The sequence below is a fragment of the Somniosus microcephalus genome, chromosome 6, assembly GCF_052327205.1.
Source record: "Somniosus microcephalus isolate GS21.2 chromosome 6, FLI_Smic_1.0, whole genome shotgun sequence".
Taxonomy (NCBI): domain Eukaryota; kingdom Metazoa; phylum Chordata; class Chondrichthyes; order Squaliformes; family Somniosidae; genus Somniosus; species Somniosus microcephalus.
Genome location: NC_140992.1, coordinates 35,055,265 through 35,199,443, shown reverse-complemented (window position 1 = coordinate 35,199,443; position 144,179 = coordinate 35,055,265). Strand labels below are relative to the sequence as shown.

The 144,179-nt window shown below is 46.5% G+C and overlaps 1 protein-coding gene and 1 long non-coding RNA gene across 3 annotated transcripts; one reads left to right on the top strand and one right to left on the bottom strand.

Annotated features, from left to right (window-relative positions):
* Window positions 1-37,867: 37,867 nt before the first annotated feature.
* LOC147115596 (uncharacterized) lies at window positions 37,868-79,021 on the top strand. The gene is made up of 8 exons (XM_085989977.1): window positions 37,868-38,019; window positions 40,095-40,233; window positions 41,811-41,973; window positions 42,133-42,383; window positions 52,340-52,461; window positions 55,531-55,619; window positions 76,194-76,229; window positions 77,555-79,021. The coding sequence occupies exons 2-8, from the start codon at window positions 40,114-40,116 to the stop codon at window positions 77,791-77,793; spliced, it is 1,020 nt and encodes a 339-aa protein (XP_085846103.1). The 5' UTR covers window positions 37,868-38,019; window positions 40,095-40,113; the 3' UTR covers window positions 77,794-79,021.
* Window positions 79,022-81,414: 2,393 nt separating this feature from the next.
* On the bottom strand, window positions 81,415-122,168 carry LOC147115595 (uncharacterized). 2 transcript variants are annotated; one of them, XR_015078640.1, is made up of 3 exons: window positions 121,971-122,168; window positions 89,346-89,573; window positions 81,415-84,532 (listed from the first exon to the last, which is right to left on the bottom strand). It is a non-coding gene; the product is annotated as an uncharacterized LOC147115595 (long non-coding RNA). The 2 variants fall into 2 exon arrangements; XR_015078641.1 differs by having other exon boundaries at window positions 81,415-84,517.
* Window positions 122,169-144,179: the final 22,011 nt, after the last annotated feature.

The window sequence follows — 144,179 nt, the reverse complement described above, 5'->3', positions numbered from 1 at the left end:
AGATAATCAATACTGAGGAGGACTGCAACAAATTACAGGAGGACATTAATAAACTTGCAGAATGGACATATAATGGGCAAATGAAGTTCAACACAGATAAATGTGAGGTATTACATTTTGGTAGGAAGAATAGGGAGGTTACTTTTTACTTGGAGGGTGCGAGTCTAGGTGAGGTAGAGGAACAAAGGGATCTCGGAGTATAAATACACAAATCACTAAAAGTTGCAACACACGTTAGCAAGGCCATAAAAAAAGCAAACCAAGCACTAGGGTTTTATTTCTAGAGGTATAGAATTGAAAACTAGGGAAGTTATGCTATATCTGTATCGAACCTAGGTTTGACCACACTTAGAGTACTGCGTACAGTTCTGGTCACCATATTATAAAAAGGATATAGAGGCACTGGAGAGGGTGCAGAGAAGATTTACAAGGATAATACCAGAAATGCGAGGGTATACATATCAGAAAAGGATGAACAGGCTCTTGAAAAAAGAAGGCCGAGAGTTTACCTAATAGAGGTCTTCAAAATTATGAACGGTTTTGATAGAGTGGATACAGAGAGAATGTTTCCACTTGTGGGGAAGAGCAAAACTAGAGGCCATCAATATACGAGAGTCACCAAGAAATACAATAGGGAATTCAGAAGAAACATCTTTACCCAAAGGGTGGTGAGAATGTGGGACTCGCTACCACAAGGAGTGGTTGAAGCGAATAATATAGATGCATTTAAGGGGAGGCTAAACAAGCATATGAGGGGAAAAAGGAATAGGGGGTTATGCTGATAGATTTAGATGAGGAAAGACGGGAGGAGGCTCGAGTGGAGCATAAACGCCGGCATGGACTGGTTGGGCCAAATGGCCTGTTTCTGTGCCGTATATCCTATGTAAATCAGGTGCAGCACTGCTAGTGGCTCTCAGGGTCACCATTGCCTGAAATTTTGTGCCTCAGGTTCATTCCAGGCTGTCACAGGGGACCTCAGTAACATCAGTTAATGCACAAAGAACAGATGTGTCAAGCAGGTGACTTATGTGTTTACCACAGCTAATGACATCATCACGTTCCCCATGGACAACTGGCAACAGCATGATCGGGTGTTACATTTATTCCAAATCGCAAGATTCTCCCAAGTTTAATGCGCCACTGTGGTCTTACCTGCTCCTGCTATTAATAATTATGAATTCATGAACCACACAAGCTATCACTCCATCAATGTGCAACTGGTTGGTGAACATCTGCACAGGATCATGCATGTCAATGCCCACATCCAGTGCAGTAATCATGATGACTTTACTTAAGGCAATCCACATTGCAAATGCAGGTAATGGATTAGTCCACACTTGCCATCATCTACGAAAGATTAAGTTTAAACCATCTTTCATGGTTTGAAAACAAAGCCCCCTGATGTCTGGATCCTTGTCCACAATAACTGAGGAGGGACACAAGCGAATACGCCAGAGGGCATGTTCTTGTTCATCATGCGCCACTACCACCTGCTGCTGCTTACTTCTGTTCTGTTTATCAACCATTACATTCTCCTCAACTTCATTTTCTAAATCTCCAGGGTGGATGTACCTGAGATGGTGCTGTGAAGGCTTAGAGTGAGGGATAGTTTGTGCAATGATCTGGAAGCTTTCTTGGAGTCCCTTGGTTCGACTCTGCTTCACATAATATACCTAGAGAAAGAGAAGAACATATATCTTGATGACAACTTTCTGCTGATTTTTTATTTGTTCTCAGGATATGGGTGACATTGGCAAGGCAACATCTATTGACCATGGCTAGTTACCCTGAAGTGGTAGCAGGGCTTCTCCTTGGACTGTTGTAGTCCTTGTGGTGATTGTGCTCCCCCAGTGGTGTTAGGTGGGGAATTCCAAGATTTTGTTCCCGTGACAAGAAAGAAACCAATATATATGTTCAAATCAGCATGATGTGTGACTTGGAGAGAAACCTAGAGGTGACAATGTTCCCATGATGTTGCTGCTCATGCCCTTCTCGATGGTAGAGGTCGTGGGACTAGGAGTTATGTTGGAGGGAGTGGATATTGAGTCCAGCTTGGGTCAGCATGGGTATATGCTGACCCAAACTGGACTCAAGATAGTATCGAGCTTCTTGACTGTTGTTGCAGCTGCACCCATCCAGGTGAGTGATGAATATTCAATCACACTCCTAACTTGCACCTTGTGAATGATGGAGAGGCTTTGATGGGTTGGGAGGAGTGCCATACATCACAAAATCCCAACCCTGCAGTCTGTTCTTTTAACCATGGTGTTGATATGACTGGCCCAGTTAAGCTTCTGGTCAATGGTGACTGACAGAATGTTGATAGTGGGGGACTCGGTGATGGTGATAATGTTGAAGGTCATGGGAGGCTGGTTAAGCCTTTTTTTGTTAGACATGATCATTGCCTGGCACTTAGGTTGTTGTAAATTATACCTTCACTTGTCTGCCCAAGCCTGGATGCAATCCAGGTCTTGCTGAAGGCTGGCGTGGCTGCTTCATTATTGGAGGAGTTGTGACTGGAGCCGAACACAAATTCACAGTGAACAGCTTATGACAGAGGCAAAGTCATTGATTAAGCACTAGAAATGGTGGGTTCAAGAGGGCAAAGCCCTGAGGAACTCTGCAGCAGCACTATCGTGGGGTTACAATGATTGGCCTCTGAGAACCATGAACCTGTGTGTCGGGTATGGAAATGTTCTTCACTATATACTTTGCTGCCAGTAAGTGAGTGAGTGAATCGGATGAGCAAAAAGAGTTGCAGAAGTTCAGTACAAACTCTGAGCTAGGGCTGGATCTCCAACCTCCCCATCCCCTTTTACCTCTCGACCCTCGACAGTAGTCAGAGGACAGAGGTTGGGTTGCCTCCTTCCATGTCTTCTATCCTTCCTGTTATGTACAGTCTTCTGCTGCAAACATAGTAGAAGAGTTACTCAGCAGCTCAGGCAGCATCTGTAGAGAGAAACCGAGTTAACGTTTCAGGTCGATGGCCCTTTGTCAGTTAACTCTGTTTCTCTCTCTACAGATGCCGCCTGACCTGCTGAGTATTCCCAGCATTTTCTGTTCTTATTTCAGATTTCCGGCATCCGCAGTATTTGGCTTTTGTAATAGTAGAAGAGCTGATCATTTGAAATTACCAGGCACACATGGTGATGCCCATGTGTGAGCACGCAGCACATTCTGAGTGTGAGTGTATGAACATTCATCATGCAGGAGCAATATATGAAAGGAATTATAGAAGGAATAGCATTTAAAGATGCGAGGGAAGAAGCATTTAAGAGGCAACCGCTGCATAATGAGCATTCATGGGAAGCATTTAAAGTACAGTAAAACTGTGAGTGGGAGGTAACTGCACATGCCTTGCAATGCTTAATACATTCCATTATTATAAAATAGGTTGGGGTTTCTTATTTGGTGCTTAAAATCAAATCACTCACCTTCTTATGACACTACTGCCATGTGCACTGAGTGGTGCCTTTGGTATTTATGATTCTGGCTACCTTCCATCACAGCTTGCACCACTCGCCCGAGCATTCAGCTAGCATCAGCAATGAAAGAGGGTCTGAGGAGGCCTTGCAGCAAGCAAAATACACCAGGCAGCGTCCCTGAAGATGGCAGATAGGTCCATCCTCTTTCCTTCACTATTTCCCAGCACAAGGCTCAGCTAAAGGGTGGAGGGTTTTTCCAAGGATGCAACTAGCCCACCAAAATCAGGTGCAGCTTGGTCTGGACAGGCACAGTGCATTTCAGGTGCGATGCACCTATCCAGGGCCAAGCCAGAGAGTGGGCAGGAAAACTGATCCCTTGCTTAATGTCGTAAGGCTACTGTGACTAAGTAGTGCAGTGGGTTAGCACACTGTCCTCTTGCCATTAGGACCTGGGTTTGACTCCAATCCAGCCTGATGCGATGGAATTTTCCTCGCTGATTAAAAGTCTCTTTTGTGAAATTAATTTTGGACACTGTTAACACAGCTTTAAATGAAGATTGGTCGCAGCATAAAACTACCTATAATTTGATATTAGTGGGCAACCTCGCTCAGATGATGACAAATGGAAATGTTTCACTGTCTCACTGATTTAATAGTTTTAAGGCACATTCTTAGGACAGAATAAGAAGGAACGTGTACTTATACAGTGCCATTCATGTCCTTAGAACTTCCCAAAGTATGTCATGGCCAATTAATTACTTTTGAGGTGTAGTCACTGTTGTTCTGTATACAAACACGGCAGCCAATTTATGCACAGTAAGGTCCCACAAGCAGCAATGAGATAAATGGCCAGATAATCTGTTTTTGAGATGTTGAATACAGATAAATGTTAGCCAGGACAACTCCCCGGTTTATCTTCAAATACTGCCATTGGGATCTTTTACATCCAACAGGACATTGGTTCAACATCTCATGTGAAAGACAGCACCACCAACAATATGGTATTTCCCACAATGCTGCACTGTAAGTGTCAGCTTATATCATGTGCTCAAGTCAGACTAGGACATGAACCCACAACCTCCTGATGCAGAAGCAAGACTTTTACCAGTAGGTCGAGTTGAGTAGAACAAACATTACTATCTGTCCTGGGAGTGCTTTATTTTAGCAGTGCGGCCAAAAGTGGAAAATGTTCAATTCCCAGTACAAACATCCTTACTTGGATAAATACAATTCCCCTCCTCCACCCACTCAAAATAAAGAATGAGGATTGAAGTAACAGACTCCACTATACGCGGTGAACCAAGTTGAGTCACATGATTTCCAGCAGTCATCAACATCCTTTTTGCTTCAGTATAAACAGCTGCTTGCATTTATAGAGCACAATTAATGCAGTAAAACATCTTAAATGCTTCACTGAATTGGCAGAAATGAATGACAAGCAGAGGTGGGAGAAGAGTTCGGGATGGGGTGGGGGGTAACTGAAGGTATGGTCTAAAAGAAAGACATTGGAGAGTCTTATGAAAGAGGTGAAATAAATAGCAAGGTGTTTAGTATGAGCATTCCAGAGGGTTTTTTATTGCCCATCCCTAGTTGCCCTTGAGAAGGTGATGGGCGCCTTCTTCTAGAACCACTGCAGTCTGTGTGGTGCAGGTACTCCCACAGTGCGGTTAGGTAGGGAGTTCCAGGTTTTTGACCCAGCGATGGTGAACGAATGGCAATATATGTCTCAGTTGGGATGGTGTGTGACTTGGAGGGGAAGTTGAAGGTGATGGTGTTCTCATGCACCTGCTACCCTTGTCCTTCTAGGTGGTGGAGTTTGCGGGTTTGGGAGGTGCTGTCGAACAAGCCTTGATGAGTTGCTGCAATGCATCCTGTAGATAGTACACACCGCAGCCACGGTGTGCCAGTGGTGCAGAGAATGTATTTTTAAGGTGGTGGATGGGCTGCCAATCAAATCGATTGCTTTATCCTGGATTGTGTCAAGCTTCTTGAGTGTTGTTGCAGTTGCACCCATCCAGGCAACCCCCAGGATGTTTATGGTGGTGGATTCGGGGATGGTAATGCCAATGTCAAAGGGAGATGGTCATTGCCTGGCACTGTTGTGGCATGAATGTTACTTGCCACATATCAGCCCAAGCCTGGATGTTGTTCAGGTCTTGCTGCTACTTACGGGCTATGGTGGCTAAAGGCTCCAACACTGAAGATGGAGCAAAGAGAGGCGGGATGAAAGGTGGTCAGATCCAGAAGAGTGGACGGCACATGTCAGCACCGAGGGCTGAAGGAGGTTGTGAGAAACCTCTGCAACCGCTCCTCCCATGGCCATAAACATGGGAGGAGCAACTCAGAGGAGCGGCCATAAAGTGCAGGAGGAGCGGCTGAGAGGAGAGGCCGCTCTGTGATGCAGGGCAGAATCTGAATCTGAAAAAGTCATGTCAGAGGAACGGTGGAGCCCGAGGATTACAACTAAGTGTTTCACTTATTATATAATTATGTCAAGTGTTTAATTTATTATATAATTAAGTCAAGTGTTATTAATTAATCAGATCTGGGGATAACATTAAAAATAACTAACTAAATAAATAAATAGAGGATACTAACATTAAAGGGTTCCAAATTTCATTAAATTAAAATCATCTATTATATATGAGTTAAGTAAATAATAAAAAAGTTAATAAACAATAATCAAGGCTAATTAGCTACAAATTAATCTGAAATCAAAATAAATCCAAATATCTAAATATAATCTAGATTTCAAGTAATTGTATTATATCTAAAGCTAAATTAATACTAATAGATAAATAAATAATACTAGAAATGGCAGTGCAGGCTGTGTGTCGGGACTGTAATATGTGGAAGTTTGTGGACAGCTAGTCTGTCCCAGATTGCCACATCTGCAGTAAATGTCCTTGGCTTGAGACACTCTGGCTCAGAGTTTTCAAGCTGGAGTGCCAGTTAGAGACACTCTGACACATAAGGGAAGGGGAGGAATTTTTGGATAGTTTTCTCCAGAGTGCAGTCACACCACAGAGGAAAGAACAAGTGCAGGAAGGGAAGAGTGTGACTGTTAGTCAGCAGGGTAAGGGGAACCAAGGGAAGATAGAGAAGGAAGTTACGCAGACACTGGTCCTGTCCAACGGGTACAATGTACTTGCTACCTGTGAGGATAAGGATGTAGGCTGTGGGGTGGACAGCCAGAATGCTAACCCTGACACTGTGGAACAGGAGGCAGTCCGGGGTGGGGGGAGGTGGGTGGGGGCGATGAACAGATTAGAGATGTTGTTCGATAATTAGGAGGATAGATAGTGTCCTCTGCAGTTGCAAGTCCAGAAGGGTGTGTTGCCTACTGATGCAAAGGTAAATAATATCTCGGTGCAACTGGAGAGGAACTAGGAAAGCGATGGGGAAAAAGATCCAGTTGTTGTGGTCCATGTTGGGACCAATGACATAGGAAAGAAAAATGGAGGAGGTTCTGTTAAGGGAATATCAGAAGTTTTGGAATTAAATTAAGAAACAAGACTTCACAGGTGGTAATCTTGGGATTATTACTCAAACCACGTGCTAATTAGCATATGGATAGGCAGATCAGGAATGTGAATGCGTGGCTGAAAGACTGGTGTGGGAATGGCATGGGACGCTGGCACCAGTACTGAGACAGGAAGGAGCTGTCCCGCTGGGACGGGCTCCACCTGAACCAGAGTGGGACCAGTGTCCTAACAGAAAGGATAAGTAGGGTTGTCGGTAGGATTTTAAACTAATAAGAGTGCTGCGAATTGGGTGAGTCAAGGAGTTTTAACTGTTTGCTAAAATCAAACTGTTGTTTGTTTCGAGTCAAACATATTTATTTAAATATGGTAGTACTTGTTACAACTCATCAATTACATAATAAATCCATTACATTCAATAGCTGCAATAAAACAAAGCCTTAAAAACAGCTTTAGGATTAACAATACAAATGCAGTGGTAAATTTTACAGACAAATCAACAATATTAACAGTACAGGTACCCATAGTGAAAAACAATTTTACATCAGTCCTATTGACAATTTAGTAACTCTTCATTTTTGCTTGGTATAACCTGTTGTCCCTTTAAAAAAAAAAATTAACATTCAAGTACAACAGTACTTATACAACTCATCAGTTACATAGTAAATCCATTACATTCATAGACCACAAAAAAAAGGATAAAGCCTCAAAAACAGCTTTATGGTCAACAATATAAATACAATAATAATTTTTTTTATAGGTAAATCAATAATGTTTACAGTACAAACTGCCACTATTTAATAAACCAAGAAAAGAAAGAACCCGTATACGCCAGTCCCACTGGCATCGTTCAGTCGTTCAGTCATTCATTCCTCCGTTCGTTCGTTCGCTCAAGCGTAAATTCCATTGTGCATGTCTGCGTGCGTGTCATTTGTCTACCTGCGTGCATGCATGCGTTCGTTCATCCGTCCTGGCAGGCCTCACGCTCACCCAATAGGATGCCAATTTTCATCCTGGGGAGCGAGGGCCCTTCATTCGGTCGAACGTAAGTTCCATTGTGTATGCGTGTGTGCGTGCGTATTATTTGTGTCCCCATGCGTGCGTTCGCTTGAGCGTTCGTTTGTTCGTCCGTACATTGAGGAAGGCTTTAACACTAAATAACTTGATTGATTGGCTATAATAAATTGACCCTTAGTGTTAGGGGGGGATTAAATACGTGGGGTTACGGGGATAGGGTGGGATATGTGTTGGTGTAGGGGTTATGGGGATCGGGTGGGATGTGTGTCGGTGCAGGCTCGATGGGCCGAAATGGCCTCTATCTGCACTGTGGGGTTTCTGTGATTCTGTGAGAACACCACAATATACAAAGTTCCATAACCATTTCAGAAATCAATTAAAACTTCAAATAAACTACTTTTAACCAAAAACCCGAAACTTCTTCAACAAACCAAGTAAATACCAGTTCTACGCCAGTCGTATTGGCACTCTAATAACTCCTCATTTTCACTTGATGTTATCTAACCATATAATGTCATGATCCTTGTTCACGGTCTTCAACTTTTCCACAGAAAAGAAGCCGACCACTTTCTCAAATCCGGTAAAAGAGGAAAACGACTACTCAAATTTCCTCCTTCTTGCTGTTATCACACACAGGACCCAGCCATCAAGACATTCATTATTCCTTGCCGATATTACTTTGTTTTGCCTTTTATCTTCCTTTTATTTTCCTTTTTCACTTTTATTCTGTTCTCTTTTCCCATCTTATGGCCGCTCAAGCGCCATACTATAAATGGAAACAGTCTGTCTTTCCTCCACCAAAATGGCAGCGCACAAACCGAATCCCATCACAGAAACAAAGCCTCACAGCTGCCACCAGATGGAGCACAGGCGGGGCCGCTGGAACTCATTCAGGCCCAAGACCATTCTTCAACTTTAGAAACCGTACAGCATGCTCACCCACAGCATCTCCCGACTCCGCTTCTGTCGACCAGCCGCTCCGCCCTAGGCCCCCCGCCTGGGGTCCTCCGTGCTGGGCCTCCCACCTAGGACACTCTCCTCTGGGCCTTCTGCACTGGGCCCTCCACACTGGCATTCCCCGTGAGCAGCCGGGGTGTGGAGCAGCCCGTTCACACAGCACCAAGCTGAGCTGAGCATCTTGCAGCCTGTGTGTCTCTCTCCACATTTACTGTGACTGTCTACTGTTTAAAATCTAAATTTCCCCGCTTTAAGCAGGGTTATAAAGGGATATACAAGGCCTACAATTCAGAGCAGCTGAAGGCAGTTAATTAGGTAAACTAGATTAAACTGGTTCTCCTGTAGCAGAACCCAGCAAGCTCCTTTGTTTCAGGGCCTATAAAAACAGGCTTTGAAGTGCAATTTTGCACTGAGTATGGTTTAAACAGAGTGATGTGAGTTGGGTGAGTCAGGGAATTAGGTGAGGAGTTCCCTTGCTTCGCCTTTGTCTTTTCTAACTTTTCACCCCGTAGGAATTGGTTCTTACATTACACCAAGGAAAGAGTCTGAGAGCGGGAGCAGTCAAACAACAACAACAACAGCGAAACCGCTAAAGTGACTTCACAACCAGGGAAGGAGTTGATTGGCAAGTAGGACCTGATGAGTATTTCTACAGTCCAGACGTTAAAGTCAAAGTAAGGTCTCTAGTTTAGAGTAAGTAGTGTTTAAAGGGAAGTAAGGTCCCTAGTGTATTTAATATTCTTTAATTTAAAGGAAGTAAAGGGAGTAAATTAAGGGTAGGACATGGCAGGGCAGCTTGGCTGCGTGGAGTGCTCCTCCTGTGCTATGTGGGAAGTCAGGGACAATTTAGGTGTCCAGGGCGAACACATGTGCAGGAAGTGTCTCCAGTTGCAGCTACTCGAAATCAGCGTTTCGGAGCTGGAGCTGCGGCTGGAGTCACTGGTGGTCACACTGCAGGTAAAGAGTTCACAGGCAGACAGGAAATGGGTGACCGCCAGACAGAGTAAAAGAACTAGGAAGGTAGTGCAGGAGTCCCCTGGGTCCATCTCCCTCTCCAACAGATGTTCCATTTTGGATACTGATGGGGAGATGGTTTCTCAGGGGAATGCAGCAAGAGCCAAGTCCGTGGCACTGCGAGTAGCTCAGGAGGGGGGGGAAAAAGAGTGGGAGAGCAATAGTGATAGGGGATTCTATCATAAGGGGAACAGATAGATGTTTCTGTGGCCGCAGGTGTGACTCCAGGATGGTATGTTGCCTCCCTGGTGCCAGGGTGAAGGATGTCACTGAACAGCTGCAGGGCATTCTGAAGGGAGAGGACAAACAGTCAGAGGTTGTGGTTCACATTGGTACCAATGACATGAGTAGAAAGAGGGATGAGGTCCTGCAACAAGAATTTAGGGAGCTAGGTAGCAGATTAAAAACAGGACCTCAAAGGTTGTAATCTCTTGATTACTCCCGGTGCCACGTGCTAGTGAGTACAGGAATAGGAGGATATAGCAGGTGAATGCATGGCTAAAGAGTTGGTGCAGGAGCGAGGGCTTTAGTTTCCTGGATCACTGGTTCTGCTTCTGGGGGAGGTGGGACCTGTACAAGTCGAACAGGTTGCACCTGAACCGGAATGGGACCAACATCCTTGCGGGGAGGTTTGCTAGTACTGTTGGGATGGGTTTAAACTAACTTGGCAGGGGGATGGGATACGGAGTGGAGCTATAGTAGGGGGTGATGCACAGCCAAATATAGAGGAAAAAACAAGTCAGCCTGGAAGGCAGAGCAAATATGTAACGGCACAAGGGAGTATGGCAAGGCTGGATGGCATTTATTTTAATGTAAGGAGTCTTGCAAGTAAGGCAGATGAATTGAAGGTGTTGATGGGAGTATGATAGCAAAATACTGCAGATGCTGGAAATCCGAAATAACAACAGGAAATGCTGGAAAAACTCAGGAGGTCAGGCAGCATCGGTGGAGAGCTAACGTTTCAGCTCGATGACCTTTCGTCAGAACTGGAAAAAAAAGCAGGAAATGGAAAGCAAGATTGGGGGCTGGGAAAAGGGGGAGGGGATGAAAGAACAAAAGGGAAGGTCAGTGATAGGATAGAAAGCACTTTCCTCTGACACCCCCCTCTCCCAATCTCACCCCCTGCTGTGTTTTCACTATCCCTTCTGACCTATCCCTTCTGACCTTCCCCTCCCTGACCCCAAACGATCAGTCGTCAGCAAAGGCCTGAGCTTCATCCCCTTACGCCCCCACCTCAATGAATTTCAAGCTCGGCACGATGCTGAGCTCTTTTTCCACCGCCTTCGCCTCCGTGCCCACTTCTTTGGCCAGGAGTCTTCCCCCCGCATGGCTGACCCTTTCTCCCACTTGCAGAATTCTCGTTCTACCTGGACCCCTCCCTCTGGCCTCTTACCCTCTCTAGATCTTTTCATTGCAAACTGCCGCCGTGACATCAGCCATCTCCATTTCTCTGCCCCCCTCACTCACTCCAACCTACCTCCCTCTGAACTTGCAGCACTCCAATCTCTCAGATCCAACCCCGACATTGTCATTAAACCTGCTGATAAGGGTGGTGCTGTTGTTGTTTGGTGAACCGACCTCTACCTAGTGGAAGCTGAACGCCAACTCTCCGACAACTCCTCCTACCTCCACCTGGACCATGACCCCACTACCGAACATCAAGCCACCATTTCCAAGACTGTCACTGACCTCATCTCCTCTGGTGTATTTGGACTTTCAGAAGGCTTTTGATAAGGTCCTGCATAAGAGATTAGCGTGTAAAGTTAAGGCACATGGGATTGGGGGGCAAGGTACTGACTTGGATAGAGAACTGGTTGGCAGACAGAAAGCAAAGAGTTGGAATAAACGGGTCTCTTTCCGAGTGACAGGCAGTGACTAATGGGGTACCACAGGGATCGGTGCTAGGACCCCAGCTATCCACAATATATATTAATGATCTAGATGAGGGAACTAGATGTAATATCTCCAAGTTTGCAGATGAGACAAAGCTGGGTGGGCGTGTGTGCTGTGAGGAGGATGCCGAGCAACTCCAGTATGATTTGGACAGGTTGGGTGATTGGGCAGATGCATGGCAGATGCAGTATAATGTGGATAACTGCGAGGTTATCCACTTTGGTGGCAAAAACAGGAAGGCAGATTATTATCTGAACGGCAATAGATTGGGAGAAGGGGAAGTGCAATGAGACCTGGGTGTTCTTGTGTACCAGTCGCTGAAGGTAAGCATGCAGGTGCAGCAGGCGGTTAAGAAGGCAAATGGTATGTTGGCCTTCGTAGCGAGAGGGTTTGAGTACAGGAACAAGGATGTCTTGCTGCAGTTGTACAGGGCCTTGGTGAGACCACACCTTGAGTATGGTGTGCAGTTTTGGTCGCCTTATCTGAGGAAGGATGTTCTTGCCATGGAGGGAGTGCAGCGAAGATTCACCAGACTGATACCTGGGATGGCAGGAATGACGTATGAGGAGAGATTGGGTTGATTGGGCTTATACTTGCTGGAGTTTAGAAGAATGAGAGGGGATCTCATTGAAACTTATAAAATTCTAACAGGACTAGACAGACTAGATGCAGGGAGGATGTTCCCGATGGCGGGGGAGTCCAGAACTAGGGGTCACAGTCTAAAGATAAGGGGTAAGCCATTTAGGACAGAGATGAGGAGGAATTTCTTCACCCAGAGAGTGGTGAACCTGTGGAATTCTCTACCAAGAAGGCAGTTGAGGCCAATTCATTAAATATATTCAAGAAGGAGTTAGGTATATTTCTTAAGGCTAAAGGGATCAAGGAATATGGGGAGAAAGCAGGGACAGGGTACTGAGTTTGGATGATCAGCCATGATCTCATTGAATGGTGGAGCAGGCTCGAGGGGCCGAATGGCCTACTCCTGCTCCTATCTTCTATGTTTCTATGTATGGAGATCTTCCCCCCACGGCCGCCAACCTCATAGTTCCCCAACCCCGCACAGCCTGCTTCTACCTCCTTCCCAAGTTCCACAAACAGGACTGCCCTGGTAGACCCATCGTTTCAGCCTGTTCTTGCCCTATGGAACTTATCTCTTCCTATCTCGACTCTATTTTTTCTCCCCTTGTTGAGTCTCTTCCCACCTACATCCGTGACTCTTCCGACGCCCTCCGCCACTTTAACAGTTTCCAGTTTCCCGGCCCCAACCGCCTCCTTTTCACTACGGACGTACAATCCCTCTATACCTCCATCCCCCACCAGGATGGCTTGAGGGCGCTCCGCTTCTTCCTTGAACAGAAGCCCAACCAGTCCCCATCCACCACCACCCTCCTCCGCCTGGCTGAACTTGTTCTCACATTGAACAACTTCTCCTTTGACTCCACTCATTTCCTCCAAATCAAAGGTGTTGCTATGGGTACCTGCATGGGTCTTAGCTTTGCCTGCCTCTTTGTGGGATATGTGGAACGCTCTTTGTTCCAGTCCTACTCGGGTCCCCTCCCTCACCTCTTTTTCCGGTACATTGATGACTGTATCGGTGCCGTCTCCTGCTCTCACCCTGAACTAGAAAATTTCATTCACTTTGCTTCCAATTTCCACCCTTCCCTCATCTTCACATGGGCCATCTCCGACTCTTCCCTTCCTCGACTTCTCCGCCTCCATCTCTGGGGATAGGTTATTGACTAACATTCACTACAAGCCCACTGACTCCCACAGCTACCTGGACTACACTTCCTCCCACCCCGCCTCCTGTGAGGACTCTATTCCATTCTCCCAGTTTCTCCGTCTCCGCCGCATCTGCTCCAACGATGCCACCTTCCATACCAGTGCTTCTGATATGTCTTCCTTTTTCCTCAACCGAGGATTCCCCTCTACTGTGGTTGACACGGCCCTCGACTGTGTCCATTCTATCTGCCGTACTTGTTCCCTCACCCCTGCCCCTCCCTCCCGGAACCACGATAGAGTTCCCCTTGTCCTCACCTTTCACCCCACCAACCTCCACATTCAACGGATCATCCTCCGCCATTTCCGCCACCTCCAGCGTGATCCCACCACCAAACGCATCTTCCCCTCACCTCCCCTTTCAGCATTCCGTAGGGACCGTTCCCTTCCCGTGCAAGCGCAGGAGATGCAACACATGCCCTTATACCTCCCCCCGTCCCACTGTCCAGGGCCTCAAACACCCCTTCCAGGTGAAATAGTGATTTACTTGTACTTCTTGCAATTTAGTATACTGTATTCGCTGCTCACGATGTGGTCTCCTCAACATTGGGGAGACCAAACGCAGATTGGGTGACCGCTTTGCGGAACACCTCCATTCAGACTGTAAGGGGGACCCCGAGCTCCCGGTGGCCTGTCACTTTAATTCACTGCTCCATTCCCACTCAGACCTCACCATCCTCGGCCTCTTGCATTGTTCCACGGAAGCTCAGCGTAAGCTCGAGGAACAGCACCTCATCTTTCCATTAGGCACTCTACAGCCCTCTGGACTCAACATAGAGTTCAACAATTTCAGACCATAACCTCAGCCCCTATCACATATACATATTTTCTTCTTTTTTTTATCCACACTTTTTGTGTTTTCTTCCATCCCTTCAGCTGTCCTTCATTCTACCAGCACAATTCACACCCCATCTACAGCCATCCTTTGTTCCTCAACCTGTCCCATTTCCACCTCCCCTTGCCTTGAATATCTCTTAATGTCTCTTAATCTCTCCTGCTTTCTATCCTATCACTAACCTTCCCTTTTGTTCTTTCATCCCCTCCTCCTTTTCCTAGCCCCCAATCTTGCATTTCCATTTCCTGCTTTTTTTCCAGTTCTGACGAAAGGTCATTGACCTGAAACATTAACTCTGTTTCTCTCTCCACCGATGCTGCCTGGCCTGCTGAGTTTTTCCAGTGTTTCCTGTTGTTATTATGCATGGGAGTATGCTATTGTTGCTATCACAGAGGCATGGTTGAGGGAGGGGCAGGACTGGCAGCTCAGTATTCCGGGGTATAGAATCTTCAGGCGAGACAGAGGGGAGTGTAAAAGAGGAGGGGGTGTCGCAATATTAATCAAGGAGTCAATTACTGCTGTAAGGAGGGATGATATCTTAGCAGGTTCCTCTAATGAGGCCATATGGGTAGAACTTAAAAACAAAAAGGGGGCAAGCACTTTGCTGGGAGTGTATTATAGGCCCCCAAAGAGTCAGGGGGAGATAGAGGAACAGATATGTAGGCAAATCTCAAAGAAGTGCAGAAATAATAGGGTAATAATAGTAGGGGATTTCAACTTTCCCAATATTAACTGGGATAGTTAGAGTGTGAAAGGCTTAGACGGTGCGGAATTCTTAAAGTGCATCCAGGAGAGCTTGTTGAGCTAGTATGTAGAAAGTCCTACAAGAAAGGGGGTGGTACTGGACATAATTCTACGGAATGTAGCCGGGCAAGTGGTAGAAGTGTCAGTAGGAGAGCATTTTGGTGACAGTGACCATAATTCGGTGAGATTTAAGGTAGTCATGGAAAAGGACAAAGATGGATTGGAAATAAAGGTTCTAAATTGGGGGAAGGCTGATTTTAATATGATAAGGCAGGATCTGGCCAAAGTGGACTGGGATCAGCTACTTGGAGGAAAATCCACATCAGAGCAGTGGGAGTCTTTCAGAAAGGAAATAGAGAGAGTACAATGCCAACATGTTCCCATAAAGGTCAAGGGTGGGACCAACAAGCCCAGGGAACCCTGGATGTCAAGGGATATACAAGAATGGATTAGGAAAAAAAGGAAGGCTTTTGGCAGATACGAAGGACTAAAAACAGTGGAAGCCCTAGAGGAGTATAGAAAGTGCAGGGGGGTACTTAAAAAAGAAATTAGGAGAGCAAAGAGGGGGCATGAAAAAACACTGGTGGGCAAAATAAAGGAAAATCCCAAGGTGTTTTATAAGTATATTAAGGGCAAGAGGATAACCAGGGAAAGAGTAGGGCCCATTAGGGACCAAAGTGGCAATCTGTGTGTAGAGCCGGAAGATGTAGGTGAGGTTTTAAATGAATATTTTGCATCTGTGTTCACTATGGAGAAGGACGATGTAGGCATAGAAATCAGGCAGGGGGGTTGTGATATACTTGAACAAATTAGTATTGAGAGGGAGGAGGTACTAGTGGTTTTATCGGGCTTAAAAGTGGATAAATCCCCAGGCCCTGACGGGATGTATCTCAGGCTGCTGTATGAGGCAAGGGAGGAGATTGCAGGGGCTCTGACACAAATTTTCAGAACCTCTCTGGCCACAGGGGAGGTGCCGGAGGACTGGAGAACAGCTAATGTAGTACCATTGTTCAAGAAGGGTAGTAGGGATAAACCAGAGAATTACAGGCCAGTGAGCCTAACATCAGTGGTAGGGAAATTATTGGAAAAAATTCTGAGGGACAGAATTAGTCTCCACTTGGAGAGGCAGGGATTAATCAGGCATAGTCAGCATGGCTTTGTCAGGGGGAGATCATGTCTGCCAATTTGATTGAATTTTTCGAGGGGGTGACTAGGTGTGTGGATGAGGGTAGTGCAGTTGATGTAGTCTACATGGACTTCAGTAAGGCTTTTGACAAAATCTCACATGGGAGACTGGTCAAGAAGGTAAGAGCCCATGGGATCCAGGGCAATTTGGCACGTTTGATCCAAAGTTAGCTTAGTGGCAGGAGGCAGAGTGTGATGGCCGAAGGTTGTTTTTGTGACTGGAAGCCTGTGTCAGTTGGTGTACCACAGGGATCGGTGCTGGGTCCTTTGCTGTTTATAGTGTACATTAATGATTTAAATATGAATGTAGGAGGTATGATCAGTAAGTTCGCAGATGACACGAAAATTGGTGGAGTGGTAAATAGCGAGGAGGGAAGCCTCATGCTACAGGACGATATAGACGGGATGGTTAGATGGGCAGAACAGTGGCAAATGGAATTTAACCCTAAAAAGTGTGAGGTGATGCATTTTGGGAGGACTAACAAGGCAAGGGAATACACTATGAATGGTAGGACCCTAGGAAGGACAGAGGATTAGAGGGACCTTGGTGTGCATGTACATAGATTCCTGAAGGCAGCAGGGCAGGTAGATAAGGTGGTTAAAAAGGCATATGGGATACTTGCCTTCATTAGCCGAGGCATAGAATATAAGAGCAGGGAGGTTATGATGGAGCTGTACAAAATGTTAGTTAGGCCACAGCTGGAATACTATGTGCAGTTTTGGTCGCCACACTATAGGAGGGATGTGATTGCATTGGAGAGGGTGCAGAGGAGATTCACCAGGATGTTACCTGGGCTGGAGTGCTTCAGCTATGAAGAGAGACTGGACAGGCTGGGGTTGTTTTCGTTAGAGACGAGAAGGCTGAGGGGGGACCTGATTGAGGTGTACAAAATTATGAGGGGCATAGATAGGATAGATAGAAAGGAACTTTTCCCCTTAGTAGCGGGGTCAATAACCAGGGGGCATAGTTTCAAGGTAAGGGGCAGGAGGTTTAGAGGGGATTTGAGGAAAAACTCTTTCAGGGTGGTTTGAATCTGGAACTCACTGCCTGAAAGGGTGGTAGAGGCAGGAACCCTCACAACATTCAAGAAGCATTCAGATGAGCACTTGAAATGCCATAGCATACAAGGCTACGGACCAAGTGCTGGAAAATGGGATTAGAATAGACAGGGCTTGATGGCTGGCGCAGACATGATGGGCTGTGTTGTGTCTGTGTATAATAAGACACAGACTGCAGGAGAAACGGTACAACAGGTGTTTACTGAATGAGGGTTACTCTAGAACTAACTATACAGATCACTACTCGGGGTTTATATACAGGTGTGGTCACTGCCAGTACTACAGTATACAGGAGCTGTAAAAAGTAGTTCTCTCCCTTAAAGGTACATACATTACAATTCCTCCCCTTTTTAGATTAACAGTCCCATAACACTCATTTAACAATTAAATATCAAACTAATTACAATTAAAACTTTTAACATGCAACATTAGCTGAAAATAGTCTATTTATAAATTCAGTCTTTGGGGAGGCTTCCTGATTCTTTCTGGATAACGCCTTTCCCGAGTGTCTCGCTCTTGGTGCGGAGGCGATTCTAGCACCCTGTCGTCAGTTGATTCATCAGCTTCCAATGCTATTGTTTCTGAGGTAGATGCGACCTGTACGTCGGGTTCTTCACCAGGTACATATGGCCGAGACATGGGGTTGACTCGTTCCTGTGACTCTAGGATCTGGTCAGCATGGCATCTCACAATGTTCTCCCCAACATCCATTGTGTACATTAGTGGCCCCTGCCGTGTGCATATCGTTCCTGGTTGCCATTTCTCTGTTCGGTAGTCGCGGGCCAAGACTGGTTGCCCTACATTGAAGCTCTTTGTTGGCTTCTCATTGATGTGCTGGAATTGCTTACTCTCAACATCTCTTCGTACATTTGGTCTGAACAAATCCAGACGAGATCTCAACCTTCGGTTAAAGAACATCATGGCCGGGGCCTGGTTGGTGACTGCATGTGTCGCATTTCTGTAGGCTAACAGGAAATTGTCTACCTTATGCTGCAGTGGAATGTCGTCATCACACATGGCCTTTACTGCTTTTTTAAAGGTTTGTATGAACCTCTCAGCCAATCCATTTGTAGCTGGATGATATGGGGCGGATGTGTAATGCCTTACCCCATTCCTTTTCATAAATCTTCGAAACTCTTCGGACACAAACTGTTGTCCGTTATCAGAGCAAATCTGCTCTGGCAAGCCGTTCCTGGCAAAAATGGTCCGTAGGACTGCAATAGTTTTCTCCGTGGTGGTGGAGGACATTTTGATCACCTCAGGCCATTTCGAGTGCGCATCCATGGCTATTAAAAACATTGAGTCCATGAATGGACCAGCAAAATCAATATGCACCCATTGCCATGGAGATGAGGGCCACTCCCATGGGTGTAGAGGGGCATGTGGTGGTGCATTTTGGACCTTCTGGCATCCTGAGCAGCTCTTTGTCAGGTCCTCGATTTGCTGATCGATCCCCGGCCACCACACATAAGCCCGAGCAAGGCTTTTCATTTTCACCCCTCCCAGATGACCTTCGTGAAGCTCATTGAGCATTCTCTCCCTTAACTTGGGTGGAATTACCACTCGGGATCCACACATCAAGGTCCCCTGGCATACTGACAGCTGTTCTCTTCTGGATGAGAATGCTGGCAACAGTGAGTCGCCATGTGCTGGCCATCCCTTCACCGTCAAATCATATACCTGAGACAGTGTCGGGTCATTTCGGGTCTCCTTCTCTATACCAGCATTAGTTACTGGCAAGCATTCAATTATAGTCGAATGAAATATTTCGACAGGATCCACTGCTGGTGCTTCCTCCGCAGTAGGCAGTGGCAGGCGTGATAGCCCATCAGCGTTTCCATGCTGTTTCGTGCCCTTATACTCGATTTCATATTGGTGCGCCCCTAGAAAAAGGGACCATCTTTGTAACCGTTGTGCAGTCATCACCGGAACGCCCTTCTTTGGATTAAAGATGGAGACAAGTGGTTGGTGGTTAGTCAGCAAGGTGAACTTCTGCCCGTGCAGATAGTGATTGAACTTTTTCACTCCCCACACTAGGCTGAGGGCCTCCCTGTCAATCTGGGCGTAGTTATGCTCGGCTGAGGTTAGTGACCGAGACGCAAAGGCTACTGGCCTCTCCGAGTCGTCTGGGAATTTGTGCGACAGCACCGCTCCAATGCAATAGGGTGATGCATCACACGCCAACCGAATTGGTAGTGCTGGGTTGAAATGAGCCAACACCTCTTTTGATGTGATCAATGCTTTGCTCTTCTGGAAAGCTCGTTTACATTCGTCACTCCACTTCCATGGTACCCCCGTTTGCAGTAGGGTGTTCAGTGGGTGTAGTACTGTAGACAAATTCGGCAAGAACTTATGGTAGTACTTCACCAGCCCGAGGAACGACCTCAGTTGTGACACGGTTTCCGGTGCTGGAGCCTTGACTACTGCCTCAATCTTTTCAGGGGACTTATGTAACCCCGCTTTATCAATAACGTGGCCACAATACGAGATCTGCTTCTGGAAAAACTCGCATTTGTGGCGATTAGCTCGGAGCCCACATTCCTTCAATCTAGTGAGCACCTGCTCCATGTTGGCGAGGTGATCACTGTCATTTTCGCCCGTGACCAGGATGTCGTCCAAATAACACTGGGTCCCTGGAATCCCTTGCAGGACTTGTTCCATTGCCCTTTGCCAAATAGCCGGAGCTGATGCTACCCCGAACACCAGCCGGGTGTATTGGTAGAGACCTTTATGAGTGTTGATCGTGAGGTACTGTTTCGAGGCTTCTTCTACCTCCATTTGCAGGTACGCCTGGGCCAGATCAATCTTAGTGAAGCGTTTCCCTCCAGATAGCGAGGCGAAAATATCTTCAATCCGCGGAAGCGGATATTGTATAGTGTGAAGGACTGGGCTCACTGTCACCTTAAAGTCCCCACAGATGCGAACCTTCTTTGGTTCCCCAGGCGTATTACTCAATGACCTCTTCATTACAGGAATGTTGGGTGTAGCCCACTCGCTCCAGTCCACTTTGGACAATACTCCTGAACATTCCAAACCTTCCAGCTCTGCTTCGACGGCTGGGCGGATCGCATAAGATACCGGTCTGGCCTTAAAAAACTTTGGGCTTGCATTTTCCTCTATTTTGATCATCGTTGTTGTGCCTTTTAGTGTTCCGAGTCCCTGCTGGAACACTTCTTGTGCATCAGTTAGCATTTTTGACAGTCGTCCAGGTGTGACGTCGTCATCCTTTTTGGCATCTACAGTCAGTGCTTGTATGGAATGCCAATCTAGCTGTATCTTCCGGATCTATTCACGTCCTAGTAGTGGTGGTCCTCCATCTGGCAATACATATAGGTCCATTTTTGGCGTTTACTTGCCGTTATATATAACGTTCACCCTTATTTTTCCTTTGGGGTAGACTTTTTGCCCCGTGTACATCTTCAAGACAATCTTTGTATCTCTCAAGGGTATATGTGAGAATAGCCGCTTGTAGTCCCTTCGGTTTATGACTGTTAGGGCTGATCCTGTGTCCAATTCCATTTTCACTTGGACTCCTGCTATCTTGAGCGTGACCCAGATAGTTTGGTGATCCTCCGTTTTGATCACATTATGTAGTTTCAGACAACCCAGCTCCTTGCTTCCGGAGTCTGTATCACTCTTCTGTTTGTCTGAACTACTCTCCGTCACCTTATGTACCTTCTTGTACTTCTCCTGTGGAGATTTCTTGCTGCTGGTTTTCTTTCCCGACCTGCAGACTCTTGCTATGTGTCCTGCTTTTCCACACTGTCTGCACACTTTGTCCTTGAACCAGCAATCATTATGGTCGTGTGTTGTTCTGCCGCAGCGATAGCACTTCACTGTTCCGTTTGACATTTCATTTGTGCCATATTCTTGCGGTCTCCGTTGTATCTCTGCAGCGCCCCATGCTGCTGCTTCGTGTGATACTGCAATGCTGAAAGCCTTGTCCAGCGTAAGATCCTTTTCTGATAGAAGCTGTTTCTGGGTTCCTTCACTTTGAAGCCCACACACAAACTTGTCCCTTAAAGTATCTGCTAGTCCCGTTCCAAACTGGCAGTGTTTCGATAGCTTGCGCAGTTCCGTTAAATACTCAGCATTACTTTCATCTTTATGCTGGTTCCTTTTGTGAAACTTAAATCTTTCTGCTATCAGCAGCGGTGTGGGGTTTAAGTGGTCCTGTAGGATTGACACTGTTTTCAAAATCCTTTTCTACTGGCTTCTCTGGGGTTACTAGGTTTCGTAGTAAGCCATACGTTTTTGCACCCATTGAATTCAACAATACCAGCGCTTTCTTGTCATCTGGCACTTCATTCGCCTTGCAGTATACTTCTATGCGTTCGACATATGTCGTCCAATCTTCAACTTCATTGTCGAACGCTGTGATACTGCCACTCTTCGGCATTTTTGGGTGTGGTTAGACTGGCTTAAAATGGCGTCTCCCGCGCTTTCCTTTTTTCCCCGCTGTGGCTTAAAATGGCGTCTCCCGCGCTGCTGCCAACGCCGCTCTCGGCGGTCCTCATGGCAATTGGCGATGCCCTGTGGGTTTCATGCGCTGCTCCTGTGCTGCTGCCAATGCCGCTCTCTGTGGTCCTCGTGGCAATGGCAGCGCCTCGTGTTTTCCTGCGCGCCTCTCTCCCCCGTTGACACTGCTCGGCCCTTGAACACCGGCTGCGCTCTGCTCTCTCTCGTCTCTCTTCCCCCCGTTGACGCTGCTCGGCCCTTGAACACCGGCTGCGCTCTGCTCTCTCTCGTCTCTCTCCCCGTTGATGCCGCTCGGTCCTGAACACCGGCTGTGCCCTGTGCGCTCTGCCATCTCTCTCTCACCCATCGACGCTGCTCGGCCTTTTTCTGTGCCGCTCGGTTGGCTCTAGCCACCGCTGTCCGGGAAGGATCTGCGCAGTACCTGTTGCCAGCCCGTTTCGCTGGACCACCGTGACTGGAAAGCCAAGCCTGGCTCTCGACAGCCTCCCCTGTGATGCTCAAATCTCCGCTGGATGACTGGGTGGTTGCCCGTGGTCGACGCCCGTGCTTCTGGACTCGACCTCCTTCCACTGTTCTCCAGGATGTGATGCAGAGTTGCAGGTAGGTTCGAATCTGCTCGTCGCCAATGTTGTGTCTGTGTATAATAAGACACAGACTGCAGGAGAAACGGTACAACAGGTGTTTACTGAATGAGGGTTACTCTAGAACTAACTGTACAGATCACGTCTCAGGGCTTATATACAGGTGTGGTCACTGCCGGTACTACAGTATAGAGGAGCTGTAAAAAGTAGTTCTCTCCCTTAAAGGTACATACATCACAGGCTGAAGGGCCTCTTTCTGTGCTGTATAACTCTATGACTCTACTGCTCTAAGATGGGGGTGGGGGGTGGGAGGAAGGGATCTGGTGAAAGTAACAAAAGTCTGAAGACAAAAGAAATAAGAGATGAAAGTAAAGGCCAGAGCAAGGTAAGGAACAAGGATAATATAAATGGTCAGGTAATATAAAAGGGAGAACCAGTGGATGTGGTGTATTTGGACTTTCAGAAGGCTTTCGATAAGGTCCCGCATAAGAGATTGGCGTGCAAAGTTAAAGCATATGGGATTGGGGGGGTAAGGTACTGACTTGGATAGCGAACTGGTTCGCAGACAGGAAGCAAAGAGTTGGAATAAATGGGTCTTTTTCCAAGTAGCAGGCAGTGACTAGTGGGGTACCGCAGGGATTGGTGCTAGGACCCCAGCTATTCACAATATATATCAATGATCTAGACGAGGAAACTAGATGTAATATCTCCAAGTTTGCAGACGACACAAAGTTAGGTGGGTGTGTGTGCTGTGAGGAGGATGCAGAGAAACTCCAGTATGATATGGACAGGTTGGGTGATTGGGCAGATGCATGGCAGATGCAGTATAATGTGGATAAATGTGAGGTTATCCACTTTGGTGGCAAAAACAGGAAGACAGATTATTATCTGAACGGCAATAGATTGGAAAAAGGGTAAGTGCAACTTCCTTGTGCACCAGTCGCTGAAGGTAAGCATGCAGGTGCAGCAGGCGGTTAAGAAGGCAAATAGTATGTTGGCCTTCATAGCGAGAGGATTCAAGTACAGGAGCAAGGATGTCTTGCTGCAGTTGTACACGGCCTTGGTGAGACCACACCTTGAGTATTGTGTGCAGTTTTGGTCGCCTTATCTGAGGAAGAATGTTCTTGCCATGGAGGGAGTGCAGCGAAGATTCACCAGACTGATACCTGGGATGGCAGGAATGACGTACGAAGAGAGATTGGGTCGATTAGGCTTATATTCGCTAGACTTTAGAAGAATGAGGGGATCTCATTGAAACTTATAAAATTCTAACAGGACTAGACAGACTAGATGCAGGAAGGATGTTCCCGATGGCGGGGGAGTCCAGAACCAGGGGTCACAGTCTAAGGATAAGGGGTAGGCCATTTAGGACTGAGATGAGGAGGAATTTCTTCACCCAGAGAGTGGTGAATCTGTGGAATTCTCTACCACAGAAGGCAGTAGATGCCAATTCATTAAATATATTCAAGAAGGAGTTAGATATATATCTTAAGGCTAAAGGGATCAAGGGATATGGGGAGAAAGCAGCGACAGGGTACTGAATTTGGATTATCAGCCTATTATAGAGAAAAAAACAAGTCAGCTTGGTAGACAGGGCAAATATATAAGGGCAAGGCTGGATGGCATCTATTTTAATGCAAGGAGTCTTGCGAATAAGGTGGATGAACTGAAGGTGTTGATAAACACATGGGAGTATGATATTGTTGCTATCACGGAGACATGGTTGAGGGAAGGGCAAGACTGGCAGCTCAATATTCCGGGGTACAGAATCTTCAGGCGAGACAGAGGGGGAGGTATAAGAGGAGGGGGTGTCGCAATATTAATTAAGGAGTCAATTACTGCAGTAAGGAGGGATGATATATTAGCAGGGTCCTCCAATGAGGCCATATGGGTGGAGCTTAAAAACAAAAAGGGGGCAAGCACTTTGCTGGGAGTGTACTATAGGCCTCCAAACAGTCAGGGGGAGATAGAGGAACAGATATGTAGGCAAATCTCAGAGAAATGTGCAAATAATAGGGTAATAATAATGGGGGATTTCAACTTCCCCAATATTAACTGGGATAGTCAGAGTGTGAAAGGCTCAGAGGGTGTAGAATTCTTAAAGTGCATCCAGGAGAGCTTTTTGAGCCAGCATGTAGAAAGTCCTACAAGAGAGGGGGCGGTACTGGACCTAATTCTAGGGAATGTGGCCGGCCAAGTGGAAAAAGTGCTAGTAGGTGAGCACTTTGGTGATAGTGACCATAATATGGTAAGATTTAAGGTGGCCATGGAAAAGGACAGGGATGGGCCGGAAATAAAGGTTCTAAATTGGGGGAAGGCCGATTTTAATAGGATAAGGCAGGATCTGGCCAAAATGGACTGGGATCAGCTACTTGTAGGAAAATCCGCATCGGAGCAATGGGAGGCTTTCAGAAGGGAGATTGAGATCATACAATGGCAACATGTTCCCGTAAAGGTCAAGGGTGGTTCCAAAAACCACAGGGAACCTTGGATGTCAGGGGATATACGGGAATGGATTAGGAAAAAAAGGAGGGCTTTTGGTAGATACAAAAGGCTAAAGACGGAGGAAGCCCTAGAGGAGTACAAAAAGTGCAGGGGGATACTTAAAAAAGAAATTAGGAGATCAAGGAGGGGCCATGAAATAACACTGGCAAGCAAAATAAAGGAAAATCCGAAGATGTTTTATAAGTATATTAAGGGTAAGAGGATAACTAGGGAAAAAATAGGGCCCATTAGGGACAAAAGTGGCAATCTGTGTGTGGAGCCGGAAGATGTAGGAGGGGTTCTGAATGAATTTTTTGCGTCTGTTTTCACTATGGAGAAGGACGATGTAGACATAGAAATAGGGCGGGGGGACTGTGATATGCTCGAACATATTAACATCGAGCGGGGGGAGGTATTGGCGGTTTTAGCTGGCCTAAAAATGGATAAATCCCCAGGCCCGGATGAAATGTATCCCAGGCTGCTGTGTGAGGCAAAGGAGGAGATTGCGGGGGCTCTAACACATATATTCAGGACCTCTCTGGCCACAGGGGATGTGCCAGAGGACTGGAGAACCGCTAATGTAGTACCATTATTCAAGAAGGGTAGTAGGGAAAAACCGGGGAACTACAGGCCAGTGAGCCTAACATCAGTGGTAGGAAAATTATTGGAAAAAATCCTGAGGGACAAAATTTGTCTCCACTTGGAGAGGCAAGGATTAATCAGGGATAGTCAACATGGCTTTGTCAAGGGAAGATCATGTCTGACTAATTTGATTGAATTTTTTGAGGGGGTGACTAGGTGTGTGGATGAGGGTAACGCAGTGGATGTGGTATACATGGATTTCAGTAAGGCCTTCGATAAAGTCCCGCACAGGAGACTGGTCAAGAAGGTAAGAGCCCATGGAATCTAGGGTGCCTTGGCACATTGGATACAAAACTGGCTTAGTGGCAGAAGGCAGAGGGTGATGGTCGAAGGTTGTTTTTGTGACTGGAAGCCTGTGGCCAGTGGGGTACCACAGGGATCGGTGCTGGGTCCCTTGCTGTTTGTGGTCTACATTAATGACTTGGATATGAATGTAAAGGGTATGATCAGTAAGTTCGCGGATGATACAAAAATTGGTAGGGTGGTAAATAGCGAGGAGGGTAGCCTCAGTCTGCAGGACGATATAGATGGGTTGGTCAGATGGGCGGGCGGAACAGTGGCAAATGGAATTTAACCCGGAAAAGTGCGAGGTGATGCACTTTGGGGGGACTAACAAGGCAAAGGAATACACAATGAATGGAAAGACCCTAGGCAAGACGGAGGGTCAGAGGGATCTGGGTGTGCAAGTACACAGATCCCTGAAGGCGGCGGAACAGGTGGATAAGGTGGTAAAAAAGGCATATGGGATACTTGCCTTCATTAGCCGAGGCATTGAATATAAGAGCAAGGAGGTTATGATGGAGCTGTATAAAACACTGGTTAGGCCACAGCTGGAATATTGTGTGCAGTTCTGGTCGCCACACTACAGGAAGGATGTGATCGCGTTAGAGAGGGTGCAGAGGAGGTTCACCAGGATGTTACCAGGGCTGGAGCGCTTCAGCTATGAAGAGAGACTGGGCAGGTTGGGTTTGTTTTCCTTGGAGCTGAGGAGGCTGAGGGGGGACATGATTGAGGTGTACAAAATTATGAGGGGCATAGATAGGATGGATGCTGAGGAGCTTTTTCCCTTAGTAGAGGGGTCGATAACTAGGGGGCATAGATTCAAGGTAAAGGGCGGGAGGTTTAGAGGGGATTTGAGAAAGAACTTTTTCACCCAGAGGGTGGTTGGAGTCTGGAACTCACTGCCTGAAAGGGTTGTGGAGGCAGAAACCCTCACAACATTTAAGAAGCATTTGGATGTGCACTTGAAATGCCATAGCATACAAGGCTACGGGCCAAATGCTGGAATATGGGATTAGATTAGACAGGGCTTGATGGCCGGCGCGGACACGATGGGCCGAAGGGCCTCTATCCGTGCTGTATTACTCTATGACTCTATGACTCTATGACTCTATGATCTCATTAAATGGCGGAACAGGCTCGAGGGGCCGAATGCCCTACTCTTGCTCCTATCTTCTATGTTTCTATGAAACAAATCCAGTTATGAAACAGAAGTATAAAAGGACTGCAAAAATAAAGTAAAAGTAACAACTATTAAAGATGAATTAAACTGCCTGTACAGCAATGTACACAGCATCCAGAATAAAATGGGGAAACTGGTGGGAATAATCTATAGCAAGGAACCAGCTGTAATAGGAATAACTGAAACATGGCTACATAAAGAACAGGACTGGCAATGAAATATTGCAGGTTATGACATCACCATACTGGTTAGGGAAGGAAGAGGGGGTGCTGTACTAATTAGAGATAACATAATGTCAGTAGAAAAAAGGGACATAACTAACAAAGTTAAAAGCAGAATACATATGGATTGAAATAAAAGATATGAAGAGATCGACCACGCTAATATGGTTATACTACAGACCACCTAATAGTGGAAAGGAGTTGGTGGAAGATATACTTAAGGAAATATGTGAAATGATAAAGGACATCGAATAATAATCATGGGAAATTTAAACTACCCCCAAATAAACTGGCAAGAGGTAACAAAAGGGGTACAGGGAATGGAGTTTTTACAATGTGTACAGGAGTCTTTTCTTACCCAGCATGTAAAAAGCCCAACAAGAGAGGGAGCATTGCTGGATCTAGTAATGGGAAATGAACCAGAACAGGTAAGAGAAGTAAACGTAGGGGAACATCTAGGTAATAGCGATCACAACATAAGCTTTAAGATAAAGTTTGAGAAGTACATAAGTAAGACAAAGACCAAAGTAATAAATTGGAAAAAAGCTGCTTTTAAGTGGATGGGAATGGAACTAGGAAAAAGTAAACTGGAAAAATTTACTGACAAAGAAATAGAACAGCAGCAGAGAACATTTAAAATGGTGATCAATAGCATCCAGGACAAATATATCCACTAAAAAGCAAGAACAAACTAGCCAGTAATGACACACCATGGATGAATAAAGAAATAAGGCCAAAATTGAAACTAAAAAAAGGCATACACTGAGTACATTGACAACAAAGGAGAGGATAACAAAGGGGAATACAAAAAGGTTCAGAAAGAAGTAAGAAAAAACAATTAGGAAGGCAAAGAGAAACTACAAACTTAAATTATCAAGGAATATATAAAAAAGTAAAGTATTTTCCGGATACAAAAATAACAAAAGAACAATCAGGATAGGGTTAGAGCTACTAAGGAATATATATGATAAAATCACAGGTAATGACAGCAAAATGGTATGAAAATTAAATAATTACTTTGCCTCGGTATTTACCAGGGAGACGAACACGGTGGACATACCATTAGAAGAAGAGATCAACCAAGATATAAAGATATTTAAGATAGAAAGGGTGAGATAAACTAGTCAAACTTAGAGAGGGTAAAACCCCTGGTCTGGATGGATTCCATCTGCACATATTAAAAGAAGTTAGGGAAGTTAGCAGAAGCAGTATTACATATATATAAAAGTTCATTAGGAAAGGGAATAGTGGCAGCAGACAGCTAATGTGATTCCTATATTTAAAAAGGGAGATAGAACAAGTCCAGAGAACTATAGACCAATTAGTTTAACATCGGTGGTAGGAAAGGTAATGGAATCCTTACTCAAAGATGTAATAGAAAATCATCCAGAAACTGGAAATATAATAAAAATTATTTGAAAAGGGAAGGTCATGCTTGATTAACCTTATTGAATTATTTGAAGAAGTAACAGAAAGGATAGATAAGGTCAATGCAGTAGACATAATGGGCTGGATATTCCGACACCCACGGGTGCATACGAGCTACGCAGGCACCCATTGGGGCTTCGTAAGTGCCGGTTTCAGGCATGCAAAGTGCATACGCTAAAACCCAGTGCTTCCGATGTGTCAAGAATCCTCTTCATCATCCGCCTGCCTGGGAGATGGGCCTCCCCGGGCAGAGAGTTCCGTACGTAGGAAGCCTCCGATCGGAAAATCCGGCCCAATATATTTGAATTTCCAAAAGGCTTTTGATAAGGTAGTAGATTTATGACTAAGTTCAGAACATGTGGAGTCAGAGGACAAGTAGCAGAATGGATAGCAAGCTGGCTAGAAAACAGAAAACAGTGAGTAGGGGTTAAAGATACTTACTCAGACTGGCAAAAGGTGGGAAATGGTGTTCCACAATGATTGGCACTGGAACCACTGTTGTTCACCATTTACATGAACGATTTGGGAATCGGAAGTACAATTTCAAAATTTGCAGATGACACCAAATTGGGGGCGTAATTAATAGAGAAGGACTGTGGCAAAATACAGGAAGACTTTAATAAACTTGCAGAATGGCCGTGTAATTGGCAAATGAACCTAAACATAGCTAAGTGTGGAGTGGTACATTTTGGTAGGAAGAATAAGGAGGCCACATACTCCTTGGAAAGTAAGTGTTTAAACAGGGTCGAGGAACAGAGGGATCTGGGGGTAAAGATACACAAACCACTAAAGGTAGAGAAGCAGGTTAATAAGGAGATAAAAAACCAAACAAAGCTCATTTCTAGAGGGATAGAATTTGAACACGGAGAAGTTATGTTAAACTTGTATAGAACCTTGGTTAGACCACACTTGGAGTACAGTTAACAGTTCTGGTCTGCATATTATAAATAGGATATAGAGGCACTGGAGAAGGTGCAAATAAGATTTACTAGGATGATACCAGAACTGAGAGTTATACCTGTCAGGAAAGATTGAACAGGCTGGGGCTCTTTGCCCCAGAAAAGAAAAAACTGAGGGATGACCTAAGATTATGAAAGGGTTTGATAGGGTAGACGTAGAGAATATATTTCCACTTGTGGGCGAGACCAGAACTATGAGCCATAAATATAAGGCCATCACCAATAAATCCAATAGTGAATTCAGGAGAAACTTCTTTACCCAGAGAATGGTTAGAATGTGGGACTCGCTACCACAAGGAGTAGTTGAGGTGAATAGCATAAACACATGAGGTAGAAAGGAATAGAAGGATATGTTGATGGGATTAGACGAAGAAGGGCGGGAGGAGGCTCATGTGGGACGTAAACACCGGCATGAACCGGTTGAGCCGAATGGCTTGTTTCTGTGCTGTAAATGCTATGATTTTGTGGTCAGCAATGAAGGTACGACACTTGCCATTTACTACGCTGCCAGCTGCCCACAGAGTTTTTGCGGGCTTTTGAGCAGAGACTTACTGTCATCGGGTATTTGATCCATGTGATTAAGAGAGAGGGTGATAAAAGAAACAGACAGAAAAAGTAAAGAAAAATCTATTAATTTAAAAAAAAATCTCCAACACTAATTAAATTCTGAATGAATGAGACTCCACACTTGTAAAATTAAATATTCAGGGCCAAAGAGGTTGTTTGGCAGTAATTATGACTGATCATGCCATTAAAAATTCACTTACGCCTGAATGCACCAGCCCTAACTTTTTCTGCCATGTTTAGTGGGTAACTAGTGGGTAAGTACCACAACTCCACGCTCTTACATGGATTTCAATGCCGAGTTGATCGGCGAGGTCCTGTGGTGGAGCAAGGCAACTCGCACCACAATTTCCAGATTTCCGCATTTAACTGTGCATGTGCAGACTCTGGAAGTTGCTGTCCAATTTACTCCATAACGGTGAGCGCCGATAACCTCACCATATTTCTCAACGCAGAATCCTGGCCTATGTAACACTATGTAACATGTAAATATTACAGATGAGCAGCTCATTGGAGGAACATAGCAAGGGAAAAGAGGGTTAGGAAAAATAAGCACGTACACAAGAAAATAAAATAATGACCTGTAAAGTGATTAGGTGGAGAACAGTTTACAGATCGTTCTTTTTCTTGTGTATGTGGTCATTTTCCCTTGCTCCATGTTCCCTTGTCCTGTTCTTCTTTATAAGCTGTCCATCTGTAACCTTTTCTGGCTCTGACGAAGGGTCATAGACCTGAAACATTAACCGAAGCTTTCTCTTTTATCAAGGATGCTGCCTGACATCCTGAGTGTTTCCAGCATTTTCTGTTTTTATTTCATACTTCCAACATCTGCAGTATTTTGCTTTTTGTTTCTAAGATTTATACCTGGAGACGGTAATGTGTTTTTTTGGTTCCTGGAAAATAGAAATAATGTTTCCCTTACCCACCTTAGCTGCATAAATAATTCTTTATGTAAACAAACATTGTTTTCCAATTCTCACTATAAACAAATCAAAAAAAATCAAGCGCTTAATCATCTCCCTATGTTGCTTAACTCATATATCTGTTAGAGGATATATTTATTTATGATTGGATGTTCTATCTATTCTTCAAAATAAGTAAGGTTCTTGAAACGTCAAGGTTAACACTCATAGATTTATTAAGTACATGCAATAGTACTTAAGCATACACTAAAATAGTACTTACAGCCACACACTGGGTGATATAGGTTGGGATTCTACATAAGAACATAAGAAGTAGGAGCAGGAGTAGGCCATACGGCCCCTCGGGCCTGCTCTGCCATTCAATAGGATCATGGCTGATCCGAACCTAGACTCACGTCCACTTCCCTGCCCTCTCCCCGTAACCCCTAATTCCCTTATCTGCTAGGAAACTGTCTATCTCTGTTTTAAATCTATTTAATGTTGCAGCTTCCACAGCTCTCTGGGGTAGCAAATTCCATCGATTTACTACCCTCTGAGTAAAGAAGTTTCTCCTCATCTCAGTTTTGAAAGGGCAGCCCCTTATTCTAAGATTATGCCCCCTAGTTCTAGTCTCACCCATCAGTGGAAACATCCTCACCGCATCCACCCTCACAACCCCTCTCACAATCTTATGTTTCGATAAGATTGCCTCTCATTCTTCTGAACTCCAATGAGTAGAGGCCCAACCTACTCAGCCTTTCCTCATACGTCAACCCCCTCATCTCCGGAATCAACCGAGTGAACCTTCTCTGACCCGCCTCGAGAGCAAGTATATCTTTTCTTAAATATGGAAACCAAAACTGCACGCAGTACTCCAGGTGTGGCCTCACCAATACCCTGTATAACTGCAGCAAGACTTCCCTGTTTTTATACTCCATCCCCCTTGCAATAAAAGCCAAGATTCCATTGGCCTTCCTGATCACCTGCTGCACCTGCATACTAACATTTTGTGTTTCATGCACCAGGACCCCCCAGATCCCTTTGTACTGTAGCACTTTGCAGTTTCTCTCCATTTAGATAATAACTTGCTCTTTGATTTTTTTCTGCCAAAGTGCATAACCTCACACTTTCCAATATTATATTGCATCTGCCAAATCTCTGCCCACTCACTTAGCCTGTCTATGTCCTTTTACAGGTTTTTTATGTCCTCCTCACTCACTGCTTTCCCTCCCATCTTTGTATCGTCGGCAAACTTGGATATGTTGCACTCGGTCCCTTCCTCCAAATCATTAATATAGATTGTAAAGAGTTGGGGTCCCAGCACTGACCCTTGCGGAACACCACTAGTTACTGATTGCCAGCCCGAGAATGAACCATTTATCCCAACTCTTTGTTTTCTGTTAGATAGCCAATCTTACCCCCAATCCCGTGATTTTTTATCTTGATCAGTAATCTTTTGTGTGGCACCTTGTCAAATGCCTTTTGGAAGTCCAAATACACTACATCCACTGGTTCCCCTTTATCCACCCTGTATGTTATGTCCTCAAAGAATTCAAGCAAATTTGTCAAACATGACTTCCCCTTCATAAAACCATGCTGACTCTGTCCTATTAAATTATGTTTATCCAAATGCTCTGCTACTGTTTCCTTAATAATGGACTCCAACATTTTACCAACCACAGATGTTAGGCTAACTGGTCTATAGTTTCCAGCTTTTTGTCTACTTCCCTTCTTAAATAAGGGTGTTACATTAGCAGTTTTCCAATCTGCCGGGACCTTTCCTGAGTCCAGGGAGTTTTGGAAAATAATCACCAATGCATCCACAATCCCTACCGCTACTTCTTTCAAGACCCTAGGATGTAGGCCATCAGGTCCGGGGGATTTATCCGCCTTAAGTCCCATTATTTTACTGAGTACCACCTCCTTAGTGATTTTAATCGAGTTTAGCTCCTCCTCCCCCCCCCCCCCCCATTGCCCCCTGTTTGTCCAGTGTTGGGATATTTTTAGTGTCCTCTGCTGTAAAGACTGATACAAAATATTTGTTCAGCGTCTTTGCCATCTCCATGTTCCCCACCACTAGTTTCCCGGTCTCGTCCGCTAAGGGACCAACGTTCACTTTAGCCACCCTTTTTCTTTTTATATAGCTGTAGAAACTCTTGCTATCTGTTTTTATATTTTTTGCTAGTTTACTTTCATAATCTATCTTCCCTTTCTTAATTAATCTTTTAGTTATTCTTTGCTGGCTTTTAAATGCTTCCCAATCGTCTAATGCATTCCTGTGCTGAGCTCAGTATTCAGGTTGATTGAAGCCTTTGAATCCAGACTCTCATTACGATTTGTCACATGTTATACCTTTACCTTACTCCTACTACGTGACCATATGTTATCCCATTAGCTGATTATCCCAAAAGTTAAAAATTATTCTATTCAAGGAGAAACTAATAAGAACCTTATCAATAACTTAGTTTATAAGCTGATTTCCTCACTAACTGATGATACAAAGATAGGTGGGAAAGCAAATTGTGTGGAGGACTTAATAAATCTCCAAAGGGATATAGATAGGTTAAGTGAGTGGGCAAAAATCTGGCAGATGGAGTATAATGTAGGAAAATGCGAGGTTATCCACTTTGGTAGGAAAAATAAAAAATAAAAAAGCAGATTATAATTTAATTGAGGAAAGATTACAAAATGCTGAGGTACAGAGAGATCTGGGGGTCCTTGTACATGAAACACAAAAAGTTAGCATGCAGGTTCAGCAAGCAATTAGGAAGGCAAATGGAATGTTGGCCTTTATTGCAAAGGGAATGAAGTATAAAAGTAGGGAAGTCCTGTTACAACTGTACAAGGCATTGATGAGACCACAACTGCGTACAGTTTTGGTCTCCTTATTTACGGAAGGATATACTTGCATTGGAGGCAATTCAGAGAAGGTTCACGAGGTTGAAGAATGAGAGGGGATCTTACTGAAACATATAAGATTCTGAAGGGGCTTGACAGGGTAGATGCAGAGAGGATGTTTCCCCTCATGGCGGAATCTAGAACTAGAGGGCATGATTTCAGAATAAGGGGGCACCCATTTAAAATGGAAATGAGGAGGAATTTCTTCTCTCAGAGGGTCGTGAATCTTTGGAATTCTCTTTCCCAGAGAGCTGTGGAGACTGGGTCATTGAATATATATAGGAGGGAGATAGACAGATTTTTGAATGATAAGGGAGCCATGATTTTATTGAATAGCCGAGCAGGCTCAAGGGGCCAAATGACCTACTCCTGCTCCTAGAAACATAGAAACATAGAAGATAGGAGCAGGAGTAGGCCATTCGGCCCTTCGAGCCTGCTCCGCCATTCAATGAGATCATGGCTGATCATCCAAATTCAGTACCCTGTCCCTGCCTTCTCCCCATATCCCTTGATCCCTTTAGCCTTAAGAAATATATCCAACTCCTTTTTGAATATATTTAATGAACTGGCCTCCACCGCCCTCTGTGGCAGAGAATTCCACAGGTTCACCACTCTCTGGGTGAAGAAATTCCTCCTCATTTCAGTCCTAAATGGCTTACCCCTTATCCTTAGACTATGACCCCTGGTTCTGGACTCCCCGGCCATCATAAACATCCTTCCTGCATCTAGTCTGTCCAGGCCTGACAGAATTTTATAGGTTTCGATGAGATCCCCTCAATCTTCTAAACTCCAGTGAGTATAAGCCCAATCGACCCAATCTCTCCTCATACGTCATTCCTGCCATCCCAGGTATCAGCCTGGTGAATCTTCACTGCACTCCTTCCATGGCAAGAACGTCCTTCCTCAGGTAAGGCGACCAAAACTGCACACAATACTCAAGGTGCGGTCTCACCAAGGCCCTGAACAACTGTAGCAAGACATCCTTGTTCCTGTACTCGAACCCTCTTGCTACGAAGGCCAACATACCATTTGCCTTCTTAACCGCCTGCTGCACCTGCATGCTTACCTTCAGCGACTGGTGCACAAGAAAACCCAGGTCTCTTTGCACTTCCCCTTCTCCCAATCTATTGCCATTCAAATAATAATCTGCCTTCCTGTTTTTGCCACCAAAGTGGATAGCCTCACATTTATCCACATTATAGTGCATTTGCCATGTTTCTGCCCAATCACCCAATCTGTCCAAATCGTACTGGAGTTTCTCAATATCCTCCTCACAGCTTACCCTCCCATCCAGCTTTGTGTCGTCTGCAAATTTGGAGATATTACATCCAATTCCCTCATCCAGATCATTAATACATATTGTGAACAGCTGGGGTCCTAGGACCGATCCTTGCGGTACCCCACTAGTCACTGCCTGCCACTCGGAAAATGACCCGTTTATTCCAACTCTCCGCCTTCTGTCTGCCAACCAGTTCTCTATCCAAGTCAATACCTTGCCCCCAATCCCATGTGCCTTAATTTTGCATGCTAATCTCTTATGTGGGACCTTATCGAAAGCCTTCTGAAAGTCCAAATACACCACATCCACTGGTTCTCCCTTATCTATTTTACCAGTTACATCCTCAAAAAAATTCCAGTAGATTAGTCAAGCATGATTTACCTACGTCTTATGTTCTTATGTGTTCGAACAAGCTATTTTTCTGTTGAGCTAATGAGATCAATATTATTCCCTATTTCATTATCCCATCACACATTTCTCTTGTTACCTATAATTGCTATTCCACCGAGTGAAACTGCTATTTAAAAGTCTGGTCCTAGTTCTAAACTCTAATTAAAAAGGATGGCAAAGGCTCCCCGCCGAGGCACTAAAGCATGGCGGAGAAGCAATACTGGCGCGAATTCATGAACTCATTTCTCTTATCTGGGAGGAGGGGAGCATGCCAGGGGATCTCAGAGGTGCCGTAATTGTGACCATCATCAAGAAAGGTGACAAGTCCGATTGCGGTAATTACAGAGGAGTTTCCCTGCTATCTGCCACAGGGAAAGTCATCGCAAGAATCCTCCTCAATCGCCTTCTCCCAGTGGCCAAAGAGCTCCTCCCAGAGTTGCAATGCGGATTCCGCCCACGAAGGGGCACAATGGACATGATCTTCACTGCACGTCAATTACAAGAGAAATGCAGGGAACAGCACCAACAACTGTATATGGCCTTCTTTGATCTCACAAAGGCCTTCGACACTGTCAACCGCGAGGGATTATGGAGTGTTCTCCTCAAAATTTGGCTGCCCTCAAAAGTTTGTCACTATCCTCCGCCTGCTTCACGACGACATGCAAGCCATGACCCTGACCAACGGTTCCACTACAGACCCAATTCACGTACGAACTGGGGTCAAGCAAGGCTGTGTCATCGCACCAACGCTCTTCTCAATCTTCCTTGCTGTAATGCTCCATCTCACCCTCAGTAAGCTCCCCACTGGAGTCGAGCTAATTTACAGAACAAACAGGAAACTGTTCAACCTCCGTCACCTCCAGTCCAGATCCAAGGTCGTCCCATCCTCTGTCGTCGAATTATAGTATGCAGACGATGCTTGCATCTGCGCTCACTCGGAGGCCGAACTCCAAACCATCGTAAACACCTTCACCGAAGCATACGAGAGCATAGGCCTTACACTAAACATCCGTAAGACAAAGGTCCTCTACCAACCTGCCCCCGCCAGACAGTGCTGCCCCCCGATTATCAAAATCCACGACAAGGCCTTGGACAACGTGGACCACTTTCCATACCTCGGGAGCCTACTGTCAACAAGGGCAGACGTCGACGACGAAGTCCAACACCGCCTTCAGTGTGCCAGTGCAGCCTTCGGCCGCCTGAGGAAGACTGTTTGAAGACCAGGACCTCAAACCCGGCACTAAGCTCATGGTCTACAGGGCAGCAGTGATACCTGCCCTGCTGTATGCCTCAGAGACATGGACCATGTACAGCAGGCACCTCAAAGCACTGGAGAGGTACCACCGATGCTGCCTCCGCAAGATCCTGCAAATCCATTGGCAGGATAGGTGCACCAACGTCAGTGTTCTTGCGCAGGCCAACATCCCCAGCATCGAAGCTCTGACCACGCTCAATCAGCTCCGATGGACGGGTCACATTGTCCACATGCCCGATACGAGACTCCCAAAACAAGCGCTCTACTCGGAGCTGCGGCACGGCAAGCGAGCCCCAGGTGGGCAGAGGAAACACTTCAAGGACACCCTCAAAGCCTCCTCGAAAAAGTGTAACATCCCCACCGAAACCTGGGAATCCCTGGCCCAAGACAGCACAAAGTGGAGGAGAAGCATCCGGGAAGGCGCCGAACACCTCGAGTCTCTTCGCCGGGAGCAAGCGGAAGCCAAGCGCAAGCAGCGCAAGGAGCGCACGTCAACCCAAGCACCCCACCCACCCGCCGCTTCAACCACCATCTGCCCCACCTGTGACAGAGACTGTAGGTCCCGCATTGGACTCATCAGTCACCTGCGAGCTCATTTCTAATGTGGAAGCAAGTCATCCTCGGTTCCGAGGGGCTGCCTAAGAAGAAGAGAAGAATTAAAAAGATATCTACAACAGCCGGGGGCTGCTCTACTGGCTTCAGTGACACTTCCAACAAAAGCAGAAAACAAGTGCTGTTTGACGAGGGCTCTTCACATTATATATGTGCATCATTCATCGAAAGTTATAAAGATTAGTGCGACATGGAGTTAATAATCAGTTTGGTGAGAGCGAGCGCTTTTCATCATTACCTGATGCACACACTTGTACAGACGTGTACATTACTGGGACCTCCCCTGGGGCCGCGGGGTGGGATTGCTCTTACCTGGCTCTGTGAGGTAACTCTGATCTTGTGCTTCTTTGGGTAGCGCTGACTCGGATATAAGGACTGGTTGTGGGGCTGCGCACCAGACACCGGGACACCACCGCTGGGATTCGGGGTCAGCTCCAGATCACATCGCCGTTCAGTCTCCGCTTTGCTCCAGGGTGAGCTATTGGGGGTTATTGTAATACGGGTTATTTCAACAGAGAAGGGTTATTGTAATAAGAGGTGTGGGGTGTAACAAGGGGAGCCACGGGGCACAGATCCCCACCCCCCCCCCCCCCAACTGCTGAAATGTGATCATCTTGTCCAATATTCTGCCCATTTTGAGTGAGGTCAGCGCCTGGTTGTGTTACGGAGGGAACCGGCCGTCGGAGCGTTTGCTTGTTGGGGATTTGAGGGGAAACTCACTGGGGTAGACTGGACCCCCATGGAAATGAATAGAGCCGGTTCATTGATACAGAGATTGGCAATCGATTGAAGTTCTGACCAAAGGTCAGAAACGTGAACTCTGTCTCTCTCTCTCCACGTGCTGCCTGACCTGCTGAATATTCCCAGCATTTTCTGTTTCTATTATTGAAGGAGTAGATTTGGTTTATTAGACCGTACGATTTGAATAAACAGAATTGGGTTCATTTGCAGACAGATTGAAGTGAGTGGAGTTTAGGGAAAGTGTTCAGGACCCGTGTTAACGTGTTCGGTTTTCACAAATACAATCTGGAGCCCCGCTAAATTCACAGGTTGAGGGTGAGCTGGACACTCGAGTCCTTCTAACTGAAAGGGAGGAGGATGGTAAAGGTAGAGTCTTGTGTTCACAGGGAGCGCTGAGATGTGATGAGCGACAGGATATATTCCGGTTACTGCCACAGCTCTTTAAATATAGTTTCGAGATTACCGAGTAAGAAAGGCATTAACAATCCTGGACCTGCAGGGGCTGCTTGTACATGCTGGAAACTGACATTAATGCAGATGCTGGGAATACACAACAGGTCGGTGAACAGCTGGAAAGATTAAATACGGGGAAATTCATCTCAACTCAAACTCTGTCTCCCTCTCAGCCGAGAATGGTGTAAGGAAAGTCTGAAAGAAGAACGGGAAATAAATCATTCAGTGAGTCCCTAAAATTCTGCCATTTTCTGACACAAAACCTGGCAATCCTTTTGTTCAAATAGTGAATTCTTCCTACATAACGGATAGAACTGATTGGGAGGAGCTGGATTAAAATACATGTTAGCTTGATAACACCATTAAGGCAATCGGAGTATCCGGCAATGTTCATTCACATCTCCTCATCTCAGTACTCGCAGTCTTTTCATCAACACTTTTATATCGTTGATAAATCTTCAGAAGGAAAGACAAGTAAACAAGATTGTGTTCACAATTCGTTGTTAGATTTATAAAAGAGCATTTTATGATGATTCTTTAAAAAGGGCGAGGCGTCCTTTTTAAAAAGGTCCCCAATGGCGAGATTCTCTCCCCAAAAGGGCTGCCTCGGTAGACTTTCACTCTTTTAAAGGGGTTCTGACTAAGATACCGTCTGCTTCCCCCGAAGGTAATCGGAGGGGGAAAATCAGATGGCAACTTCCCACAAGCAGTTGTCGACTGGAACCAGATGATAGTAGCAGCAAGCTCACTAGACACATTTAAATATAAACTGAAGAATTTGGATGAGTAATTGCACTGTTGCGCTGGCCCAGTCTCCTCACTTTCCAAAGGTTGGCGGAGTACAGCTAGACTGCATGTGCCGACTCAACCGAGACAAGACAAGAGACACTTTACCTTAAGGTGAAGAGCGACATCGGCGTTACCTGTCAGTAGATCAGCTGTGTGCCCTTCATCAAAACAGGTAGGGAAGGAACCAAAAGAAGATGAAAAGAAGCAATTTGCACAATAGAGAAAATGAAAACAAAACAAAGCCTGGGTAAAGAAGTCTGACCCATTCACCTGAGGATTATCGATGCCTGGAACTAACTTTAGCAAAATGAAAATCAGTGTTTAAAAACACTCCTTTTTAAAGTTTAAGCTCTTTTTATATTAAAAAAATGATGCATGTTAACCCAATACACAACATGCAACCCCACAGCTTAAAAAGTGAGTGCCCTCTATGCTATATTTTAAAGAAATGGTTCAGTTTAATCATTTCTGCTATTCTCAGATGTTACTCTCCTCCTCCTGTTTCTGACCGCCAAGATCAGAGTGATGAGGTTGAGAAACCTAATTTAACCTCTTTGTCTTTCAGATCCTCCAAAGACGGTAACATGCAGGGGGTACTATTGATGCTGTTAGTTTCTTCCGTCTGTTTCACCACAGCAAACAGGAAGCATAGCCGCAACGGATGTCCTCAAATACCTTTGCAACAAAATTTCACTCTAAGAGAGGTTAGTAGGTAGTTAAATGTATAGCTGTAATAGTTAGTTAATTGTAAAGCTGTATGACATCATCAATTCCGTTATGTCAAGATATATTCCTGACAGCCTTTATGAAGTTAATAAACAGCACTAGTCAGGGGGACTGAATAGGACAGCAGTTTAGCACATGGGTTTTTCACCTGTGGGCCTTGGATTTCAATCCAGACCAGCCTGATGAAATCGATTCTTCTCTCCTGTTCAGAATAGAAGTCCTGTATGAAATGAGGTTTGGTTCCTACCACCTGGCCCATGTGGTGGGTGCAATGTTTAGTAAAACTCAGTAGTACTAAATTAGCAGATTCACTTAAAGAGGCCCAAAGTATGATTGTTGTAGCTACCAAATTTAAATAAGTGCAATAAGAAGTCTTCTTTTGAGTTTGGTTTTAAGGCAAATGTTTGAGATAGTTGAGAGAGCGTTATTTTGGATCTGGTTGTGCTATACCTGAACCGGGAGTCCTTGATGCTCACAATGGTTGACAAATCCTCAGGCATTGGCATCTATCACCTTGATGGCTGCAACATTTACACAAAAAAATGTAGAAGAGACTGCCAAGCACACCACATGATTAGTTCTGAGTGATTGCTAATAATTATAATGTGTTGTCACATGGGGATTGTATCCACAGCAAGTAACGCCACTAAGTTTATTTCAGCCAAAGGCTATGGCCTAGAAATTCAGTATAGCAACGTTCGGGGCGCTAAAGTCGGGCGGCCGCTAAAGTTTGCGCCCGGCGCAAGTTCGCGCCACCTTCGCCGATATTCAGTCGCATCGCCCCAAGAGGCTGCTGCTGCGCTAAAACAGGCGATGCACGACTATCATTAGGCGCTAAGCCGGCGGTCCGGGGCGATACCCCCGAGGGCGGGCGCAGCGCAGGTGCAGCTAGTTGCTGATTGACGGCAGACACGCTGGTGCCGGTCAGCTCTTAAAGGGGGAGGGTGGATTTGTTTGCCTGCCACGCCCTGCACACTGCAGCCCTGAAGCTAGGCCTGACCACTTCTGCTTCATCTGTGCAACGCCCAGGGCTATGGAGAAGGCCAGGGAGAGAGCGCAGCGCTTCAACGATGGCGACCTGAGGGTGCTGGTTGGCGCAGTGGAGCGCAGGCGCCATGTTCTGTTCCCGGAGGGTGGCAGGAGGCCGCCGCCCAGCGACTACCGGAAAGCCTGGAGGGAGGTCTCAAACAGGGTGACTTCCAACAGCGTGGTTGCCAGGACTCCTGTGCAATGCAGGAAAAAGTTCAACGACCTCACTCGGGTTGTCAGGGTGAGTACCCTTTCCAGTGTCCTCCTCATCCCTGCATGTGCACCTCAGTTTATGGGCAAAGGGACCTGAAAGCCCTAATGGCCAGCCCTCATCCAGCAGCTATGGGACTGTCATGAAAATCACTTGCACATTCAGCACTTTACACACTGTACAAGCTATTCGACCATGGGAGGCAGTGCAGCCAAGATCAGGGCTTCACACTGTCAGGGCCAGTCCACCATGGGAGGCAGTGCAGACAAGATCAGGGCTTCACACTGTACTTAGACGCCGTCCTTTCTCTTGCAGGCCAAGGTGGCTCACAACTGTAGGAAGCTACGTGAGACCGGGGGAGGCCGTCCTGACGTCAAAGAGCTCTCCGACCTCGACCAGCATGTGGAGCGCATTATGGCAGGACAGCTGATTGGCCCCGTCGCCAGTGGAGATGCCGCCCCTGTTCTGGGCACCAATGGTAAGGGCATCACCTTTTTGACCTCTCTCTTTCCACTTGCGCCTCAGATCAGCATCCTTTGCCACTGTCCGACCAATGCAGTGCATGGCAGCACTCATGCCTCCCTCGCTGCCGCCCTGTCCTCGCTCTAAAGCAACTCTTGTGCCTCCCTGCTTTCAGATGGTGAATCGCCAGGTGAGGAGGCGGGCCCTCAAGCTGCCACTGTCAGCGATTCCGAATTCGAGGAGGAGGAAGAGGAAGCCAGCCCATCAGTGCCACCCTCAGCCGCGCCAGCCCATGGCGATGAAGGGGACATGTCTTCCCTGGAGGGGAGCCGGGGGGAAGGGTCGGAGGAGAGTGAAGCTCCGGGGCCCAGCGGCCTGCAGCAACGCGGGAGGGGTGGGGAAGCTCGGTGGACTTCTCCCCAGAGGGTGAGTGCGGCCTCCAGTCCTGCGACGGTGAGCGCAGAGGAGGTGCAGCTCCTGGAGGAAATGGCCATCCAGGCTGAGCGCAGGCACACTGAGCTCATGGCTGCAGTGGCAAGGATGCCTGACTCCATTGAGTCTCTGTCAAGGAGTGTGCAGCAATTCGGAGCAGCACAGGCCAGGAGTCTGCAACAATTCAGTGCAGCACAGGCCAGGAGTCTGGAACAATTCAGTGCAGCACAGGCCAGGAGTCCGCAGGACTTCGCGGCAGCACAGGCGGCTTCTAGCCAAGTGCTCAGTCATGCCGTTCATTCACTGGCTGGTGTCATGCGGACACAGACCAGGGCCACACGGGCACTAACTGCTGCCACCCTCGTTGGATCGGCCAGGCATCGCCAGGGCACTCGCCGCGCAGCAGCAGCCCAGCAGTCTGTTCTTCAGCTGTTTGCTGCGCATGCTGCAGTGCTGGCCCGTGCGAGTGCCAATGTCTCAGGCAACCAGGGAGTACCTGCGATCTGCCAGGTTGGCACCATTCCTGCAGCCGACACTGCCACTCCGCCATTGCAGCTGCCACGAGCCGCTGGACAGACTGCTGCCGCCCAAGCAGAGTTGGAGCAGTCAGCAGCCGGCCCCTCCAGGGCCAGAGCTGGTGCAGGCCGACACCCAAGGGCATCTGCCGTCTCGCCATCTGACCCTCAGCAGCCTTCCCCCAGCCTTGCTGCAGCCACTGGGGTCCCATTGAGGAGGCGCTGCAGGGCGGGCAGGTGCCAGTCACGGATGCGAAAGGCATCGCCCTCGCAGGGCAAAAAGTAGAAGGTCTGGCCAAATGCTTTGTGTTTGTTGAAAGGCCGAGACTGGTGTAGTTGTGTTTTTGTAAGGCCGAGACGGGTGTCTTTCTTTGTTTTGTAAGGCTGAGACGGGTGTCTTTCTTTGTTTTGTAAGGCCGAGACTGTTCGTTTTGTGTTTTTGGAGGGGGCTTCTCTCCATTAGTTTGTAATGTGGGAAGGCCAGAGGTTTCCAAGTAATAAATGTTCTTAAATCGCACTGCCCATGCTTTATTTTGCAAGTCCTGGTTGCCCTGCTCGGCTGAGGGCTTGTGGAGCGGCTACATTCATCTGGTGACATTGGCACAAGCCATTCCCTGAGAGGGGGCCTAGAACCGACGTTCAATAAGCCGCCGACGGGCGGCCCTTGCACTTTCTGCCTCCCTCCTGTGCAGGTCCTCCTCCTCCTCCTCCTCCTCCTCAGGTGGTCCTCCAATCTCTGGTGGCAGTGGCTGAGTCCTGCGGATAGCCAGGTTGTGCAGCATGCAGCACATGACCATGAAATGGGAGACTCGCTCCGGCGAATATTGTAGGGCTCCACCGGAACGATCCAGACAGCGGAACCGCTGCTTCAGGACGCCGATTGTTTGCACAATGATGTTCCTGGTTGCTTGATGGCTGTCATTGTATCCCTCTTCAGCAGGGGTGCTGGGAGCACGGAGCGGGGCTATCAGCCAGGTACACAAAGGATAGCCTTTGTCCCCGAGAAGCCATCCTCATGGGTGAGGCTGAGCCTGGAACATGTCTGTCACAGAAGTCTGGCGCAGGATGAAGGCATCGTGGCTGCTGCCTGGAAAGCGGCCATTGACAGCTAGGATGAGCTGCCTGTGGTCACAAACCAGCTGAACGTTGAGCGAATGGTAGCCCTTCCGGTTGCGGTAATCCTCGGCATTCTCCAGAGGTGCCCGCAAAGCCACATGCGTGCAGTCAATGGCGCCCTGCACCATGGGGAAGCCGGTGAATGCTGCAAAGCCCATTGCACGCTGTTGCTGCTTGACAAGGGCCATGGAGAAGGAGATGAACTGACGTCTCCTTCTGAAAAGGGCATTGGTCACCTGGCGGATGCAGCAATGCACGGCGAACTGGGAAATGTTGGAAATGTCCCCAGTAGCGGATTGGAAGGAGCCGGTGGCATAGAAGTTGAGAGCCACCGTCACCTTCACTGCCACTGACAGAGACGTCCTGCTCCTCAGATGTGGCTGCAGATCACCGCCAAGCAGGTGGCAGACCTCAGTGACCACCGCCCTTCGGAATCGCAGCCTCCGAACACACTGCTCGTCAGACATGTTCAGATAGCAGAACTGCTGGCAGTATACCCTGGGTGGGTAAGGCCTCCTTTCCCGACACCTGTGGCCCCCTCTCCATCTGGCCAGGACTGCCACTCTCTCACGGCGTCTGTGAGCCCTTTGAATGCAATGGAGAAGGCCAGCGTTTGCACCCATTGCAGCCCCCATTATATGTTTGCAAACAATGATATGACACTGAAGGCAAAGACAAGTGGAAAGCTGTGGCCTGAAGCCACAAGTACCTGTCCGAGTGTTGAGCCAAAGCAGAAAGGTCTCTACCTTTGTCTCTCTGCAAAGATCCGTCTCTCAAAAAGGAGTGCTGCGAAATGGCAGCCTTTTCTACTGCAGGAGGTGTGCCCTTTAATTTGCGCCCCCCGCGCCCCGCATTGACTGAGAACCATTCCCCTCTACCAGTCGCTAGGGGCGCCAGGCGCACAATAGGGCGTCGCGACTGAATTTCCGGTTTGGGGCGCACAAAGGGCGTTGCACGAGGAAATGACGTCAGGATCTGCGTGCGCAGCTGAGCGCGCGCAAAGACTTAGCGCCGCCGCTAAATCTTGAGTGAAGTTGGGGAGAGGCACAGATCGCGCTGCGCCCGGCCGCTAGCCGCCTAGCGCCCAACATCTCCTCCTCCTAAGGCGCTACCGGCTGGCGCAAGCAACTGAATTTCTAGGCCTATGCCTTGAAATAACTATCGGATGTTGATGATGATTGGTGGAAGGGAAGTGATGTGCCTTCAATAACCACAAAACTAGAAGTTATAAACTTTAACAAGTTGGCTTTTAATCACTAAGATCAGAGCTAACATCTCAACACACTGACTGGCTCGCAGGAATGAGTCATAAAGATCCTGGGATCTTTATGTAAGAGAAGTCAGGGGTGGAGCCAAGAGCCGAGACCTGGAACATTCCAGGTTAGTCAGGAAAGAGGAAGTGAAACTATACACCGTGTGGGGGAGGGTAATATACATGAGTGCAAAACGAATACAGGCAAGCCAAACACATTTCATTACATTCACCCCTTCTTTAGATTTAGTCCATCGGGGTGATGTTTCTTAAAAGTTGGTATAAGTGAGTCTGTCAGGAGGTTTTGCGGTTCTCAGTGATCGGCGCAAAGCCGGTTGGGGTGCCTCTAGGGGAGTGGATTCTGGTTCCTCCGCTGTCCGGGCCTCCGCAGTGTCTTCCAGGTTATCTGCAGTGTCCTCCAGGTTAAAGTTGGGTATTGATACCTCTGGGCGTCCTGTCTCTTTTTGGTGTAGGTCTTCCTCGGGTAGTCTCTCATCGTTCTCTCCGCTCCCCGAGGGAGCGAGGTCTTTTATGGAAACAGTGTCCTCTCGCCCATCAGAGTATTCGATATAGGCGTACTGAGGGTTTGCATGGAGGAGCTGTACCTTTTCCACAAGGGGGTCCGTTTTATGGCCTCTCACGTGCTTCTGCAATAGTACTGTCCCCGGAGACGTCAGCCACGCGGGTAGAGATATGCCCGAGGTAGATTTCCGGGGGAAAACGAACATCTTTTTGTGAGGGGTAGCGTTAGTGGCTGTACATAACAGAGACCTTATGGAGTGGAGCACGTCTGGGAGGACTTCCTGCCAGCGGGAGGTCGGAAGGCCTTTTGACTTTAAGGCTAACGTGACAGCCTTCCAAACAGTAGCATTCTCCCTTTCCACTTGCCCATTACCCCGGGGGTTGTAGCTAGTGGTTCTGCTAGTGGCTATCCCCTTTGAGAGCAAGAACTGGCGCAGTTCGTCACTCATAAATGACGTCCCCCTATCGCTGTGTATGTAGTTCGGCATGCCAAACATGCAGAATAGATTACTGAGACACTTGATGACCGTGGCACTGGTCATGTCTGGGCAGGGAATGGCGAAGGGGAAGCGGGAATATTCATCGATGATATTGAGGAAGTATACGTTACGGTCGGCAGAGGGAAGGGGTCCCTTGAAGTCCAGACTTAGGCGCTCGAATGGCCGTGTGGCTTTGATAAGGTGTGCACGGTCAGGCCTGTAGAAACGAGGCTTGCATTCCGCACAGGTGCGGCAGGCTCTGGTCATTGCCCTGACCTCCTCGATGGAGTGGGGCAGATTGCGGGACTTTATAAAATGGTATAGTCGGGTGACCCCTGGGTGACAGAGGTCGTTGTGGAGACCCTGTAATTTGTCCGTATGAATGCTGGCACACATTCCCCACGATAGGGCGTCTGGGGGTTCATTAAGGGCTCCCGGCCTGTACATAATATCATAGTCGAACGTGGATAGTTCGATCCTCCACCTGAGTATTTTGTCATTCTTGATTTTCCCCCTTTGTTTGTTATTAAACATGAAAGCCACCGACCGCTGGTCGGTGAGCAGGGTGAAATGTTTGCCGGCTAGGTAGTGTCTCCAGTGCCGCACTGCCTCCACTATAGCCTGTGCCTCCTTCTCGACAGAAGAGTGCCTGATTTCAGGTTCCTGAAGGGTTCGGGAGAAGAAGGCCACAGGTCTCCCAGCCTGATTGAGGGTCGCAGCTAAAGCAAAGTCTGACGCATCGCTTTCGACTTGAAAGGGAATGCTTTCATCCACTGCACACAGTGCAGCCTTTTCAATGTCCTGTTTGATACTGGTGAAAGCCTCCCGAGCTTCAGATGATAGTGGGAAGGACGTCGATTTAATGAGGGATCGGGCCTTATCAGAGTAATTGGGCACCCAGTGGGCATAATACGAAAAAAATCCCAGGCACCTTTTTAAGGCTTTGGGATTGTGTGGCAGGGGCAGTTCCTTTAGGGGGCGTAATCGGTCAGGGTCCGGTCCAATTACCCCATCTTCCACCACACAGCCGAGGATACAGTGACGGGTTGTGTGGAAGACACATTTGTCTTCGTTGTAGGTTAGATTCAGCTTTAGGGCAGTTTTTAAAAATCTCGCAAGATTTAGATCGTGGTCTTGCTGGTTGTGCCCGCAGATAGTGACATTGTCCAGATAGGGGTAGGTAGCTTGTAGTTTATTCTCATCAACCATGCGGTCCATCTCACGTTGGAAGACCGAGACCCCATTTGTTACCCCGAAGGGCACTCTGAGAAAATGGTAGAGGCGTCCGTTCGCCTCAAAGGCGGTGTATGGGCGGTCCTCCGTTCTAATGGGGAGCTGGTGATACGCGGATTTGAGGTCGATAGTCGAGAAGACTCGGTATTGCGCGATCTGGTTGACCATTTCTGATATGCGGGGTAAAGGGTAGGCGTCCAGCTGGGTATAAATATTAACAGTCTGGCTGTAGTCAATTACCATCCGTTTCTTTTCGTTATTTTTAACTATGACTACTTGGGCACGCCACGGACTGGTACTGCATTCAACAATGCCTTCCCGCAGGAGTCTGTCCACTTCCGCCTTGATAAAGTGTCTGTCTTCCAGACTGTACCGTCTACTTTTGGTCGCTATGGGCCTACAGTTCGGAGCGAGGTTAGCGAATAAAGAGGGTGGGCTGATTTTTAAGGTTGATAGGCCACAGACTGTGAGTGGCGGCTGGGACCCGCCATATGCTAGCGTGACACTTTCGTGGTGGCACTGGAAGTCCAGGCCCAAGATTACATTAACACAGAGTTCTGGCATCACGAGGAGTTTAAAATCCTTGTAGTCCGTGCCTTTTACAGTCAGTGTTACCACACAGTAGCCCAAAATGTCCGAAGTGTGGGGCTTAGCAGCCATAGCAATTCTGCTCCGTGTAGGGGTTACCGTTAATGAGTGCTGCCGTACCAGGCTAGGGTGGATAAAACTCTCGGTACTCCCACAGTCAATTAAACATTTCGTTAAATTCCCGTTTACCTGTATGTCCATCATGGATTTTGTCAACGGGTGTGGCCTGGATTGATCCACCGTGATCGAAGCCACTGTTGGGCCCTGGGCGGCCGTTGAGTCGGGAAAAGATGGCGGATCCCAAGATGGCGGCCCGCACGGCACGCACGAGGCGGTGACGGAGTTGGAAATCGGATTCTCCCTGCAGACTTTGCTAAAATGCCCCTTTTTCTTACATTTGAAGCATGTAGCGTCCTTCGCTGGGCATCGTTGTCTGGGGTGCTTGGCCTGGCCGCAGGAGTAGCATTTCAGGCCTCGAGACATTGCCGCTGTAGTAGGACTCCTGGGCGAACTTCTGTGTGGGGACTCCGGCGGTGTAGAGCTGGTCTGAGACCTGGATGGGGAAGATGGCTGATTCCAAGATGGCGGCCCGCTCGGCGCGCACGAGGCGGTGAGGGCCGCATGGCCGGAAGAATAAGAGTCAGAGTTTTTCTGGGCCATGTCCAGTGATCGCACAGTGGCCACTGCCTTTTTTAAGTCCAGGGCCTCCTTCTCCAGCAGTCTCTGCCGGATATAATTCGATTTGAGGCCCGTGATGAAGGAATCGCGGACCAATTCGTCAGAGTACGCGTTGGCCGTCATGGCCTTGCAGTTACAGTCCCGGACCAAGTCCTTTAGGCCCTGTAAGAAATCGTCCATTGATTCCTCAGGTCGCTGCCTGCATGTAGCCAGCAGATGTCTGGCGTACACTTCGTTTACTGGCCTCTGGTATTGGGCCTTCAGGATAGTGATGGCCTCCGTGTAAGAGGTGGCGTCCCGGATGAACGAATAAATCCGATGATTAACGCGAGTAGTCAGTAGACTCAGTTTATCTACCTCGCTAGCGGATGAGGCCCTCGCGAAGAGTTCGAAGCATTTGAGCCAGTGTCCAAATTGATTTGATGCTTCAGCAGAATGTGGATCCAAGTCCAGACGCTCTGGTTTTAGGAGTCGATCCATCCTAGTATTCTTTAGTGATTAAAATTGATGTGCCTTCAATAACCACAAAACTAGAAGTTATAAACTTTAACAAGTTGGCTTTTAATCACTAAGATCAGAGCTAACATCTCAACACACTGACTGGCTCACAGGAATGAGTCATAAAGATCCTGGGATCTTTATGTAAGAGAAGTCAGGGGTGGAGCCAAGAGCCAAGACCTGGAACATTCCAGGTTAGTCAGGAAAGAGGAAGTGAAACTATACACCGTGTGGGGGAGGGTAATATACATGAGTGCAAAACGAATACAGGCAAGACAAACACATTTCATTACAGGAAGAAATTGCAACTCTGCCATTTCATCAGGCCAACATTTTGAGGGAAATAATTCAATTGAGATCTACTTGTTAGCAGATCCCACTGTTAATATGATATGGTGATATGAAAACATTTGTTGTCAGAAGGTTTAATGGTAATTGTTGTGCACTGCATAGTGTCCTGGATGTATTTCTTTAATTGCAAAGCTTAATTGATTTCTGTTAAGAGCATGTTAAACAGCTCACTGATGTCTCAGTACAATTCAGCTATACAAACCTCTTAGAAATTGAACTGACAAACAAACCTTTCCTATGTAAAACTGTTTGCACATGGATTGTCAGAGGGAATATTATGACCTATATTATTACTGATAATTCCATCTTAATGGTTTTAATACACAATGCAACCAGCTATAAGACTAAGGGGAATAGAATTCCCTTCATCCCAGTTCAATTGTCTCCTTGTGATAGTACTGTCTCTATGTTGGTTTTCACTGAAAACAATTTGAATGAATAAACTCCATAACTTGCATGACTTAATTTAAGAATCTTTGTGACGATTAGTGGTTGGAAAAACTCAGCAGTAGTAGAATTCATTTAGGTCCTGGTTGGCACAAATTATTTAGTACAGAAATAAGTTTTTTTTGGGGGGGCGTGGGGGGAGGCGTTCAAGATTATCGAGTAACGTACCATGCATTGCACATGAACTATGAGCTTCAAATTTTTAACTCAGCTGGTTGGGAAATGTGAAGAACCAAATAAAGCACATTTCAGACCTGGGACTTAAGCTCTGGATAGTCTTAGGGGATGAAATGTAGTAGGTTAGCGTGCCCAGTTAGCGCCTGGCGGGGTGCGCTAATCGGGTGCTCACGCAGTAGCACCATGGCAGGGCAAATCCCGCCTGGCAAATTCGCTGGCCCCATAGCGCCGCCAATAAGAGTTAGCGCCTCGGTCCCTTTCACCACGCCGATTGTGACGTCAGCAAGTGTGCAACGCTCACTGGGCACCCGATCTGCAAACTTCAGTAGTGCCCCCCATCTTACCGTCTTGCGCCGACAGTGCCAGGGAGCAGAGACGTGAACCAGTCGGCTGGCGGGGCGCTACTTAAAGGGATGCGCCCCAGCTGTCAAGGAACTTCCGTTTCAAAGGTCAGTTCTGAGTGGCCGAGAGCGCAGGATGTATCTGCAGCCAAACAAAGGCTGCTTCGTGTTGTGGTTCGTCAAAGCACTTTGCATTTCATCTCACAGCATATCGCCATTCTGCACTCCCCGAATCATTGGGGGCTGGTGTGCAGACTCCAGTGACTCTCTCCGCTTTAAAGGCTGGAATGCGCCTGCGCCAATGCACACCCCTGATTATACAACATCTCATATTCGTTATCGCTTGGAGCCTAACATGACTCACCCATGCCATTAGCACCTGATTTAGCCCTCCCCTGCATTCTTTGAGCGCTGAGTCTGCATTTAGCGGGCAGCGAGATTGATTAGCGTCTGGCGCTCAATTTCCAACTTCTCAAAGGTTAGCGCCCCTTCCTGGGTGCTAATGAATTTCTCCCCCTTAGTTGCTTAATTTTTTTAATCTCATTTAGGTGGATGAAAACCTTGAGGCACAGGTTCTGCCAGTCTCCCATCATAACTCCACTGTTTCTATGAGCTTCCTCCTTAGCTTATAAGGGACAGAACTTCCATCCACCCCTTACAAAGCAAATGGCAGCTGGGGTGGAGATTCCCTAAGCTGGGAGTTCCCGCTCCTCAGGCTGGAAGGAGACCTGGTGTAGTTGTGGCAGCTGGTACGTCAACTGAGTGGCCGTATACCAACCTCCATAAGGCCATATGTGGGCCCCATCAGTGAGGGCAAAGTAAGTGACTTGGACCCTTGAAGAATTTTAAATTGAACCTTTCTCAGGAGGCTGATCAGTGTATTGGCAGGGTCGGAGGAGACCTGGGCCGCCCCTCCCCACACTGGCAGGAGGGCGCTAGAGTTTCTGACAGGCATAGCAAAGCATGTGCCAGAGAAGTTCCTGAAGTGATGCTTGTGTCAGGCTGACTCATGCAAATGATGTTCACCTCCCCCCACCCTGAGTGACCCTGCAAACTCCAGTGGGTTCAGCATTGGAGGGCACCACTGGGATTGTGTCCAGAGAAATTTTGGATCCTTTATAACCATAAATGTTGAATTATGTACTGTTCATATATAGTAAGGAGTCAATCCTTTTGACTGAGGACTGCATATGCACGCACATGCGCGTGTTTGGGTTGGGAAGGGAATGACTTCAACACATGGCAAATTGTTGACATATCTTCTTATAAGTATCAACTTGGCTCACCTGTGGACTCCCCTCAAGGCCACAAGGTTCTGGGTTCAAGTTCCACTTGAGCATATAGTCTAGGCTGACACTTTGGTGCAGTACTGAGGGAGCATTGCATTGTTGGAGGTGCTGCCTTTTGGATGAGACATTAAACCAAAGCCCCATCTGCCTGACGAGCAAGGATTTCTTCCAGTGTCCTAACCAACATTCATTCCTCAGCCAATATCATCAAATGGTCATTCATCTCATTGCTGCTTGTGGGGCCATACTGTGCAAATTAGCTGCTGTGCTTGCCAACAAAAACAAAAGTGATCACATTTCAAATAGTAATGAACTGATTGTGAAACACTTTGGCATAATCTGAGCACATGAAGGATTCTAAATGAATGCGAGTTCTTTCATCTTTCATTCTAAGTTACCGTTGAATCCTGAGTGATCTGTGCACTCGGGCTCATTAATCTAATATTTTTTGTTTAATTTCACAGTATATGGGAATATGGTACGAGATTCAACGACTTCCTACAGCTTTTGTGCAAGGCAGATGTATCGCAGAAAAATACACCCTGCAAACAGATGGTTGGATAAAGCTTGTCACTCAGGAGGTGATGTAAGTATTCCAGAAACAGATGGAGGGCAGAGCAATGGAGAAAAGTCAAGAGCACAGATACGCTCACTAATAGTTTAAACTAACAGTTAATTGCTTTAATAACCTGGAAACACATTTGTTTTAAAATCAGGAGTTCTAAAGAAGCCCTTGAAGTTAATTTGGATCCTCTTTATTCAGTGAAAAAGCAGTTTTTGCAGTGTTCAGATATAAATTCTGTTCAGTGACAGCAGATCTGTCAATGCCCAATATTCTCATCTAACACTTCTTAATCTACTGTAAGCAGTAAATTGCATGATGCAGTTATCACTTGTCAGCAACAACAACAACCGCTTGCATTTATATAGCACCTTTAATTTGGTAAAACATCCCAAGCATCTTCACAGGAGGGCAATAAGACAAAATTCAAACTGAACCAAAGGAGATATTAGCTCAGGTGACTAAATGCTTGGTAAAGTATAAGTTTTAAGGAGGGTCTTATAGGAGGAGAGGTCGAGAGATGGAGAGGTTTAGGGAGGGATTTCCAGAGCTTAGGGCCTAGAAGGCTGATGACATGGCCTCCAATGAGTGGGCGAAGAAAGTAGGGGATGCGCAAGAATCCAGAGTTGGAGGAACGTAACCTTCACTGAATTACCATCTGCAATATTGAAGGTAGAAGTGGTCAGAAAATGGTGACCAGAGGGAGAAAAAATATTCAAAACTAAATGAAAGAGAAGGACCTTGCGATAAAATAAGCAATAGACTAGAGGATATCTAATTTTGAAGTGAAATTAATCAACCAAATAGCTTCATGAAGAAGGAGACTTGGGAAGCAATTGCTGATTGGTTGAATGCAATCTCTCGGAGTAAAAGGAGTTGACACAACAATAGAAAGAAATGGAATGATGTTAAGCAGAATTTACAAAAGAAAATGTATTTAAAGGTGGTGCAGAAACAGAGAGGCCTGGGGTTCACATACATAAATCTTTGAAGGGGGCAGGACAAGTGCATAAGGCTGTTAAAAAAAAATATGGGATGGAGGGCTTTGTAAATAGGAGCATAGAGTACAAAAGCAACAAAGTTATGCTAAAGCTTTAAAAATCACTGGTTCGGCCTCAGCTGAAGTATTTTGTGTCCAATTCTGGGCACTGCACTTTAGGAAGTGAGTCAAGGCCTTGGAGAGGGTGTAGAAGAGATTTACTAGAATAAAACCAGGGATGAGGGACTTCAGTTATGTGGAGAGACTTGAGAAGCTGGGATTGTTCTCCTTAGAGCAGAAAAGGTTAAGAGGATATTTAATAGAGGTGTTCAAAATTATGAAGGGTTTTAATAGGGGAAGTAAGGAGAAACTGTTTCCACTAGTAGGAAGGTCTCTAACCAGTGGACACAGATTTAAGATAATTGGCAAAAGAACCAGAGGGAAGATAAGGAGAAATGTTTTTATGCAGTGAGTTGTTACGATCAGGAATACACTGCCTGAAAGGGTGGTGGAAGCAGATTCAATAGTAACTTTCAAATAGGAATAGCATATATACTTGAAAAGGAAAGATTTGCAGGGCTATGGGAAAGAGCAGGGGAGTTACATTTCTATGATTTGATATGTGAAGCTATCGGAAGATGTAAGTATAGTGAGGCTTTCAATTGTAAACTGCAGCTTACAATTGGTGGGATGGGTGAGAAACCATTCCTGAGGATCTGTATCAAAGGATTTTTTTAATGGAATGTGATCGGAAAGGACGGTTTAATGCAAGATGATTATTGAATAAGGAAAGTACAAAGTAACTAAATGGAACAAGGAAAACAGTCTTGATGCAAAAGAGAAAAAATTGACAAACCAACTCAAGTGTCACAATATAGTGTAACTGATGGTCATTAAATTACACGTTACATGGAACACTTCATTTGTTAAGTTGCAGTGAGTTGTTTTCTGCTGTTTTATTTACTGATTGGATTAATTACTAAATGGACTAATTGTTTACTTTTGCAGTTTTCTTAAGGTCAGACACCTTCTTCCTATCTTATTCCCAACTGTGAGTGTGTGAGATGAACTTGACTATCTCTGCTATCTTCCATTTCTGCAATAGGCTCTGTTACTTTATTGCCCTTCATCACCAAAGATTCTGATTTGCTGCACAGGAGCTGAGAGGGCACCATTGCTGAATCTTTCTTTCCTTGATGTCTTCTCTATTCCACAGATCGTTTTTTCTTACCGCAGAGTTGGATTAACAGAAAATGTGTCATATACTGGCCGTTACATATTTGGCCCAGCAGAACCCCCAGGGAGATGGTGTAAATGGCCATTTTCTGCTGTTTACGTCATTGTCTAGAGGGTTCCACTGGTCTCCCGGCGGAGTTACAGTGGGAGATTGGTAGAAATCCCTGTGGAATTACGGGGCCAACATCTCTGTGCAGAACAATTGAGTTCAGCACATTTTTCAATTGTATGAGTTGAATAGGAGTAGTACACAATCAATAACCTGTTTAAGTAAAGAAAGTGGAGTTAGATTATTTTAAATATAGAAACTAGAACAAGATTTCTCAGAGAAATTTCTCAGTTACAAAGTGCTTAGTTTTTCCAAGTACAGTTGGAAAGTCCCTCTGAGGCTGTGGATGTCTTCTACAGGAAACAACCGGACTAAATCAGTGAAAGGTTTATAAAATAACTGGCTGTTGTTTTCAAAACTTTTCTGCTTATTGAGAAACATCTTAAATAAGTCCATGAAGATCAATTTTTTGAATGCATTTATGATTTCCCTAAAAATACTGACCAGAATAAATCTTGATGACTGCTTTTCCTTCATGCCCTGCACCCGTCGCCTTGGAAAAGGCAGAACTGGAGTAAATTCTGTTTCATAGTTGGTCAGCTCCCTACATTAGTGTGTTGTGGAAGGTGGAGAAAACATTTTCCTTTTAGTGAATTGACTCCTGCATTGTTACAGAGGATGATAGAGTGGTGAATGAGTTCTCCACTAGCCTGCCTCTGCTCACTGAGCCAGACCTGTTCAGGTACTGTTTCCGAGATCTCAAATTGTATTATCTGTCTGAGGTCACAAATTGCTGAAGTAAAGGTGTAAAAATCTGTGTTTTATGCAGGCCTAATGGTTCTTTGACAGCTTATCAAGGAGATATTATTCCAGCTAGAGTGAATGAAACAGCTAAACTTCAATATAAACCCTTCAAAAGTAAGTACCCAAAGATAAGTGAAATCTACATCTATTGGTCTACAATTCTTGCCAGGTTTTTCCTTTACATGTGAATCACCTTTTGCTACACATCTGCCACCTTCAAATAAAAGATGAAGGGATAGAAATGGAATTGGCTTCAATTGGACTGAGTACCAGTTGGGGCCTATAAAAGCGGGCCAATGCGATACCATCCGCTTTGTGCTACAGCTCAAGACCAATTCCTACTCATGGTGAGTGTGTTTTTCCCTCGGCCTGTGAAGAACACATTCTACTCCCTGCCCGGTGAGAATGTGTTTGCCTTCTCCCTCTCCCGACTAAGGGAGCATGTCACTCTTCTCTCTCTCCCATGCAGAGACAGCATGTCATCCCTCCTCCCTTCTCCGCAGGGAGCACTTGTCCTCCCCTCTCACGCCTCCATGGGAATTTGTCCAACCGATGGTCTGTTTCCCCATTCCCTTGCAGGGAGAGCATGCCACCACCTCCCACCTCCCTGTAGAGAGAACACGTTCATCCCTATTCTTCCCTCACATTCCACCCTTCCTACAGTGTCAACACATCCTCCTAAGGAATAATAAGGTGAAAAAAACACTAGTGGGCGTAGTCTATAGGCCTCCGAACAGTTGCAACTCTGTTGGACGGAGTATCAATCAGGAAATAGTTGAGGCTTGTAATAAGGGAACATCTATAATTATGGGGGATTTTAACTATCATATTAATTGGACAAATCAAATTGGGCAGGGCTGCCTTGAGGCTGAGTTCATTGAGTGTATTAGGGATGGGTTTCTTGAGCAGTATGTAACTGAACCGACCAGGGGGCAAGCAACCTTAGATCTGGTCCTGTGTAACGAGACAGGATTAATTAAAAATGTCCTAGTAAAGGATCCCCTTGGAATGAGTGACCATAACATGGTTGAATTCCATATTCAATTAGAGGGTGAGAAGGTTGGATCTCAAACAAGCGTGCTAAGCTTGAATAAAGGAGACTATGAAGGTATGAGAGTGGAAGTGAGTAGAGTGGATTGGGAAAATAGATTAAAGGGTAAGACGATACATGATCAGTGGTGTACATTTAAGGAGTTATTTTACAACTTCCAAAAAAAATATATTCCACTGAGAAGAAAAGGGTGTAAAAGAAAAGACAGCCATCCGTGGCTAAGTAAAGAAATTAAGGATAGTATTCGACTAAATACAAGGGCATATAAGGTAGCCAAATCTAGTGGGAGGATAGAGGATTGGGAAAACTTTAAAAGACAGCAAAAAATAACAAACAGATTGATTAAGAAAGGGAAGATAGATTATGAAAGTAAATTAGCAAAAAATATAAAAACAGATAGTAAGAGTTTTTATAGTTATATAAAAAGAAAAAGGGTGGCTAAAGTAAATGTTGGTCCCTTAGAGGATGAGACCGGGAAATTAATGGTGGGAAATATGGAGATGGCAAAAACATTGAATGAATATTTTGTATCAGTCTTTACAGTAGAGGACACTAAGAATATCCCAACACTGGACAAACGGGGCTATAGGGGGGGAGGAGCTAAACATGATCAAAATCACTAAGGAAGTGGTACTCGGTAAAATAATGGGACTCAAGGCGGATAAATCACCTGGACCTGATGGCTTACATCCTAGGGTCTTGAGGGAAGTGGTGGTAGGGATTGTGGATGCATTGGTAATAATTTTCCAAAACTCCCTGGACTCAGCAAAGGTCCCGGCAGACTGGAAAACTGCTAATGTAACACCCTTATTTAAAAAGGGCAGTAGACAGAAGGCTGGAAGCTATAGACCGGTTAGCCTAACATCTGTGGTAGGTAAAATTTTGGAGTCCATTATTAAGCAGACAGTAACAGGACATTTGGAGAATCATAATTTAATAGGACAAAGTCAGCATGGTTTTATGAAGGGGAAGTCATGTTTGACAAATTTGCTGGAGTTCTTTGAGGAAGTAACATATAGGGTGGATAAAGGGGAACCAGTGGACGTAGTGTATTTAGACTTCCAAAAGGCATTTGACAAGGTGCCACACAAAAGATTATTGCTTAAGATAAAAAATCACGGGATTGGGGTTAATATTCTGGCATGGATAGAGGATTGGTTATCTAACAGAAGGCAGAGAGTCGGGATAAATGGTTCATTCTCAGACTGGCAATCAGTAACTAGTGGTGTTCCGCAGGGGTCCGTGCTGGGTCCCCAACTCTTTACAATCTATATTAATGATTTGGAGGAGGGGACCGAGTGTAACATATCAAAGTTTGCAGATGATACTAAGATGGGAGGGAAAGTAGTGAGTGAGGAGGACATAAAAAACCTGCAAGGGGACATAGACAGGCTAAGTAAGTGGGCAGAGATTTGGCAGATGGAATACAATACTGGAAAGTGTGACGTTATGCACTTTGGCAGGAAAAATCGTAAAAATCGTAGAGCAAGTTATTATCTTAATGTCAAGAAACTGGAAAGTACTGAAGTACAAAGGGATCTGGGGGTCCTGGTGCACGAAACTCAAAAGGTTAGTATGCAGGTGCAGCAAGTGATTAAGAAGGCCAATGGAATGTTGGCTTTCATTGCTAGGGGGATAGAATATAAAAATAGGGAGGTATTGCTTCAGTTGTACAAGGTATTGGTGAGACCGCACCTGGAATACTACATACAGTTTTGGTGTCCATACTTAAGAAAAGACATACTTGCTCTCGAGTCAGTACAAAGAAGGTTCACTCGGTTAATCCTGGGGATGAGGGGATGGACATATGAGGAGAGGTTGAGTAGATTGGGACTCTACTCATTGGAGTTCAGAAGAATGAGAGGCGATCTTATTGAAACATATAAGATTGTGAAGGGGTTGGATCGGGTGGATGCGGGGAGGATGTTCCCGATGATGGGTGAAACTAGAACTAGGGGGCATAGTCTTAGAATAAGGGGCTGCTCTTTCAAAACTGAGATGAGGAGGAACTACTTCACTCAGAGGGTGGTAGGTCCATGGAATATGCTGCCCCCAAAAGCTGTAGAAGCTACATCGTTACATAAATTTAAAACAGAAATAGACAGTTTCCTAGAAGTAAAGGGAATTAAGGGTTACGGGGAGCGGGCAGGAATTTGGACATGAGTCTAGGTTCGGATCGGTCATGGCCCTGTGGGTAGCGGAGCGGGCCCAGGGGCCGTGTAGCCTGATCCTGCTCCTATTTCGTGTGTCTAATTCTGTTAGATTCAGGAGATGGTTCTGTGATAGTAGATTGGCGGTTAGGATCAGATCAGCCATGATCTTATTGAATGGCGGAGCAGGCCCGAGGGGCTGATTGGCCTACTCCTGCTCCTATTTCTTATGTTCTTATGTTCATGCTGACACAGAAAGCTTGCACCTCGCTCTCTTCTCATCACAGAAAACATAGATTCTCCACTCTCCACTCATTGGGGGAAATTTCAGTTGTTTGCTCCTCGACGTTAGCGCCTTAAGATGGCGCAAAGAAACTAGCGCCCTTGCGCGGCGATGTTTGTGGCGCTCGCGAAATTAACTAGACATTTTGCAGTGGCGCTAAACACTACCGCCACGATCTCCTGCGCCTGCAGATCGTGACGTCAGTTGAGCGTACAATGACTGGATAATGAGTTCCGCCCCCTGCCTTTCCGACAGGCGCTAGCAACGACAGGTTGAGGGGAAAGGTTTGCAGTCAGGAAGGGACTGGGGGAGCGCTATTTAAAGGCGGCTGTTTCCTGCCTTTTTTTGTCGGCGTGACTTTTGCACCACGCATTCTGAGAGAGAGAGAGAGACTTCTGGAGAGATTCAACGCTGTGCGAAGGAGTTTTGAGTACTGAGCAGCACTTTCAGGTTCATTTTGATTTGCCCTTCCTTGCATCAATTTAGAAGAGACTGTGGGGGCTGCACTCTGAGCTCTTTCCCTGGGTCTCTCCATTATTCTTTCCAGCAGATTTGATGTACAGGTCTCTCCAGGCTGAGATTCAAGGCTGCAATGAGCAGGATGTGGATGGAGAGCAAGATCGACCCTCCCCTTTAAGAACTGGCCGGCGCCAGTGCGTCTGTGTTCCATTGCTGACTGACATCACATGAGCTTTGCCGGCGCTCTGAAGTAGCGCCTCGCTCCTCGACGTTAGCACCTTAAGAGAGGCGTGTAGCGCCTGATTTAGCGCTCCAATCACCTCCAGTAGCGATTGAAGCCTAGTTTGCAGTCAGAGACGATAGTTAGCGCCAGGCGCTAAACTGTGTGCCCAGCCGATAATTGCGCCCCAAACGGGGCGATACCGAATTTCGCCCCCTATATCTTACTCAATCCTGCCCCGCAGAGACATGTTTCTCACACTCCCAATCACATTGAGCGCTTATTCCCTTTTTGTCCTCCACGAAAGAAGCCATTTTTATTTCCTGCCCCCCCTCAACTGTAGAAGAACAAGTAATATTTATTTTTTGACACCCATTTGATTCATTTTGGAGTGAATTGTGATTAGAAATGATTTACCCCACTAACAGCAGCTCGTGCTAATAATACAATATAAGGCATAAGTGATAAACTTTCTAGTCTTGCAGTCAAGGACGGAGCCCACAAATTCAAAAGAAAGGTCATGATTTTTAATCTTATCTATATTTTATCAAATGATTTTAATATGGTAAGGCAGGCTCTGGCCAAAGTGAACTGGGATCAGCTACTTGTAGGAAAATCCACATCAGAGCAATGGGAGTCTTTCAGAAAGGAAATAGAGAGAGTACAACGCCAACATGTTCCCGTAAAGGTCAAGGGTGGGACCAACAAGCCCAGGGAACCCTGGGTGTCAAGGGATATACAAGAATGGATTAGGAAAAAAAGGAAAGCTTTTGGCAGATACAAAGGACTAAAAACAGTGGAAGCCCTAGAGGGATATAGAAAGTGCAGGATGTGTAGCTAAAAAAAGAAATTAGGAGAGTGAAGAGGGGGCATGAAAAAACACTGGTGGGCAAAATAAAGGACAATCCCATGGTGTTTTATAAGTATATTAAGGGCAAGAGGATAACCAGGGAAAGAGTAGGGCCCATTAGGGACCAAAGTGGCAATCTGTGTGTAGAGCTGGAAGATGTGGGGGGAGGTTTTAAATGAATATTTTGCATCTGTGTTCACTATGGAGAAGGACGATGTAGGCATAGAAATCAGGCAGGGGGATTGTGATGTATTTGAACAAATTAGTATTGAGAGGGAGGAGGTACTAGCAGTTTTAGCGGGCTTAAAAGTGGATAAATCCCTAGGCCCAGACGAGATGTATCCCAGGCTGCTGTGAGGCAAGGGAGGAGATTGCAGGGGCTCTGACACAAATTTTCAGAACCTCTCTGGCCACAGGGGAGGTGCCAGAGGACTGGAGGACAGCTAACGTAGTACCATTATTCAAGAAGGGTAGTAGGGAATTACAGGCCAGTGAGCCAACATCAGTGGAGGGAAACTATTGGAAAAAATTCTGAGGGACAGAATTAGTCTCCACTTGGAGAGGCAAGGATTAATCAAGGATAGTCAGCATGGCTTTGTCAGGGGGAGATCATGTCTAACCAATTTGATTGAATTTTTTCGAGGGGGTGACTTGGTGTGTGGATGAGGGTAGTGCAGTTGATGTAATCTACATGGACTTCAGTAAGGCTTTTGACAAAGTCCCGCATGGGAGACTGGTCAGGAAGGCAAGAGCCCATGGGATCCAGGGCAATTTGGCACATTGGATTGAAAATTGGCTTAGTGGCAGGAGGTAGAGGGTGATGGTCGAAGGTTGTTTTTGTGACTGGAAGCCTGTGTCCAGTGGTATACCGCAGGGATCGGTGCTGGGTCCTTTGCTGTTTGTAGTTTACATTAATGATTTAGATATGAATGTAGGAGGTATGATCAGTAAGTTTGCAGATGACACAAAAATTGGTGGAGTGGTAAATAGCGAGGAGGGACGCCTCAGGCCACAGGATGATATAGACGGGTTGGTCAGATGGGCAGAACAGTGGCAAATGGAATTTAACCCTGAAAAGTGTGAGGTGATGCATTTTGGGAGGACTAACAAGGCAAAGGAATACACAATGAATGGTAGGACCCTAGGAAGGACAGAGGATCAGAGGGACCTTGGTGTGCATGTACATAGATCCCTGAAGGCAGCAGGACTGGTAGGTAATGTGGTTAAAAAGGCATATGGGATACTTGCCTTAATTAGCCGAGGCATAGAATATAAGAGCAGGGAGGTTATGATGGAGCTGTACAAAACGCTAGTTAGGCCACAGCTGGAATATTGTGTGCAGTTCTGGTCGCCACACTATAGGAAGGATGTGATTGCATTGGAGAGGGTGCAGAGGGGATTCACCAGGATGTTACCTGGGCTGGAGCGCTTCAGCTATGAAGAGAGACTGGACAGGCTGGGGTTGTTTTCCTTAGAGCAGAGAAGGCTGAGGGGGGACCTGATTGATGTGAACTAAATTATGAGGGTCATAGATAGGGTAGATTGAAAGGAACTTTTCCCCTTAGTAGAGGGGTCAATAACCAGGGGGCATAGTTTCAAGGTAAGGGGCAGGAGGTTTAGAGGGGATTTGAGGAAAAACTCTTTCAGGGTGGTTTGAATCTGGAACTCACTGTCTGAAAGGGTGGTAGAGGCAGGAACCCTCAACATTCAAGAAGCATTTAGATGAGCACTTGAAACGCCATAGCATACAAGGCTATGGACCAAGTGCTGGAAAATGGGATTAGAATAGACAGGGCTTGATGGCCGGTGCGGACACGATGGGCTGAAGGGCCTCTTTCTGTGCTGTATAACTCTATGGGCTTGAATTTCATCGGGCCGTTGATGCGGGATTGGAGGCGTGTGGGGGGTTAAAATTGCGAAATCGGGGGGCACGAACCCATCCTGCCCCAACCCGCCTCCATGCCTGTTTCCCAGGAGGCGGGTACCCGACCTGTGCTGGGAGCTGCCTCCCGGAGGCGGGAAGGCGATTAGTGCCAATTAACTGCCTGTTAACAGGTAGTTAACAGGCAGCTTTTAGCCTAATCCCTATTTTTATCCCTGAAGTGTGGGCTTCCTGACGGCTCCAAACCACGCCAAGTTAGTGAGGTGGACCGTCGGGCTGAAGGGCTTGGAGGGTTCGAGATGTCCGGTGTTCAGGTGAGTAATGGGTGCATGAGTGCAGAAGTAAGTGTGTTTGGTGTGTGTAAAGTGTTTAAATAAGTTTTACTTACCTTTACTTACTAATGCAGCCTTCCTTCCTTCAGGTCTCGGGAGTCCATCATCTCACCGGCACAGAAAGCAGAATGGCTGCGAGCTGTCAAAAGTTGCAGCCTCTGCTTTCTGTTCTGGAGAGATCTCTAAATCAGCCTGAGAGGAAGGAATTAACTTAGAGTACAGATTGTCAGTGTTTGACAGCTTCAAAGAGCTGTCAAACGCTGATATTTCATCAGTCAAAAGCTCTTGACAGATGAAATGTCAATCTGTGACATTGTAGGAATTGACGAATTCCTAACTTATAATTAAGGTCGACTCAGGTGATCAATCAAACAGGTCTTTAATGTAAAACTAAACGAGTTCAAACAATTTGATGAGATTGATACAGGAGAACCACGAAAACAGGTCTTAACAAGATGGAGCTTCCACGAGGACTGCCAGGGCGGTCCCGTGGATGGCGTCATGACATCATCACATTTTTCCTGCACTTGGGGGTTCACGTGATTAGCGGCATGACGTCATCGCGTTTGCCCGCATTTTACTGCGGTCTTAAAGGGACCACGCCCCATACATGGAAACAGTATGTACAAACACAGAAATAACTAACAGACTGGTACAGGCTTAGGTTGGAGTAAAACATCGTTAAAGGGAATTATGTACAGTTGCTCAGAGTCCCTCAGTGGCTCTGCCACATGCGCACCCCCAGAATTCTCTAACGGAAAAAAACAAACGGTGAGGAAGTCTGACAAGCCTGTCAGAACTACTCCTGTAATCCCGAAGCGGAGCCTGCTGGATGGCTGACGGTCGAGCGGGCGATTGCACTTGATCTGGCGTGACGACGATGGGTGGCCGACCTCGTCTTTGTGGCTGTGCTGTCTCGACGGGGCGGTCGAGGTCCAAGTGTGCTGGCTTTAAACGGTCGACTGAAATGTGGTCCGGTTTACCACCGACATCTACCGTGAAGATTTTGTCTCCTGCCTCTAACACATGGAAAGGACCTGTATACGGGGCCTTGAGTGGATCCCGATGTGCATCGTGGCGAATGAAAACGTAGTCAGCCTTTTTCAGCTCTGTGGGAACGTGCGATCTCTGAAATCCGTGGCGCGAAGTGGGGACCGGCACGAAACATCTGGCCGCCTCCTGGTGACTGTTAAGCTGGCCTGACGCGGACCATGGCTCCGTCAGCGTTGGTAGGAAATCCCCTGGGACTCGCAACGGCTGACCATATACCAACTCTGCAGAGGAAGAGTGAAGGTCTTCTTTGGGGGCCGTATGAAGGCCCAACAGGACCCACGGTAGCTTGTCCGCCCATCCAGTGTCCTGGAGGCTGCCCCTCAGGGCGGCTTTCAGCGATCGGTGAAAACGTTCAGAGGCCATTCGCTTGTAGGTGGTAGGCTGTGGTGCGGTGTAATTTGACACTGAGTCCCTGGGCCACTGCATTCCAGAGTTCAGAGGAAAACTGCGGTCCCCGATCCGAAGAAATGTCAGCGGGCACTCCAAAACGGGCGACCCAGGAAGAAATGAACGCCCTGGCCACGTCCGCCAAAGTAGTGGATGACAGGGGCACTGAATCTGTCCATCGGGTGGTGCGGTCTACCATGGTCAGTATGTGAGAAAAACCATGGGAAGGTGGGAGTGGTCCTAGCAGGTCCACATTGACGTGGTCAAAACGCTGTTCCGGAACTGAGAAGGTGGCCAAAGGGGCCTTGATGTGGCGCTGTAGCTTGGCCTTTTGGCAGATGACGCAGGTGTTGGCCCAGTCACGGACACCCTTGTGCATGCCATGCCAAACGAATTTAGCTGACATCAGCTTATGCGAGGCCTTCATTCCCGGGTGCGCCAACCCATGTATGGCGTCGAACACTTTGCGGCGCCAGCCGGCCGGTACGACAGGGCAAGGGTCCCGTACAGAGACATCACAAGAGCGTGGTACCTGCCGCATGGAACTTGAGGTCGGCCAACTGGAGGCCAGTGACGGTGGTTCTGTAGGCTTGGACTTCTGGGCCTGAGGCTTGATCCGCTGCCATGAGGGCGTAATCGATGCCTAAATGAACCGTATTGACGGTCACGCGGGAGAGGCAGTCGGCCACCAGGTTGTCCTTACCGGCCACGTGCTGTATATCCGTGGTGAACTCGGATATATAGGTCAGTTGACGTTACTGTCGGGATGACCACAGTTCGGCGGTCTTGGCCATGGCGAAGGTGAGCGGTTTATGGTCCACGAAGGCGGTGAAGGGACGTCCTTCGAGGAGGAAGCGAAAATGGCGGATGGCCAGAAAAAGAGCGAGCAACACCCGGTCAAAAGTGCTATATGCTCTCTCGTTCCGCCGTAGTTGACGGCTGAAGAATGCCAACAGCTGCCACGTCCCGTTCACCCACTGCTCTTGTACGGCGCCGATTGCATAGTCTGACGTGTCGGTGGTGAGGGCGATGGTGGCTCCTGGCAGCGGGTGCGCCAGCATAGTCGCATTGGCCAAGGCGCTTTTGGTGTCAACGAATGCCCGGGCCATGTCATCCGTCCAGTTTACCGGATCCTTGCCAGTCTTGCCCTTGAGGGCCTCGTACAGGGGCTGCATGAGTAGTGCTGCCTTAGGCACGAAACGGTGGTAAAAATTTACCATGCCTAGGAATTCCTGCAGGGCCCTAATGGTTTGCGGGAGTGGAAAGGCTGTCACCACCTCTACCTTCGCTTGTAAAGGAACCGCTCCCTCTGAAGTGATGCGATGCCCCAGGAAATCAATTTGTTGCAGGCCAAACTGACACTTGGCCGGGTTGATAATCAGGCCGTGTTGGCTGAGACATCGAAAGAGGGTGCGTAGGTGACAGATGTGTTCTTATTTATTGGGACTGGCAATGAGAATATCGGCCAGGTAGCCGAAGAGGAACTTGAGGTCCCGCAGCACGGAGTCCATCAGGCGTTGGAAAGCCTGGGCGGCGTTCTTCAACCCAAAAGGCATTCTTAAAAATTCGAACAGGCCGAATGGGGTGATGACTGCGGTCTTCTGGACGTCTTGGGGATGAACGGGGACCTGGTGGTAGCCCCGGACGAGGTCAACTTTCGAGAAGACAGTGTTCCCTGCCAAATGGGTGGAGAAATCCTGGATGTGGGGGATCGGGTACCGATCAGGAGTGGTGGCATCGTTTAGGCGTCGATAGTCGCCGCATGGCCGCCAGCCACCGCCAGGCTTCGGGACGATGTGGAGGGGTGAAGACCAGGGACTATTCGACTGGCGAACAATCCCTAATCATTCCATGGTCGCTAACTCCGCTTTTGCGACCACCAGCTTGCCAGGTTCCAGGCGCCAGGCCCGCGTGTAGACCAGGGAGCCATTGGTGGTGATTTGGTGTTCCACACCGTGTTTCGTGGCTGTGGAGGAGAACGTGGGTCTGGTGAGGTCAGGGAATTCGCCGAGCAGGCGAGCATACCCATCCGGAGCCGGAAAAGCACAGGTGACGGTGCGCGACATAGTGTTACTGTGGTAACAAGGGCTAGAATGAAAAGTTGCCGCATTGATCAACCGACGGTTCCGCACGTCGACCAGGAGGCTGTTGGCGCACAGGAAATCCGCGCCGAGAATGGGTTACGAAACCTTGGCTGTAACAAAGTCCCAGTAAAAGCGTTGGCCCCCGAAACACAACTGCACCCGCCGTCTGCCGAAGGTCCTAATTGCTCCGCCATTGGCCGCTTCAAGGGCGAGGCCATGAATCCCGGTCTGCACATCGAGGGCGGACGCAGGTAAAATGCTGCACTGCGCTCCGGTGTCGCACAGAAAACGATGACCGGAGAGAGTATCGGTGATAAACAGCAACTTGCCCGCATTGCCGATTGCCGATCGCCATCGCGGCCGCGGGGCGCCCGTTAGACCCGTTCCCCGGTGGTCGTAGTCTTTTTTTGGGGGGAAGCTGCAGGGAGGGTGGCAACGTTGTGCTTTCGCACCGAACTGCGCGTGGTAGAAACACAGCCCAGCAGGCTGACGAGCTGGGGCGGCGTCTGTGGGGGATGGGCGCCTTGTGGTGGCGCAGTACTGCTGAGTAACCGCGAAAATTTTGTCCGCCTCTGCCGCGAATGCAGTGCAGTCCTCAACTTCGGATCTGGCCAGGGCCTGCTCCGTTGCTGGCTGAGGAATATTTCCCGGAATAGGAAGCATTCCGGTTCGGAGCCAAGGAGTGTGAGCATTTGGCTCAGTAACTCCGAAGGCTTGGAGTACCCAAGCCCCGGCACAGCGAGCAATCGACGGGCGCGCTCCGCCTTAGTGAGGCCGAAAACTTGCAGCAACCGCGCCTTGAGTGTTTCATACTTGCGGTCCGCCGGAGGGTTCTCGAGGAGGCTGACGACCCGCAAGGCGGTAGAGCCGTCGAGTGCGGCGACCACATAGAGATATTTGGTCCGATCCGCAACAACCTCCTTCAGGGTGAATTGGGCCTCGACCTGAATGAACCACGAATTCGCTTGCTGCTCCCAGAACTGCGGTAGCTTCAGCGAAACGGCGTTGGTCTCCATGCTGTGTCCTTTTTGCGAAAAACGTTCACAAAAGACGGGGTCACCAATGTAGGAATTGATGACTTCCTAACTAATAATTAAGGTCGACTCAGGTGATCAATCAAACAGGTCTTTAATGTAAAACTAAACGAGTTCAAACAGTTTGATGAGATCGATACAGGAGAACCATGAAAACAGGTCTTAACAAGATGGAGCTTCCACGAGGACTGCCAGGGCGGTCCCGTGGATGGCATCATGATGTCATCACGTTTTTCCCACACTTGGGGGTTCACGTGATTAGCGGCATGACGTCATCGCGTTTGCCCGTGTTTTACTGCGGTCTTAAAGGGACCACGCCCCGTACATGCAAACAGTATGTACAAACACAGAAATAACTAACAGACTGGTTGGAGTAAAACATCGTTAAAGGGAATTATGTACAGTTGCTCAGAGTCCCTCAGTGGCTCTGCCACAATGTCACCTTTTGCCGGGTGGCCCTTAATTGGCCTGCTGAGCCCATTGGGCAGGCTGAACAAGGTCAATCGGGGGAAAATCGAGTGGGTTGGCCACAACTCGATGGAGGCGGGACAACAATCCCAAAAGTGGGAGTCCCACCTCCTACACGCCTCCATTGATAAAATCCAGCCCTATGACTCTAAGGGGGAAAAATTCAGTTGTTTGCGCCTCCCATTAGCGCCTTAAGAGGGCGCTAATGGGGCACAAAGCAACTAGCGCCCGGGCGCGGCGATGTTTGTGGTGCTCGCGAAATTAACTAAACATTTTGCGGCAGTGCTAAACACTACCGCCATGATCTTCTGCGCTGGCAGATCGTGACGTCAGTCGCGTGCGCAACACCCCGGCAGCATCCCGGACCGGATATTGATTGGCGCCCCCTGCCTTACCGCCTGCCACTAGCAACGACAGGTTGAGGGGAGCGTTTTGCAGTCAGAAAGGGACTGGGGGAGCGCTATTTAAAGGCGACCGCTTCCTGCCTTTTTTTGTTGGTGACATTTTTGCACCACGCATTCTGAGTGAGAGAGAGACTTCTGGAGAGATTCAATGCTGTGTGAAGGAGTTTTGGGTACTGAGCAGCACTTTGCAGGTTCAGTTTGATTTGCCCTTCCTTGCTTTGCCAGCGCTCTGAGGTAGCGCCTCGCTCCTCGGCCTTTGCGCCTTAAGACAGGTGTGAAGCAGCTGATTTAGCTCTCCAATCACCTCCAGGGGTGATAAAAGCCAAGTTTGATGTCGGAGGCGATAATTAGCGCCAGGTGCTAAACTTTGTGCACGGCCGATAATGGTGCCCCAAACGGGGCGATACTGAATTTTTCCCCCTAAATGCCAGGCCGGTTGGCAAAGATCTGCATGTCCCCCAACCTCCATGCATGTGCACAACTTTTTGTAAGCATAGAACTCCAAAGATTTGCACATACATGAAACTCCTGCACAAGTAATTTCAGGCCATTCTGGGACATGCTAACAGAAAATGACTCGAGCTGTAACAAATGCTAATTTAGATCAGCAAACCACGCCATGCTGAGAAAATGCTGACTGTTAGGGACAGAAACAAAGTACGCAGATGACATAAAATGAGAAGGGGTTCAAAAAAGAGGGAATAAATACCAAGGGATCTGGATAGGTTGGGAAGGTGAGCTGATGAGTGTTGAATGACATTTAACATAGGACTAAAGCAATGTGATGAAACCAGGGAAGAGAAAAAGTTTGTGGAACTACAAGCTAAATAGCTATCAGCTACTAGATAAAGATCTGGGGGTATTGCTGGATAGCTCACTGTGCAGTATGTGGCAGTAGTTAATGAAAGACTTGCATTTATATAGCGCCTTTCACGACCACCAGACGTCTCAAAGCACTTTAAAGTCAATGAAGTACTTTTGAAGCGTAGTCACTGTTGTAATGTGAGAAACGCAGCAGCCAATTTGCGCACAGCAAGCTCCCAGAAACAGCAATGTGATAATGACCAGATAACCTGTTTTTGTTATGTTGGTTGAGAGTTAAATATTGTCCAGGACACCAAGGATAGCTCCCCTACTCTTCTTCAATATAGTGCCGTGAGATCTTTTACATCCACCTGAGAGGGCAGACTGGGCCTTGGTTTAACATCTCATCCGAAAGACGGCACCTCCGACAGTGCAGCACTCCCTCAGCACTGCACTGGAGTGTCAGCCTAGATTTTTTTTGCTCAAATCCCTGAAATGGGGCTTGAACTCACAACTGAGGCGAGAGTGCTGCCCAATGAACCACAGCTGACACTCGGGAAGCTAAGCAGATATATAGACAGAGAGATAGAGCACAAATCCCAAGAGGTGATAAAGAGTCTGCACAAGGCATTGGGTATGGGAACATATGGAGTAGTGTGTACAATTCTGGTTGCCATGCTACAGCAAGGATATCCAGGCATGGGGCAATCCTGAAAAGACCAACCAAACTAATATCTAGCTTAAATAGGATCTTTAAAATCAGATTTTATTAATTTCTAAGGCATTATTCACTCATAGCAAGATTACAATTATTCCCCTGTGCATAATCTCCAGCAGTTTTTATTATCCCACAATCACAGGGGGTCCACAACTCGGAGGGCTGTTAATCCTGGTGTAAGTGTTGGGATCCACCTACTGATGATCTGTGGTGCTGAGCTGACCCCATCAAATTAAATGAGATCAGAGGAGGTCATCTGATTTAAATATGCTGGGTGGATGCCTACACTACTAAAGGTGCATCTCAGGCCCCTGCCAGTGGGGACAGGGTGCATAATGGAGCAGACAATGCCCACTCTAGGAGAGTGCCATCATCCCCACCATGGAAAGAGCCCAGAAGTGTGTCAATCAGCCCCCTTTATGGAGGGCCAAAAAAAGTTACAAATTTAAAAAATCTTGAGGTCCAGGTTAAGTCCCAGGTGGGCCTCACATCCACTGGTCAGCAGATGGGTATGGCTGAGTAACAGACATTAAACCACAATGGAAAGATTACTGAAATCTTGGCAGCAAAGATGGAATTGAAGAACAATCCTGAAAGCAGAGAATGAACTAGAAAGACAAAGGGATTTAGGAGAGACTTCCAGATAATAGGGCTGAAGTGGCTACAGCTTCTGCCACCAATGGTGGGGTAAAGGAAGGAAGGCGATGCACAGTAGACTGGAGGTCTAAAGGGCATGGGAAGACTACAAGCTTAGAAGGGCTGATGGGCAGATGGGATAGGATACAGTCAGGGAACCTTTGGTGAAGTTGGAGTCTATGAAGACTGGTGGGCGGGTGTCAGCAGGGAAGCCATTGAAGAAATCCGGTCAAGAGATGACAGAAGCATGGATAATACTTTCAGCAGCAGTGGGACTAAGTGACAGGGGGAGGGCACTCTTGTGGAGGTAGAATTGACACATTCTTGGTGCTGAATAAGATACAGGCGAGGTAGATTTTCATCTTGCCGCCCGGGCGTCACACTGGTGTTGCGGACCAGCCGCCTGTTCTACAAACTGCCCGATTTTCATTCCCATTGAAACCAGTGGAAAGGAAAATCAGACTGTTTATATAATGGACAGGATGATGTCAGTTTTACGCCCAGGTGGCAAGTTGAAAATCTATCCCCAGGTTTGAAGCTCAGCTCTGGACTGAACAGGATGGCGTGTTTTTGCACAGCCCGATTAAACCTGAGCAAATGTTGGGGATGATGGATTCTGTGACAAGAGGTTGGTGTTTATGGTGGGGGCTGAAAATTTCAGCTTCAGTGTTCCCAACATTCAACTGGAGGAACTTTTGGCTCATCCACAACTCAGGCCAGAATTTTCCGGGGTGGTTGTGGGTGTGATCGGGGGTGGGTCACGTGGGAAAGTTGATAGTTTTGGGAGCGGGTCGGGAACCCGTCGTCATCCCACCCCCACGCGCCTTTCACTCTGGCGTGCTTGCCAGTGCGGCAGCAACCCGACTGGCAGAGGCGGGCGACCAAATTCAAATCATTAACAGGTAGTTGTCAGGACAGAGGACATCAGCACCCGAGCACATTGCTGCCCGGGAGGCCAGGGTTGGCCTTATCATGGTCAGACTTACTTGACACTGCATACCCATACGGCTGCCACATGATGGCCCAGGTTGGCACCACCCCGCACCAACACCAGTAAAGCATTCCTACAATGACCAAGCCATTTCTTTCACACTCACCACCATTGCTGGAGGTACCGTTATGTCTCACCATTCACTGCAACTCACTAAGCCACTTCCAAAGGTGCACACAAATCTGTTCAAGACCAGAAAGTGGTTTGACAGCACCTTAAGGGAAACATTACATAAACATTGGATAAAACATCCAAATGACTACCCTTGTGAATCTACTTGTGTCATTTTTCAATTCCATGTGCTCCTACCAGGTGCTAGCCCTGTGGCTTCAGCAGAGGTAGAGGCAGCCTGCTCATTCCCTGCTGCCAAGAAGCTGGAGAGCACCTTACTGCACATCAGTGGGGCCATGAGGACCTACGTCTACGCTGACATCCCTCCTAGAGAGGAGGTATATGAGCCTCTGCCATCTATTCTCCATACATAGCCATCTATTTTCCACAGAGACCATATGCTCCTGTGAGTGGCACATTAGCTACTCCATGTAGGTGGCCATCCTATCCATGATGGAGCCTACATTCGTCATCACCTGTGACACGGTGCTGCTCCTAAGAACATAAGACGTAGGAGCAGGAGTAGGTCATTTGGCCTCTCGAGCCTGCTCCGCCACTCAATAAGATCATGGCTGACCTGATCTTGGCCTCAACTCCACTTCCCTGTCATCTCCCCATAACCCTTGACTCCCTTACCATTCAAAAATCTGTCTATCTCCTCCTTAAATATATTCAATGACCCAGCCTCCACTGCTCTCTGGGGAAGAGAATCCCAGAGATTCACAACCCTCTGAGAGAAGAAATTATTTTTCTTTTTTCTCATTTCCGATTTAAATGGTTGCCCCCTTATTCTGAAACTATGCCCCCTAGTTCTAGATTGCCCCATGAGGGGAAACATCCTCTCTGCATCTACCCTGTCAAGCCCCTTCAGAATCTTATATGTTTCAATAAGATCCCCTCTCATTCTTCTAAACTCCAGTGAGTATAGACCCAACCTGCTCAACCTTTCTTCATAAGACAACACCTTCATCTCCGGAATCAACCTCATGAACCTTCTCTGAACTGCTTCCAATGCAAGTATATCCTTCCTTAAATAAGGAGACCAAAATTGTACACAGTTCTCCAGGTGTGGTCTCACCAATGACCTATACAGTTGTTACAAAACTTCCCTACTTTTATACTCCATTCCCTTTGCAATAAAGGCCAACACTCCATTTGTCTTTCAAATTACTTGCTGTACCTGCATGCTAACTTTTTGTGATTCATGTACAAGGACCCCTAGATCCCTCTGTACCTCAGCATTTTGTAATCTCTCCCCATTTAAATAATAATGTGCTTTTTTATTTTTCCTACCAAAGTGGATAACCTCGCATTTTCCCACATTAAACTCCATCTGCCAGATTTTTGCCCACTCACTTAGCCTATCTATATCCCTTTGGAGATTCTTTGCGTCCTCCACACAATCTGCTTTCCCACCTATCTTTGTATCATCAGCAAATTTGGCTACATTACATTCGGTTCCTTCATCTAAGTCATTAATACAGATTGTAAATATGTTGGAGATGGATTCCTCCATTCTCTGAACATTTGCAGACATCGCGCTCACAAGACCTGTCGGAGCCCCCTGCACTTCTTCCTGCACCTCCAGGATCGCCCTCTTTATGGATGGCCCCCGAGGCTCACTGTCTGCATGCAGCTGAGCAGAGCTAGGAGCGTACTGCACCCTCTGGCGAGGACTCTCCACGGCTGTCCCTGTCTGCACCATCTGCTCTTGCTTACTTGTGAGTTGTGAGACATCAGGTGACACTATATTTTGCGTGGGACCCACCCAGGTGTGCGTATCTGTTCTGGTGCTGGGTGCGCTTATGTCTGGTGACTGTGCATCCTCAGAGGCTGGAGGCTTCCTCTTCCTCCTGGACAGTTGGAGGGCGGGGGGTGGGGGGGGGTGGTGCTGTGGGGGGCCTCTTGATGGACCTGTGGGAGAGTAAAGAGATGAGTTAGATATGTCAAAAGAAGAATGGGTACAGATTCCATTATGCATGATGACCATTCACTGGCTGCTGACATCAGTCCCCATATGAGTGACTGATCACAGAATCACAGAATCTACAGTGCAGATAGAGGCCATTGCGGCCCATCGAGCCTGCACTGACACACATCCAACCTATCCCTGTAACCCCATGTATTTAATCCCCTAACACTAAGGGTCAATTTATCATAGCCAAATCAACCTAACCTGCACATCTTTGGACTGTGGGAGGAAACCGGAGCAAACCCACGCAGACACAGGGAGAATGTGCAAACTCCACACAGACAGTCGCCCGAGGCCAGATTTGAACCCGGGTCTCTGGCACTGAGGCAACAGTGCTAACCACTATGCCACCATGTAGCTGTATGAGATGTAATTCTGTCACCAGGTTGCTGAGATGTCCCCCTCTCTCCATCTCCCACCTTCAGCTGCTCGGCGACTCCAGATATTTGTAAAGCAGCCTCCTCTGCTGTTGTAAGGTTGCAAATGATGGTGGGCCACCACCGGTTCTCCCCCTTTCCCTCTTATTTTAGGCTCTCTTTTCCTGCAAGGAGCAAAAGAAGAGAAGGTTGAGTGAGACTGATGGGATGAGTGTAAGGAATGGATGGGTTAGATCTTTAGCGGGAGACTATGATGGAGTGGGGTGGCAAAGCCAAGTGTCCTCCTTTTGTGTGGTTAATTGGTATGATTGCACTAGGATGAGGGTGAGTGTGAGGTGTGGCTAGTTAGATGGGGAAGTGATAATGTAGATAGAGAGTGAGGGATGGGTGGACGTGCAAGGTATGTTGGTGTGAGTAAGGATGTGCAGGTGTTGGGTTGTGAAGGCAGAGTGATGGGGATGTGATGAGAGGCACAGCAGGATGAAGGTGAGTGTGGCTTTGTACTCACGTTTCCTGATCTAATGAGATCATTGAAACATTTGCGGCATTGCAACCAGGACCTCCTGACGTCATCCCTGCTGGTGACCTCCACTGCAATCTCCAACCAGGCTGTTTTAATCTCCAGGGTAGGTCTCTTCCATCTATTGGAAGGAAAGAGGACCTCCCTGCATGCTCTGACTGTCATCGGAGAACCTGGGTACAGCCCTCTGCCTCTGTCTGGTCATTGTCAAAGTGTTTGCAGCACTCCAATGCAGTACTAGGTCCCTTGCTTTTTGTGGTATATATCAATGATTTGACTTGAATATAGGGGGTATGATTAAGAAATTTGCAGATGATACTAAAATCGGCTGTGTGGTTGATACTGAAGAAGGAAGTTGTAGACTGCAGGAAGATATCAATAAATTGGTCAGGTGGGCAGGACAATGGCAAATGGAATTCAATTCAGAGAAGTGTGAGGTAATGCATTTGGGGAGGGCTAACAAGGAAAGGGAATACACATTAAATGGTAGGACACTGAGTAGTGTAGAGGAACAAAGGGACCTTGGAGTGCATGTCCACAGATCCCTGAAGGTAGCAGGCAAAGTAGATAAGGTAGTTAAGAAGACATATGGAATGCTTGCCTTTATTAGCCGTGGCTTTGAATACAAGAGCAGGGGGGTTATGCTTCAACTGTATAAAACACACAGGCCTCAGCTAGAGTACTGAGTGCAGTTCTGGTCACCACATTACAGGAAAGATGTGATTGCACTAGAGAGAATACAAAGGAGATTTACAAGGATGTTGCCAGGAGTAGAGAATGTTAGCTATGAGGAAAGACTGGCTAGGCTGGGTCTGTTTTCCTTGGAACAGAGGAAGCTGAGGGGAGACCTTATTGAGGTGTATAAAATTATGAGGGCATAGAAAGGACAGAAAGGACCTATTTCCCTTAGCAGAGTTGTCAAAAATCAGGGGGCACAGATTTAAAGTAATTGGGGGAAGGTTTAGAGGGGAATTGAGGGGAAATTTCTTCACCCAGAGGGTTGTGGGGGTCTGGAACTCACTGCCTGAAAGGGTGGTAGAGGCAGAAACCCTAACCACATTTAAAAAGTACTTGGATGTGCACTTGGGATGCTCTAACCTGCAGGGCTACGGACCAAGAGCTGGGAAGTGGGATTAGGCTGGATAGCTCTTTATTGGCTGGCGCGGACACAATGGGCCAAAATGGCCTCCTTCTGTGCTGTAACTTTCTACGATTCTGTAGTGCACTGACAGCACTATGTTACATTAACATTCAAATGTAATGTGGCCATGGCCCCTTTAAAGATCCTGGCTGAAAACGCTTCATGAATGACGTCACCAGATCCACACCATTTAATTGGGCCGAGTAACGGGCAGGGTGGGCTTAATAGGCCCTATTAACGTAAAGTCGTTCTGTGGAGCAGGATGGAGCCAACAACGGGGTCACGACCCGCCATGGTCACCGCCCACACTGGACCTGCCCGGGTAGGCAAAATTCCGGCCTTAATGTCAGACAGGGACTCTGGCAGTATAGGCTGTCACTGTTGGCTTCTAAATCATTTCTAAATCACAACACTGTTAAATAATTTTATTCTTAGAAGAAATTAATCTTTATGAAGTCCATTCTTACTCACAATAAATGTAGTGAATTCTGCCTAATAAATGCAGATCTTTAAGTTTTGCTACTTTCCAATGCAAATGGTTTGCTGGATTGCTCGGAAAAATCCATCTCTTGCTAATTTGGAGGATTGTGTGTCAATCCTCACTTTCTTCAGGGAGAATGAGAGAGCAGCATTCACTTACCATGAATTTAGTTGGTTTTACTTTTAAAGTAATATTGATATTGTTACTTTTAGTTTTGATCCTGTTTGGCATATGTGGTTACTTTTAATCCATTAATTTTTGTTTCGTTTTGTTAATTCAGTGGGAATTCCGCTAAAATACCCGCAAGATATTCCAGGTACGTACTGAAATATACAACTCTCTGAATAATAAGTGTAACACAGCTTAACAAATGATGTCAGATCCTTTCCAGTATGTAATAGGCTTAATGTATAAAACTCTGCTGGGAGATGATATCTGGCATACAACATTTTCTGCATCCAGCCCAGTGATGGAGTACTATGGTGTATCGACAGCCATTTAGGATTGATGCAATACAGAATTCATGAGCTCAGGCACACCACCTAGAAGAGGCAATGTGTAAAGACCAGGCCAAATAGGGAAGTGAATATCTTGAAGAAGTTCACTTTAAGGTCACTTATAAAGCTTCAGAATGTTATTGGAATATTGTGCAGAAGTCAGCTGTTATGTTTTTGGGTTTTTACTCTCAATATTTTTCAAATAGAGGTTGTTTTCTCTTAGTAAACCCTCAATTAGAGGTCAGACTAAAGTTTCTTTCAAGCTTTCTTTTTGTATGTCTGTAAACTTTCTTTCAGTATGACTCGATGTTAATTAGGAGCTATTTTCTGTTGCTTGTGGACTTCCTTTGTAGATTAGAAATGCTTGGCTTTCTTTCTCTATTTTTAAAGATTGTTTTACACCTGTAACAGGGTTCGATGTCTCGAGTATGATGAATCTGTGCTGGATGCAAAGGGAGTGAGGCAGCCAGGTATATAGATATAGATATAGATAGAAGCAAGTGGTCTGGGATGTTATGTCAATTGTTCATTCCTCTTTACCCCACGTTATATTAGAAGAATGCAGGGTCCTCCTGAGTAGAAACTTCTCTTCTGCTGGTCAATGCTAATGTGGGATGATGTGTTACTTTTACCTTCTGTCATAATTCTTTGATTTCTATGACGTCTTTCAATCAAGATCCATCTTAAATATTGGAGCAGTTCTATTGCCCCATTTTGTAGCAGTATAGTATGACAATCTGACCTGGACATTACATAGATCCAGTCCTCATGACCTCCTATTCCTATTCGTTTGTGTTATTACTATCCTTACTTCTCCATAAATGATAAAAGTTGAATAATTTCTTTATGCTGTTTCATATTTCTTCGGTGGTTCTGTTGGTCATTTGGCAACAGAGCCATTGAGAGATACTAAATATTTATACATGAAAGACCAACTGGTCAACCTGTGGACATCAAAGTCACAGGTGCGATTGTCTGTAACCATCTGATGGAGATATTTTTCACGTCTCGTTGTTCTCCATGATGTATTGTAGTATTTTTTAAAGGTTTATCCAGGTACTGAGGTTAATTCTATTATCTAGGTAGCCAATGGAAATTACTTGCTTTATCCCAGATTAATGTTCTGTGTCCTGTGTTTTTGCAGCATTTTCCTTTATCCCATATTGGGTAATAGCCACTGACTATACAAATTACTCACTGGTATACTCCTGCTGGACCACGTTCATTTCTAGAGAAACGGAATATGCCTGGATTTTGTCAAGAGAACAGCACCTACAAGAAAATACCACTAACTACCTGCGTGGTATCCTAACTTCAAATGGTATCGACATAAAAGAAATGATTATATCTGATCAAGAAGGTTGCCCTTTATCATACACATAAAGAGGTGATCAGAATCCATACAAAATCAACACTTTAATCTGTATCAAAATCAATTCATCTTTAGTTTATATGATTGCACTTTACAACTGAGTTAGTATAACTGGGATTACATCATATATGCTGAGGTTTTTGTGATGAGCTGTGAACTGAGTACAATTTACTTTTACTAAAAGTGAAACAGTCATAATAAACACCTCCAAAACATGGTCAGTTGTCAACATTTGCCCCCAACAATAACAACAACGTTATATTTATATAGCACTTTTAACGTAATAAAACGTCCCAAGGCGCATCACATCAAAAAGAAACAAAATTTGACACCAAGCCATATAAGGAGATGTTAGGGCAGATGAAAAAGTAGGTTTTAAGGAGCGTTAAAGGATGAAAGGGAAGTGGAGAGGCAGAGAGATTTAGGGAGGGAATTCCAGGGCTTAGGACCTAGGCAGCTGAAGGCGCGACCGCCAATGCTGGAGCATTTAAAATCGGGGATGTTCAAAAGGCCAGAATAGGTGGAGTGCAGTGGTCATGGGGGGATTATATTGAGTAGTAAAAACATCTGTGGTGATTTTGAAACTGTGACCAGTCCATCATTAGAAGTTATTGAGCCACAATACACATGCCCTGGCATGTTTTGCCCAAATTACAAAGCACTTGGCTGAGCTCCTGCTATCAACTAGCTGGCATAAGCAGATAACTGACTTGTTAGTACTGATGCACGTGAAAATAATGCACCTCATGATTTCAGACTGCACAAGCCATCTCATCCTTTGTAGTCATGACTTAATACAGTTTGACCTCACTATGGGTTAGATTTTCAGCTTTCTGCCCGGGTGCAAAACTGGTATTGGGGATCAGTTGCTTGTTATAGAAACGGCCTGATTTCCATTAAATTCAACGGAAATGCAAATCGGGCAGTTTCTACGACAGGCAGCCGATCCATAACACAATCTTATGCCCAGGGGGGCGGGGTGGTGGGTGGTGCGTGGTGGGTGGGAGGGGGGCGGGGGGCACGTTGAAAATGTAACCCAGTGAGTTTTAGTTCCACAATTATCTGTCTGCCCCATTTCAGTTATTTTATCACAGTTGATTTTACAAAGTGCACAGTTCTTAGAACTTCTATTATTAGTTGAGTTGTTGTGCATGCTACCATTTTGCTTTGTGTACTGTGATAACACAGAAAACTTGCAGCAATGAGTGCTACTCTTGGCAATAAAAATATGAAACCAAAGTGGTTATGTTTTTTATAATCTGCTCCATGCTATCCGTTTGAACGGGATTGTACATTTTTTGTACACTGTTATCAGTGGCACAGTGGCAAATTTAGAAGTGGGTGTACTCTATATAATATATTATATATATTTTCTAGGGAGTAGAGTGATATGCCCTCCCCCACCCTGAGAAAATATTAATTTTTAATACTCTACGAGAGGATGAACCATCTGTGGCTAACTAAGGAAGTTACGGATGGTATCAAATTGAAGAAAAAGGCATACAATGTTGCAAAGATTAGTGGTAGGCCAGAGGATTGGGAAATTTTTAGAAACCAGCAAAGGATGACAAACAAAATAATAATGAGTGAGAAGATAGATTATGAGAGTAAACTAGCAAAAAATATAAAAACAGACAGTAAGAGCCTCTACATGTATGTAAAAAGCAAGAGAGTAGCTAAAGTAAATGTTGGTCCCTTAGAGGATGGGACTGGGGAATTAATAATGGGAAACAGGGAACTGGCAGAGACGTTGAACAAATATTTTGTATCGGTCTTCACGATAGAAGACACTGAAAGCATCCCAATAATAACTGACAATCAAGCGGCTATAGGGAAGGAGGAACTTAAAACAATCACTATCAGCATAATTATCTGACTGCCCCATTTCAGTTCTTTTATCACAGTTGATTTAACAAAGTGCACAGTTCTTCGAACTTATATTATTAGTTGAGTTGTTGTGCATGCTACCATTTTGCTTTGTGTACTGTGAGAACACAGAAAACTTGCAGCAATGAGTGCTACTCTTGGCAATAAAAATATGAAACCAAAGTGGTTATGTTTTTTATAATCTGCTCCATGCTATCCATTTGAATGGGATTGCACATTTTTTGTACACTGTTATCAGTGGCACAGTGGAAAATTTAGAAGTGGGTGTACTCTATATAAAATATATATATTTTCCAGGGAGTCGAGCGATATGCCCTCCCCCACTCTGAGAAAATCTAGTTTTTATTACTTTATTTGATGAATTTCCAAGTATAATGGAGCAGACTTTACCTAGCTCTCTATTAACCTATCTGATATAACATCAGTAAATTGAGTGACATATCACACACCAGAAATTATAATTTGCTACTGATGCGACAGTCTTTAAAACAAGCTTTAGAAAAGGTTACTTAATGCTGTGTTCTTGTGAACCAACAAGCACTTTAGAATATGCAATGTTCCCTAACCAAACAATAATTAAACTCTGCGTGAATTCACCTGGCATTTACTTCACAATAATTCAGATCTGGTGCCTTAAAGAAAGACTTGCATTTATATAGCACCTTTCACGACCATCAGACATCTCAAAGCGCTTTACAGCCAATTAAGTACTTTTGGAGCAGTAGTCACTGTTGTAATGTGCGCACAGCAAGCTCCCACAAACAGCAATGTGATAATGACCAGAAAATCTCTTTTCTTGGCTGAGGGATAAATATTGGCCAGGACACCAGGGATAGCTCCCCTGCTCCTCTTCAAAATAGTGCAATGGGATCTTTTACGTCCACCTGAGAGGGCAGATGGGGCCTCGGTTTAATGTCTCATCCGAAAGACGGCACCTTCGACGGTACAGCACTCCCTCAGCACTGCACTGGAGTGTCAGCCTAGCTTTATGTGCTCAAGTTCCTGGAGTGGGGACGCTTGCAAATGGTAGCACACTTGCCTTTGACTCAGAGGCAAGTGTGCTACCAACTGAGCCACAGCTCCACCTCAGAATAATTCATTATGCATTGCATGGTATACAATTCTACCCATATGAAACTGATTATCATCTGATTTACTGTGAGCTATGCCACAATAGATCTACTAATGATATTATAATAATGGTACAACTGCACACACTTCCTGTCTGTCACACTTGCATCATATTTGGCGTAGACAAATTATATATGATTTTCTAGCAGCTAGTTGGTGATTATTTCAACAAATCCAATCTCTAACTATGAAGATGAGGAAAATCTAGTGATCAAAAAGCAGAAACTGAATGAATTAAATCACTTTTTTTTCAAAATCCTTTCGGCTGCAACAACTCAACTCAGATATTGACTGAACAGAAACCAAATCAATAAAACCATTCAAAACATTTTTAATAAACTTTTGTTATTTCACTTTCTCACAAACTCAAACGTGCGGGGCTCAAGATAAGATTTCTAACATAATAAAAGAAAATATTTCCCAATAACATGATTAAGCATATCTATAAAATTGCATTTGTGTTTTTGAGCACTTTTATTAATGGTTTTGTTAACCCCTCGCTTCTGTGAGGAGGATCAACCCCAAACTTGGGGAATCAAGGTTCGCTGCTTTAGGAGACTCAACATGCCGATCAGTCTATTGTCACTTTCTCAGTAATACACAAAGTCAGAAACTGTAAAATATGTAAAGTTTTATTCCGGTAACCAGTACTGGACTTCACTCTGAGAAACCCCTTGTGTTTGCACACAAGGAAGTCTCCTCTAGAGTGCGCCCCTAGACTCACTGGGCTACAATATTTATACATTTTCATAAATTGCAAGTCATCATGAGAATACAGAAAACTAGGCAATCACACGCTGCTCAAGTCATTTGTTTCTTTTTACAGAGCTCTGTTTAAAATTCACTTTTAACTTTCAACAAAATTCGACCATGAGACTGTCTCCTTCAGTTATCTAAACATTCTGTTCTTGTCCTTTCTTATCTATTTGTACTGCATTCCCACAGCCCTGCATCAGTTTTTACATTTAAACTATTCACTGCATGTCAAGTAGTCCATCATGCCTTGCGAATCATTGGTACAGCAGTATTGGATTAACACCTAGCTTAACATTCCCTCCTTTTATCATTACATGATAACCTCGACCTTTTTCTACATACTGGACAGGGTGTCACTTATTCCATATTTTTATCATTCATAGTTTCCTTTGAACCTATACAACATATATACTTATCCGAGTCAGTCGCCCTACTTCAGTTGGGAAGTAAATGTAATACACAATATAAGCATGCAATCAAGCAAAGGCAACCCGTTATCAATGTCCAGGGGTTGGGTCCATTCTTGTCCCATTTTATCTTAGTATTATGCCGAATCTTCGTAAATGCTATCATCTTCCTCTAATTCTTGCAGCTCTTTCATGTTACTCCTAGTCCAATCCTGTGTGACATTGACATTTCCTTGAGGTTGATTGATTATAACCATCTGCTTTTCACCTCCTGATCCACACTTAATCAGTCGGTTGATTATAACCGAGACTAGTACATATAAGACAACCAGACAAATGACCCATTCCAAGATGGTTCTAAACAGTCCTCCAAATAGTCCATCTAATAAACACAACGGTCCCCATCCACAATTTCCCGTTGTGTGATCAATGTCTCCGGCCTCCTTTCCCTTTCTTTCAATTTCATCAGTTTCGTTTTGGATCTGCTTTGAGAAATCACTAATGTCCGTACAACATTCTGCTCCGATAACTGCGCATGCTCCTCCTTGTGCATGTAAAACATAATCTAGTGCCATCCTGTTTTGTAGGGCAAACATTCTTATTTGGCCCATTTCCTTATTGATCAGTTTCAACGCCATGGCTATGTCTCTGGCAATATCCTCCACATCCTGTGCCAAATTTCTTATTTCATCTAATGCCATCATTACTCCGTAAGATGATATTAAAGTTCCTAGGAGTCGGTTCCACCAGTTTTGGTGGTGTGTTTTGAAAGGATCTGAGCCCAAGAGTTTGCTCATGGCGAAATTAGTCCCATAATTTATTTTTTTCCATTGACTGTAGGTTGGGTCTTCACTCGGAATTTCATCTTCAAGTCTGAAGGCTGGAACAATAAATGCTATAGCACATCTTCCTTTAAAATTATTTGGTAAATATGGGTATTCAGTATGATTGCACACCCACATAGTCCCTTCAAGTGCTCTAAGAGAACACTGGTATGATCGTCTGGCTAGGTTCTCTAGATTCCATTCTGAAGTTTGCAGACATTTGGTATGTCCTTTTGAATTATCATGGGGTTTGGTAGGCCACATAATTTCGTTGTGTTGTCCCTCTCTTTTACCATTTATGGAGATGATGATGTCACAAAATGTGGGGAAAAGCGCCCCAACCTCCACTTCACCAATTTTTGATTCCATGCACCATTCGAAATGCGGTACGATTGTTATAGATATACCTTCTACATTGGTACATTTTTTACAGTTATCGGTTCCGGTGCAATATTCTTTGGACCAGGGTCGTATTTCGTGCCTTGTCAAGTTGCACTCTTTATCGGAAGCATATGTAAGTTTGGCTTGTTTATGCATTAAGTCGCATATCAGACAGTCGTCAGATGTGACTGCCATCAATGGAAAACCTCCCGCCGTTCCTACTGGCCTTGGAGTACATAGTTTTGATTTATTCTTCCATGGGTGGTTTTCTATAGTTTGTGCCTTTTTGTAGATATTTTGTATCCTCTCGAGTCACTTCTGGTATAGATTTTCTCCTTGAGATGCCAGGAGTTTCCTTCTTCCTCTTTTTATGAGGGAACCATTTATATTTATTAGTGCCGATAACTGTACTCGATTCTGACCATGACAACACTCGTTTACGTGGGTCTGATCATAAACGTATACGTCCTTATGGGACCAATTTCTTCCGGGATCATACATATTCTGCCATCCTGGGAAATTATAAGAATTTTTTCATCTTGGTTTATGTACCGTGATGTTACATTGGCTATCATACTGGCCTTTGTAGTTTCCAGTTCTATTTAAAGAGTGTTTGGTAAAATTGCATAGACACCAGTATGTTCCTGGTACATTTACACACATCCGACCTGTAGAATTTAATTGATGTGATAACACCACCTGAAAGGGGTCCAGTGGGCATCTAGTGATGTTTTTACATTCAATCACATCAGCACAGTTTTTATCCGTTCCTGGTACGTTAGCTCTATACCCTTCTCTGCACTCATATTTTGCTTGGTTGTATCCCCTTTCCTGAGTGTTATCTATCGGACTGGCTGTTGTGCTGATGGTTGACCATTCGTCAATTATGGTACACCATTTGCGTCCCGTGGGAAGTCTCTGGGTACAGGTGCACAATGTAGTCTGTCCCTGTTTACAATACATTGCGGATGCCTTAATTTTATCATCATTGGCAGAGTCATTCGTGCAGTTCCCTCGGTTAATATTAAAATTGTCACGACATCCCCATCCGCAAGAAAATTCAGTGCACCCATGCTGTTTGGAGCAGCGATTGATGCATTGTCCCTCTGTCGCTGTTAAGGTTATGTCCATTATGACAAGAGCGGTGATGACAACTTGCAGTGTGAAGCGTGAATCCATTTTGTCTTTCCTTCGACCTTCACTGCGGTATGCGTGGTTAACAGTACTTGATAGGGTCCCTTCCACCTGGGTTCTAATCCTTTTCGGTAGAAGTTCTTTACAAAAACATAATCACCCGGTTTGAGTCGATGACAGGCGTCCTCTGGTGTTGGTTTAGTAACAGCTGTTACCTGTTGATGAGACAACTTTAAAGCAGAGGTTAGTGACATACAATAAGACATCATCTGATTGCCCATTACATGAATATCTGTTTGTCTGTCGTCTTGGATGGGAGCCGAGAACGGGGTTCTTAAAGGTTTTCCGAAGATAATTTCTGCTGGTGATAATCCTGTCTTTCATTGGTAATACTTCTGGCCATTTTAATTAGGTTTCTACACAAAGTTTGGCCAATTTTAGTTTTAAGGCTCCATTAGCCCTTTCCACCAGTCCTGCTGATTGTGGATGGAGCGGGCAATGTAAATGCTGTCTAATATTGAGAACATTGCAAAGTTCAGCATTAATTTCTGCAACAAAATGTGGTCCGTTGTCGGAACTCAATTGTATTGGCACTCCGAACCTTGGCACGATATCCTTCAGTATTATTTTGCACACAGTCTTTGCGGTATTGTTCCTTGTTGGGAAGGTTTCTATCCATTTACTAAATACATCAATGATAACTAGTACATATTTATATCCATAAGCTGATTCTAATTGTACAAAATCTAACTGTAGTATTTGAAAAGGGACCGTCTGGGATAGGAGTTGTTGCTGTTATTGTTGGTATGGCTTTTCCTGGGTTGTGTTGCTGACATATCAGACAGTGATCAATTGTCTGCTGTGCCACTTTTTCCCAATTTGGGTTGTACCAAGAATTTTCCAATTTGGAGCAACTATCCTTCCCTTTGGGTCGGCATATAGTTGTGTCAAAGGATCCTTTTTACAATTTTCTTTTATCCACTTTTGTTTTTCATTTTCAGGAGCGTCCTCCCGGTGCTTTTGTACATCTTCCAACGATGGCATACAAGAGGAATACTTCCCTCCCTCCTTTTGTTCCAACTGGGGCATTTGTTTTTGGTCCTCATATATAGCGGCATATTTTGCTGCTTCATCTGCCAATCTATTCCCCTCGGCAACCTGTGTATGTAACCGTGTGTGTGCCTGGCATTTTACTATGGCTAATTCCCTGGGTAGTAATACTGCCTGTGTCAATCTTTCTACCTGTACTTGGTTCAATATGGGAGTTCCAGATGTGGTCAGAAAACCCCTCCTCTTCCATATTATTCCGAAATCATGCGCTACTCCGAAGGCATATCTCGAGTCCTTATAAATATTTACTTTCATCCCTTCTGATAATTCGCATGCTCTTGCTAGTGCGTGCAATTCTGCTTTCTGTGCTGACCAATGATTTGGAAGTTTACCTGATTCTACCACATTTGGTGATTCTATAATTGCGTATCCTATCTGTCCTTCACCTGTATCTGATCTAGAGGCTGATCCATCCACAAAGTACTCATGGTCTGGGGTATTCAAAGGCACGTCCTTTAAATCAGGTCTGATTATTGTTTGGGTCTCAATCTTTGTTACACAGTCATGTATTGGTTCACCTACATGTTCTGTGGGTTAATCTCATATCTACTTATCCTTGCCGACGTCATGTGCTGTGTGGATAATTTGTTCAGTAATCGGTAGTAGTCACATACAACCTAAATAGTCTATCATACATTGGTCTTCCTAAGGGCGGGGCCTCTCTTAAGGCTTGTTTTAAAGAATTGAACGCATCTCTTTGTGTTTCTGATAGAACGAACGGTTCTCTAACCTGTGATCCTGTTAGTATAGTTAGGGGCCTCGTATGTTTAGTGATTTCTGGTATCCATCTGTCCTGCAGAAATTTATTAATCCTAAAAATGCTCGTATTCCTCTTTTAGTGGTAGGTTCTGGATGTTGGGATATTGTTTGGGTCCTTTCTGAGAGCAGGACTTTTTCATCTGGTGTCAGAATGTGCCCTAAGTATGTTACATGCTTTTTGCAAAATTGAATCTTTGCTTTTGATACTACATACCCTTCCCTTGACAAATGGTTCAAAATGAATTTTGTATCTATTTGACAATCCATCGCTGTTGCCGGGACTGAGCTGAAGCCAATAATCCCCCCAATCTCACCAACGTTTGAGTGATAATTTCATCATCCTCTGATGCTTCATCGTATGGCAATTGTTCAAAAGCTTGTTTCGTAATTAACATATCCTGCTCTACTTTATCCACAGCTGCCGTCGCGTCTTTAGCCGATTTCTCAGCCATCGGGTACATTCTCATTTCGTAATTCATTGCACATTGCACATTAGTTGACACACACACGCACCATGCAACTTCAATCACAACTTCTAGCTGCAGTCATGATCGCGAGAGAGAATGAGAGAGAGAGAGAGAGAGAAAGCGCGCAGCCTGTGACCTCGAAGAGGGAAGCACAGGCTTTTAAAGGGACAGCACACTGAAGATGAATGAGCACACACTCGGCAGGTTTTTTATTATTCTTAACTACATCTTACACTCTCAATCACTTTCCTTTAATTACCATTCATATCTCATTCATGAGTCCTGGAGAAACTTTACTGTCCAGTACAATATTTAAGATAGAAAACATAGATCAAACGTTCTCACTTGATCCAAGTTATTAACACTTTTTTATTTATCATTATTTTAGAGGATATTTTATTTTCCCAAAAGTAACCCAATATATAGTGCCTGAGTCCATTTCGTCATTTCAAAATTATCCCAAAATCCAAACAGCAGTATTATTGTACCGACAGGTTTTGTCAATGTTCAATTTCATTTCTATCAATTTATCCTCCATTTCCAATTTCAGAAACAAGTAATTCTCAGGCTAGGTAGCTTACACAGTGTTTTAACATTAGTGACAGAAGTGCTGCAATTAGTTTACAAGGTAACTTCCATATAACAAAAGAAAGAAGAGACTCCATTGTGACTCTGCTTAGAGCCCAAGGTTAAGTTATCAAATCATAAATTCCTTCTGTCACTGGGGAACTATTAACTTAAAATTAAGAAACTTAAATTATTTAACGTCCAATATCTTTAAATTTCATACTAAAGTTGGGTTAACTCCTTTGCAGGATTCTAAGAAGGTGGAGCAAAACATTATCAAATGCACGTCATTACGCTACTTCGCGTAAACTTAAAAAAAACTTTCCCGATCGAAAAAGACAGTTGTGTTTTTACACTTTAACCAAACATGAACACGGAGGTAATATGGACAAAGATGGGATTGAGCAAAATTCACAAGCTAAGTATTATTCAATGCGGTCTACACAAATTCACACCAACCAGAATTTCACCGTGGCCACAATGAAAGTCTGGTCTTACTAGGTTAATTAACTTCAAAACTCCAATTTATTCCAGATCTTGTAAACATTCAAATTAATTTTCTTCCAAGCACATTGGCAACTGTAACTTTAAGGCAGAAGCCCATCTTTTGTAAAACTATGAACAGACAAACAAAACAAAATAGCACACTCTTGCAGAAAACAGTAAATTACATCATATTAATTTTCTTATTGTCCTTTCTTCAGATGTCTTTTCAAAATACTGTAAAAACATTGAGTATAACTGGAGAAAATTAGTCTTTCACAAAACAAATCAAATCAAACTGCTTTAGAAGATTTCACCATAGCAACTGCGACTCCAAGGTTAAATCTTAGACTGAAACTTAATCTTTTGAAAAACAAACTTTTGTTGTTCCTCTCAGTTTTTACACACCATCACTTTTAAATTGTAGTTCAAAGATTTTTTCTCTTGGGCACAATCTTATTCGCACATTCTTAAAACTTCCAAAATCCAAGACAAGACAAAAGATTTAAACGCTTTTAACACAGGGAAGTGGGTGGAGCTAAAACACACATAACAGAATCTTTCTTTTAAAGATAGACTTTTCAGACAAAAGAAATACTGTAACATCTTAAACAATCATAGTCAGGAAAACATTCACTCTTTAACACACACTTTCACACAAACTGAAATTCCAGCAATTTTATTTAAGGTTCCTTTCATTCAGCAATCTTGTGTTATATTTGTCTCGGCAGAGATGTTAATAACTTCCATGTCGGTAAAACTTTAAGTTTATCTTTTTCCCTTTTTTTCTTATTTTGTTCAATGATTATATTTCCTGCCCCCATTTTCCCACTCTTAGTACGTACTTGATTTTTTCCAATTTTTTGTACGTATTTGATTTAACTGGTTTAATGCGCTTAACCCTTTCCCCACTTTATGGGACTTTCACCCAAAGGAATATAACCTCTGTTTTCCCCACTTTATGGGGCTTTCACCCAAAGGAATATAACCTCTGTTTTCCCCACTTTATGGGACTTTCACCCAAAGGAATATAACCTCTGTTTTCCCCACTTTATGGGACTTTCACCCAAAGGAATATAACCTCTGTTTTCCCCACTTTATGGGACTTTCACCCAAAGGAATATAACCTCTGTTTTCCCCACTTTATGGGACTTTCACCCAAAGGAATGTAACCTCTGTAACCCAACATATCTGACTTTGAGAAAGTGTGATCACTCGAATTCTTACCTAAAGGATTCCGTCGGCACAAGGCCAGGATCACAGCGAATTTACAGAAACCCCACAGTGCAGATAGAGGCCATTTCGGCCCATCGAGCCTGCACTGACACATATCCCACCCGATCCCCGTAATCCCTACACCAACACATATCCCACCCTATCCCCGTAACCCCACGTATTTAATCCCCCTAGCACTAAGGGTCAATTTTATCATAGCCAATCAACCTAACCCGCACATCTTTGGACTGTGGGAGGAAACCGGAGCACCCGGAGGAAACCCACGCAAACACGGGGAGAATGTACAAACTCCACACAGACAGTCACCCGAGGCCGGATTCGAACCCGGGTCCCTGGCGCTGTGAGGCAACAGTGCTGACCACTATGCCACCGTGCTGCCAGTCACTTCGTAACAGACAGAGCAAAAAGGTAAAAACCTTACCTGTGGCCACTTAGTCGCTCAGTCATCCGAAAGCGACTCGTCAGCCTAGACCGCTGTGATTTGGACCGAAGTGCTTTGGAATCCCATCCTCGTCGCCAGAATTGTTAACCCCTCGCTTCTGTGAGGAGGATCAACCCCAAACTTGGGGAATCAAGGTTCACTGCTTTAGGAGACTCAACACGCCGGTCAGTCTATTGTCACTTTCTCAGTAATACACAAAGTCAGAAACTGTAAAATAAGTAAAGTTTTATTCCGGTAACCGGTACTGGACTTCACTCTGAGAAACCCCTTGTGTTTGCACACAAGGAAGTCTCCTCTAGAGTGCGCCCCTAGACTCAATGGGCTACAATATTTATACATTTTCATAAATTGCAAGTCATCATGAGAATACAGAAAACTAGGCGATCACACGCTGCTCAAGTCATTTGTTTCTTTTTACAGAACTCTGTTTAAAATTCACTTTTAACTTTCAACAAAATTCGACCATGAGACTGTCTCCATCAGTTATCTAAACATTCTGTTCTTGTCCTTTCTTATCTATTTGTACTGCATTCCCACAGCCCTGCATCAGTTTTTACATTTAAACTATTCACTGCATGTCAAGTAGTCCATCATGCCTTGCGAATCATTGGTACAGCAGTATTGGATTAACACCTAGCTTAACAGTTTTACTTGGAGGCCCAAACTTTCTCAAAAGCCTGGGGTTGGAGTTCATATTCTTTCCAGAGGTATCACTATGCCAGCTGAAGGGAGTTACCAACTATATCTGTGCCTACAGTTCCCAGGCTGCCACAGTCTGAGCATATACAATGTGGAGCATCTCCCAGGGTACAGAAATGTGTCTCAAGGTAACTGGAAGAGTATCATTCCTCATGCCTCAACAGTAAGTTTGTTTGCCGAAATGAATTGGAAACAATCTAAAACATGAATTGTAAATCCTTTTTAAAGTATAATTTCACAGAAAATCTATTTTAAAGTGCTTATTTTTTTACTTCAGAGGTATAAGGAAAGGGTTAATCAGAGTAACAGCAGAAATCTGCTATTGACTTAGAGTGATTTAATAATGTAGTGCTAATTCTTAACTTGTAATGTCTGACAATTGTATAGCTGCACGGCAATTCTAAGATAGTGACCATCAAACCTTCGAACTGACAACTGACACTATAGCACTGGCAGTTAAGTTAATTGGAGATGTACCAATCCCAGGTTTGAAAGAACTGTAGCACTTAGATAATTGCAAGAACTGAACATCTGTGTAAAACATTATGGCCTAGAAATTCAGTAGCGTTCGCCAGCCGTTAACGCCTTAAGAGGGGTAGATTTCCAGCGCTAGGCACTTAGCGCCCGGGCGCAGTCCGAACTGCGCCTACGCCCAACTTCAGTTGAAATTTAGCGCCGGCGCAAAGTGTTTGCGCCCGCTCAGCTGCGCGCGCAGCTTATGACGTCATTTCGTCGTGCAACGCTGTTTGTGCGCCCCAAACCGGAAATTCAGTGGCGCCCGCCCAATGTGGGCGTGGCGCTGTTAAGAACTGTGAACTGGAACGCAGCAGAGGCCCTGCGGGCCTCGGGGAGCGCTAATTAAAGGGCACTTAGACTGAACTATAAAGGCCAGCCATTTTGCTGCCATGACTTTAGTGCTTTGGATTTCTGGACAGAGACCAAGGAACAGAGCTTACTGATTTGGGACAACATAGGAGAGGTATTTTTGGCTTCTGGCCAGAGCTTGGAAATTAGACTCATTGTGATTTCACTGTTTGCAAGTTTATTATGGGGGCTGCATGGGGTTCCAACCCTCAGTTCCAGCATTATGTGCGAAGGGCTCGCAGACGCTGTGTGAGAGGGCCAGCCATGCCTAGACGCAGAGGGGCCATCAGGCGTCGGCAACGTAGGCCTTACCCACTCAGGGAATACCGGCAGCAGGTGTCCTATCTCACCATGACTGCCGCGCATTGTGTTAAGAGGCTGCGCTTCAGAAGGGAGGTGGTTGCAGAGATCTGCCAGCTGCTTCACAGAGATCTGCGTCCACAGCTGATATGCAGGACGTCTCTGTCGGTGGAAGTGAAGGTCACGGTGGCTCTGAACTTTTATGCAAGCGGCTCCTTCCAAGCCGCTGCTGGGGACATAGCGAACATCTCCCAGTTCGCTGTGCATCGCTGCATCCGGCAGGTCACCGATGCCCTTTTCGCAAGGAGACACCAATTCATCTCCTTCCCCATGACCCTAGAGAGGCAGGAGCAGCGTGCAGTCGGATTTGCCAGGATCGCCGACTTCCCCATGGTGCAGGGCGCCATTGACTGCACGCATGTGGCTATGCGGGCACCTATCGACAATGCCGAGGATTACCACAACCGGAAGGGCTACCATTCCCTCAATGTACAGCTGGTGTGTGACCACAGGCAGCGCATCCTAGCTGTCAATGCCCGCTTTCCAGGAAGCAGCCACGATGCATTTATCCTGCGCCAGACTACTGTGGCTGACATGTTCCAGGCACAGCCTCCCCCAAGGGGATGGCTTATCGGGGACAAGGGCTACCCTTTGTGTACATGGCTCATGACCCCGCTCCGCGCGCCCAGGACCCCTGCTGAGGAGGCATACAACGAAAGCCATCAAGCCACAAGGAACATCATAGAGCAAACGATTGGCGTCCTCAAGCAACGGTTCCGCTGCCTGGATCGTTCCGGCGGATCTCTACAGTATTCGCCGGATAGAGTCTCCCAGTTCGTCGTCGTTTGCTGCATGCTGCACAACCTGGCTATCTGCAAGACTCAGGCACTGCCACCTCACGTTGGACCACCACCTCAGGAGGACGAGCAGGAGGACCATGAGGAGGAGGAGGAGGAGGAGGAGGAGTACCAGCCCAGGAGGGAGCCACAAGGTCCAAGGGCTGTCCGCCGGCGGCTTATTGAACGGCACTTCTAGGCCCCCTGTCAGGGAATGGCTTGTGGCAATGAACGCACCTGAATGCAGCCGCTCCGCAAGCCCTCAGCCGGTTAACGCAACAACCACTTGAAACATGACACATGGACAAGCTGAATAAATAAAAAGCTTTATTTAACAAACTCAGGGCCCTTCCCACATGAAACACAAAAACAGACAAGACCCCCAAAAAACAGTGAAAAACATATCTCACTCCCACAACCTGGGGAGGAATAACAAAACTTGTCCATCCAATTGGCCTTCATCCTCGGCCTTACCAAGACAAACCCCCCCATACAGGACACAAACACCCCCATCTAAAAAAACATTTGCCTTCATCCTCGGCCTTACCAAAATAAGCCCCCCCCCTCCAGAACACAAACACCCCCATATAAAAAAAACAGTTGGCAACACACTCTACTTGGTGTGCCGAGAGGGCGAGTCCTTGTGCAGGCTTCTCCGGCCCCTGCCCGACCTGTTGCTCCGCCTCAACCTGGGCCCTGTGGGTGTGGCAAGGCTGGGGGAAGGCTCCTGAGGGGCACAATGCGTGACGGCAGATGCCCTTGGGGGTCGGCCTAGACGAGGTCCGGCCCTGGAGGGGCCGGCTGCTGACTGCTGCAGCTGTGGCTGGCCAGCATCAGTCTCTCCAGCAGCTCGTCACACCTTGGCTGGGGGAGTGGCAGCTGCAGCAATGGGGGCAAGCTGGCTGATGCCAGGCGCTCGCTGGTCACCAGAGACACTGGCACTCGGCCGGCCTGGCACTGCAGCAAGCGCAGCAATCTGGTGAAGGCCAGACCGCTGTGCTGCAGCAGGGCGGCGGGTGCCCTGGCGATGCTTCCGTGACACAGCGAGTGTGGCAGAAGTGAGTGCGTGAACTGCCCTGGTCTGTGCCCGCATCAGATCAGCCAGTGTCTGGACGGCACCACTCATGAACTCGCGACTCGCGTCCTGTGCTGCCGCGAGTTGGTCGACACCCCTGGCCTGTGCTGCCGCGAGTTGCTCGACACCCCTGGCCTGTGCTGCCGCGAGTTGCTCAACACCCCTGGCCTGTGAGTCCCCGAAATTGGCCACACTATGAGCCAGGGACTCAATGGCCTGAGGCAAATGTCCCACAACCCCCATGAACTCGTTGTGGCGCCGCTCCGAGGCCGCGGACATTTCATCAAGTAGGCGCACCTCCTGGGCGAGGACCGTCTCCGGACTGGAGGGCGGACTCTCCCTCTGGGGAGAAGGCCGCCGAGCTGCCCGACCCTTCCCGCGTGCCTGGACGCCACTGGGCCCAGCAACTGCCCTCCCCTGCAACACTTCCCCCCTCTGGGGAGAAGGCAGCCGTGCTGCCCGACCCTTCCCGCGTGCCTGGACACCACTGGGCCCAGCAACTGCCCTCCCCTGCAACACTTCCCCCTCTGGGGAGAAGGCAGCCGTTCTGCCCGACCCTTCCCGCGTGCCTGGACGCAACTGGGCCCAGGAGCTACACCCCCCTGCAACACTTCCCCCTGGCTCTCCTCCAGGCAAGACGTGTCCCCTCCATTGCCATCCCCTGGCGCGGATGAGGGTTCCCCCGATGTGCCGCCTTCCTCTTGGTCCTCGTCGTCCTCCTCTTCCGAGGGACTGGCACTCTCAGCTTCAGGGACCTCCTCCTCACCAGCTGAAAGCAGGAAGGCACAAGAGTAGCTTTAGAGTGAAGACAGGGCATCAGCAAGGGAGGCATGAGTAGTGCCATTATGCGCATTGGTGGGACAGTGGCAAAGGATGTAGATCTGAAGCGCAAGGGGAACCAGAGAGGTCCAAACGGTCATGTCCTTACCATTGGGTCCCAGCACAGGGTCGGCATCTCCAATAGCAACGGGGCCAGTCACCCGGCCATGCACGAGTCGAGCCACGCTCTCCTCCAGCTGACTGAGCTGCTGGAACTGGGGACGGCCTCCCCCGGTGACAGTCTGGCTCTTCAAATTCTGCGCCAGCTTGGCCTGCAAGAGAAAGGACGGCCTCCAAGTACAGTGTGGTGCCCTGTTGTTGTGTGCACTGCCTCCCATGGTCGAATAGCTTGGCCAGTGTGTTAAGTGCAGAGAGTGCTATTGATGATCATGCCAGTGCCATAGCTGCGGGAGGAGGGCTGGCCATTAGGCCTTTGAGGTCCCTTTGCCCATAATGTGAGGTGCACATGCAAGGATGAGGAGGACACTGGAAAGGGTACTCACCCTGACCAACCGACTGAGGTCGTTGAACTTCTTGCGGCATTGGTCAGCAGTCCTGGGGACATCGCTGTTGGCTGACACCCTCAGGGCGATTTCCCTCCAGGCTCTCCTGTACTGCCTCCTGGGAGCCTTCTTGCCACTGTCCGGGCACAAGATCTCTCTGTTCTTTTCCAACCCCCTAAGCAGCACCCTCAAAGCATGCTCTGAGAAGCGCTGCGCTCGTTCACGGGCCTTCTGCATGGCTTCAGGCGCTATTTGGGTCCACCAGCAGTGTTCAGGCCTAGCTGCAGGGCTCCACTATCCAGGGCGTGGCTGCAGACAAAGTCGACCCTTCCCCCTTTAAGAGCTGGCCGGCGTCAGGGTGTCTGCTGTCAATCAAAACATGACCGCACCTGCGCTGCGCCCGGCTTCGGCGTTATCAGTCCGCACCGCCGGCTTAGCGCCTAAAGATAGGAGTGCAACGCCAGTTTCAGCGCTCGCCCAAACTCCTTGGCCAAAGCTACTGAATTTCGGCGAAGTGGCCTCCACTTTCCGGCGGGCGCTAACTTTAGCGCCCGCCCGACTTTACCGCCCCAAAAGTGGCTATACTGAATTTCTAGGCCTATCTTTTTAATTAGAGTTTAGAACTAGGGCCAGACTTTTAAATAGCAGTTTCACTCGGTGGAATAGCAATTATAGGTAACAAGAGAAATGGTTGATGAGATAACGAAATAGCGAGCAATATTGATCTCATTAGCACAACAGAAAAATAGCTTGTTAGTGAGGAAATCAACTTATAAACTAAGTTATTGATAAGGCATAGGTTCTTATTAATTTCCTCTTGAATAGAATAGTTTTTAACTTTTGGTATAATCAGCTAATGGGATAACATATGGATGGTCATGTAGTAGGAGTAAGGTAAATGTATAAAATGTGACAAATTTTAATGAGAGTCTTGATTCAAAGGCTTCAATCAACCTGAATACTGAGCTTAGCACAGGAATGCATTAGAAACCCAACCGATATCACCCAGTGTGTGGCTGTAAGTACTATTTTAGGGTATGCTTAAGTACTATTGCATGTACTTAATAAGAACGTTAACCTTGACGTTTCAAGAAGCTTACTTATTTTGAAGAATAGATAGAACATCTAATGCTAAATAAATATATCCTCTAACAGAGATATGAGTTAAGCAACAGAGGGAGATGATTAAGCACCTGCTTTTTTTGATTTGTTTATAGTGAGAATTGGAAAACAATAATTGTTTACATAAAGAATTATTTATGAAGCTAAGGTGGGTAAGGGAAACATTATTTCTATTTTCCAGGAACCAATATATAAAAAAAACACTTTACTGTCTCCAGGTATAAATCTTAGAAACAAGAAGCAAAATACTGCAGATGTTGGAAGTATGAAATAAAAACAGAAAATGCTGGAAACACTCAGGATGTCAGGCAGCATCCTTGATAAAAGAGAAAGCTTCGGTTAATGTTTCAGGTCTATGACCCTTCATCAGAGCTAGAAAATGTTACAGATGGACAGCTTATAAAGAAGAACAGGACAAGGGAACATGGAGCAAGGGAAAATGACCACACACACTCTGCAGCTGAATATCGAGTTCAACAATTTCAGATCATAACCTTGGCCCCTATTACACATTTTTTCTTGTAATTTTTCCACTCCTTTCCCCCCCCCCCCCCCTTCCTTTTGTTTCTCTCTCACACCTGGCAGCTATCTCTTGCCCTGCCAGTACACTTTACACCTAATCTCAGCCTATTACCATCTCGTCTAGCTCTTTTACTTCTTTTGTTTCTTTCACTTCTTTTGTCCGATCGCAGCCCTGCCTTCGACCTATTTTCTTTTCTTTCCAGTTTTGAAGAAGGGTTCGACCCGAAACGTCAACTCAAATTTCCCTCCACGGATGTTGCCTGACCTGCTGAGTTTTCCAGCATTTTCTGTTGTTATTTCGGATTTCCAACATCTGCAGTATTTTGCTATCGTAAAAGAAAAAGAACGATCTGTAAACTGTTCTCCACCTAATCACTTTACAGATCATTATTTTATTTTCTTGTGTATGTGCTTATTTTTCCTAACCCTCTTTTCCTTTGCTGTGTTCCTCCGATGAGTTGCTCATCTGTAACATTTACATATTACATAGGGCTGGATTTTGCCAGCCTTGGGGAGGTGGGTTTGGAGGCGGGACTGCAGGGAAAATGGCCCAACCCGCCCGTCTTGAATTCAAGAACTCATCAAACTACAGGGAATGTCAGTGTTTGACAGCTTCACAGAGCTGTCAAACGATGACAAATCACCTGTCCAAAATTTTTGACAGATGAAACGTCATACGTTGATGTTCTCTGTAACCGGCTTTCCCTTAATTGGCAGGCTTAACAAGATCAAGGGAAAATAGCATGGGTTGACCAGAAGTTGATGGAGGCAGGACTGAAACTCGACAAGTGGGAGTCCTGCCTCCAAAAGCTCCCAACTGGCAAAATCCATCCCATAGTGTTACACAGGCCTGGATTCTGCGTTGAGAAATATGGTGAGGTTATCAGCGCTCGCCATTGTTACGGAGTAAATCAGACAGCAACTTCCAGAGTCTGCACATGCACAGTTAAATGTGGAAATCTGGAAATTGTGGTGCGAGTTACCTTGCTCCTCCACAGGCTGCATTATAACAGTACCTCGCCGATCGACTCGGCATTGAAAGCCATGTAAGGGCGTAGAGTTGTGGTATTTACCCACTAGTTACCCATTAAACATGCCAGAAAAAGTTAGGGCTGGTGCATTCAGGTGTAAGTGCATTTTTAAAGGCGTGATCAGGCAGCAGGCAGTTAAGAAGGCAAATGGTATGTTGGCCTTCATAGCGAGAGGGTTCGAGTACAGGAACAAGGATGTCTTGCTGAAGTTGTACAGAGCCTTGGTGAGGCCACACCTTGAGTATTGTGTGCAGTTTTGGTCGCCTTATCTGAGGAAGGATGTTCTTGCCATGAAGGGAGTGTAGCAAAGATTCACCAGACTGATACCTGGGATGGCAGGAATGACGTATGAGGAGAGATTGGGTCGATTGGGCTTATACTCGCTGGAGTTTAGAAGAATGAGAGGGGATCTCATTGAAACTTATAAAACTTATAAAATTCTAACAGGACTGGACAGACTGGATGCAGGAAGGATGTTCCTGATGGCCGGGGAGTCCAGAATCAGGGGTCACAGTCTAAGGATAAGGAGTAAGCCATTTAGGACAGAGATGAGGAGGAATTTCTTCATCCAGAGAGTGGTGAACCTGTGGAATTCTCTACCACAGAAGGCAGTGGAGGCCAATTCATTAAATATATTCAAGAAGGAGTTGGATATATTTCTTAAGGCTAAAGGGATCAAGGGATATGAGGAGAAGGCAGGGACAGGGTACTGAAATTGGATGATCAGTCATGATCTCATTGAATGGCGGAGCAGGCTCGAGGGGCCGAATGGCCTACTCCTGCTCCTATCTTCTATGTTTCTATAATTACTGCCAAACAATCTCTTTGGCCCTGAATATTTAATTTTACAAGTGTGGGGTCTCATTCCTTCAGACTTTAATTAGTGTTGGAGATTTTTTTTTAAATTAAAATAGATTTTTTTAAAAACTTTTTCTGTCTGTTTCTTTTATCTCCCTGTCTTTTAATCACATGGATCAGATACCCGATGACATTAAGGGCAGGAATTTAACTCAGGAGTCGGGTTGGAGGTGGGACTACAACTTTCGGGGTTGTAGTCCCGCCTCCATTGAGATGCGGCCGATTCACGCAATTTTAACTTGATTGACCTTGTTGAGCCCGCCCAGCAGGCTTAGCAGGCCAATTAAGGGCCACCCAGCAACAGGTGACATCACAGACTGAAATTTCATCTGTCAAAAGCTTTTGACAGATGAAATATCAGTGTTTCACAGCTGTATGAAGCTGTCAAACACTGACAGTTGTATTTCTAACCTGAGTCCTTCTCCACAGACTCAGTTAGAAATCTCTCCTGCACAGTAAGCTGCAGGCTGTCACTTTTGACAGTTCACAGCCATTCTGCTTTTTCTGCTGGTGAGATGAGAGACTCCCAGAACCTAAAGGAAAGAAGGCTGAAAAGGTAAGGAAAGGTATGTAAAGCTTATTTAATCACTTTAGACACACCAAACACATTTACTTTTGCACTCATGCACACATCACTCACCTGAACACCGACATCTCGACCGCTCAAGTCCTTCAACCCGACGGCCCACCTCCTCTAACTTGACGTGGTTTGGAGCCGTCGGAATCCCACACTTCAACATCAAAAATAGGGATTAGGCTAAAAACTGCCTGTTAACTACCTGTTAACAGGCAGTTAATTGGCACTAATCCTTTCCCGCCTCGGGTAGGCGGGTCCCAGTGCGGGGCGGGTACCCGCCTCCTTTGAAACTGGCACGGAGGCAGGTTTGGGTGCAGGAAGGGGTCGGGACCCCTGATTTTGGGATTTTAACCCCCCCCCCCACCATGCCTCCAATCCCGACTCCACGGCACAATGAAAATCCTGCCCTAAGTCTCTGCTCAAAAGCCCGCAAAAACTCTGTGGGCAGCTGGCAGCGTAGTAAACGGCAAGTGTCGTTCCTTCACTGCTGACCACGAAATCATAGCACTTACAGCACAGAAACAAGCCATTCGGCTCAACAGGTTCATGCCGGTGTTTACGTCCCACATGAACCTCCTTGCACCCTTCTTCATCTAATCCCATCAACATATCCTTCTATTCCTTTCTACCTCATGTGTTTATCTAGCTTCTCCTTAAATGCATCTATGCTATTCACCTCAACTACTCCATGTGGTAGCGAGTTCCACATTCTAACCATTCGCTGGGTAAAGAAATTTCTCCTGAATTCACTATTGGATTTATTGGTGATGACCTTATATTTATGGCTCATAGTTTTGGTCTCGCCCACAAGTGGAAACATATTCTCTACGTCTACCCTATCAAACCCTTTCATAATCTTAGGTCATCCCTCAGTCTTCTCTTTTCTAGAGAAAAGAGCCCCAGCCTGTTCAATCTTTCCTGACAGATATAACTCTCAGTTCTGGTATTATTCTAGTAAATCTTTTTTGCACCTTCTCCAGTGCCTCTATATCCTCTTTATAATATGCAGACCAGAACTGTTAACTGTACTCCAAGTGTGGTCTAACCAAAGTTCTATACAAGTTTAACATAACTTCTCTGCGTTCAAATTCTATCCCTCTAGAAATGAGTTTTTTTTATGGCCCTATTAATCTGCTTCTCTAACTTTAGTGATTTGCATATCTACACCCCCAGATCCCTCTGTTCCTCTACCCTGTTTAAACACTTACTTTCCAAGGTATTTAATTATCTTTAATTTAGAGGAAGTAAAGTGAGTAAATTAAGGGTAGGACATGGCAGGGCAGCTCGGCAGTGTGCAGTGCTCCTCCTGTGCTATGTGGGAAATCAGGGACACTTTTGGTGTCCAGGGCGAACACGTATGCAGGAGGTGTCTCCAGCTGTAGCTACTCGAAATCCGCATTTTGGAGCTGAAGTTGCAGCTGGAGTCACTGTGGAGCATTCGCAAGGCTGAGATCTACGTTCATAACACGTTTAACGAGGTGGTCACAAGAAATTGATAAAGAAAGGGAAAATGGAATATGAGCAGAAACGAGTGAAAAACATAAAAACAGATTGTAAAAGCTTCTATAGGTATTTGAAAAGGAAAAGACTGGTGAAGGTAAATGTAGGTCCTTTACAGTCAGAGACAGTAGAATGTATAATGGGGAATGAGGAAATGGCAGAGAAATTAAATAAATACTTTGTTTCTGTCTTCACGGAGGAAGACACAAAAAACCTCCCAGAAATACGAGAAAACCAAGGGTGTGGCGAGAATGAGGAACTTAAAGAAATTATAATTAGTAAAAAAACAGTACTAGCAAAACTAATGGGACTAAAACTCAATAAATCCCAAGGACCGGATGACCTACATCCTAGGGTTTTGAAAGAGGTGGCCATTGGGATAGTTGACACATTGGTTGTCATCTTCCAAAATTCTATAGATTCTGGAATGGTTCCTGCAGATTGGAGGATAGCAAATGTAACCCCACTATTTAAGAAAGGAGGGAGAGAGAAAATGGGGAACTACAGACGTGTTAGCCTCACATCAGTAGTTGGGAAAATACTGGAATCTATTATAAAGGATGCAATAACTGGGCACTTAGAAACTAATAGTAAGATTGGGCAGAGTCAACATGGATTTATGAAAGGGAAATCCTGATTAACAAACCTATTGGAGTTCTTTGAGGATGTAACTAGTGGAGTAGACAAAGGGGAACCAGTAGATGTGGTGTATTTGGATTTTCAGAAGGTCCCACACAAGAGGTTGTTGAACAATATTAGGGCACATGGAATTGGAGGTAATATACTAGCATGGATTGAGAATCGGTTAACAGACAGAAAACAAAGAGTAGGGATAAACGGGTCTTTTTCAGGATGGCAGGCTGTGACTAGTGGGGTACCGCAAGGATCGGTGCTTGGGCCCCAGCTATTCACAATTTATATCAATGATTTGGATGAGGGGACTAAATGTAACATTTCTAAATTTGCTGATGATACAAAGCTAGGTGACAGTGTCAGTTGTGAAGAGGATGTGAAGAGGCTTCAAGGGGATCTTGACAGGCTCAGTGAGTGGGCAAGAACATGGCAGATGGAATATAATGTGGATAAATGTGAAGTTATCCACGTTGGTAGAAAAAACAGAAAGGCAGAGTATTTCCTAAATGATGAAAGATTGGGGAATGCAGATACTCAAAGGGACCTGGGTGTCCTTGTACATGAGTCACTGAAAGTGAGTGTGCAGGTGCAGCAAGCCATTAGGAAGGCAAATGGTATGCTGGCCTTCATTACAAAAGGATTTGAGTACAGGAGTAAAGAAGTCTTACCCCAATTATATAGGGCCTTGGTGAGACCACACCTGGAGTACTGTGTATAATTTTGGTCTCCTTACCTAAGGAAGGATATACTTGCCATAGAGGGAGTGCAACAAAGGTTCACGAGATTGATTCCTGGGATGGCTTTTTACATACTGGTTAAGAAAGGACTCCTGTACACATGGTAAAAACTCCATTCCCTGTACCCCTTTTGTTATCTCTTGCCAGTTTATTTGGGAGTAGTTAAAATCTCTCATGATTATTATTCTACATCCTTTATCATTTCACATATTTCCTTAAGTATTTCTTCCACCACGTTCTTTCCACTATTAGGTGGTCTGTAGTATAACCCTATTAGCGCGATCGATCTCTTCATATCTTTTATTTCAATCCATATGTATTCTGTTTTTAACTTTCTGTTAGTTATGTCCCTTTTCTCTACTGACATTATGTTATCTCTAATTAGTACAGCACCCCCTCTTCCTTCCCTAACCAGTATGATGATGTCATAACCTGCAATATTTAGTTGCCAGTCCTGTTCTTTATGCAGCCTTGTTTCAGTTATTCCTATTACAGCTGGTTCCTTGCTATAGATTATTCCCACCAGTTTCCCCATTTTATTCTGGATGCAGTGTACATTGCTGTACAGGCAGTTTAATTCATCTTTAATAGTTGTTCCTTTTATTTTATTTTTAACAGTCCTTTTATACTTATGTTTTATAACTGCATTTGTTTCTTGACCATTTATATTACCCTTGTTCCTTACCTTGACCTGGTCTTTACTTTCATCTCCTATTTCTTTTGTTTTCAGGCTTATGTTACTTTCACCAGATCCCTCCCCCCCCCCGCCACCCCCATCTTACTAGTTTAAAATCCTAGTGACAACCCTATTTATCCTTTCTGTTAGGACACTGGTCACACTCTGGTTCAGGTGGAGCCTGTCCCAGCGGCACAGCTCCTTCCTGTCCCAGTATTGGTGTGAGCGTCCCATGCCATTCCCAAACCAATCTTTCAGCCATGCATTCACCTTCCTGATCTGCCTATCCATATGCCAATTAACACGTGGCTTGGGTAATAATCCCAAGATTACCACCTGTGAAGCCTTGTTTGTTAATTTAATTCCAAAACTTCTGATATTCCCTTAACAGGACCTCCTCCCTTTTCTTTCCTATGTCATTGGTCACAACATGGACCACAACAATTGGATCATTTTCCCCATTACTTTCCTAGTTCCTCTCCAGTTGCACTGAGATATTATTTATGATTTCAGTTTAATTTGCAGCTAATTAGCTTTGATTTTTGTTTATTAACTTTTTTATTTTTTATTTACTTAACTCCTATATCAGATTTTAATTTAATGAAATTTGGAACCCTTTAATGTTGGTATCCTCTATTTATTTAGTTAGTTATTTTTAGTTTCATCCCCAGATCTGATTAATTAATAACACTTGACTTAATTACATAATAAATTAAATACTTGACTTAATTATGTAGTAAATTAAACACTCGACTTAATTATATAATAAGTTAAACGCTTAGTTGTAACTCCTCGGGCTCCACCGCTCCTCTGACATGACTTTTTCAGATTCAGATTCTGCCCTGCATCACAGAGCGGCCTCTCCTCTCAGCCGCTCCTCCTGCACTTTATGGCCGCTCCTCTGAGTTGCTCCTCCCATGATTATGGCCACGGGAGGAGCGGTTGCAGAGGTTTCTCGCAACCTCCTTCAGCCCTCGGTGCTGACATGTGCCGTCCACACTTCTGGCTTTGGCCACCTTTCATCCCGCCTCTCTTTGCTCCATCTTCAGTGTTGGAGCCTTTAGCCACCATAGCCCTTAAGTAGCAGCAAGACCTGAACAACATCCAGGCTTGAGCTGATATGTGGCAAGTAACATTTATGCCACAACAGTGCCAGGCAATGACCATCTCCCTTTGACATTGGCATTACCATCCCCGAATCCACTACCATACCAGAGTTCCTCAGGACTTTGTCCTCTTGACCCCACCATTTCTGGTGCTTAATCAATGACTTTCCCTCTGTCATAAGCTGTTCACTGTGAATTTGTGTTCGGCTCCAGTCACAACTCCTCCAATAATGAAGCAGCCACGCCAGCCTTCAGCAAGACTTGGATTGCATCCAGGCTTGGGCAGACAAGCGAAGGTATAATTTACAACAACCTAAGTGCCAGTCAATGATCATGTCTAACAAAAAAAGGCTCAACCAGCCCCCCATGACCTTCGACGTTATCACTATCACCGAGTCCCCCACTATCAACATCCTGTGAGTCACCATTGACCAGAAGCTTAATTGGGCCAGTCATATCAACACCATGGTTAAAAGAGCAGTCCACAGGGTTGGTACTTTGTTATGAGTGGCACTCCTCCCAACTAATCGAAGCCTCTCCATCATCTACAAGGTGCAAGTTAGGAGTGTGATTGAATATTCATCACTCACCTGGATGGGTGCAGCTGCAGCAACAGTCAAGAAGCTCGATATTATCTTGAGTCCAGTTTGGGTCAGCATATACCCATGCTGACCCAAGCTGGACTCAATATCCACTCCCTCCAACATAACTCCTAGCCCCACGACCTCTACCATCGAGAAGGGCATGAGTAGCAACATCATGGAACATTGTTACCTCTACATTGCTCTCCAAGTCACACATCATGCTGACTTGAACGTATACAGTATATTGATTTCTTTCTCGTCATGGGATCAAAATCTTGGAATTCCCTATCTAACACCACTGGGGGAGCACGATCACCACAATTACTACAACAGTCCAAGGAGAAGCCCTGCTACCACTTCAGGGTAACTAGCCATGGTCAATAAATGTTGCCTTGCCAATGTCACCCACATCCTGAGAACAAATTAAAAATTCAGCAGAAAGTTGTCATCAAGATATATATTCTTCTCTTTCTCTAGGTGTATTATGTGAAGCAGAGTCGAACCAAGGGACTCCAAGAAAGCTTCCAGATCATTGCATAAACTATCCCTCACTCTAAGCCTTCACAGCACCATCTCAGGTACATCCACCCTGGAGATTTAGAAAATGAAGTTGAGGAGAATGTAATGGTTGATAAACAGAACAGAAGTAAGCAGCAGCAGGTGGTAGTGGCGCACGATGAACAAGAACCTGCTCTCTGGCGTATTCGCTTGTGTCCCTCCTCAGTTATTGTGGACAAGGATCCAGACATCAAGGGACTTTGTTTTCAAACCATGAAAGATGGTTTAAACTTAATCTTTCATAGATGACGGCTGGTGTGAACTAATCCATTACCTGCATTTGGACTGTGGATTGCCTTAAGTAAAGTCATCATGACTACTGCACTGGATGTGGGCATTGACATGCATGATCCTGTGCAGATGTTCACCAACCAGTTGCACATTGATGGAGTGATAGCTTGTGTGGTTCATGAATTCATAATTATTAATAGCAGGAGCAGGTAAGATCACAGTGGCACATTAAACTTGGGAGAAATTTGCAATTTGTAATTTGGAATAAATGTAACACCCGATCATGCTGTTGCCAGTTGTCCATGGGGAACGTGATGATATCATTAGCTGTGGTAAACACATAAGTCACCTGCTTGACACACCTGTTCTTTGTGCATTAACTGATGTTACTGAGGTCCCCTGTGACAGCCTGGAATGAACCTGAGGCACAAAATTTCAGGCAATGGTGACCTTGACAGCCACTAGTAGTGCTGCACCTGATTTACAAAGGATATACGACACAGAAACAGGCCATTTGGCCCAACCAGTCAATGCCGGCGTTTATGCTCCACTCGAGCCTCCTCCCGTCTTTCCTCATCTAAATCTATCAGCATAACCCTCTATTCCCTTTTCCCTCATATGCTTGTCTAGCCTCCCCTTAAATGCATCTATACTATTCGCTTCAACCACTCCCTGTGGTAGCAAATCGCAGTCTCCCTCAGTATTGACTATCCCCCCCCCCAATTTGGTGTCATCCGCAAATTTAGAAATTGCGTTTTTGATTCCAAAGTCTAAATCGTTAATATATATTTTGAACAACAGTGGTCCCTGCACCGATCCTTGTGGAGCACCACTACCCAACTTCTGCCCCTGTGAATAGCTACCTTATATCCTATAGCTTTCTGTCTTGAAGCTATCTAGTTATCCATTCTGCTACTTGTCCCCTGACTCCGCATTCTCTCACCTTGTTCATCAGTCTATTATGGGGTACCTTATTGAAGGCCTTGGGAGTTTGACTGCAGGTTGCTTGTAAGAGAAGTCCTTCACAGCCTCCCTGGTGAATCTTAACCTATGCATGCACAGCTCTTCAGATAATTCCAGCAAGCACATCTTTCCCATCTATATAATTGGGAGAGTAATGATAGGTGCCCATTGTCCTCCTCTTATGTAATCTAACATGGCTGGCATCCCTCCAATCCTCCCCCTCCAGATAGCATGAAGAAAGAGGGATCTCCATTGAAACACCCTGCTTTATTTAGGGGTTCTTTTGCCCTTTATTCTGGATTTTTTCTTTGGTTTCTGTATTTCATACTGCTCTTGTTGGTGAGCCCCCACTGCCTACACCCTCGAGAGTGTTTACATTTGTCCTGATATTTAGGTAGAATATGTAGCATTGGGCGTAATGAACAGAGAAACCATTTTTAGGTTGCTTCAAATACTGGTTGATCCTATGTCTCCTCCTCGTCTCTGAGATGTGGCAGGGTAACACTAGTACTAGACTTTATTTTAGACTTTAAATGCTGAATAAATGTATTGAATGACAACAGCTGCTACATGAGTGCGAGTCATCAAAGAGTGCTCTGAGTTTGGGTAAGTGTGAGAGTTCTTTAATTGTTATTTCTCTTTAAATCATTCTTGATAAGATTACTTAAGCAGTTTAAGTAAAGGGGAAAAGTTAAATATTTGGGATTCTGTTGGTTTAAGAAGAGTAAAACAAGGTTACACTGCAGTAGGAGTAAATTGGCACAGCAGGCAGTGGAAACCAGTTTTCTAACCAATCAGCGGCGGTGATTCATTTGGCTGTAAACAAACAAACAGTATAAAAAGACCAGTCCTAGTGCGAGCAAGCACCAAGTGCGAGTCATCAAAGAGTGCTCAGAGTTTGGGTAAGTGTGAGTTAGGGTAAGTGGGGTGTTAGGTGCTCTTTTCAAACTTTAACTCTGTGGGTTGGAGTTAATAAGACCTTTCTGGTGCAGAGTGACTGTTGGTAAACCATTTAACTGGTGTAACTAGTTTTAATTTGATTTAATTTAAATCCAATTAATTAAAGGGGATACTAGCATCTAAAATCGGGCAGAGGGTGTCCATAACTAACAATAAAAAATTTAATTAATTACATAGAATGGAGCAGGTGATGTGTTACTGTTGCGAGATGTGGGAGCCGGTGAACCCCATTGAGGCTCACGGTGATTACGTCTGTGACAAGTGTCTGCTGCTACAGGAACTCCAGCTCCGTGTTGATGAGCTGGAGTCTGAGCTTCAGACACTGCGACACATCAGGGAGGGGGAGAAGTACCTGGACTCTGTGTATCAGGAGGTGGTCACACCTATGAAGTTAATTAAATCAGATGTAGCCCATGGTCAGGGACAGGACGGTGTGACTATGAGTGAGGCAGGTACAGGGATCCAGGAGGTAGAGCTGGAGGAGCTGCAGCCCTTTCTCTTGTCCAACAGGTTCGAGGTTCTTACTCCCTGTGGGGACAGGAGCAGGGACTGCAGGGAGGATGAGCAACCTGGCCACAGCACCGTGGAATGGGGGGCCATTCAAGAGGGGGGAGTAAATAGAAATATTGTAGTGGTAGGGGATAGTATTATTAGGGGGATAGATAGAGTTCTCTGCAGCCGAGAGCGAGAGTCCCGAAGGCTGTGTTGCCTACCTGGTGCCAGGGTTAAGGACATCTCCTCTGGGCTGGAAAGAAACTTGCAGTGGGAGGGGGTGGATCCAGTTGTCGTGGTCCATGTTGGTACAAACGACATAGATAGGACTAGGAAGCCGGTTCTGTTAAAGGAGTATGAGCAGCTAGGGGTCAAATTAAAAAACAGAATCTCAAGGGTAATAATCTCTGGATTATTACCTGAGCCATGAGTGAATTTGGCTAGGACAAATAAAATTAGAGAGTTAAATGCGTGGCTCAAAGACTGGTGTGGGAGAAATGGATTTTGCTTCCTGGGGCACTGGCACCAGTACTGGGGCAGGAGGGAGCTGTTCCGTTGGGACGGGCTTCACTTGGCCAGTGCTGTGACTAGAGTCCTGGCGGATCATATAACTAGGGCTGTAGAGAGGGCTTTAAACTAACTAGTGGGAGGGAGGTTCCTAGAGAGCAAATAATGAAAATGACAACAGAGAAGGTCATAGACTTAGGTAGCAGTGGGGAAATTAAAAACCAGAGCGTGTCAGGAAGGGGCAGAAGGTATGGAGTAAAAGGTAAAGTAATAAAAAGGGCAAAAGCAGGAACCAAGTGTCACAAAACATCTTTGAAAGTTCTCTATCTGAATGCACGTAGCATTCGTAACAAAATAGACGAGTTAATGGCACAAATAACTACATATGGGTATGATCTTGTGGCCATTACAGAAACATGGCTGCAGGGTGACAATGCCTGGGAATTAAACATACCAGGTTATTTAACGATCAGGAAGGACAGGCAGGAAGGAAGGGGAGGTGGGGTGGCTATGTTAATAAAGGAAGGAATCACTGTAATACAGAGAAATGATAGTGGGTCAAAAGGTCAGGATAATGAAACAGTTTGGGTGGAGGTAAGGAATAATAAGGGGAAAAAAACACTAGTGGGCGTAGTCTATAGGCCTCCGAACAGTTGCAACTCTGTTGGACGGAGTATCAATCAGGAAATAGTTGAGGCTTGTAATAAGGGAACATCTATAATTATGGGGGATTTTAACTATCATATTAATTGGACAAATCAAATTGGGCAGGGCTGCCTTGAGGATGAGTTCATTGAGTGTATTAGGGATGGGTTTCTTGAGCAGTATGTAACTGAACCGACCAGGGGGCAAACAACATTAGATCTGGTCCTGTGTAACGAGACAGGATTAATTAAAAATGTCCTAGTAAAGGATCCCCTTGGAATGAGTGACCATAACATGGTTCTATTCCATATTCAATTAGAGGGTGAGAAGGTTGGATCTCAAACAAGCATGCTAAGCTTGAATAAAGGAGACTATGAAGGTATGAGAGTGGAATTGAGTAGAGTGGATTGGGAAAATAGATTAAAGGGTAAGACGATACATGATCAGTGGTGTACATTTAAGGAGTTATTTTACAACTTCCAAAAAATATATATTCCACTGAGAAGAAAAGGGTGTAAAAGAAAAGACAGCCATCCGTGGCTAAGTAAAGAAATTAAGGATAGTATTTGACTAAAAACAAGGGCATATAAGGTAGCCAAATCTAGTGGGAGGATAGAGGATTGGGGAAACTTTAAAAGACAGCAAAAAATAACAAAAAGATTGATTAAGAAAGGGAAGCTAGATTATGAAAGTAAATTAGCAAAAAATATAAAAACAGATAGTAAGAGTTTTTATAGTTATATAAAAAGAAAAAGGGTGACTAAAGTAAATGTTGGTCCCTTAGAGGATGAGACCGGGAAATTAATGGTGGGAAATATGGAGATGGCAAAAACACTGAACGAATATTTTGTATCAGTCTTTACAGTAGAGGACACTAAGAATATCCCAACACTGGACAAACAGGAGGCTATGGGGGGGAGGAGCTAAACACGATTAAAATCACTAAGGAAGTGGTACTTGTAGTGTATGTACCCGTCTACCCTTAAGGAAATTATTGTATGTAACCGTTCACCTTTAAGGGAACTACTTTAAGTGTGGCACTACTTGTTTGGCTTCTGTATACTGTAATACCGACAGTGACCACACCAGTATATAAGTGTTGTGACAGGATAACTGGGGCAGATTCGCCCGGACCTTCGAATAGTAAAGACCTGTTTGTTGTTATTTCTGAAGTCTGTGTATTTATTAACTGCACAACCCACAGACTTTACAGTGGCGACGAGTCCGATCGTACCCTGCGGCAAGATTACCAAAGCAAGAAGAGCGTCGAAGAGAGGCAACCGCCCTCGTCGTGCTGCTGGAAGAAAACACGAGGCTGCAGCAGGAGAAAGGTGGAAGACTTTAGCAACAAAAGCTTCCATCTGCAACAGGCACTGACTACCCTTCTACCACGGTACAGAGTGAGCCGATCAGCAGGGAACAAGGCGGCCGAAGAGACTGTGAGTAGGGGAAGGTGTAGAGAATATCCGGAGGATAAGGGCAGAGCACTCGACCTCGGTCGAGGGGGAGCTGAGCCGGTCAAAAGTCGGGTCCAACGGCGTCGGGTGACAGCCGGACCGCGATCGGCGGGAAAAATCCGGGCAGCGACCGCAGCCATGAAGCGCTGAGCCTGCGAGTAGGCGCGGGAAGAGAAACCCAGCCGCAGCCGGGGAGGGAAACACCGGTCTGCGAGAGGGCTGGGGAGGCGAACGGGAACCGTGCGGGTGAGAGCCGGGTGCGGAGAGAGAGACTGCGAGGAGCCAGCCCAGCGGCTGAGCTGTTCTCCACCAACGGGGTACTCAGAGCCGGCAAAACTGAACGTGCGGGAGTGGGAGAGAGACACAGCCGAAAACGGGGTGAGAGACTGCGCGAGAGCCAGTCCAGCGGCTGAACTGTCCTCCGTTAACGGGGTGTACCCAGTGCCGGTAGAGCCGTGCGGGCGGGAGGAGAAGACAGAGCCGAGTAGGGGGAGCTGTGCGAGAGCCAGCCCAGCGGCTGAACCTGTCCGCTGCGGGGAAAGCGTACCCCTTCCACCAGGAAGAAACGCGGGAAGCCGCCATTAGGCGGAGGAGCCGACAGAAGCGGGAAACCGCCATTGAAGTGGGCGGGGAGAGAAAGGAAGAGCGGGAAACCACCAAATTCGCGGGAAAAGCCGCCATCTTAGAAAAAAAAAATACATAAGAATTTAAAGAAATATTTGTGTTGTACCCAAAGAAAGGAAGATGCCTAAGCGTGGGGACAGCAACGATTTTAACTCCGAAATAGAAGACTGGCCCACGTACGTGGAACGTATTGAGATACATTGTAAGGGTAACAAAATAGCTAAGGAGGAAAAAGCTGTAACCTTACTTAACATGATGGGTGCGAAAACATTCGGGTTGTTGAAACATCTTCTCTCTCCAGCTAAACCGGCGGATCAGACTTTCGAGGATATCGTAGCGGTGCTGAAGGATCACTTGAACCCCACACCGTTGAAGCTGGCTGAACGATTCAGATTCTATGCGAGAACGCAGAAGAAAGACGAAAGCAACGCGGAATACTTGGTCGAACTGCGGAGGCTAGCGAAACACTGCCAGTTCGGAGGGAATCTGACAGAGGCACTGCGAGACAAGTTCGTATGTGGATTGTCCAAAGAAGGGACGCAAAAGCGATTACTGGAAGAGAACAACCTCACACTTGACAGGGCTGTCCTTATAGCCGCATCATACGAAGCCGCAGCAAAAGGAACGGCGGTAATGCAGCGGAAGGCGGTGGCACTAGGGGTGGACCACATCACCTCGAGGACTACGAAATGCTATCGTTGTGGGAAGACAACACACGACCAGAAGCGTTGCTGGGGTAAAAACCAAGAATGCCGGAAATGTGGCAAGATCGGGCACATAGCTAAAGTGTGCCGGTCAGGAACGACGTACAACAATAACGAGTCCTCACAAAAATGGTACAGAAAGGTACAAGGGGCGACTAGGAAGAGTCTGAAGGAACAGAAGTCGGACTCACACTCCAAACACAAAGGACTGGACAGTCTGAGAATCCACAACGTGAACAATGAAGCCGACCGACAAACTATTTGGATAACGTTACAGATTGAGAAGGTCCAAGTAAAAATGGAAGTAGACACCGGATCGGCGTTGACTGTCATGAATAAGCATGACTATAAAAAGTTTTTCAAGCATATTCCACTACGGAATACGGATCTAGTGCTGCAGACATACACGGGGCACAAAGTATTCCCCATCAGAAAACTAGAGGTTAAGGTGAGATACCAGGATAAAGTTCACCACCGGTTAGATCTGTATGTGTTGCCTGAGGGAGGTCCACCACTTCTGGGATGAGAGTGGATCCGAAAAATAAAGATGGACTGGCATGCACTAAACACCATGACGGTGGAGTCCGAAAAAGAGGATGTCAAACCGGAACGGTTGTCCAGAATATTAGACGAAGCTAAAGAGGTATTCCAGCAAGGACTGGGAACGCTGCGAGGTATTAAAGCAAAGGTCAAGATTGCAGAACATGCAAGCCCAAAGTTTTTTAAGGCCAGATCGGTACCGTACGCAATACGACCAGCAGTAGAGGCAGAACTAGAAGAACTTGAACGATCAGGGGTTCTGTCAAAAGTAGACTGGAGTGAGTGGGCCACGCCCATTGTTCCCGTCATGAAATCCTCACCAAGTAATAAGCCAGGGGGACCGGGGAAGGTCCGTATCTGCGGAGATTTCAAGATCACAGTGAATCCAGTACTTCACACGGTACAATACCCGCTTCCGCGGATTGAAGATATTTTTGCTTCATTGGCTGGAGGGAAGCACTTCACGAAGATAGACTTGGCTCAGGCATATTTACAGATGGAGGTTGAGGAAGAGTCACGCCAATACCTCACCATCAACACTCACAGAGGCTTGTATCGCTATAATAGACTGGTCTTTGGAGTAGCTTCGGCGCCAGCAATTTGGCAGAGGGCCATGGAACAGGTGTTACAAGGAATTCCAAGCACGCAGTGCTACTTAGATGATATTCTAATCACGGGAAAAGATGAGGAAGAACACCTCACGAATTTGAAACTGGTACTCACCAGGTTGAAGGAGTATGGCCTTCGGGTTAATCGCAAGAAGTGTGAGTTCTTCCAAAAACGGATCTCATACTGCGGTCATGTCATTGACCGAGAGGGACTACATAAGTCACCGGAAAAGATAGAAGCGGTTGTGAAGGCCCCCGCTCCAGGAAACGTGTCACAGCTAAGGTCATTCTTGGGGTTGATTAATTACTATCACAAGTTTCTGCCAAATTTATCTACGGTGCTGCATCCGCTAAATGAGCTGTTGCGGAAAGAAACACCATGGAGGTGGAGTGAAGAATGCAAAAAGGCTTTTCGCAGGAGCAAGGAGTTGATTACCTCTGAAGAAGTGTTGGCTCATTTCAACCCAGCATTACCCCTTCGGCTAGCTTGTGATGCTTCCCCGTATGGAATTGGGGCAGTACTTTCGCACAGACTACCAAATGGCTCGGAAAGGCCGGTGGCATTCGCGTCCCGATCATTGACACCAGCGGAACGAAATTACGCCCAGATAGATAGGGAGGCCCTCAGTCTTGTGTGGGGCGTGAAGAAATTCAACCATTACCTGCAGTGTAAGAGGTTCACATTGCTGACGGACCACCAGCCGTTGGTGTCCATATTCAACCCAAACAAGGCCGTTTCTACCATGACGGCACAAAGGTTACAAAGATGGTCAGTTTTACTTGGGGCACACCAGTATGATATTGAATACAAACGGTCCAAACAGCATGGAAACGCTGATGGGCTATCACGCTTGCCATTGCCGATGGTAGAAGAAGCGAGGACAGTGGACCCAGTAGAGTTGTTCCACTCATCAATAGTGGAGTGTCTGCCGATAACAAACTCAATGATTGAGAATGAGACAAGGAATGACCCGACTCTTTCACGAGTCTATGATTTAACGGTGGAGGGATGGCCAGCACAGTGCGAACCAACACTGCAAGCATTCTCACAGAGGAAAGAACAACTGTCAGTGTGTCGAGGAACCCTGATGTGTGGGTCTAGAGTGGTGATTCCACCCAAACTCCAAAAGAAGGTACTCAAGGAGCTGCACGAAGGACACCTGGGTGGCGTAAAGATGAAGAATCTAGCAAGGGCGTTTGTGTGGTGGCCAGGCATCGATGGGGACATAGAGGAGATCACGAAGAATTGCCTAGGATGTCAGAGGGTTCAGAATGCGCCACCACAGGCTCCTCTGCACCCATGGGAGTGGCCCTCATCTCCCTGGCAAAGAGTACACATCGACTTTGCTGGTCCATTTATGGACTCGATGTTCCTAATAGCGGTAGATGCCCACTCCAAGTGGCCAGAAGTAATTAAGATGACCACCACCACGACGGAAAAAACCATCACGGTGTTAAGGACTATGTTTGCTCGGAATGGCCTGCCAGAACAGATCTGTTCTGACAATGGACCGCAATTTGTATCTGAGGAATTTAAGAAATTCTTAAAGAGCAATGGGGTTAAACATTACACGTCAGCCCCATACCATCCCGCCTCCAATGGATTGGCTGAAAGGTTTGTCCAGACCTTCAAGAAGGCCGTAAAGGCCATGAGTAACGAAGACATAAGTTTACAGCATAAGGTGGATAGTTTTTTGTTGGCATACCGAAATGCAACCCATGCGGTCACAAATCAAACTCCCGCGATGATGTTTTGTAATAGACGCCTACGATGTCGGCTGGATTTACTCAAACCAAACGTCAGAAGGGACGTAGAGAACCGGCAATTCCAGGGCATGAATGAAAGGGCCACTAGATCCTTCCAGACCGGTCAACGAGTTTTGGCCCGGGACTATCGTACTGAGAAATGGCAGCCTGGAACGATTGGAAAAAGGCTAGGCCCGTTGATGTACACTGTGGACATTGGAGACAATATAATAAGGCGCCATGTTGACCAGATCATAGGGTCCGCCACAAATGGGCCCCCGACTTCACCACCTTACCCGGATAAGGTTGAGACTGAGTTACCCAGAACACCTACGTCCGATCTGGTAGTTCTGGAGTCAGAGGAACCTGACACTGTGCTTCGAGCCGATTCAACTTTACCAGAAACACCTACTAGCCCACTTGGAATGACGACACCACTGCGGCGTTACCCGGACAGAATCCGGAAACCTCCCGAAAGACTGAATCTATGAACTGTCTTAAATAAATCTGTAAGAAGCCACACAACACCAGGTTATAGTCCAACAGCTTTATTTGAAATCACAAGCTTTCGGAGCGCTGCTCCTTCTTCAGGTGAAGTGGAGAAATGCATAAAGACACAGCTTATATAGTCAGAGAATCATGTCAGATGTTTACAGGTAACCTTTCCAACTGCCATTTATCACACCTCGGCAGAGAGATAATCACAGCAGTCAAAGGTGTGAATGGTGTCTGACCCTGACTGACCTGTTTGGACACCATTCACACCTTTGACTGCTGTGATTATCTCTCTGCCGAGGTGCGATAAATGGCAGTTGGAAAGGTTACCTGTAAACATCTGACATGATTCTCTGACTATATAAGCTGTGTCTTTATGCATTTCTCCACTTCACCTGAAGAAGGAGCAGCGCTCCGAAAGCTTGTGATTTCAAATAAAGCTGTTGGGCTATAACCTGGTGTTGTGTGACTTCTTACATTTGTCCACCCCAGTCCAACTCCAGCATCTCCAAACCTTAAATAAATCTGTATATATATATATGTGATAATGTATGTCCACTATGGACTCAGTATGTTGAAAGCTAAAAAGGGAGGATTGTAGTGTATGTACCCGTCTACCCTTAAGGAAATTATTGTATGTAACCGTTCACCTTTAAGGGAACTACTTTAAGTGTGGCACTACTTGTTTGGCTTCTGTATACTGTAATACCGACAGTGACCACACCAGTATATAAGTGTTGTGACAGGATAACTGGGGCAGATTCGCCCGGACCTTCGAATAGTAAAGACCTGTTTGTTGTTATTTCTGAAGTCTGTGTATTTATTAACTGCACAACCCACAGACTTTACAGTACTCGGTAAAATAATGGGACTCAATGCGGATAAATCACCTGGACCTGATGGCTTACATCCTAGGGTCTTGAGGGAAGTGGCGGTAGGGATTGTGGATGCATTGGTAATAGTTTTCCAACACTCCCTTGACTCAGCAAAGGTCCCGGCAGACTGGAAAACTGCTAATGTAACACCCTTATTTAAAAAGGGCAGTAGACAGAAGGCTGGAAACTATAGACCGGTTAGCCTAACATCTGTGGTAGGTAACATTTTAGAGTCCATTATTAAGGAGACAGTAACAGGACATTTGGATAATCATAATTTAATAGGACAAAGTCAGCATGGTTTTATGAAGGGGAAGTCATGTTTGACAAATTTGCTGGAGTTCTTTGAGGAAGTAACATATAGGGTTGATAAAGGGGAACCAGTGGACGTAGTGTATTTAGACTTCCAAAAGGCATTTGACAAGGTGCCACACAAAAGATTATTGCTTAAGATAAAAAATCACGGGATTGGGGGTAATATTCTGGCATGGATAGAGGATTGGCTATCTAACAGAAGGTAGAGAGTTGGGATAAATGGTTCATTCTCAGACTGGCAATCAGTAACTAGAGCATTTGGCTCAAAATTTTCAAATCAGTAATTGAACCAATTGCACTCTATGGCAGTGAGGTATGGGGGCCGCTAACTCAACAAGAATTTGCAAAATGGGACAAACACCCAATTGAGATCCTACATGCAGAATTCTGTAAAAGTATCCTCCGGACTCAAAGGAAAACAGTAAACAATGCATGCAGGGCAGAACTAGGCCAATATCCATTAATAATCACTATCCAAAAAAGAGCCACCAAATTTTGGAATCACCTACAAATGAGCAATCCCCAATGCTATCACTACGACGCCCTGAAATGCCAAGAGCTGACCATAAAGAAGAATACCCTCAGTCAACTAGTCCTGGGACTCAGTGAAGTAACTACTAACAATAACCAGCCCCAGGACAGTGACAGGGTAACACAAAGAATTCGACCCAACACAATCGTCGCTAAGCAAAAGGAAAAATATCTGACATATTGGGCAGAAACAACAAAAACCCAAAGCAAACTCAATTGCTACTTGGCCCTAAACAGACAATACAACATAGCTGATTACCTGACCATGGTAAAGGATAACAAACTGAGAAGAACCTTGACAAGGTACAGACTTAGCGAACATAGCCTAGCGATCGAAAAAGGCAAACACAGGCAGACCAGGCTGCCAAGAGAGGACAGGATATGCTCTCACTGCAGTCAGGGAGTGGTGGAGACAGAGATGCACTTCCTCACAGCTTGTGGAAAATATCAGGGCATCAGGGAGAATTTCTACCAAAAATTCTCACAAATATGCCCTGATTTCAGAAATCTGAATGACAACCAAAAACTCCCATTCCTACTGGGAGAGGAGAGAAGCTGTATAACACTGGCGGCACACTATGTTACAGCTTGCCATGAACAGAGGGACAACCAGTAAACTAAGAAAAGAATATATATAAACAATGCGAATGTATATTTATACACTCAGGGATATACCTGTTTATACACTGTATGAATAGAACTGCGTTTATGTGCTAAACCATAAATGTATTTTGATGCTTTGGCAACATAAGATGTAACTTATCATGCCAATAAAGTGATTTGAATTGTGAATTGTGAATTGTGTTCCGCAGGGGTCAGTGCTGGGTCCCCAACTCTTTACAATCTATATTAACGATTTGGAGGAGGGGACCGAGTGTAACATATCAAAGTTTGCAGATGATACTAAGATGGGAGGGAAAGTAGTGAGTGAGGAGGACATAAAAAACCTGCAAGGTGACATAGAGAGGCTAAGTAAGTGGGCAGAGATTTGGCAGATGGAATACAATACTGGAAAGTGTGAGGTTATGCACTTTGGCAGGAAAAATCGTAGAGCAAGTTATTATCTTAATGGCAAGAAACTGGAAAGTACTGAAGTACAAAGGGATCTGGGGGTCCTGGTGCACGAAACTCAAAAGGTTAGTATGCAGGTGCAGCAAGTGATTAAGAAGGCCAATGGAATGTTGGCTTTCATTGCTAGGGGGATAGAGTATAAAAATAGGGAGGTATTGCTTCAGTTGTACAAGGTATTGGTGAGACTGCACCTGGAATACTGCATACAGTTTTGGTGTCCATACTTAAGAAAAGACATACTTGCTCTCGAGTCAGTACAAAGAAGGTTCACTCGGTTAATCCCGGGGATGAGGGGATGGACATATGAGGAGAGGTTGAGTAGATTGGGACTCTACTCATTGGAGTTCAGAAGAATGAGAGGCGATCTTATTGAAACATATAAGATTGTGAAGGGGTTGGATCGGGTGGATGCGGGGAGGATGTTCCCGATGATGGGTGAAACTAGAACTAGGGGGCATAGTCTTAGAATAAGGGGCTGCTCTTTCAAAACTGAGATGAGGAGGAACTACTTCACTCAGGGGGTGGTAGGCCCATGGAATATGCTGCCCCAAAAAGCTGTAGAAGCTACATCATTACATAAATTTAAAACAGAAATAGACAGTTTCCTAGAAGTAAAGGGAATTAAGGGTTACGGGGAGCGGGCAGGAATTTGGACATGAGTCTAGGTTCGGATCGGACATGGGCCTGTGGGTAGCGGAGCGGGCCCGTGTAGCCTGATCCTGCTCCTATTTCGTGTGTCTAATTCTGTTAGATTCAGGAGATGGTTCTGTGATAGTAGATTGGCGGTTAGGATCAGATCAGCCATGATCTTATTGAATGGCAGAGCAGGCTCGAGGGGCTGATTGGCCTACTCCTGCTCCTATTTCTTATGTTCTTATGTTCTTATGATACTCGGTCCTTGTGTGTGGAAAATGAATAAATAATTTGAAACTGTTGTGCTAAAACTTCTTTCAAGGAGTTGTTCCTTATCGATCCTCAGCAACCACTGATGTTATCCATTTATCTAATACCCTTCAGAAGTTTGTCAGATAACCGCTCATCAAAAGCGCTGGGGGGTGCGTCCTCTGCCTGTCGTACAGTTCACCAGAAATGCGACTGGCATCATGTGCATTATGTGCAATGAGCGAGCATAAGTGAACTCTGCCCATACTTCTGGTCAGTTACGCTCCAATTAAGCCCATTTATGGGGTGTAACCAATACAAAAATTCACCCTCACTTCTTTTTATTAACAATGACCAATCTGTATTCACTTCTTTGAAATACGCGAAGTGCTTATAACTGCCTGTGCCTTCCAGAATAAAGATGTTACAACACAATCTCATTTTACTGGAAATTCAGGGGTGTAGTGGGTGCACAGCAAAGTCGAACATTAACACATAGAAACATAGAAGATAGGAGCAGGAGTAGGCCATTCGGCCCCTCGAGTTTGCTCCGCCATTTAATGAGATCATGGCTGATCATCCAAATTCAGTACCCTGTCCCTGCTTTCTCCCAATATCCCTTGATCCCTTTAGTCTTAAGAAATATATCTAACTCCTTCTTTAATATATTTAATGAATTGGCCTCAACTGCCTTCTGTTGTAGAGAATTCCACAGGTTCAATGAGATTCCCTCTCATTCTTCTGAACTCCCGCGAATATAAGCCCAATCGACCCAATCTCTCCTCATATGTCATTCCTGCCATCCCATGTATCAGTCTGATGAATCTTCGCTGTACTCCCTCCATGGCGAGAACATCCTTCCTCAGATAAGGCGACCAAAACTGCACACAATACTCAAGGTGTAGTCTGACCAAGGCCCTGTACAACTGCAGCAAGACATCCTTGCTCCTGTACTCGAATCTTCTCGCTATGAAGGCCAACATACCATTTGCCTTCTTAACCGGCTGCTGTACCTGCATGCTTACCTTCAGTGACTGGTGCACAAGGACACCCAGGTCTCGTTGCACTTCCCCTTCTCCCAATCTATTGCCGTTCAGATAATAATCTGCCTTCCTGTTTTTGCCACCAAAGTGGATAACCTCGCATTTATCCACATTATACTGCATCTGCCATGCATCTGCCCAATCACCCAACCTGTCCAAATCATACTGGAGTTTCTCTGCATCCTCCTCACAGCACACATGACCACCCAGCTTTGTGTCATCTGCAAACTTGGGAGATATTACATCTAGTCCCCTCGTCTAGATCATTAATATATATTGTGAATAACTGGGATCCTAGCACCGATCCCTGCGGTACCCCACTAGTCACTGCCTGCCACTCGGAAAAAGACCCGTTTATTCCAACTCTTTGCTTCCTGTCTGCCAACCAGTTCTCTAACCAAGTCAGTGCCTTACCTCCAATCCCATGTGCTTTAACTTTGCACGCTAATCTCTTATGCGGGACCTTATCAAAAGCCTTCTGAAAGTCCAAATACACCACATCCACTGGTTCTCCCTTATCTATTCTACCAGTTACATCCTCAAAAAATTCCAGCAGATTACACATGGGTTAATGTCCAAGAGTCTACACGTGATAAGTTAATAATCTCAGCCATGCTGTTGTGAGCAGATACAGAATGGAAACCATATCACTGACTGAGAGGGAAAGCCATTAGCAGAGCCAGTGTTGCCCCACCTTCACTGGTAGTACTATTGTGAGAAGCCTGATAATAAGTTGCTATATGGGAAGGTGTATGGTGTGGGAAGACCAAAAGAAAAGAGAAAGTATTAATACTTTAATAAAATAAAGTGTAACGCTCCTTTAAAAAGTAGTTCATGTGGAGACTGATGTTTCTGTTTACATACTTGTATCCTCTGTCCCCTGTGTACTTGTACATTGTGTGGCATCTGGAGATATGGTTTGTTTTGCTGACAGATAGAAGATGAAACCTCCTCTTGCTGTTTCTGGAATATATAAATATGACGGGGAGAAGGATTTTTGTACTCCAGTGTACAATGGAGCGGTAGCAAATGATCCGTGCCCATGATTCTCCACAGCACGAGCCCCAAGCAGAGAAGAGCCCCATACAGAGAGGGAATGTAAACTGGTGGACAATGTGACCCGTGCTACACTTGGGCGTCCCCTAACTGTCAGCTCAAAAAAAAGGCAAACGCAAAGTAGATCACTCAACTATCGTATCAATTGATACAGGCCTTGTCCTATCACATGATTGAGAACAGCTTCAAATTAGGGGAGAAAAATTGTTTTAAAGGGTTGGAGCGGGGGTGGTGGGGGGTGAAATTAACTACTAAATTTACAGACTGTCAGTTACATGCCAATGTTTTTCCAAGGAACTTGAATAGGTTGTATAGTGTGGGTCCATCTGTTCTCAGTGAAGGAGCAGTATGTGATATAGAGGCTTGGGTTACTGCTTGGTGAATAACAGGGCCCTATCTTAAATCCATCACTGACCTTGGAAAGGTCAGTATGGAATATGTTGAAAAAACTTTAATTATGAGGTCATGTGATAAGGTCTTGACCTCAGATTGGTCCATCCAGTAAGGCAAGCACTTCCTCTGAGGAAAGGGGAAAAATTGAACAGCGAATCCGTATTGCTCTCATTGACCAGTTCAGCAACCTGTGATTCTGGAGTAGTGCATGGCATGCAGGCTATTAGAAACACTGAGCCTTAACTGCAAGATCATCGTTCTCAAATCTTGGGTCACTATTTTGGCTTGATTCCAGAGAAAATTCCCACTGACCAGTAAACTGTTTGTTGTTAGAAGGTATCGCACAGCCTATCTGTCAAAAGATTCTGGAATTGCCCAGACTGACATCTGTTGAAGGATATGCTGATAGGGTTAGATGAAATAGGGTGGGTGAAGGCTGGTGTGGAGCATAAACACCGACACAGACTAGTTGGGCCGAATGACCTGTTCCAATGCTGTAAATTCTATATAATTCCGTGTTGTTTTTGGTTTATAGAACAGATTCCCCAATCAGGCACTTGCAGCACTCATAGGAAGCGCTGGTCAGGTAATTGCAGGCCAAAGCCTCTGCTTTTCCAGCCATTTATATAAATAGATGTCAAATCAAGGCCTATGGATCTGTAATTTCCTGACCAGCACTTCCTGAGTGCCATGAATGTCCGATTGGCAAAATCAACTTATATGAGTTTATCAGTGAACTGAAGTACTTTTTAATATAGAAAAGCTGAACTTGGGAAGGTATTTAGCTAGCTTATTGTCTAAATGCCTATCTTGTTCTAAGAAATGGCACAGGCACAGACAGGATTATCTTTTGGCTTCCAAATGTGTGGATTATCAAAATAAAGCTTTACAAACCCAGTAGCATCAGGTTGTGTGTTCACACCCCAATTCCAGAGCATAATCTAGGCTGACACCTCAATGTCATACTGAGGGAGTGCCGCATTGTCAGGTGTCCTGGTCAACATAGCTCCCTCAACCCACACCACTGAAAAAAGAGATTAATTGGTCATTGATGTCACTACTGTTTGTGGGATCCTGCTGTGCTAAGAGCGGGCAGGACAACAGTCACGGTACTTCACAGTAATTAATTGTATATGAAGTGCTTTGAAACGTTTCTGGGAAAGGTGACAAGGCTCTGTAAAAATGTAAAAATGCAATTCTTTCTTCAGCACAGCAAGGGTAACAGGTCCAGCAGAAGCCCTCGCATCAAGCTTTTTTATACTGTAATACAACTACATTTTAACAATATTTTGACGTGATTCGTTTAAAAAAAATGATTCATGGATGAGCGGGATGTGGAGTTAAGGAACATTTTATAAGCAGTTTGGTGAGAGCGAGCACTTTTCAACATTACCTGATGCACACACTTGTACAGACGTGTACATTACTGGGGCTCCCCCAGGGCCGCGGGGTGGGATTGCTCTTACCTGGCTCTGTGAGGTAACTCTGATCTTGTGGTTCTTTGGGTAGCGCTGACTCGAATATAGGAGCCGCGAATTAATCACGCCCAGAGGGTGGGTTTGGAGACTGGTCCACTGTCAAAATAGCAAAAATTGACTGGGTAGAAAACCCGCTGCAACCCGCCTCCATGCAAGTCTCCCAGGTGTCGGGTCTGTCAGCGGAGAACTGATTCAACACCAAGTGGCGGGGGAGACAATTCAGCTTGTTAAATATCTTGTTAAGAGCCAATTTAAGACTAATTTCAGGCTTGCTTCTAATTTTACGTTCTCCCCCACGGGTTACCCACTGTTTGGGGAACACGCCAGCTCAACCTGTTGTGTTTTGAGTCTGCTCTGATGTTTGTGAAAAGCTGACAGCTGCAGACGTGGTGTCAACGATGCCATGTTGCAGATGGTGAGTTTCAGAGCACAGAAACTTTTGGTTACTGCATTTTTAATACATATATAGGTTTCTTTAGCTTATGGCCTAGAAATTCGGTTGTTTGCGCCAGCGGTTAGCGCCTAAAGAGACCGAGAATTGGGGAGTTACCCAATGTTGGGGCGGGCGCAATGAAGATAGCAACAACTCCCATATTGACTATACATTTAACGCCTGCGCTAAGTGTTTGCGCGCGCCCGCGAGCGCAAGCAGATCATGACGTCATTTCAGTGTGCAACGCCTCTTAGGGGCGCCTGAGCGGATATTGGGTGGCGCCTGGAGCCTTTACGCCTAGGCGCTATTAGTGACAGTTCGAAGGAGCGTTAGCAGGCCCTTCTCGGTGTCGGGGGTCGCTATTTAAAGGGGACCGCTCTAGTATAGAAGCTTCAGCCACTTGGCCTGTTCATTGCGATCGTTGGTGGAGAGAGTTGGGGAGCTACTGTGGAGCAGAGTTTTTGGAATTTAGCATTACAGTACTTGGGACCTTCAAACCTGTCCGGAGCAGTTGGAGCACTAGACCTAACAGCCTTTTGACCAACTGGCATCGGAATGGGAGATGCTTTGGAGGGCGACCGCCTCATGGCCGAACACTAGGGGCAGAGAGACGGCGGGAGAGAGGGCCGGGATTGGCCAGAAGGAGGAGGGGCAATGGAGGTCGGCCAATCCGAGGGTATGCTGCGAGGGTCTTTAGGCAGCAGGTGTCATACCTTGACATGTCGGAGGAGCAGTGTGTGCGAAGGCTCCGAATCGGGAGGGACGTTGTTACTGAGCTGTGCCACCTGCTTGCTGAGGATCTGCAGCCGCGTCTACGGTGCAGGACCTCTCTGTCGGTGGCCGTTAAACTGACTGTTGCCCTCAATTTTTATGGCAACGGATCCTTTCAGTCAGCCATTGGGGACATTGCGAATATCTCTCAGGTTGCAGTCCACTGTTGCATCCGGCAAGTTACAGCTGCCCTTTATAGGCGAAGGCGTCAATTCATCACCTTCCCTCTGACCCTGGAGAAGCAGACGGAGCGCGCGCAGGGCTTCGCTGCTATTGCGGACTTCCCCATGGTGCAGGGGGCGATTGACTGTACACACGTGGCTTTGAGGGCGCCATTCCAGAATCCTGAGGACTTCCGCAGCCGCAAGGGCTTCCACTCCCTCAACGTGCAGCTGGTCTGTGACCACCGCCAAATCATCATGGCAGTCAACGCCCAATTCCCAGGGAGCAGCCACGATGCCTTTATCCTGCGGTAGACCTCAGTTTGTTACCTTTTTGAGGGGCCAGCTCGACCACGAGGCTGTCTTATTGGGGACCAGGGCTATCCTCTCTGCCCATGGCTGATCACACCACTCCGTGTGTCCGCCACCCCAGCAGAAGAGCTGTACGACAGCAGCCATCAGGCGACCAGGAACATTGTAGAGCACACTATTGGTGTGCTCAAAAAGCGTTTCCGATGGCGATTAACTCGAAGGCCATATTCCTTCAACCTGGTGAGCACCAGTTTCAAATTTGCGAGGTGTTCCTCCTCGTCCTCTCCTGTAATCAGGATATCGTCCAAGTAACACTGAGTGCTTGGAATACCCTGTAAGACCTGCTCCATGGCCCTCTGCCAAATTGCTGGAGCCGAAGCTACTCCAAAAACCAGTCTATTATAACGATACAAGCCTCTGTGCGTGTTGATTGTGAGATACTGGCGCGACTCTTCCTCGACTTCCATTTGTAAGTATGCTTGTGCCAGGTCTATCTTGGTGAAGTGTTTCCCGCCAGGCAATGAAGCAAAGATATCCTCAATCCGCGGAAGCGGGTATTGTACCGTGTGAAGCACCGGATTAACTGTGATCTTGAAGTCTCCGCAAATGCGGACCTTTCCCGGTCCCCCTGGCTTGTTACTTGATGAAGACTTCATGACGGGAACAATGGGCGTGGCCCACTCACTCCAGTCCACCTTAGACAGTACCCCTGAATGTTCAAGCTCTTCCAGTTCTGCCTCCACAGCAGGTCGTATTGCGTAAGGTACCGATCTGGCTTTGAAAAATTTTGGGCTTGCATGTTCTGCAATCTTGATTTTTGCTTTAATTCCTCTCAGTGTTCCCAGTCCTTGCTGGAATACCTCTTTAGCTTCGTCCAATATTCTGGGCAACCGTTCAGGTTTGACATCTTCCTTTCCGGAATCTACCGTCATTGTGTTTAGTGAATGCCAGTCCATCTTTATTTTCCTGATCCACTCCCGTCCCAGAAGTGGTGGACCTCCCTTGGGCAGCACATACATGTCCATCCCTTGGTGATCTTTGTCCTTGTATCTCACCTTGACTTTTATCTTTCCGATGGGGTATACTTTGTGCCCCGTGTATGTCTGCAATACTATCTCCGTATCCCGTAGGGGAATATGTTTGAATAACTTTTTGTAATCTTGCTTATTCATGACCGTCAACGCCGATCCGGTGTCCACTTCCATCTTCACTTGGACTTTTGCAATCTGTAGTGTGACCCAGATAGTTTGTCGGTCAGCTTCTTTACTCACATTGTGAATCCTCAGACTACCCAGTTCCTTGCTGTTGGAGTCTGAGTCTGAATTCTGTTCATCTGGACTCTTCCCAGTCACCTTATGTACCTTTCTGTACTTCTTCTGCGGTGACTTATTATTGCTGGTCTTCTTTCCTGACCGGCATACCTTAGCTATGTGACCAAGCTTGCCACATTTTCTACATTCTTGGTTTTTAAACCAGCATTGGTTCTGGTCGTGTGTTGTCTTCCCACAACGATAACATTTCGTTGTACGCGAAGTCATTTGATCCACACTGAGTACCGCTGTCTTCCGCTGCATTTCCGCCGTGCCTCTCGCTGCGGCTTCGTGCGATGCTGCAATAAGGACAGCCTTATCAAGTGTAAGATCGTTCTCTTCGAGCAGTCGTTTTTGTGTTCCTTCCTTCGACATCCCGCACACGAACTTGTCTCTCAGTGCCTCTGTCAGATTTACCCCAAACTGACAGTATTTTGCTAGCCTACGCAGTTCAACCAGGTACTCCGCGTTGCTTTCCTCTTTTCGTTGCGTTCTCACGTAAAATTTAGATCGTTCCGCTAACATCAGCGGTGCGGGGTTAAAATGATCCTTCAGGACAGCAACAATATTAGCAAAAGACTGATCCGCCGGTTTAGCTGGTGATAGAAGATGCTTCAATAACCCGTATGTCTTCGCACCCATTGAGTTTAGTAAGGTTAGAGCTTTGTCATAATTTGCTATCTTATTGACCTTACAATATATCTCGATGCGTTCTACATACGTGGCCCAATCTTCCACATCGGAATCGAAACCGTTGATGTTACTACGCTTAGGCATCTTCACACTCTTCCTGAGAAACAACAACGAAATATTTCTTTAACTTTTTTTTCCCAAAATGGCGGTTTCCCGCGCTTGTCTTCTTTCCCCGCCCACTTTCAAAATGGCGGTTTCCCGCTTCTGTCTACTTCCCCGCCTACTGGCGGCTTCCCGCGTTTCTTCCCCTGGCGGGAGGGGTAAGCTTTTCCCTCGGGCGACGACCGCTGGCTTTCGGGGTTCGCAGCCTGCGCGTCGGCTTCAGTGCGTTCCTTGTTCCCTTTTCTCGGCAGGGCAACCGGCGCTGGGTACAACCCGTTGACGGCGAACAGTTTCAGCCGCTGGGCTGGATCTCGCTCAGTCTCCCTTGCTCGGGCTCTGTCTCTCCCGCTCGCTCGGGCTCTGTCTCTCCCTCAGCGGCTTCCAATCGCGCCTCCCAGCCCTCTCGCAGTCCGGTGCTTTCCTCCCCGGCTGCGGCTGAGTTCTCCGCGATTTATTTATTTTTATATCTTCCCGCGCCTTACAATCCCGGTCGCAGCGCTTCGTGGCCTCGGTCGCTGCCCGGCCTTTTTCACTCCACTCGCGCCTCCCAGCCCTCTCGCAGTCCGGTGCTTTCCTCCCCGGCTGCGGCTGAGTTCACCGCGGTTTATTTATTTTTATATCTTCCCGCGCCTTACGATCCCGGTCGCAGCGCCTCGTGGCCTCGGTAGCTGCCCGGCCTTTTTCGCCGGTCGCGGTCTAGCTGTCTCACGACGCCGTTGCGTCTCCCAGCCCACTTGTACCGCGGCTTCCGTGCTCCACGCTGCCCCAGTCTCAGCGCCTCTGGGCCCGACTTCTGTCCGGCTCCTTTCCCCCGACCGTGGTCGAGTTCACCGCCCTTATCATCCTTTATTTTTTATTTTTTTCCTTTACTCACAGTCACCGTGGCCGACTTGCTTCTCGTGCTGATCGGCTCACTCACCACCGTGGCAGAAGGGACAATCAGTGCCTGTTGCTGATGGAAGGCTTCGTGTCTGAATTCTTCCTTCTTCCTTGCTCTGCAGACTCGAGTTTTCTCTCAGCAGAACGACGAGGGCGGGTGCCTCTTCTCGACGCTCGTTAACTGCTTCGGAAGTATTGTTGCCGCAGGGTAAGATCGAACTCGTCGCCACTGTAAAGTCTGTAGGTATTATGGCGAATTAATACACAGACTACAAGAGTAACTTTAACAGGACTTTACTATTCGAAGGTCAGGGCGAATCTGCCCAATAAATCCTGACACAGCACTTATATACTGGTGTGGTCACCGTCGGTATTACAGTATACAGCAGCCAAGATAAAGTAGTGCCACACCTAAAATAGTTCTCTTAAAGGTGGACGGTTACATACAATAGTTCTCTTAAAGGTAGAACAGTTACATACACTACAGGAAGGTGCGGACGCAGGATGCTTGATCTGAGCATGGCTGGAAGCAGTGTTCCCTGCAGGTGGTGGCAGCTGCACTGCAGACGTACCAGCGCTGGCATGTGCAATGGTCACCTGCCGAGAGAGGACACCTGCACCAAGGTCGGACGACACACTGGCTCTCTGAGGGGACCGGCTCGGCTCATCTGCCACAATCGCATGCTCCACTGTTTCCTGGCCTTGTATGGGACTGGAAGGGCCCGGGGTGATCCTAGCTGATGCAGATAGGGTGGCTGCAGTGAGAGTTCGCGTTGCCTCAATCTGGGTGTGGACGAGGCCGGCAAGTGACTGCGTGGCGGCAGTGAGGACCTGTGAGCCAGGTGCCAGTGCTTCAGAGAAGCCCTGGACAGTTCTTTCCATTGCTTCGGACAAGGCCGGTGCCGACCGCTCCACTGCCTCAGACAAGCCCTGGATAGACCTTTCCCGGGATTGTCCAAAGCCCTGAACAGTCCTTTCCATAGCGGCCTCGAAGCCCTGGACAGTCCTCTCCATTGTTGGCCCGAAGCCCTGGACAGTCCTCTCCATTGTTGCCCCGAAGCCCTCGAGAGTCCTCTCCATTGTTGGCCCGAAGCCCTGGACAGTCCTCTCCATTGTTGCCCCGAAGCCCTCGAGAGTCCTGTCCATTGTTGCCCTGAAGCCCTGGAGAGTCCTGTCCATTGTTGCCCCGAAGCCCTGGAGAGTCCTCTCCATTGTTGCCCCGAAGTCCAACACACTCTTTGCCAGTGTATTTATTTACTGAGGCATCCTCCCCACTGCAGCCATCAGCTCAGTGTGCCTGAGCCAGGCCTGGGTGCTCATTTCAGCCAGGCGACGCACCTCCTCTGCACTCTGTGCAGCAGTCATCACTACCTGCCTTGCCCTCCGGGGAGACGGTGGCCGAACTTGCCTACCCCTCTTGCGTTGCTGCATGCCGCTTGTTCCGGCAACTGGCTGATCCTCAGAGCCCCCACCCCTCCCCTCCAGGGAACTACTATCCCCAGTCTGTAGATGTGTATGCTCCCCTGAGATTGGAACGGATGGTCCGGCTTCCTCCTGATCCTCGCCTCCGGAGGCACTGGCACTGGCAGCTTCAGGGCGTTGAGCCCGAGTTGGTGATGCATCATCTGAAAGCAGGGAGGTGGAAGAGTGGCTTTAGCAAAAGGACAGGTTGGCAGAAAGGCATGCCAGATTGCGGCAAGGTTCTGACATGGCTGCACACTGAGGAAGCATGCTGGCGGGGGGACCAAGTGGAAGGAAACAGCTGAAAAAGGAAAGAGCCTTACCCTCGCTGTCGGAAATGGGGTCGGCAGCTGCAGTGGTAACAGGACCAGACAGACGTCCTCCAAGAATCTGGTGCACTCTCTCCTCGCGATCCGTCAGAGTGACGACTTGTGGAGGCCCGCCACCGGTTCGAGTCTGCTCCTTTCGCCTCGCTGCCAGCTTGGACTGCAGGGGAAAGAAGGGGAAGTTCTGTAACATGATGCCTTGAGAGATCATCTCATGCCCCCCATGGTGCAAGAGCCCTTACATGAGGCCTTGAGAGATCATCGCATGCCCCCCATGGTGCAAGAGCCCTTACATGAGGCCTTGAGAGATCATCTCATGCCCCCCATGGTGCAAGAGCCCTTACATGAGGCCTTGAGAGATCATCGCATGCCCCCCATGGTGCAAGAGCCCTTACATGAGGCCTTGAGAGATCATCTCATGCCCCCCATGGTGCAAGGGCCCTTACATGTGGCCTTGAGTGAAATGTCCATGTGTGTGCCCAGAAAGGGCCATGGGTGCTTGCTGACAGATGGCCATTGGGGCATCATGGCAACAGGGTGCTCGAAGTCAGGTGCAGATGGAGGGAATCAGAAGTTTGCATAACCAACACTCACCCTAACGACCCGAGTGAGGTCGTTGAATTTCTTCCTGCACTGAACAGGGGTCCTGGTTATTAAATCCGTGTGTTAATGGAGACACGGAATGCAGGAGTTGGTTTAACAAGTCTTTACTGAATGGAGACAATCTGGAAACTGAAACTACAGAAGCCTGCCAGGGCCTTTTATACAGGGATGGTCACTGCCGGTACTGCAGTCTGAGACCAGTTATTCCCTTAAAGGGACATACACAACAATTCCTCCCCTTTTAGATAAACAGTACATAACATTCATTTAACAACTAAATAATAACTAATTACAATTACAATTACGGTTGCTGGATACATTAGTTGAAGTTAAGCAATTATAAGTTCAGTCTTTGAGGAGGCTTCCTGATTCTGTCTGGATAACGCCTCTTTGGGATATCAGGTTCTTCTGGCAAGGTTGAGTCAGGATCAATGTCGTTGTTTGCTTCGTCTGCTTCCAATATCACCGATTCTGCGGTAGATGCAATTGGTACTTCGGTTTCATCGCCAGGTGTATCAGATCGTGGTGTGGAGTTGCGGTTTTCCAGTGACTCTAGAATCTGGTCAGCATGGCGTCTTACAATGCTTTCTCCAATGTCCACGGTATACATTAGAGGTCCTTGCCGTGTACAGATCGTTCCTGGCTGCCATTTCTCTGTGCGGTAGTCCCGGGCCAAAACTGGTTGACCTATCTTAAAACTGCTGGCCGGCCTTTCATTCATATTCTGAAACTGTCTGTTCTCCACATCTCTTCTGACGTTTGGCTTAACCAAATCCAAGCGGCATCGTAGTCTTCGATTGAAGAACATCATGGCTGGAGTTTGGTTGGTAACCGCATGTGTCGCATTCCGGTAGGCAAACAAGAAGTTATCCACCTTGTGTTGTAGGGGTATATCTTCATTACACATTGCCTTGATAGCCTTCTTGAATGTTTGAACAAACCTCTCGGCCAATCCATTAGTGGCTGGATGATATGGGGCGGATGTGTAATGCTTAAAACCATTGTTCTTTAAGAACCTCCGGAACTCTTCAGACACAAACTGTGGTCCATTGTCGGAGCAAATCTGTTCAGGCAGCCCATTCCTGGCGAATATGGTTCGTAAGACTGTGATAGTTTTTTCTGTGGTGGTTGAGGACATTTTTATTACCTCTGGCCACTTTGAATGTGCATCCACCGCAATTAAAAACATCGAGTCCATAAAGGGACCAGCAAAATCAATGTGCACCCTTTGCCATGGAGATGAGGGCCACTCCCATGGATGTAGAGGGGCTTGTGGTGGGGCGTTTTGGACCTTCTGGCATCCTGTACAGCTCTTGGTCATCTCTTCGATTTCTCTATCGATTCCCGGCCACCACACAAACGCTCTGGCTAAGTTCTTCATTTTTACCCCTCCCAGATGACCCTCATGAAGCTCATTCAGCACTCTATCCTTCAATTTGGGTGGAATTACTACTCTGGATCCACACATCAAGGTTCCTCTGCATACTGACAGTTGTTCTCTTCTCGGCGAGAATGCTGGCAGCAGTTGTTCGCCATGTGCTGGCCATCCCTTCACCGTTAAATCATAGACCCAGGAGAGTGTCGGGTCATTTCGTGTTTCCTTTTCTATGTTTGCATTCGTCACAGGGAGACATTCGACAATAGTCGAGTGGAATAACTCCACTGGATCCACTGCCAGTTCTTCTTCCACCGTCGGCAACGGTAGGCGCGACAATCCATCAGCATTCCCATGCTGTTTAGTTCCTTTGTACTCGATGTCATATTGGTGTGCCCCTAGGAAAAGGGACCACCTCTGTAGCCGTTGTGCCGTCATTATCGGTACGCCCTTCTGAGGGTTGAAAATGGAGACGAGAGGTTGATGATCAGTTAGTAGAGTAAATTTCTGACCGTGCAGGTAGTGATTGAACTTCTTCACCCCCCACACCAGGCTGAGGGCCTCTCTGTCAATCTGGGCGTAGTTACGCTCGGCTGAAGTTAACGAGCGTGACGCAAAAGCTATCGGCCTCTCAGAACCATCAAGGAATTTATGTGACAGTACCGCCCCAATGCCGTAGGGAGACGCATCACACGCCAGTCTTATCGGTAGTGATGGGTTGTAGTGAGCCAATACTTCTCTTGAACTGATTAGGTCCTTACTCTTCTGAAAGGCCCGCTTACATTCATTGCTCCATTTCCATGCTACTCCCGTTCACAGTAGGGCGTTCAGTGGATGCAGAATTGTGGACAAATTCGGCAAAAACTTATGGTAGTAATTCACCAATCCGAGGAATGACCTCAGTTGTGACACATTTTCAGGTGCTGGAGCCTTAACTACCGCTTCAATTTTGTCCGGGGACTTATGCAACCCCTCTTCATCAATCACGTGGCCACAATATGATATCTGTTTCTTAAAAAACTCGCACTTGGGGCGATTGGCTCATAGCCCATGTTCACGTAGTCTAGTGAGCACCTGCTCTAGGTTGGCAAGGTGTTCACTGTCATCTTCACCTGTCACTAGGATGTCGTCCAAGTAACACTGAGTCCTCGGAATCCCTTGCAGGACTTGTTCCATCGCTCTTTGCCATATCGCCGGAGCTGATGCTACTCCGAATACCAGTCGATTATACTGGTAAAGACCTTTGTGAGTGTTTATCGTGAGATGCTTCCTAGAGGATTCTTCAACCTCCATCTGCAAATATGCTTGCGCTAGGTCAATTTTTGTAAAACGCTTCCCTCCGGATAGTGAGGCGAAGATATCTTCTATCCTTGGAAGAGGATATTGTACTGTGTGAAGGACTGGGTTCACTGTCACCTTGAAGTCCCCACAGATGCGAACCTTCCTTGGCTCCTCAGACTTATTGTTTAACGTTTTCTTCATGACAGGAACGATGGGTGTCGCCCACTCGCTCCAGTCTACCTTAGATAACACGCCTGCATTCTCCAGATTCTCCAGCTCTGCCTCGACGGCTGGGCGAATTGCATATGGTACCGGTCTTGCTTTGAAAAACTTGGGAATTGCATTCTCCTCTATTTTTATCGAGGCGGTTACGCCTTTAAGAGTGCCCAGTTCTTGTTGAAATACCTCTTTGGCGTCAGCTAAGATTTTTGACAATCGTCCAGGTGTGACGTCGTCATCCTTTTTACCAGCCACCGTCAGTGCCTGAATGGAGTGCCAGTCTAAACTTATCTTTCTGATCCATTCACATCCCAACAACGGTGGTCCACCATCTTGCAGAATGTAGAGATACAATTTCCGTATTTTCTTGCCGTTGTATTCGACAGGCACCCTTATTTTTCCTCTGGGGTATACTTTTTGCCCCGTATACGTCCTCAAGACAATGGATGTCTCTCTCAAGGGTACGTGTGAGAATAGCCGCTCGTAGTCTTGTCGATTCATGACGGTTAGAGCTGATCCTGTATCCAATTCCATTTTGACTTGAGACCCTGCTATTGTGAGGGTGACCCAAATGGTTCGGTGATCCTCTTTTGCGATTACGTTGTGAAGTTTGAGACAGCTTAGTCTCTTGTTCCCGGATTCACTATCGCTCATCTGGTCTTCGGAACTGCTGTCCGTCATCTTTTGTACTTTCCTGTACGGTTCCTTAGTAGCCTTTTTATTATCGTTGGTCTTCTTCTCAGACCTGCAAACTCGTGCAATGTGTCCCATCTTTCCGCATTGCCTGCATATTTTGTCCTTGGACCAGCAGTCCTTCTGGTCATGGTTTGTTCTGCCGCAGCGATAACATTTTGCAAATCCCCGTGTCATTCCGTGGGTGCCGTATTCCTGTGGCTTTTGTTGTATTTCCGCAGCTCCCCTTGCTGCTGCTTCGTACGATACTGCCACGCTGAAAGCCTTATCTAGCGTCAGCTCTTTCTCTGAGAGTAACCTCTTCTGGGTTCCTTCACTCAGGAGTCCACAGACAAATTTGTCCCATAAGGTATCTGCCAGTCCTGCTCCGAACTGGCAGTGCTTTGATAGCTTGCGTAGTTCCGTAAGGTAATCAGCATTGCTCTCATTTTTATGCTGATTTCTCCTGTGGAATTTAAATCTTTCTGCTATCAGCAGCGGTGTAGGATTTAGGTGTTCCTGTAGGATAGCAACAATTTCGTTAAAACTCTTCGCCTTCGGTTTGGCTGGAGTAATCAAGTCCCGCAATAGGCCGTACGTTCTTGCGCCCATTAACTTTAGCAATACCGATGCCTTTTTCCCCTCGGCTATTTCGTTTGCCTCGCAATATACCTCGACTCTTTCCACATACGTGGTCCAGTCTTCTATTGCATTATCGAAGGCAGTGATATCGCCAGTCTTTGGCATCTTGAAAATCTAAGATGGCGTCTCCCGCGCTTTTCCTTCATCCCCGATGGATCAAAATGGCGCCTCCCGCGCTTTTCCTTCTTCCCCGCTGAGTTAAGATGGCGCCTCCTGCGCTTTCCTGCTGCTGCTGTCAACGCTGCTCTCCGCGGTATTTTTATTTTTATCCGTTCCCATCGTGGAGCGGACCCTCTGGGACACTTCCCTCCCTCTTCTTAGGTCCGAACGCTGCCCGGCTGCGAAGCACCAGCCGCGCCCTGTGTGCTCCACCCTCTCTCTCTCTCTTTGCTTCCTGACTCGCTGCCCGGCCCCGTTGCAGAGCCACCCGATCGAGCTCTCGCCCGCTGCAGCCCAGGAAGGATCAGCGCACTACCTGCCACCAGCCCGATTAGCTGGGAAACCACAGACTGGGGAACCAAGCCTGGCTCTTGACAGTCTCCCCTGCAAGTTTTCAATCCGATGATTTGGAGGGCGGTTGCCCACGGTCGACGCCCGTTTCTCGAGTTTCTTCGGATTATTTTTTTTTTTTTTTCTTTTCTGGCTTCGACCTTCAATAACGTCGTCTGAGGTGCTGCCGAGTTGCAGGTAAGTTCGTTTCTTACTCGTCGCCAGTATTAAATCCATGTGTTAATGGAGACACGGAATGCAGGAGTTGGTTTAACAAGTCTTTACTGAATGGAGACAATCTGGAAACTGAAACTACAGAAGCCTGCCAGGGCCTTTTATACAGGGATGGTCACTGCCGGTACTGCAGTCTGAGACCAGTTATTCCCTTAAAGGGACATACACAACACTGGTCGCCATGCTGCTGGAGTTGACCCTCAGAGAAACCTCCCCCCAAGATCGCCGGTAAGCCTTTTGGTTCAGCCTTTTGCCATTGTCAGGATACAGAACATCTCGACGGCGCTCAACTGCAGACACCAAATGGTCCAGAGCCTCAGTGCTGAAGCGCTCTGCTCTCTGTCTCACCTTCTCCATCCTGAACAAGTTTCTTGCGCCAGAGAAGGGCGAGCGACAATTCTGAGGCCTACAGGGCGTTGAGTGTGGCAGCTCAGGCTGACTGAACCACCCCTTTAAGAGCCGGCCGGCGCCTGGAAGTCTCGTGGTTTCCGGTAATTGAGATCACCTGCGCTGCGCCCGTCCACGCCGATATTGGGTAGCGCCTGAACTTTTGCGCCTTAGGAGCCCCGTGCAACGTCTGAGTTCGCGCTTCAATCCCCTTTGGGGGCGATGCAACCCAATATCTCGCCAGGCAGCGATACGTTTCGTCTGGCTATAAACTTTGCGCAGCGCCAGTTCTAATGCCTCAAGCGGGGCTATATCCAATTTCTAGGCCTATAAGTTTTTAGATCCAACTGTATGTCCAGTGCCAACTCATTGGGAGAACCTCTCTCACCATTGACAGGTCGCATCTGTCATCTCACCTGCAGCTGCCATCTATTGCAGCAGCATCGGAGCCATTGAAACAATCAGATCTTGGTCCTCCGAATCCTTCCACAATCATCCCCAACATCAACATCACCAGGCACACCAACATCACCAACCTTCTCCGCCATCACCTGATGCTGCACTGGACGCAAGGCATCAGCCCCTGACAACATTGCTGCCCGGGAGGCCAGCAATGGCATCACCATGGCCAGATTTACTTCATTTGATGCTGTAAACCCTGGCTGCCACATGATGCACCAGGTTAACAGCATCCCACACCAGCACTGTGAAGCATCCCTTTAAGGTCCGAGCCATTTCATACACACACATCACTGTAGCCGGTGGGAGGGGGGGGGGTGGAGCCGGGGGGCAGTTATGTCTCAACATTCACTGGAACTCAGTAAGATACTTCTCAAGGTGCGCTCAGATCTGTCCAATAAGGGGCACTTTTGGAAAAATTGATTTCACTGTATGACAACACATTAGCAGAAACTTCACATGGACATTGGCTAAACCTCTCAAGTGCCTACCCTTGTGTGTTGATAGTTGATATGCTTGCAGTAGGATGAGGGTAAGTGTGAGGGGTGGCTAGTGAGATGGGAAAGTGATAAAGTAGATAGAGAGGGTTGGGTGGAGGTGCAAGGTAAATTGGTGTGAGTAAAGATCTGCAGGAGAAGGGTATGGAAGGCAGAGTGATGGGGATGTGTTGAGTGGCACAGCAGGGTGAGTTTGAGTGTGGCTTTGTACTTTGCAGTAATGTTTCGTGATCCACTCAGATCATTGAAAGGTTTGCGCCAGTGCAGCCAGGAACCCCTGATGACATCCCTGCTTGTGCCCTCCTGTGCAATGGGCAACCAGGCTGCGTTGATCTCCTGGGGAGGCCTCTCGTGGCCATGGAAGGGAAGAGAACTTCCCTGCGTGCTGTGACTCTGTCCATAAGCATATGAAGGGAGTCATTGGAGAGCCTGGGTGCAACTGTCCACCTTTGTGCAGTGCTCGTCAGTGTTTGCAGCATCTCAATGCTGTCAAACACTGACAGAACAACTGTCAAACTCCATGTGGACGTGGTCCCTTTAAGGAAACCGGCTGATGACGCGTCATCCAATTACGTCATCAGACTCGCTTCCTTTTAATTGGCCGGGAAGCCCACAGGGCGGGTTCAACAAAGCCAATCAAGGGAAAATCCCGTTTACAGAGCGGTTGCAGCTGGGAGCGGGACCGAAACCAGGAAACCAGCTCTCCCGCCACCATCCCGCCTCCTCCATTAAATTTGCGGCCCTTCGGGCTCGATTTTAATAGCTCTGAGGAGGCGGGTTTGGAGGCAGGTCTATAGCGAAAATCGGGAAAAAATGGCTTCAGATACGCAACCCGCCTCCATTCCGCCCCCACCCGATTTTCATGAGTGTCTGTTCAGCCGCTCCCAAACTAACCTGACTGGAACCGGTGGGACAGGTAGTTAAGGCAGTTAACAGCCTGTTAACTGCCTTGCTAATCCTATTTTGATAGTGATTTCCCATTTTTGTGCTTCTGGCTCTTGTTTCCTGTCTTGTCAGAAACAGGCCGGGTTCAAGGAGACGAGTTGCTGGAGGACATGCTTTGTATTAATTGGTGGAGCACTTTAAAAGAGCCCCTGAAACATGGCTGACATTCAAATGCAACAACTTTGCTGTTGTAGGTATGGGATAAGATTTTGCACATCTACTGACTTTGTGACTGTTCAAGTTGACACCCACCTGTAGTGTGACCTGAATGGAATAATTTCAGGCTACTTTGACTGTACTTCAACTGTGCGCTTGCAAGCTTGATGCCTCAAATGAAATGGGATTGGAAAAATTTATGTCCTCTCATCCTGGTCCTCATAATCGGAGGTCTTCCTGGGAAGAGGAGGAGGAGGAGGACGAGGCATGCCCTGTTGTGGCCAATGCAGCATCCCACCAGTTCACTGCTGCCTGTCTAGCAGGGTATGCACGCTGCCATGCAATATTTGCATAAGCTTACTCTTCAACCATATGTGGTTACCATAAGGCTCTGTAATTGTAGGCGACATTTGTCTAAGTCATACATCATCTCTGCTATACCCAGTTATTTCCTATCACTTTCACCATCAGCATTACAAAAGCAAGTCGCCCTGAGCCCTCAATGTGTTTTTGCCATTTCCCAGAACACATAGGCCCCACCATCAACTGTTTGCCATAATTTTTCTTTTACACATGACAAAAGGATCATAAACCAAGAACAGTCAGAAAAAAAAGACAAAACACCCACGCGAGTCCACTTGTGACTATATGTGCTTAATCTTTCTCTTACGTGTGCTTCTACGTGGTGCTTCCCCTGTGGCTTCAGCAGATGTAGAGGCGCCTTGCTGACTAGGATACTATGCATGCTTAGACACCTTTGGCGGGCATCCTCTGGATTTGGGAGCCTGGGAGGGCTCTTCAACAGCCTGCTCTTCCTGCGGTTGTGCAGGTGCTGAAACAGCCATCTCTGTTGTCTCCGCAAAGTGGGTCTCTGACCGAGGGCTCCGCAGTGACATGGTTGTGTGAGCATTTTGAGAGGAGCCCACACTTCCTTCTGTCTTGCCAACAACATCCCTCTCATGGGTCAGCCGCACCTCAGTGCTGACTAATGGCTGGAGAGCACCCTGCTTCACATCAGGGGGACCATGAGGGCCCGTATCTGCACTGGCAGTCCTCATCATAGGAATGTCCATGAAGCTCTGGTCTCTCTGCTCAATAGCTGCCCATCGCTCCTCCAGAGATGACATTCTATTTTGAACAGTCACCATGTTTTCCTGACTCTGGCAATGGAGGTAGCCAGCCTTTCCACGAAGGTTGCCATCCTATCCATGGAGGTTGCCATCCTATCCATGGTGGTGCGTTCATGCGCCATTGCCTCCACCACGGCAGTACTGATGTTAAAGATAGACTCCTTCATTCTATCCACACTCGCACTAACCCTGGAGGCAAACCCTTCCAGAGACACCTGCACTTGTTCCAGTATTTCCCGAGACACTCTATTTCTGGATGGCCCCAGAGGCACAGCATCTGCATGCAGCTCAACAAAGCTAGGAGATTGCTACGACCTCCGCCGAGGACTCTCCACTGCTATCGCTGTCTCCACCAACCGCTGATGCTCACTTGTGCACTGTGATAGACCAGGTGGCAAGACTACTCTAACTCGTGATGGCCCCACCGAGGTGAGCATTGCTGCGCTGGTGCTGGGTGCGCTGAGTCGTGGTGACGCTGCTCCCTCAGAGGCTTCAGGTTCCTCTGAGGAGATGTCCGGGTCTTCGTCCTGGATCGTGGGGAGGGGGGCGCTCGATGGTCCTGTGGAAGAGTAAAGGCTTGAATTAGACATCTGATATTGATGTAGCAGACACATCCTTTTGAGCAGATGATACAACACGATTCTCTATGACCATCATATGCCATTGCAGTCAATCACTAAATGTCAATGAGAGGGATAAAACTCTATTATGTCACCAGCTTCCTCTAGTGTGCCTGTCTCGCCATCGCCCACTTCATATGCAGCCCCCTCAGCATTTGTCAATGTTGCTAGGGTAGGTGTACCTCCTCCAGTCAGTGCTCTCTCCCTCTTATTGTGGGCTATCTTTTCCTGCAAGGAGGGACACAAGCGGAATTTCAACCACAGTGATGGGGTGAGTGTGAAGAATCTCTACCACAGAAGCTTTGAGGGAGATGAAGATGGGGTAAGGTGCCAAGAGGAAGCTAGCTCCCTGTGCATTGTTAATTGTTGTCACTGCATAAGAGTGAGAGCGAGTCTAAGGGGTGCATAGGCAGGATGCTGAAGTGATTCAGTGCAGAGACAGAGATGGCTAGGTAAGGGTGCAAGGGAAGTAAGGGTAAGGTGGTATGTGGAGGAGCAGGCTTACAACACAGAGTGCTGGTGATGAGAAGAGAAGGGAAGCAGATTGAAGGTAAGTGTGATGGGATACTCGCTTTTGATGCTCGCACAAGATCATTAAACCGTTTCCTGCACTGGATCCATGAGCGTGAACAAATGGACCTTGCGCTGACCTCCTCAGCAATGCGCAGCCAGGCTGCCTTGGTCTGCTGAGGAGGCTTCCTCCGGCCATCAGGAGGGATGAGAATCTCCCTGCGCCCTCTGACAGCATCCACAAGAGCATGGAGGGACTCATCATTAAAACGAGGAGCTGCCTTGCTTCTGGAAGAAGTCATTATGGATGGAGCAATATCACTGAGTGTCAGAATGCAGAAGAGAAAGGCTTAGGCAGAATGGCAGCTTTAAAACCAGCTGCTATGATGTCATCATCAGAGGCGGCCAGCCAACCCGATCACACTGATTGGACCAGCCAGCACGCCCCAATGAAATCAACAAGCTCATTAAATCAAAATCGGACATCAGCAGCTGATCCCGCCGGAAGCGGCTCTGGAACCCGCCCACCACGCAACCCAACTCCAACCCGCCTCGGAAATAAAAATCGAGCCTGTGAACTCTGTTTCTCTCTCCACATGTGCTGCCTGACCTGTTGAGTATTCCCAGTGTTAAGTCTGTGTGTTATAGTGATAATTACTACACAGACTACAAGAGTAAATTTAACAGGTCTTTACTGGTTGGAGGTCGGAACTATACTGAATACAATATTAATACACAGTGCTTATATACCGGTGTGGTCACCACCGGTATTACGTATACAGCAGCCAGAGAAAGTAGTACATCTCTTAAGGTGGAACAGGCTTAAGTTCTCTTAAGGTGGAACAGGTTACATACACCACAATCCTCCCTTTTTAGCTTAACAGTCATATCCCCATTTAACATAACATAATAACATATATACATATATAACTTCAGGTATAACAGTTCAAAGGTTCAGTCTCTCAGGAGGCTTTCTGATGCGGCTTGGATAACGCCTCTCAGTAGTCTCTGATTCTTGTTGTTGAGGTGCCTCCTCTATTTGGTTTCCAATGTATTGGGTGTCATCATCATCAAGTACATTCCCTGCCGAGGTAGATGCCTCAGGTTCATTAACGTCTTCCACAGTTGTCTCTGTCACAACCATGGGTTCGACCCTTGCTCTTGACTCTACCAGTTGATCCGCATGACGCCTTATCACATTATGACCAATATCTACTGTGTACATCAGAGGTCCTTGTCTGGCCCGAATTGTTCCGGACTGCCATTTTTCATTTCCATAGCCCCTTGCCAACACTGGTTGTCCTACGTCGAAAGTTCGAGTGGTCTTGTTGTTAATATGCCGAAACTGTTTGTTTTCCACTTTCCTCCGCACATTTGGTTTTAACAAGTCCAACTTGGACCGCAACCTCCTGTTATAAAACATCATGGCAGGACTTTGGTTAGTCACTGCATGATCGGAGTTTCGATATGACATCAGGAACTTGTCGACCTTGTGTTGCAGCGGAATCTGATCATCGTTCATGGCCTTAATTGCCTTTTTGAATGTCTGGACAAATCTTTCAGCCAACCCGTTTGTCGCTGGATGATATGGGGCAGAGGTATAATGTTTTACTACATTCTTCTTTAAGAATTGTCGGAATTCTTCCGATACAAACTGTGGTCCGTTGTCCGAACAGATCTGTTCTGGCAATCCGTTCCTTGCGAATATTGTTCTTAACACCGCAATTGTCTTTTCTGAAGTAGTGGTATTCATCTTGATGACTTCTGGCCATTTGGAATGTGCGTCCACCGCGATTAGGAACATGGAGTCCATGAATGGACCAGCAAAGTCAATGTGTACGCGTTGCCATGGGGCTGAAGGCCATTCCCATGGGTGTAGCGGTGCTATCGGAGGTGCATTTTGCACTTTTTGGCACCCAGCGCAGCTTTTCGTTAACTCCTCAATCTGTTGGTCAATACCCGGCCACCATACATAAGCCCTAGCAAGACTTTTCATTTTAACTCCCCCCAGATGACCTTCATGCAGTTCGTTCAAAACTCTTTCCCTTAACTTGGGAGGAATAATCACTCTTGTCCCGTACATCAAGGTACCATGGCAGACGGACAGCTGGTCTCGCCTTGCCGAAAATGCCGGTAACAGAGGATCACCCCGTGTTGGCCATCCTTTCACTGTCACCTCGTAGACTCTGGACAGTGTCGGGTCGTTCCTGGTTTCTCTTTCAATACTTGCATTGGTGACTGGTAAACACTCGATGATGGTCGAATGAAATAACTCAACAGGGTCAACTTTCGTCGTGTCTTCTTCTTCAGGTAGTGGCAGGCGCAACAGCCCATCAGCATTGCCATGCTGCTTTGTACCTTTGAATTCTATTTGATATTGATGTGCCCCTAGGAAAAGAGACCATCTCTGGAGACGCTGTGCTGTCATCACCGAAACACCCTTCTTAGGGTTAAAAATGGATACCAACGGTTGATGGTCTGTCAGAAGTGTGCATTTTTGGCCCTGCGGGTAATGATTAAACTTCTTCACTCCCCATACAAGGCTATGAGCCTCCCTATCGATCTGCGCATAGTTGCGCTCAGCGGAGGTCAATGATCTGGATGCAAACGCGACTGGCCTTTCCGTGCCATTTGGCAACTTGTGTGAGAGTACTGCCCCAATACCATATGGAGAAGCATCACAAGCCAACCGAATAGGCAGTGTCGGGTTGAAGTGAGCCAACACTTCCTCTGAGGTGATCAATTCTTTGCTTTTGCGAAATGCCTTCTTACAGTTTTTGCCCCATTCCCATGGTACCCCTTTCTGTAAAAGAGCGTTTAACGGGTGCAGTACCGTGGATAGATTTGGCAGAAATTTATGGTAATAGTTAATTAATCCTAGAAACGACCTCAACTGAGAGACATTCTCCGGAGCGGGAGCCTTTACAACTGCCTCAATCTTGTCAGGAGACTTACGAAGCCCCTCCCGGTCAATGACATGGCCACAGTACGAGATCCGCTTCTGGAAGAACTCACATTTCTGCCGATTTACTCTAAGTCCATACTCTTTCAGTCTGTTGAGCACCAGTTCCAAGTTTGCGAGATGTTGTTCATCACCATCACCTGTGATCAGAATATCGTCCAGGTAACATTGTGTGCCTGGAATTCCCTGTAATACCTGCTCCATGGCCCTCTGCCAAATTGCTGGAGCCGATGCCACTCCAAAAACCAGCCTATTGTACCGGTACAACCCTCGATGCGTGTTGATCGTGAGGTATTGGCGTGACTCTTCCTCAACCTCCATCTGCAAGTACGCCTGCGCCAGGTCTATCTTGGTGAAGTGTTTCCCGTCAGACAATGAAGCGAAAATATCCTCAATCCGTGGAAGCGGATACTGCACCGTGTGAAGCACTGGATTAACGGTGATTTTGAAGTCTCCACAGATGCGAACCTTCCCTGGATCTCCTGGCTTGTTGCTCGCAGGATGTTTCATAACGGGAACAATGGGCGTAGCCCACTCACTCCAATCTACCTTAGACAGTACACCTGAATGTTCTAGTGCTTCCAGTTCCGCTTCAACAGTAGGTCGTAATGCATAGGGTACCGGACTGGCTTTAAAAAATTTTGGTTGTGCATGTTCATCAATCTTGATGTTTGCCGTAATTCCTCTCAGTGTTCCCAGTCCCTGCTGGAACACCTCTTTAGCATCATCCAATATTCTGGACAATCGTTTAGGTTTGACATCTGTTTCCCCGGAATCTACCGTTAGTGCCTTCAAGGAGTGCCAGTCCATATTCATTTTCCTAATCCACTCCCGTCCTAGTGGTGGTGGACCTCCTTCAGGTAGCACATATAAGTCCATTACTTGGCTTTCTTCGCCCTTGTGGACCACTTCCATCTCTATTTTTACGATGGGGTACACTCTTTGCCCCGTGTATGTTTTCAATATAATCTCCGTATCCTGTAGGGGAATATGTTGGAATAACCTTCTGTAATCTTTCTTATTCATGACCGTCAATGCCGATCCAGTGTCCAATTCCATTTTTACTTGGACTCCTGCTATCTGAAGAGTGACCCAAATTGTCTGGAGATCTGCCTCCTTACCAACGTTGTGTACTCTTAAGCTATCCAGTTCATTACTGCTAGCGTCTGAATCTGACTTCTGTTCGGTCAAACTGTTTTTTGTCACCTTGTGTACCTTTGCGTATTTTCCTTGCGGTGACTTTTTGTTGCTGGTCTTCTTTCCTGACCGGCATACTTTAGCTATGTGGCCAAGCCTGCCACACGTTCTGCATTCTTGGTTTTTAAACCAACACTGGTTCTGATCGTGCGTTGTCTTTCCACAACGATAACATTTGACAGAACTCAAACCCAATTTGTTTGTACCGAGTTCCGGTGACCGTAGCTGCATTACTGCCGTGCCTCTCGCTGCGGCTTCGTGTGCTGCTGCCATAGTGACCGCCTTCTCAAGCGTCAGCTCATTCTCCTCGAGCAGTCGCTTTTGTGTATCCTGTTTAAATAAACCACACACAAATTTATCTCGTAGTGCCTCTGTCAGTCCCGTTCCAAACTGACAATATTTTGCTAGCTTACGTAATTCCATCAAATATTCAGCATTGCTTTCATTCTGCAGCTGCCTTCTGTCGTAAAATTTAAATCGTTCCGCTAGCATCAGCGGCGTGGGGTTTAGATGATTTTTCAGGACAGTAACAATCTTATCGAACGCCTTATCCGCCAGTTCATCTGGTGATAACAGGTGTTTCAATTGCCCGTATGTCTTCGCACCCATTAAATTTAATAATGTTAGTGCTTTATCTGCATCAGGAATTTTATTTGCCTTACAATAATTTTATATGCGTTCTACATACATGGCCCAATCTTCGATGTCACTATCAAAGGTATTAATGTTCCCATGTTTAGGCATCGTTGCAATTTATTGTATTTTTATGTTATCCAAGGTGGCGGCTTCCCGCTCTTGTCGCTGTCCTCCGCCCACAAAATGGCGGTTTTCCCACGCTTGGCGGTCTTCAACCGTCCCCCGACGCTGTCTCCGCTTCACCGCGGCTCTCGCGCCTTCAGTTTCCCCAGACGCTGCGCCTTTTAGCCCGAATGCGGCCCTTATCTCCAGTCGCGATCGATGTCCCCGCGCTGCGCCTCTCGCTCGAAAGCGGCCCGGCCCTTATCTCCGGTCGCGATCGATCTCACTGCCCTTATTCCTCCGTCTTCCCAGCCCCGTCTGTACAGCCAACGCGGTTGACTTTCTGTCGCGTCGCTGCCCGGCTTACCCACCACCGAGGTAGAAAAGAAGAAAGCTGACAGTCGCTGATGGAGGCTTCGAGGTCAGGATGTCTTCTGCACTCCGGTTTCTCGATGCCTGCCGCTCGACGTGTCTTCCAGTAGGGTGATGAGGGTGGAAACCTCTCTTCGACGTCCTGTCTGTGGACGAAGCCGCCGTGGAAATAACTGCCGCAGGGTAAGAATCGTACTCGTCACCACTGTTAAGTCTGTGTGTTATAGTGATAATTACTACACAGACTACAAGAGTAAATTT

Bases quoted from the DNA above. Each gene is read 5' to 3' on its own strand.
- LOC147115596 (XM_085989977.1), top strand. From the start codon at position 40,114: ATGCAGGGGGTACTATTGATGCTGTTAGTTTCTTCCGTCTGTTTCACC. The intron at 42,384-52,339 runs GTGAGTGCGGCC...TTAATTTCACAG, and splicing joins GGTGGACTTCTCCCCAGAGG to TATATGGGAATATGGTACGA. The intron at 55,620-76,193 runs GTAAGTACCCAA...TTGTTAATTCAG, and splicing joins TCAATATAAACCCTTCAAAA to TGGGAATTCCGCTAAAATAC.